This window comes from Oenanthe melanoleuca, chromosome 2 (genome assembly GCF_029582105.1).
Source record: "Oenanthe melanoleuca isolate GR-GAL-2019-014 chromosome 2, OMel1.0, whole genome shotgun sequence".
NCBI classification, from domain to species: domain Eukaryota; kingdom Metazoa; phylum Chordata; class Aves; order Passeriformes; family Muscicapidae; genus Oenanthe; species Oenanthe melanoleuca.
In genome coordinates this window covers 7307084-7451262 of record NC_079335.1, presented here as the reverse complement: position 1 = coordinate 7451262, position 144179 = coordinate 7307084, and the positions used below count along the sequence as shown (strand labels likewise).

The window sequence follows — 144179 nt, the reverse complement described above, 5'->3', positions numbered from 1 at the left end:
AACAGATAAAACCAGGCTCGCTAGAGCTAAGCCAGGGGGAGTGTTCCAGTGAAGCCCCTCAGGCTGAGCACACTGAAGCACATCTGGAATGTCTCTGTAGGAATGTGTGGAACCCCTCAGCCCCTCTGTGGAGCAGGGGATGGAGACCCACGTGGCAGCAAATGAGTAAAAGCTGCTGACATGTCAGAAAGCATGGAAGCACCTGAGAGCAATCCCATGGGAATCATGGCTCCCCTCCCAGCACAGGTGGCAGGGGCTGAAGTGCATCTTCAGCAATGCATGCAGCATGGGCAAGGAGCAGGGGGAGCTAAAAACCATCGTGCAGCTGGAAATCTACAATGTACTTGCATCTCAGAAATATGGCTGGATGGGTCACAGCTGCAGTGGATGTCTGTGGGGTCTTCAGAAAGGACAGGCAAGGAAGGCAGGACAGTGGGTCAGCCCTGTGTGTTTGGGAGTGTTTTGACTACCTAAAACTTGATGATGGTGATGGAAGCATTGAGTGGTTATGGTAAGAATTGGGGGAAGTCCAAGAAGGCAGATATCCTGGGGGAGTCTGTTATAGACGGTCCAGCCAGGACAAAGAGGCCCATGAAACATTCTCTAAGCATCTGGGAAAAATCTCAGAATGGTTGCCCAGCTCACACATTGTGTCACAAGCCCTGCAGTGCTCCAGGCTGGGGCAGAGTGGCTGGAAAGCTCCCAGTGGGAAAGGCCCTGGGGCTGCTGGCCTCCTGGCATTCTGTGCCAGCACTGGTGTGGCCAGCAGGAGCAGGGCAGGGATTGTCCCTCTGTGCTGGGCACTGCTGAAGCCTCCCCATTAATCCTGAGTTCAGTTTTGGGATGCTCAAAGCAAGAAAAATAGAGGTGTTGGAGGGAGTGAGGAGCAGGACAGTGGAGCTGGGGAAGTGTGTGGAGCACAGCTGTGATGAGGAGCAGCTGGAGGAGCTGGGGGTGATGAGCTGGAAGAAAAGGAGGCCCATGGGGACTTCATTGCTCCCTACAGCTCCCTGAAAGGAGGGTGTGGTCATGTGGGTTTTGGTCTCTTTTTCCTGAGTGACAAGTGATGGACAAGAGGAAATGTCCTCACGTTGCACCCAAGGAGGTTTAGATCAGATGTTAGGAGAAGTTCTTCATGGAAAGTGTTGTCAAGCATTGGAACAGGCTGCCCAAGGAAGTGCTTGAGTCACCTGGAAGTATTTAAAGGACATGTGGTAAAGGATGTGGTACTTAGGGACATGGTTTAATGGTGGGCTTGGCTTGTAGTTGGATTCAATGATCTTAAGGGTCTATTCCAACACAAAGATTCTGTGACTGTGTGTGTGGTGGAAGTCTTCATACTTCCAATATCTGTTTTCCAAAGAGAAGCTCCTAACAAAATTCATTGTAATTTCAGATCTAGAATTTTCACTCACTCCGTAGAAATCTTTCACATTTGGTCTTGAACAAATCTCAGGGACAGAGCCAGTAGTGTGTCACAGGAGGTGAGTCTGAAGGAGAGAAAAGATGGTTTGCAGTTCCTCAGAGAAAATATACTTAAAGCAAAAGTGTCCATGGAAAAGGAAAGTAGAACGAGGTCTCCACACAGAAGAATAAGAAGAGGAAACCACATTTACATTTGCTGATCAGCTTCTCAGAGGAGAGGGGGCACTGCTGACCAATGACAGTGAGAAACTCAAAATAGGACTTGCTTTTTTACTGCAGACATTTTATGCCAATGACAAAAAAACAAAAAAACAAAAAAAAAAAAGAAAAACCACCAAAACAAAAAAAAAAAAAAAAAAAAAAAAGAGGAAGAAGATGGCTTTTGGCTGCACTGCTTAGTTGTAGTGTTGGACTTACTTGATGATCCTTGTGGGTCACTTCCAACTCAGGATATTCTGTGATCTTGGTTTTACTTGAGATGTTCACCCCACCTCCAGCTGCTGGTACAGAAACACAGGACACTGCACAGACAACAGAGATGCTCAGATATGCTCTGGCATCCCAAATGCCATTCTAGGTTAAAAAAAATTCATTTGAGCCTATGATATTCTCAGTACAATTTGTCTGTGAGGTTAACCTTGGTGGCTGTTGGTTATGGGCTGTGAGAATTTGTAAAGAATTTGTAAATTTGAACTACCAACAGACTGCGAGGGTCAGAAGCATTCCCAGTCCTGATAATGGCAAACAGAGAGGAACCTGGAGGTTCCTGGAGGAAATACAAACCTCTCAGCATGGAATGATAGATTTCTGGATCAAATAATCAGAACAGCCACGTGCAAGAATCTGGAAAATAAGGAGTCAGATAAGAAAATATACCTATATGCCAAACATTAAATCATGAGACAACATGAGTAGTTTCCTTCCAAAACTAGACAGAAGTTCACACATCAGCAAAGAAATTTTGGGTTTCATACAGTTTATTTGTCACAACTATATTATAAATAAGAACAAGTGCAGTCTAAATAAAATCATGTAGAGCAGGTGCAGATATAGTGGGACACCTGCACTTCACCCTTGTAGTGTTCACAGGTGAGAATTTTCATCAGTAGTTTTTGCCAATTTGAGAAAAATGTATTGGGTGTGGTCCCATCCTTCTGTTCAGTGTTTAACAGCAAGATTTAATGAATTTTCAAGTGGTGTGAAGGCACTGCTGAGCCTCTTTGAGAGCTGTTGTGATCTCATTATTGAGAGATGCCTCTACCAGAATTAAGGTGCAAATGAGACCATATGTCAAAGTCAATAGTATTGATTTTATTTAACAGTAGATTTTAGAGATTATATATATAAATCAAAATAAATGGAAAATGTGTGGTGGGAGAGAAAGAGAGTGAGAAAGAGACAGATTAGACAGACAGATATAACAGCCTGTGGATCCAACAGTATCCTGTTGGTCCTTCTTCACCCTGGGCTTCAACACTGGGGATCCTGAGGTTGTTCAAAACTTTTCACAATTTGTACATTTTAGCAAACAAATGCTTATTTGCTTCACAGTTCTATGGGTTAAATGATTCCCTGCTTTCTAATGCTGATGATTAGCCCCATGCTCAGCCTTTCTCTTTCCTTGAGTGGGTTTCTTTGAGTCAGTGGGTTATGGGAATCCCCTCCTGCAGGAATTACCTTTTACCTCTCAGGGCTGATTTCAGCACAGTTGCTGAGTTATTTCCCTTGTGGGTTCATTTGTGCCCACTATCAGTGCTCCCCTAGGCCTGAGGTAGCCCTGGGACAATAGTATCACCTTTATTTTATTCCCATCAGGTGGTTTAATTTACTTCCAAGTTCCAGGAATCCTTGGGTCATATTTGAGGGGAAGTCCATGGGAGCAGCTGCCCTCTGGCTATAGCTTGGGGTGATACCAGGGATGTGAACAGACAGTTTTCCACAGTGGGAACCCTTGCTTGGATGCATCAGCCAGGATGTGCCAGCCAGATCTCGCCAGGCCCAGAGCCAGCACCACCCTCCTGCTCCATTCTGCAAAATCCTTCTGCAGCCTTAGCTTTATTTGAGACAGGCAACTGTGATTTTTTTAAGTCCTTACAGGACAAGGTCAAATTTGCAGATGATCTTGACATTTGAAATATGCAGGGTATAATTCAATATGAACACATGCAGGACAGGAAGAATTGACTGTACAAACACACCATATGGACCAAGGCCCCAGGGAGCAGCTATTCAGGAAAGGGGATGGGGATGTTGTGAGTCACAAGCTGGAGATGAGTCAACAATGTCCTGGTGTGTGAAAAAGTAAAAATGATCCTGGGCTTTGTGAAAAGCAGCATGTAGCCTACACAGGACTGTGAGGCTGCAGACCTTGCTGAAGATATTGATTAGTATTTGTAATCGTGTAAGTGCTGGCTGACAGGCAGTAAGAGCAGATCCTGCAGAGGATGTGATCACAGATGAACTGTTTGCCTAAGATAATCCTGCAAAACCAGGGTAAGGGAGAGAAATTAATTAAACACAGGGTGGGCAGCACCCTTTGCCAGGAATGGAACGTGTGCTTTTCTAAATTATACAAAATAACACAGGACTGTTTTGACTGGTGTATAATATTAGGTTATAAGCGTTATAAATATAGGATAAAAGGCTTTTCTGCACATGCAGAGGAGAGCCCAGGCACACAAGGGCAGCAGGAGAGCTCAGAACTTGTCTTGGTCAGATACACGATCTGCACAAGGTGTGATGAAATGACCACAGCCCCATTCCCTGTTCCCCAGTACAGTGCAGGGGAGGAGCTAGAGAATTTGGGAGTGAAATTGAGCCTGTGGAGAAAGGAGGAGTTGGGGGGAAGGTGGTTTAAAATTTAGCTTTTATTTCTCATTATCCTATTCTGAATGGATTTGTAATAAATTAATTTCCCAAATTAAACTCCCATTTGCGCATGATGGTGTTTGGAGAGTCCTCCTCACACCCTGCCCTTATCTCAACCCTCTAGCCTGCTGTTCCATTTTCTCCCCCATCCAGCTGAGCAGGGCAGTGACAGAGAACCTTTGGTGGGTGCCTGGAGTCCAGCCAGAGTCAGCCCACCAGACCCACAGCCACGAGTTTTTGCACCAAACCAAGCCTGTGGCATTGCTGTGAAAAGTGAGACTGTGGGTCAGTGAACACAGAACACTGACAGCAGATGACAACAGCCACAAGAGTACATCTTTCCTCATCCAGCCCCTGTAGGACCTCAGGTGGTGACTGATTTGGGTAATTTAGGAAAGAAATTTATCTAATGGGAGAAGGAAAAAGAATGCTGGACTTTTAATTTCAGCATGAGCTGTTCTGGCAGGAGCCCTGCCTGTGAGAATTGTAAAGCCCATTTTGCTCAGAGATGTCTACAAGCAGGTTAGATCATCATCTGCCAGGATGGCTTAGCTAAAGCTGAACTTGTCTTTGGTGAGTCAAAACATGCTAAAAAGTTGATAAGATTCCCAGTCACTGACAGACTGCAGTGAAGACACACACTAATTCCCTGCAACAGCTTTCACAGAGAATGATGCTACAAAAACAGTCATGTAAAGAGCCAGGACAGACTTGTCCTGATGGGAAACATTCCTAATTACATCTGGTTTCAGACCTACGGGAGGCAGGCTGCCTTCTTTGCCAAAAGCATTTGAGAGCTGCAGTAAATTAAAGCAGAAGTATTCGAAGTTCAAACCACACAATCTAGAAAATCATATTTCATGTACATCAAGCACGTTTCAAAATCAATGACAACCATCTAAAGCAGGCAGGAGATCATTCTAAAACTCACTAACAACTGAAATGGATTTATTGGCTCAAAACTACACTGATATGGAAATAATGTTTCATGTCACATAATATACTCTATCAATTTCATTTCTGAAGAAATATATTTTATTTATCTCAAATCCTACACACAGTGGAACAAAATATGTGATAATAGATCTGGGCCAGCAAAAATGTATATAAGTAAATTTGGCTTTTTGCCTGGGATTTGAGAGGACTGTCAGAAGATGAAGTAAATGCTAGGGCAGCAGATGCTAAACCCAACAATGACTGCAGAGTATTTCTTGCAGAGTATTTTACACATTTAAAAAATAGAGACTACTTCTGTCTGTTTTTTGTTTAGTACCAGACTCATGTGAAGATACAGATGCAGCTTTAGGAAGAAAAGCAGCAAAATATCAACAGTGGGGTAGGCAACACATAGACTGTTCTATACAGCCTGAGTTCATGATTTCCTCACAAGGTGCCCAGGCTCCAGTTTGTGGAAAGGACACTCTACCCTGTACAAAAACCAAAGGCTGTGAAAGGTCAGACAGAGCATTAAATGCTGCCAAGGGGTGCCTGTGAGAGTGTCTCTAGTATCCTGTCTGATCTCAGACTCTGGGAAGGTCTCTCAGCAGGGACAGTGATCAAGTGAGCAAGGCTCACACCGTCTGCTCTCCCGTGGGACTTTTACAGAAAATGCCACATCCAGGTGATGGATGCAGTCTGAGTCCTCTGGGCCTGGGGAAGGGATGGAATGGAGCTGCCCCAGGCTCTGGACATGCTGTGGAAGAGGCAGCCAATGTCCAGCATTGACTCAGCTGAGATGAGGGAACACAGGTGATGTCTCTGCAAGAAAACAAAGTGCTCTGGCCAGCAAGGATAGCATTGCATCAGCACTTCTTGCTTTGTTTGCACCCAGGCTGCCCCAGTCAGCATGGAAAGCATCCTCCATTTCCAGCAGAGCCATTCCAGCCCCAGGCAGAGAGAGCCTGCTCCTACAGGGCATTCTGTGCAGGCACCAGAGCTGTCTCTGTCCTCTGGCCATACACATCTTAATGGATCTCAAACTATTCTAAGAGAGGTTAATCACTGCAGATAGGGAAAGAACTAGCAGGAAATAAACTTTTTTTCGGCAATGCCCGGCAGCAAGTTAGGATAAATCAAAGCTCCTCCTCTCTGCTCACCTTCCCAGCAGAGATGAACAGTGGAAATACCAAACAAGATACATTAACAGTAAAAAGTGAGATTTTTAAAGCATCAGTATACTTTTAGTAATCCCAGGTGTTATTAATAGCAGCACTATGGGCATTTATTTCCCCCATATTGAAAGAAGAACTTTAATCCCCTATTGATTGAAGCTAAAGTGCAGGACACATTGCCATTTACATGATTGATTCATGTACCTTGAGGGAATCAAGTCATCTGTAAACCAAATTTTTTCTTTCTTTACAGGTCCCTGTTAGATAAATGTCTCTGTAAGCAAAATATCTTTAAATTAAGGGCAAGAGGTGAAATACATTGCTAGCAAAAGCAGGCAGGGCTTCAGTGAAGTCCAAGTGGAAAATCTGACCTGATAAACACATTTTCTTGAGTTGTGAGAAGGTAATTTGGACTCAAGAAAGATAATCTTAAGACTGATAAATTACATGACTCCATACAAAAGTTACACTTGGGAGAAAATGATATTCACCTGTTTATAGATAATAAAAATGCATTTTCCCCAAAAGAACAGGTTATTGAAAAAGCCCAATCTAGTGTCTAATTCAAACAGCTGGGATGTACTTTGGTGTTCAGAAAGTGACAAACATTCCCCCTACTAAAACTCAAGCAAAAAATGAGAAGCTTGAATATCCTGGTCACTTCTTAAAAGGAAGACTGGAAACCTGTTCAGAAAGTGCAGATAAATCACCCAAGGAATAAAGGCAGGAGGAGGAGAAAGCCCCAGGGGCCTCTGGTGTGAGCGACATCTCCTTAAGTGTTCTCTCTGAAACCTTCATGTCAAAGTTTCTCCAGTCTCTGACAAACAGCATTTTTACTACATTCAGCTCAGCAGGGAAAGTGTGATAACTTAGAAGGATGAAATTCAAAAGCATTTCTGGTTCATTTGAAATAGCAGCAGCCATGACTAGGTAATAGAAAACAAAGTTCTTTTCATTGCTGTGAATCCCAATGATGCCATCTCAGGCAGGAGTGATAATGTTTGATTTTTCTTCTACCTTTGTCATGCAGGGACTGAGTGCCTTGAGGGAGGGAATGAAACACCAGCTCCCAGCCTTCAGACAAGTATATATTTATTTATATGCTGAACAACAAGGCTAAGGAGTTGTGGATATAATACAAGGGGGCTTTCCACCTACAGCACTCAAAGCCATGAGCAGAGTAATTCAATAATGTAAGGTTTAGATCTGGTTGGTGGAAAAATCGAATTTCTATTTTCTCATTGAAGTGCAGGTGGGTGACCATTGTCCACCCCAGCTGCTTCCAAGGCTGGCCTGTGTGTGTCCTACCACCAATGGATCATGTCAAAGTGGTGAAGAATGGTGTCATGCTATAGACACCTCTTTGTCACTGCACATGCCAGCTGCTGTGAGCACAAGATTGGTCATTACAGAATTTCCCACACACACATTTTTATGTATTACTGTTGGCAGAGCTAAAGTGATTGAGGACTGCCCAGTACACTGTATCTTCCCAACAGGGTAACTTGCAAGGAAATTATTATTGGAAGACACTTGTACAAAACAAGGTAAACAAACCACTTCTTCATCTTCCTGGAGAGAACAGCTTTCACTTACTACAACACTATAAAGCATTCTTGTTAAATTTAGCTACAGAGATTATTTCTCTGCCTAGTCACGCCAATGTTCTGGCCACTGGGTCAGGGGGTAGAAGTGGGTGATGCAGCTTTTAGGAAACTACCCATATTTCCAAAGCCATGCAGGAAGGAGCCTGGTTATTTAGCTCAATTCCCTTCTTCCTGAGTAAGTTTTCATTTTCATGCATTCTTATGCAGCCGTGTCTCAGCTGGATATTACAGTGCCAACATTTTGAAAGGAAAATTGCTTTCTGTTTCTCATAGTAGTTCATGCATAAAGCATCCCTTATGATATCCAAAAATACAGCTCAGGTCTTCTCTGCTTTTCCAGATCTGTGGTCCTTATTATCATGTCCAAAGGACCAGGAATTACCCTGCCGTAGGGCAGGACTGAGAAAAGAAGGATGGCATTTCTGTCTACTTTCTGCATGCTGAGGAGAACTCACTTAATTTTAAAATTATTTGGAAAAAGGCAATGTGTTTCTGAAAATTTAGTGCAATGAAACTAAACTGAACAAATGAAAAAGTGCCAGGTTTTTCCCATAGCTGGCTGCAGTATGTTCATTTCTGCTTGTTTGTCACTCAGAATAATGCAAAGAAAGGTTTATTATCTACTACCAAGAATGGTTTATCATGTCTGTTTAAATGGCTATAAAAGAGCTTTTGGAGAAGCATGAAGCTCTATTTATGTTACAGGCAGCACTGCAGTAGCAAAAGGCACATTTCTGCAAACTTCTTGGAGGAGGTGAAGAGTTTATTTTTCCTTTTAAAACACATCTGCAATCAACACTATCAGAAGGCACCAGACAATGCCATAACATAAATCCTGTGTTCATCTGTTCCACAGAGCCCCATGGCTGGGGGCTGCTCCTCCTTCTCTGGGTGGGAGGGCTTGCAGGCACCCTCTCCTCACCTGTGAGGTGAGATACAGCACTGCCAGCTGCTCCTTGGTTAGCACAGGCATTTATTGCACTTTTAACCCCTCTCTGATTTGTCACAGCATTTTCTTGCACTTCTGTGAAGATTATCCTCGCTGCTCCTAAGGGAGATTATCCGGAGCCAAATAAAACAAATCCTCAGAATGGGTGTTGAGTATGAATTTAACAACAAACCATCCCACCAGGGGTCCTCTGCAGCCTCCAGTGTGCTGCTGCTGCTGCTGCCATTCTCTGCTTTCTCCCCCTTGGCCACAGCCCAGATGTGCTCAGTCTGCAGCTGGATGGCACAGGAGTGAGGGGCAGATGGAATGTGCAAGTTATTTTGTAAACTGAGGGCTAGAGAGGACCAGGAACAATCAAATGCTTGACAGAAAGCACCCATGGACTGGAAAACAGACACACACAGAATACCTCCCTTGAGGCATCCAAGCACGAAATATTCACACCCCAAAAGGGTCCCCACAGTGACAAAATGGCAATTTTGGGAATGATGAATCAGACCTTCCATTTCCCCCGTGTTTTGCTGGAAGTAGTTACAAATCATCTCCAGCATTACAAGTGCACCTCAGACACAAAGGAGATGGAAAAGGGGCTAATTTTAACCCATTAAGAGTTTTCAGGCTGCCAGACTCAAGTTGTGTGTCTTTGTGAGGCTGAAATAGAGAGAAGGCACCTAAGAGTGCTTGAGAAAAATTAAAGGCTAGCACAAGCACATCACAAATTCAAAGAAATCCTGCAGCTGGGATTTAGAAGAGCACTGGTACAAAGCAATAGCTTATAAATCCTTGATTCCCTGAAAAAACACTAATGCCAGTCATCTGAAGCTTTTTACTTATTGCCTGCCTACACTGCTGCCTTTCAGTTTGAGCATTTGAGGAGAAACTTCTCTGGACAACAGAGTGTGATTAAACTTTAAAATCCAATTTGTGACACAATCTTCTATACTTTTTGAAGAGAAAAGGTGGTATCCCACCTAAAGTTAACAATAGAGCAGACCCTCTCTTGCTGGTTTGCACAACATGAGAAACTTTTGGGGGGGCAAAAAAAAAGAAAAGAGAAAACTTATGGAATTGGAAGGGGCTGGCAGGGTGGGGAGAGAAAGACTTTGCTGGTTGTATTTAGGGTTTTATATAGAGGCTTTTATAAAGGGAGAAAGATTAAAAACATATTTTGGGGGAAAACTGTGCAGAATCTGTTCAGAGCCCAGTCTGTGCCACTCCAGCCCTGCTCACTTTTAAACAGAGGTGGAAGCAACAAGGCCAGAACGCTCCATCTTCTGATTAAAAAAACAAAATATGAGTGGAAGGAATTGTTATCACTGTATTTGCAGCACAGCAGGCTGACTTTTTTCCTTTCTTTTTCTCCTAACTTACTTGCACAAGTGGTTCATTAATAATTCATGCACTTCTAAACGGCAGGGCAGGCTGCTGCTTTGTCACCTCTCACAATGGCTGAGTGACAGCCTGGCTCTGACTCCAGGCCACTGTCTTTGACTATCTGCCGGGGAGACACATCACTGTCCTTCCTCTGTCATTCAGTCCCTGACACGGTGTGACAAGTGCTGGCCTGCTCTGCCATTCCCTTCACCCTCCCACAGCAGAACCTGCCATTTTCAATGCAGGGTCTGCACCCTGTGCCCCAAAGAAGGAGATTTATGTTAATGCTGCTGCTGACTTGCTGGTCTGCTTCTGCTGGTTGTTATTCCTCTGGATACAAATTTGGATTGACCGTGCTTCAAAAAGCACAGAGTTTAAATGCTGCTCTGGGACCAGCACCCAGCTAAAGCCCACAGGATAATGGTGTCCCCAGGGTGGTGAGAGGGAAAAAAACTGCTTTTTTTTTAGCAAAAGTCTCAGGTGACAATGCCAGATTTTAGGGCAGACAATAAGGGATCACACACAGAAAGAATTATACATTACCTATCCATGCCAAGGAGCTTTTTGGCCTGAGCTGGCAGGGCAGAGTGTTACCCCTGCAGAGCCCTTCCAAAACGTGTGCAGGGCAGTGCAGGCAGGACACAGCACGTCCCTTCCACCATGAACCAACACGGGATGCTCTGCAGAGCTCCCTAAAGAAAACAGCTCTGCTCTCTGTGGGAAGATAGGTTGTAAGGATGGTGCAGACAGCAATTTTCCTCAATGAATTCCAGCTGTACTGATTGCCAAGGAGTGGAGACAGCCTTGCCTGTGCAATGAGGATGGGGGTTGTAAAAGAGTTAGCTGGAGAACCAGAGTCTGGTGGGGTTCAGGATGGAGTCTGCTGGCTGTGCTGTGAGGAGGAAGGGACATGTGGTTGTGCAAGGGACAGACAGGGTAAGGCACAGGTTGGGGTGTAGCCAGTCATGCAGAAGGAAAGTTGCAGAGAGAAGCAGGCAGTGCTGTGTGGAGCTGCCTGAGAGAAGTCCACTGACAGAAGGCAGGAAGAGTTTTTAATAAGAGACTGGTGATGGTGCTAGTTGTGTCTATCTCGATGTAATTTCTACAGCTTCTTTTCCAGGTGCTTGGAAGTTGGGGGTGTTTTTGACAGGCACCAGAAAATCCCTTGTGGCTCCCTCTGACTCTGCCAGCAGCAGGGCAGCACATGCTGGATGTGCTCAGCCAAAATCTCTCCGTTCCCCTAGTGAGCAGCATCCCTCCCATCCCTGACAGAGCAGCCAGGCACCGTGCTGCTGATTCCAGGAAAGGGCTGGAGCCTTGAAGGGTTTCCCAATTTCTAGAGCCTTGATCTTCCCAGATGCAGGGAGGCAGGCAAGTGCAAAACAAGGATTAAGTGGTAGGCAGAGCTGGCGGTGCCAGTCCTTGGTGTCCACCTGGGAGGAGGCTGCAGAGGGGCGTTCCCTGCACGCTGCTATAAACACAGGGACAAGATGCTGCCCGAGCATCCTTCTCCCGTGCTGAATGCTGCTCCCTTTATCCCTCCCTGCTGCAGAGCTGTTGCCAATTACAGCCCTTAAAGAAGAACAGCTGGCACTTGTTTGAGTACAGAGTTCTCTCCAAAGCCCACAGAAGCTGATGAAAAAAAAAAAAATTCCTTTCTTTCAGTGGATTTTGGATCAGATTCAGAGAGACCTGATGGTTTAGAAAGCAGGGGGTTGTTATTCCCCACCACCCCCCCATTCCTTTGTTACTTCTCCATCTCATGTTTGTGGCTAGGGACCATTTCTTTTTCCAATCCATACAGCCAGTGACAGGAGGTTGGGGCTGCTTGACCCCCTCCCCTCCATTTTTAGAGGAGATGTTAATTAAAAAACTCCACAGCAGGGCTGAAACTACTAGAAAGGGAGAAAGAATGAGGCAGAACAGCAAACAGCAGCAGATTTTCATTGTCCTTTCCTCTGTGATGCTTTTTCCCATTTAAGTCTTTCATGGCTGTTCCAAGCATTGCTCAAAGCTCAATTTGTCTTGCACACAGATCTAACTGAAAGGTACTAAGCAAGTCCTAGCTACCTAGTCAATTAACATGTAATCTTTGACATTTTGTATCAGCAGCAGCTGCCAAATGGGTTTTTTTCTTTATCCAGCATGAAATATATTGCTTGAGTGCTTGAAAATTTGATTCATGTTACATTTTTTCCACATTCACCTAGGATGCTCTCTTCCAGTCCCATGGTGGGGAATTGCACTGAGTTTTGCCTCTGAAATTATCAATGGAACTCTTCTTGAGCTCAGGGAGTAACAAATTAATCCAACAATTACTGTGTTGGGTGGTCGAAATTTTCTTTCCTTTCACCTTGTCCTTTTGGGGCCAAATTTTCATTTTCACACCTGTAAGGCTCTGACCAGTGAAGAGATGGTGTGTTTGGATGGCCACAGCAGCTGCTGCACTGCCTTCCATTAAAATGTTCCCTTTCCTTCTGTACAAACAGCTCAGCTGCTCCTGAGACAAGTCCTGAACCCAACACACAGCAGCAACTTTAGCTGAGATAACCTGGTGTTATCAGAATGGAAACAGGAGAAGTTCAGCTGCTGGTGCTTCACAAGGCAAAAAGCACCAGGGGGTGTGAAACAGCTGAGGGCTGTCCTCACCATCCTTCCCAAGACACCAGGCCCTTTATTTGCAGTGCATTGACACCTTGAGCAGCTCTGGCAGAAAACATGACTTCACTGGACAGCACAGGTACCTCAGGAGGACAGGGACTGTAAATTCTCAGATAACTGTGAAAGATTCCAGCTGAGGTTTCAATTGGTACAGCTACAGAAGTATTTAATAATGGTAATTAAATTACTATCACTGCTCTGTAATTTGATAATGTGTAATAAAAGGGTGCCTGTTAGTTTAAAATATGCACTAAATATAGCAGCTGCAATGAGCTCCATCTTGCTCACCTGTCTGTATCACTGTTGAATCCTCATCAGTCACAACATGTCTGAGATTCCATATCAGTTCAAAAAGCTGTAATTATCTGTCTTTAAAAGACTAACAAGTGAGCAGGATTGTATAAAAGGATTAAGCACACACATAAAGATAATGCACTAGAAACTGTAGGTGGACTAATCTCTGAATTGCCTGAGAAGGCTGAAATTTCCTTCTTTTATAGAGCTGCATGTTTTCTACATCTTGTTTAGCTCTGTAGAATGATTGAGATAAACTGCCACCTGTGCCCAGCAGAAAAGCTACAAGAATATTGTCCTGAGAGCTCCAGTTCTGGGCCACTTGCCTGAGCCAGTCACAGCTCTGCCAGTGGTCCTGTTCATCTGAAGGTCATGCAAACATGAGTAAGCTTCACATCAAGGGATACCCTCACTGTTTCTCTTAATACTTGTGAAAACCAGAGAAGATGATAGCAACACTCAGAGTGATCATCATCATTGTGTTAATGGCAGCCATGGAAGAAAGGCTCCAGCTCAATGAGCTATGATTTCTTTTGCAAAGAAAAAAAAAAAAAGGGAGAATCTAAAACCCAGATCCATAAGGAAGTGATTTACTGCAGTGCTGTGTGGACTGTGTATCCTACAGCAGAGTGGAGTTCAGGCCTGTAAAGAGATTTCTGCCATGTGAGTGTGTCTGGTGCATCCCCAGCACCAAGGGGCTGTGCCCCCATTCCTGCTGCCCTCCCACAGCAGAACAGCTCCACCCCAGGTTCTCTTCACAGGATGGTCAGTTAAACCAAGCTGCTGAAGCAGACAAACCCAGCCAAAGGACAAATCAAGCTGCACAGAATGTCTCGTTGCCAAGGCAGAAATGTAACATCCAACAGATGCAGAGGGGCTGCTGGACTCCCAGTGCCAGGAAACACCACCAGGAATTAATGGCAATTTGGTCTCCATGAAAAAGGAAAGCCATGCCCTGAGATGCACAATCCAAACACTGCAGCTGATAAAAGCAAAAATTAGAGAGAGATTATTCAAAGAATGGTCCAGCAGGTAAGAGTTTACCATCTTTTATGAAAAGTGGATCAGTATAAGAATAGTCTCAATGAGAGAAGAAATTAATTGCAGTCAGTGTTGCTGATGTATGAGCAGAAAGGTCACTGAGGGTCTGGAGCAGGAGCTGAAGAGATTGAAGTTTGCATTACACAGTGTTAGATGGCAATGCAGAATAATTATTTTTGCAAGCCTGCAAAGGATTAAACGGGATGAATCCAGTTGCAGCCCACTCCATCAGCTGTGTGACACTAATTAATATGCAGATTAGAAAAAGAAAACCCAAAACCCAGACATTTACTCTGCACTAAGGCAATATCCTTCCTTCAAAACTTCAGTGACATCTCAGGCTTTACCACAACAGTGCCCAAATTACTTCCAGTGCACAAAGATATTAATGAATTAATTTTCCAGGCTTTTTTTAATGCCAAACAACTTAATTTGGGACTATAAACTGAAGTTCTAGTTTCACACTACAAATCTGAAAAGTATTTAGGAAAACAATATTCAATTTACTTACAAAAATACATAATGAGATTCATAGAATAATAGATTGGTTTGAGTTTGGAAATTACCTTAAACATCCTCCAGTTCCAATGCTCCTGCCATGGGCAGGGACACCTTCCACTATCCCAGGTTGCTCAGAGCCCCCATCCAGCCTGGCCTTGAGCACATCCAGGGATGGGGCAGCCACAGCTTCTCTGGGAAGCCTCTGCCAGGGCCTCACCACCCTCCCAGGGAAGAATATTTTTTCCTAACATCCAATATAAATCCTTACACCTTTTAGCTCAAAGTCCTTCTCCCTTGTCCTATCACCCCATGCACATTTAAAAAGTCCCTCTCCAGCTTTCTTGTATCACCTCTGGGAATCTGAACATGCTGTAAAGTCTCCTCAGAGCCTTCTCTTTCCTTGTACCACCTTTGGGAACCTGAGCAGGCTATAAGGTCTCCTCAGAGCCTTCTCTTTCCCAGGCTGAACAATCTCAGTTCTCTGAGCCTGTCTTCATAGCAAAGCTCCAGCTCATTGATCATCTCTGTGGACTTGCTCCAACAGGTCCATGAATGACAAAGGATGGCAAGAATAACTCAGTAGGATTGTGACTCCATTTGCACTCAGCAGACACCTTCATCTTAGACAGCCACAGGAGCTTTGTGCAGCCAGAGGTGAGAGGGAGTTGCAGCCAGGGAGAAAAGCCTTATCCACTTCTGCTAGGATGAGCTACATACTGCAGGTGGAAGTGTTAAACTGGTGGAAGTTTCACAACACCTGGATGTGCCTCTTGGTCTGGACTGACTTCCTCAAGGCTCCCCTCCTGCCTGCACACCACAACCCCAAGGGCTCTTGGCTCAGACCCTCCACAGCAGGCTGGCACCTTGGTGGGCCAGTACCTGTCCAAAGAGCTGTTGCAGTGCTCTGGTTTGTGCAGACTTGACCTTTGGATGCTGTGGATTGGTGGTGCAGCTCTTGAGCAAGTCCTGAGCAACTCTTGAGTGTCTGTTTTCACAGCAGCCTCATCTCCTGTTCCAGATACTGCAAGAGTTCCCCAGTGTGTCAGGAGTGCTCCCCTCCCAGCTCCCCCCTCCATCCACAGGCAGCTGGATGCTCATTTGGTGGCAATGAACTCCCAGCCATTAGCAGAGGAGAATTAGTTCTGTTGTTTGTCTGCTGATGCTTTATAATCTCTACATATGCACAGCTAATTTTGTTTTTAACCATACTTGCTGTTCCTCTCAATCTCTAAAACCTCCTGAGAAGTGGTATAATCCCAATGGTTCCCATTTCCATGACACATGCTCCTAAGCACATCCAATTACTGCATGCATAATTGCCAGCTCACATAGGCTCAATTATAAGTTTCTAAATCAGGTATTTAACTAACCCTTCTAAATCACTGGGAGGGTGATTTAAACACAAATTCATATACCCTTGTGGTGTCAGGCTCAGTGAAATGCTTTGGGTTTGCAGCAAATCACACAGTATCCAAGCCCTAGTGCCTTCTGTTTTATAGGCAGGATCTAGAACTAGCAAATTCCTCTAACACACAGAATCCTGTTACATTTCTGAGAATGGGGATAAGGCAAACTGCCTTGAACAGCTGTAGGAAAATGGACCAACCAAAGCATTCAGCAGAACAAAGGAGCACCAAGGGATCTGAAAGCAGAGTGAGAGAGGCAAGGCATTCTTCTGAATATGGAACACAAGGGAATAAACATGAATGTCCAAGTCAGATGGATCTGGGCTGCCCTGGGAAACATGCAATTAAAGGGCAATCTGGCTTCATGCTGAGCTGTGACATGGGACATCCTGCCTAGAAACTTTAGTGGTGCCTCACAGCACCCAGTGACCTCAAGTCTTTGTGATCCAACATAAGCATAAAGTACAGACTCTTACAGCTGGTGAGCAAGGGTGTGAAAGAGAGAAGAAAGTCAAAACCACAGTTTGTAGCCTAAGACAAAACATTCTCTGCTTTTAGGTGTAGCCAGGAGGAAAGAAGTCTCAGCGGTTTCCTAGAGAAAATTATAAATATAGAATTTTGGTGATAAACGCATTAATATTGTTAATTCAAGACAGATAAACTTCTAGTTCAAAATGCTACCAAATTTGACTTTTCAAGAATATCCCTTGTGTGTGGTTTTGCTGGTCCTGGTGTCACACTGGTCCCTGCTAAAGCATCTACAGGGTCTCCAATTCAGGGCTGGACAGTAGTTATATGACAAGTTACCTAAAATCAATATATCTACAGTTCAAAGCTGGTCCCATGAAGATTCCTATGCTGAAAATATCAACCAAAACCATAACTGCTTGAAAAAGAGTGTAACTGAAATCTCTTTTTTTTTTCTTTTTTCAAGAGGAAAGACAACACAAAACTACCCAGCTTCTCTTGGCTGTGTCACAGATTTGCAGCTATCCCTACTCTAATTCTCCATTTACACACATGAAAAAACCCTGTATTTTAAGAATTCATATCAATTCCACCCACTGGGAGGTGAGAGAGATTAAGACCTTCAGGGCAAGGATTTTGGTTGAGATTTTACAGCACCTTCTATAACCACTGACTAAATTTTGAATTCCATTACAGAAAAATAGCAAAATAAAAAATGACAGAATGCAACATAGCGAAATACTTCTTTTTTTTTATTATAAATGTTTGTCATAACTTCTGTTACACTTGGCTTTCTTCTGTAACAGTTTTTAAGGTGATAGATAACAAACCTTTACCAAACCAACCAACCAACAACCTACCAAAAAAACCAAACCAAAACCAAACCAAAACAAGAAAAGACTAAACCAAACCCTCATGAAAGTGAAGAAACCCACAAACCCTCAAATCCTTAATGAGCTTTATTCATAGTGCATTCTCCACCCTCCTTAGTATAAAATACCATGGAATGGATTCTGTGCTGAGTCCCTGTTTTACATAAGGCTAAAGAAATATAAGATTCACCCAAAAGTAACAGCAACTTTACACAAAAGTCTAAGGTTTACTTGCTTCCCTGGTGGGAAGGCTGTGGAGAGGCTCTGTAGTTCAGAGCATCACATGGAAAGCTGGAAGTTCCTCAGGTAAAGTAAAATAAAAATATCATTAGACTAATCCCCAAAAAGTGCAGCACAATCATTTTGGCAGTCCCTTTATTTTCTGCTAAATTACATAGAAATTTAAATTTTCTGTCAGCTTGTTGGTTTGGTTATATTTTCATTCTGACCCAGGAAAATTAAAGCAAGAGGGTGGCTAAAGCACACCATCTACAGCTTTGTCCATGTCTTCAGTTTAAACACACCTTTAGAGGCAGAGAGAGAACTTCAGTGGGCCACATTTCCAATGCAGATACATTATGTTAGCAAAGACCTTTTGCCAGAAAAAAATAATCTACTCAGGAAAGTGGGAAAATAATTTATTCTAAATAAATATATTCAAGTAATACAAAATTAAAACATAGAACCAGGATGGTCCCAGCATTAGCCATACCTGTGTAATGAGTTTTATCCTGTCCCTGTTATGCTCTTTTCCAAAGCAATAAATTCCATATTGGCTGACACCAGGGAAGTCCCCACAAAGCTCAGGCTGTCTCCTTGAGCTTGCCCAAACCCTCTGAGAGCAGAAGGCTCAGGTGAAACTCCTCAGTGTGCTTCAAGGGAAGTGTTAGGGATTAAGGTGATGTTCCAGCTCCCTTGGGGTATATTAGGAAGCTCCTACATGACTTGTTGTTCTGGTTTGACCCTGGCTGGACACCAGGGCCCCCCAAAGCTGTTCTGTCACCTCCTGGCTGGACAGGGGAGAGAAAATGTAACAAAAGAGTCACTGAGCTGAAACAAAGGCAGGGAGAGATCACTCACCATTTACTGTCACAGGTAAAACAGACCAAACTTGGGGAAATTAATTGAATTTATTACTAAGGGTAATGAGAAGTAAAACAAAACCCCTTCACCCTCATGTCTCCCTCCTTGCTGGGCTCTACCTCCTTCCACTCAGGGCTCAGGGGAATAGGGAATGGGGGCTGAGGTCAGCTCATCACAGTGGTTTTGTCTCTGCTGCTGCTTCCTCTGCTCCAGCACAGGGTCCCTCCCACGGGAAAATCCTCCCTGGACTTCCACAGCCTGAGTCCCACCCATGGGCTGCAGCTCTGCACAAACTGCTCCATCCTGGGCTCCTCTCTCCAAGGGACACAGCTCCTGCCAGCACCCCTCTAGGCATGGGCTTCCATGGGCTCACAGCCTCCATTGGGCTGGTTGGGTCTCCTCCCTGGGCAGCAGGTGGGTCTCTGCTCCCCATGGACCCCCATGGGCTGCAGGAGGATCTCTGCTCCCCATGGACCCCCATGGGCTGCAGGGACAGAACTGCCTCTGCATGGGCTGCACCAGGGGAACCTCATCTCTGGCACCTGCAGCACCTCCTTCCCCTCCTTCTGCACTGACCTTGCTGCCTGCAGAGGTTTCTCTTACATATTCTCACTCTAGCTGCCTGCAATTCCTTCTGCACAATAACTTTGTTTCCCTTTTATTAAATACAATGCCACAGAGGAGTTACAACCATCACTGCTGGTCAGCCTGCCCAGTGCCGGGTCTGTCTTGGAGCTGTCTGGCACTGGCTCTGTCAGACACAGGGAGAAGTTTCTGGCAGCTCCTCACAGAAGCCAAACTGTAGCTCCCCTGCTACATGGCCAAGTGTCCCAGACATGCCCAAAAGGATGTATTCTATCCATCTGCTGAAACCAGGTGGGGCAGTGAATCTTGTATCTGTGGGAGATACCCTCTGCTAATGGGCCAGCTGTCAAAAAACAGATAGGGCAATGTTCTTTATATTTCCCATGACCCATCCTTCCTTCAGGGAGATATCTCCTGTTAATGGGACACTGAGTCCCACTGCATGACTGATAAAATTACATCATCCCACTGGGAGATGCTCCACCCAGGGGGAGGAGCCAAACATTTCCTAGCTAGATAAAAACTGAGATTTGGAACATCAGAGCAGCTCTTACCCACTGGTTTCCAGAGGACAAGAGCTACCAGACCTTTCTACAGGATCACTGCTTCAACAAGAGCACTTCATCTGGGCTGCTACCACCACCCTAACTAGCAGGGTGTCAGGTTGTATTCTGACTCTGTCAGTAGTTTTTTCTTTTGTACTATTGCACGTATTTTTTTTTTTTTTTTTTTTTTTTTTTTTTTTTTTTTTTTTTTTCCCACTAAATTGTATTTCTGACTGGGAGTCTCTCACTGGTTTTGCTTTCAAAACCATTACACCAAGCAAACCCAACACACTCATTCTGCTGGCAAAGCTAAAGTCAACACTGGCAAATGAGAGACTCAGGAGAGCTCCTGAGGACCACACAGCCCTGGTGAACATTTCTATGTTCAAAAGTACAGGACATTTCTCTAGCACTTCAGTAAATAATTTTTGTACCTTCATGTGTTCTGACCTCACAAAACAACACAATTTCACCATGAGAATTTGTAAGTACAACAGGGAGCAAAAAGCTCCTGTGCTGTGGCACCACCCAGGAGCTCAACACCCAACGCACAGGAATCACCTGAATAGAAATGGAAACATCTCTGTGTGAGTGGGAGTACACCCTGAATAGACAAGACTTCACACACAGTTCATTTAAGGTTTGAAAAAACAACCTGAATAGCTAAACACAAACTCTAAATAGAATGTCACTGTCCAGACAAACTCTGTAGCAAGTGAAGGGTGGTTGTTTCTGCTGGAGAAACTGATTGGCCTTTGACTAAGACGTAAGAGGTATGCACAAAGCATAGATATTTTCTAATTTGGACCTTACTTACATCTTGAACTCACTCCTTTAGCCATCATTAACTGAAAGGAGTATTTGACTATCTGAACATGTATCTGAACAAGCTATCCATCCCTAAAAGATTCTATGCTCTACTTTTAATACTCAAGGCCTATTCAGCTCCCAGAATGTATTTTCAGTCCCAATGGCAGTAGCAAAATAAATGCTATAAAGGCTAATCAAAAAGGGGAACCATTTCCAGAACAAAGTGTAAAAACATTGACTGGCTCTGTAATCCACTGTGATATTTTGTCCCTTATTTCACTGCTTGCCCATAAAGAATATTACCAATATTCTCCTGTGGTCTCATTCTCATATATCTTTATGTGTTCCTGTAAAACACACTTGCAGTGTGTTTCATTTGGGTGCACAACACAAAATGATCCCTTATTTTCCAGAAGATAATATTCCTTGAACTGAAGAAAAACCCATAGCAAGGCTTGCTCTATAAATTCCCATTGCTTGTTTTCATTCCAAGACAGTGACGACTTTTTGATCCCTTTTAATTTACCTAGGCTGATAGTTATTTTCACTTCCAGGAAAACTTGCAACATTTGAAAAACCAAGAGCTCTGTGCAACATATTGACTGTGATTTCTCTCTTTATCCCCCTTTAGCAAACAAGCCTGTAAAAATACTTTTATAGGGAATAAAAAGATCATTTATAGTGTTGTCAAAGACATTTATTTTGTTTTTCTACTTTACTGGCAGCCACTACTCACTTCAAGCCTTGCACTGAACTTTTTATGAAGAATATATGACATAAGAATAAGGAAATGTAAGTGATGATTTTGCTCTTATTTAATATCCCATCAATGCCCATCCCATCAATTCCTTCAGAGTGAGCTCTGGCAAGCGTCCTTGTTAGGTGTGGTTCAGAATATAAAAAAGGTATTTTGTTACTTTGTTCTCTCTTGTTGCCATTAAATGCCCAGAAACCTGAGGTGTCAGAGAAACCTTTGAGGTCAGCTGCCCTGTTCTTCCCACCGGGGCTCATTCCTAATGTCTGGCTGTATTTTACTCAGTGCAAAACCAGAGCAACTCAAGATGAGTTTTAGGTACTACCTTCTAAGCTAATAGAACTCCCCAACAGCGTGCTAATTCTGTTATTTGACCTAATATTTATTTTCCTTGACAATTTTATTCCATGGTTTTGTTTCACACTGAGCTCTGCACCTTCCCATCTAGTGAAATCCTTGAACGTTGCTGATCAGAGCACACAGGGGATCTTTCATGGAATCCCAGAATGGGTTAGGTTGAAAAAACCTGCTCCAACCTCCCTCCTCCAGCAGAGGCATCCCAGAGCACATGGCATGGAATTGTGAGCAGACAGTGTCCACACCTGGTATCAATCACAAACACAGCATTTTTGTCCACCAGTATTTATCAAGAGAGAAACATGCTGGTTTCCTTTCTCTGCTTCAACCACCTTGAATGCTGATGGAGTGGAGAAGAAAATGGACTTGAACAGAGTATTTTGTTAGTCAGATATGAGAGATCTGTAATTTGCACTGTCCTTTGAAATGTGTGGCACTGTTTTTAATCACTTAAAGCACAATATGGGCAAGTTGAGAACGGGAACACATGAAAGACCACCTTAATCAATTACCTGGTGGAACTATAGCAGGGATGGAGATGATACTGCATATTGATGTCCTAATAGCAAGTGTGATCCTCAGGATGAGCCAAAACACATCTGTTACCAAGTGAACATGAAAGTCTTCCTAGATTAAAGGTTGCCCTCATTTCAAGGAAGAAAAAAAGACAAATGGAGTAGTGCTGCTACTGATGGAAATGATGTCTGCTATGATGGGGAAGCTGGAAATGCAAATTGAGAAGCTGTCAAGCCACGTGCAGCATCACTCAGTAACCTCACTGTCATTGTATCACAGAAGGGAACAGACATCTGCAGTTCACTGCAGGATTAGCATTACCTAAACAAGCCACATTTTTGTTAATGATGCCATCTGCAAACGAGCTCATGTCACTCTGTTCAAACTCTCAGATACAGCTCAAACATACCTACAAATAGCAAAAATTGTAATCTGGTGTAAAGAAATCCAACCATAAACCACAAATCCAAATATAACCATCCTAAACTATGACTTTGTGCACACCATCTGTTTGACAAAGCTCTGCTCTGCGAGTGCTGATAGCAGTTATCCTTATTAACAGTTCAAAGGAATTACAAAATAAAAATGGATCTTATTTTTATTCCATACTAGTAGCAGAGTCTTCAATTGAATCTCACTGCTCTTACATAAATACAACTCTACATGCAAGCAAGACAAGACAGGCTTGCAGTCTTTTAGGACATAAGAGGGGTTGATAATTCTACCTCCATAAAAGATCAGGTGGGACTTAGGAAAGAAGTTTTCCCTGAGTGGTCAGTCTTGAACATTCAGTATGCTTTCATCCCAAGGGTTAGAAAGGTAAAACTTCCTCACTGGGTCAATTTCACATTTCCATTGACCACTGAACTTTCTGTGGTCAGACTCCTCCACAGGCAGGTGTGAAGAGTTCAAGACAAAAATCAAGTCCTGATCATGCGAGTTGAACACAGCTCCAAACGATTCCCTCACACGCCAGATTTTCTGCCCACTTGATCTTAAATCATTTGAACAATTGAGTATCTTGCAGTATGATTTTTGCTACTTTCTTCCTTTCTCTACTAACAGTGCTAACAGGACTGCTCATTCTTGAGATGTAAGAGGTTTTCTCATGTGTTTTGGGTTTGGCTTATTATTTTTTTACATTTGTAAAGCACATGCCCATGTTGTGAGTAAATTATTGGAATGGGAAATAATTTTCCTTTATTAATATTGAATGGTTGTAGTTCATATTCTATACAGTAGTGCTAAGATGCTGTGTGGACTAAGAAATTTATAGCTTTAGAAGAATTAAAAATATTAAAATGTTTTAGAACTCTGAATTGCATTAATGTCACTTCTGTAATCTTGTTGGAAAACATGCCATTAAAAGCAAGAATAATTTGTGCTGTTTAGGTCATGGCAGAGCTGCAAAAAAAAAAAAAAAAAAAAAAACAAACAAACAACTGAATGGAAAAGTATTTTTAAAATAATTAAAAAAGGAAGCAAAAAATTCACTAAGTGTTTATGATTTAGTAAAAAAAATGTGATGTAACTCATCAATTAAATACCAAATTAAATAGGTATGTATGGCTGTGATATTCTGGAAGTAAAACAAACAAAACCCCAAAACTATTTGTCCAAATACAGCCACACCTTTTCCAGACAAAACTACTCAGTCTATCTTAAACTATGTACTTCAGAATTCTTGACTGATGCAGAGAAAAATATTTTTCTTTCCCCGTTTCAGAGAGGTTTTACACTAAGTTCACCCGTTGCCACATGTGATCATGAGGCTCTTCCCAATGGTTTTAACAGCAAATGGGCTGGTTCAGTAAATTGTAGGTTTTTGAGACTGCTTTTTTCTCTTCTAGATAACAGCATTATTCTTGTAAATCAACACTGAATTTCAACCAGTAATTACAAAAACACAGTTTCTTATGCAGACTAATCATAAATTTGATCAGCTTCTATCACATTACAAATGTTACTCAACATTTCATGGCTCATTCCTGCCAAGTTTACTGAACCTACACAGAATCAACCCTGACATTTGTGACCAGCTCCAGTCAGTGACAGAAAATGGCAACAAGGTCTCCACCCTACAAACTTCAGATCCCTGGGGCTCCTGGTGCTCTGCCAAGATAAAACCAGAGAAAACAAAGCTGCCACCCAAGTCAAGCAATTCTCACTTCTTTTCCATTACAAATTTAGACTTCCCATTGCCACAGCTAAGGGAGAAATTGCCACTACAGGTTTGCACTCAGATTTTATCCAGCATCAAGAGAACCCAGCAGAGGCAGAAGACACTGTCAACCAACTCATGACATTATATCCACTTAATCAAAAGTTTTTCACCCAGGACACCCACAAATAAATTCAATCACATAGAAAGGTCTGCCTGTATTTCATGGTGGTACTTTCTTGATAAGAGACTATTAACTAGAGGAATAATTCATCAGAGTCAATGCACACCAGCATTTTTTTTAATTAGCTACAAAAGGGAAAACAACACTTAAGAAATTAAAGCATTAGAAGAAAACATGACAATTTTTTATCAATAATTTTTATAGCTCAAATTTAAAAATATTAAACCAGAAACAATTCAAGATTCATGAAGAAAAATCTGCAACTATATACATGCATAATTAAGAATATCTTGATTCTCGTCAATATTTACTTAAGCTTTTTGTACAAATTTTTTCACACAGTCATATTTACAAGCATGTCTGTTTAAAACATATGAACATACATCTCTTATAGCATTTACAAATCTTTTGAATATATTTTTTTCTTAAAAACAAAAGAATATTTCCTTGATTTGACAGTTTTGGTTTCACCTTATGATACCAGACAGGTATTTATTCAGAGGGATGGAAACAGTTATTATTATTCAAACAGCTAAATAATAGTCATCCTACTGGTACCCAGAATTATCACATATGGCTTTAAATACCTCCCAAACTCAAAGGATCATCTCACAGGTATAAACTACAGTCCATCTGTGGTGTGTTTCCAATTAGATCTTGAGCCTTTGTCTGGGTTAGATCCCAAACTTGGCAGACACTTTCTAGGCTCAGAGCTAAGAGGCCCTTTTAATTATAGAAAAAACAACTTTGCTTCCAGCCCCGTCAAGAATATATGAAGCATGTATAAAATGGGATGTATGGGCTTTTGCAGACACTCTAGCTATCTTTATGAATGGTTTTTATCATGGGATACCACAGTTTTGAACAGACAATATTTGTGCAAATTTAAAGGAATCAAGTGAGAGATCTTTAAGGTGGGGAAGAATACTTTTTCCTTAAAAGCATTTTGTAGAAACAAAAAAGTCTGAGAAGGTTTTGCACATAATATTACTAAGTTACTAATCCATCCAGTTAGATCACTTCACAAATCAACTGAAAATCCATCAGCTTGCTTACTTTGGTTGGGACAAAAAAAAAAACAAAACAAAACAAACCTCTGGCTTTGGCAAATCAACATCTCCTTTTGAGCACTGCTCTCTAGAGCTCCTGCACTGATTCTTCCACAGTCTGCTCCTCCACGGGCTGCACAGCCTCCTGAACATAAACAATGAACTCTGAAGCCTCCCCACCCTGGGTGTAGACAGTGACAGTCTCGATGCCCTCCACCTCATCCGAGGACACCACCAGGTGATGCTGCTCCGACAGCTCCACCGACGCCTGCTGCAGCGTCTCCTGGATCATCAGCGTGTGGTTGGCTGCCTGCTCCTCCTCCTTCACCTGGGGAGACACAGCAGAGCTTACAGAAACTTCACCTGCCCAACAAGTACCTGCTATTGTGGTGATTAATGGAAATACAGCATGCAAATCAGCAATCACACGGTTTTGAAAGAAAACGTCAGTTTTGCAGAAAATGCAAGCACTCTTGATTAATGAGTGTGTAGCTAGGCAGAATACTGAAAGCACCAACACAGCAACTCAGTTCTGTGCACAGAGAGCTGCAAAATTTCAGGAACTCTGGTCTTTAGAGACAGCTTAATCTCTCAGCACTCACTCATTCAAAACTGCTTTTATTTAAATAAATCTGAACTCAGTCAATTCCTCTAGCAGCACTGAGTTGAGAACCCATCCAAAGCCACGTGAGAAAACATCTACTGAACCCACCTTTCCTTTTCTCCCTAGTCAATGGCTGCTCACAGAAGTGCAAATTTCACTGTAAACCTTAAGGGATTTTATTAGAAAAATGTGAAATATAAATATCACTGAAATAGATTCCTAAGGCCTACTGTTTGTGAAGCAGCAATGTTTACATTATTGAAAGGAGACTGACAGAAACAAGTGAAAATAAAAGATTTTTTACTGAACATTTTTCTTCTTGTCAAAATTTTAAAAAGCAGCACAGTCTGGTGTTGAATTCCAAATTCATACAGATGCCTGTAAATTATTGAAATACAGTACATACTAGAATGCAAAACCAAATCTTAATCCTCTACTAGATCCATACAAAATTCCTACGCAAAGTACTCCAGACAAGTATAAATAAAATAGAAATCTCTAAGTCATGCAGAAGAAATGCATCCTCTCAAGTGTTAGTGACAAAAACCCCCTACTTTTAAGGAGAGAATAGAACAGCAAATTTTCAGTATGCAAGACATATGCAAAAGCATTTGTTAGAGGAAGGTGTCCCTACCCATGGCAGGAAGGTTGGAATGAGGTGATCTTTAAGATCCTTTCCAATCCAAGCTATTCTAGGAATCTATGGTTCTGTTTGCTGGAGCACAGTGTGCTCTTGCAGCACTGATCTTAAGTGATCTTAAAAAGAAGAGGTCAGACATGGTAGACTCGACAAAGTGTGGAATCTGAGTTATAGAAGTTAGAAAGGGCTATTTTGTTTTTAGTTAGAAACTGGCTCAAAAGTAAACAGCAGTAGCACAGTCAAATTCAAGTAAATATAATTAAGATCATTAATGCTGTTTAAGAGGGGAGTGGGAACAGAAGGGAAGAACCACAGTGAAGATTCCAAGGATCTGTTTGGTCCCTTAGTGACCAGCAAGGAGAAAAACAGGCCCTATATGTTTGTTTTCCTGATGCTCTTTTCTCATTTAATTTTTTTCCCTAAGCAACCATTCTCATTGTTAAACAGTGACTTTGCTTCTGACTTTTCATTTTGTGTTTAAACTATCTGTCAAAAGAAGATTTCAGAGATTCACAAGCCCCTTAGGACTTCACAGCACTCTGAACGTTCACTCAATTACTTAAGGCTATAGAAAGCTTTTTCTTGAATGATAACAAGTATGTCCAGGTGTTAAATTATTCAGAGGGCCCCAAGTCAGTATGGCTGTAATATACAAATGGAATATATGTGGATTTTATCTGGTGAAAGATTTAACATCTAAAAGGAATCTGGCCATTGTCACTGACCCTAATTGCAACACCAATGCCCACTCTGGCTTTGTTGCATAGGATTCAGTTTATAGGGATAAAAAACACAGGAATGGAATGAAGTCCTTTACACATTCTGTTTCTTTTATCAAACATATCTAAATGTTTTATTTGAAATATAGTTTAAATAGGTCCTGCTGAAGTTCAAGCTCAACACCCTACACAAGTAGATGATGCTGGATGCTTTTCTTGACACAGTCGAATTTGCAACCGGCCTCAGTAAAAACAATTTATGTTGTCTGAAAATGCAGGTATCATAGAATCAATGAGTTACAGACTCACAGAATGGTTTGGATTGACAGGGAACTTGGAGATGATTTAGTTCCAACCCCTCTGCCATGGGCAGGGACACCTCCCACTAACCCTATCCAGCCTGGCCTCGAACACTCCCAGGGATGGGCATCCACAGCTTCTCTGGGCAATCTGTTCCCATGCCTCACCACCCTCTGAGTAAAGAATTTCTTCCTAACATCTTTGAGTTCATAAACAATCCCCCTTGTCCTTTCCCTATCTGTCAAAAATTACTGTCTCTCTTTTTATAAGCCCCTTTCACCAACATGCCCCTCACGAATGGAACCTTGAGCCTCTCTTTGAAAAGCAAGGAGCTAAATAATGAAAAAAGAAATAGAACTGAAAACTCTTGCTGTTCCTAATGCACCCTTCTTTATTTTTTAATTATTAAAGAAACCCTAAAACCTACTGAAAGCAACAGAGTTTTAGTGAATTCATACACCAAAATCCCTTTTCATAACTGTCCTCTCCTCTTTCCTGAGGGTACTTGTTCCACTGTCAGCTCCTCTGGAAGTTAAGGACATACACAAGATCTCCTAATGAATATTACAACAGGCCATGAAAAGTCTAATCACCACTGAATTCAGATAGGAAGCTGCAGTTAAAAATGTTAGATAATTAGAATCTCACAGCTTGTTATGAATCAGCTCACAATTACAGCCCTTGATGCTAGAGATACTCAAACAAATACAGAATAGGGGTGTCTAAAATGTGGCCCTATAATTATGCAATATACACTAATCCCTCTTGTTTTACTGCACTACACATAACCACCTGACAACATGCCTCAGGCCAGAAAAATTACACTATATTTGCTAAGAGATGCAAGAATGCACAACACAGTACGAAATGGATCTCACTGTTGTCACTCCAAATCAAAAGCCATAAATAATTCCAAATATAGCTTTGTGAATGTACATAAATAATGAAGAGAGGAAAATAAATAAAGCATAGTTGACACAAAAATGAAATGAAAGCAGAATCTCACTCAATTCAATAGAAGAAATCTAATACTTATTCAATTTTATATCCTTTTGAAATGAAAATGGCCAATAAAGAAAGTTAATTTAAACTCCCAACCTGACTTTATCGATGTGTGTTTATTACCCTTGTCATGCAGGGTAAAGAAAACTAATGCCTTTATTTCTGGTGTTTCTAGCTTCCAGTATCTTTTTTTGGACAGCTATCTGTAATCCTTTTAGTTTGACAAATCACCACATTATTTGGGATATTTACATTTCAAATCAGTTCACTGTTTACATGCTTCTGCTTGGTTCCCATTAGATTGTTCCACAGGGAATAATCTCAAAATGTTAATTTACATCCCTCAAATTGATGAAACAGTGGGACAGCTGCCATCTAAATGAACAAAGTCACCACACTCAATTCTCTGTATTGGCTTCTGAAATCTTTTGAAGAGCAGCATCCAAGACCCCTTTTCTGTTTGAGAGTCATCTGAAAAGCAGCTGTCTGCTTATCCTTCATTAAAGAATGACAGCAAGGAGCTGAAGCCACAGACAGCTGGCACATTAAATCAAGTCAGTACCTGCATAAATATTCTTTATTAACTATATCTGTCCCTCACAAAAGCCAGCAGGACTTTCACCTTCATGTTTTCATAAGAATCTCAACACCTCTAAATTCCAAGTGTTCTTAATTTACATATCCACAGACCATCCACATACATGGAAGTGTTCATTGCACAAGGGTCTCTCTTAGAGGAATCTCTGCCTGTCAAAAGAGGAAAGTTTTTTTAAAATTTGAAATAAATGAATTCAAGCCATTAAGGAAAATATACTTCTCACCTTTCCTGAAAAGGTGTAAAAAAATATTTGCAGTAAGATGCTAAAGGCTTTCCCTTACTCTAGAGCTCATTTTGTGAAATACTGTAATATCTTCAATTTTATTTGAAGTCAGCAGGAGTTGCAGGTCTATTGTGCTTAAAACAGTTATGCTGAGCCTGTCCCCAAATCCTCAGTGGAATCTCTCCCTTGATTTCAGATTGAATGCTGCTTTTCAGTTTACCATGAAGCAGAAAAGTTAATCACAGAGATCTTTCAGATTTTCAAAACCTTACACTAGGCTGCAAATGCTCCTATTTATATCATAAACATCAGTAAGAAAACATACTAAAAATCTGTAGAAAGGATTAAAATGAAAGCACTCTAGATCACAGAGAGCACCTGGATATGTGATGTGTCAGCTTACATTGGTGCCTACAAGTTTTGTTCAGTATCATTTGAATAATTTCAACACTTTCTCAGTTCTGGTTTACATACAGTTACATTGTGTAAAAAATACACACAGAAAACACTGTAATTTGATCATTTGAATCTCTATAATGAGCTACAAAACAAAGACAATCTGGTGCACAATGGTTTTGGAATAATAAGAGGATTGAGTATGAAAGAGCTGCTTTGCATAAAAAAAAAAAAAACAGCAAGAAGATAAACAAATCTTCATACTGTTGATGCATATTTTTAAAAAGTTTTAGCAATTGGCTGGTTGAATATATCCTGACAGAGGGACTGTGGCTGGACATGGCACTCATCTGGCAAAATGCTGATCACTCCACCTCATTTTGAGGCAGAATGGCAACACTGCCATCGTTTGAGGAGCTCTAACAGCACAATGATCTTGATTGAGATTTTATCTGTATGTTACAAAAATGAGAACTCCTTTAAGGCTGAGCAAACAGGGCCTCAGCCCCATATGCCCCATTTAAAACTTCCATTGCTGTTACTGTCACAGGAAGCATCAGACTGCTGTGTTCTAAAGCAACTACAAAATTGACAATCAACATGTATCTAACTCCATATATTGGCAAATTTTCTAGATTACCACTGGCACCCATCAGCAGGCCAGGACCAATCCAAGCCAGACAGAAATACAAGGTGTGCTGCTGAAGTAGTGTTCAGTAGCCTCTGATGTGACAGCCATGCTAATAATAGGTATTTATTTTTGAAGATGTGCTACACTGTAAAATTGTTTTCTGTGATCTGCTTTGAGTTGATGTATAATCTTTGCTCTGCCTTCCTGCTGCTGTCACTTTGAAGAAAGTGACTTATCATAGTAGGTTTTTACTGGAGCCTGAAGAGATTACAGAATAAAAGGATGAAAGGAACTAAAATAAAGGGTGAAACACATGGAAATCCAGTATTTTCTGTTTATCTTCTGATAAAGATCTGTTTAGTTATTGTAATAGCTGATATACTTATTCTCCAGAACACATTATGTCTAGGTTAAAAATAGGTTACTATCCTTTTCAGGAATAGGTTTAACCTTTCACTTCAGTCTACAGAAGTAGTAAAAATATCAGTCCTGTCTCATCTTTCTGAGTGGAAGGAAAAGAAAGAGAATTCAGCAGCTACTGCTCTTTATGGTTAATATTTATGTAGTGCTTTGGATCAGGACCTGGATTGTATCAGCTATCAGCTAGGCTACATGAAAAGTGTACTTCATGTCCCAAAGGCCTTATAATTTCACTATAATTTCAGCATAAAACAAGAGAAAGTAAACAGACATAGAAAATGGGAGGTGAGAGAGTAAAACATAAATGAGACAGTGGTAGTTCAATGTGACAGGACATACAACAGTCTATTCAAAGATAATTGCTGTCATCATATTTTTGACAAGTAATTGAGAGAAGACCATGAGGTACAAATTGCTCCTCATTAAAAATCCACACAACTAAGCACAATATGGAAGAAGGCATTAGAAACTTGTTTGAAAAAAGTAATAAGCAACTAGATCCTCATGGACTGAGCAAAGGTAGGAGACAAAATCTTTACAGCTCATAAGAAATGGGACAGTTGGAAAGGAGTAAAAAACCCAGGAAAGGAAAACAAGAATTTGTTTAATGTGGCAAAAAAGGGAACATCAAGTGAATAGAATAAGAGAGGGTGATGACAAGAAAAGGAGAGAAAGTAATCTGAGGTTTTTCTGAAAAAATACAAAAGGGATAAAACAAACTGAATGTCAGAAAAAAGATTACCAGAGTTAACTGTAGCATAAAATAATGATGGCTTGGGCAACTATTGTAGCTAAAAGGTTGAAATGAGAAACCATATAGGAGTCATCATTCAGAACAAATTGGCACCATTTAGGTATTCACCTGCAGGCAAGACCCAAGAATTGTCCTGAGAAGGAAATCACCTCTCTGGCTTGAAAAATAGGAAAGATATTCCCACAGAGTTGAGAATTAAAGTGGACTTCTGATGACCAACTGTGCAGAAAGGCTGATTTGATCACCTTAAATTAATAATAATGACTAGAGATTAACACAAACTTCTCAGCCATCTTCAGAGTGAGCTAAAAGTTATGGTTCTAGAGCACACAAACCCAGTGCAGTATCACAGACCTAAAAATAGTAAATTTCCAGCAAATTTGTCCATCACTATCTAAATGAAAAAAACCCCCTGAAAAACAGACAACATGCAGCCAAATTTAATTGGTTATTATAGTGCATAACAATGTAAACCTTTAGCTTGCAATCCAAAATTCTACTGCTCTGCAGTAGTAATTTGATGCAAAAATAAAAACTCATATTTGGACAGAGAACCCTACATGCTTTCTAGTCTGCATCAAAAATATCTTATACAAGAAATAAACTGCATTTATGAAAAAATAAATTAATTAAATTGGGTAGTATCTTGCTGCCATTAAATATTCCTGCTAACAAACAGTGGAAATGGAAGAGCAACAACTAGAGGAGAAAATAGAGCTGATGGGCACAGAACCAAGAAGAGGAAACACTTCTGATGTTCTGGTCAATGCAGTGAGGGGTTCAGGAACTAAGCTTTCAAGGATGCTCTTTGTATATTGTGAAACCAAGAATATGCACTTTGAGTATTGTTTCCTTGGTGAGTTACTTACAGCACTACAGATTAAAATAATCTCCTCTGCAAAAAATATCATATAAGTGGTATTCATTTCTGAGGGTAATGTTTCCTCACAAGAAACTCAGTATTTAAATAAAATAAATGTTTAACTTGGATAAAAATTTTTATGAAGCAATTCATATCTTTGTTTGATGTACACTCTAACTGAAAGAAACAACTAAACATCAAGGCAGTTTGCAGTGAAACACTATCTCTGTTCTAGTTAACACACAGATTCTGTGTGAAAAACAAGTCTTTGAACACAGGCCTGCAGAGATGGTAAATCAGGGTATGTGTGATACTGGCCTGACTGCTTATGTTTGGCATGTGAGCCAGGAAAATAGTCCACCCCTATAAATAATGGATTGAACAGCCTCTTCTAGCAAAATAAACAAAAAAACAAATGAATCAATCTCCACCCTAAGGCACAAGGGCAAAAGTACATCTGTGACAGGACACAGAGTGGAATGTGCAGAAAGGAAAGTGTCTTGTTTTACCCTTCCAGTCCTCACTCTCTCATGTGCTGTTCCCAAAAAACTCCTTTCTCCCCAGTCTCTTGCCTATATTTACCATCCACTATGATGACTATTTCCTGGCTTTTCTAAGCATTTATTAACCTCTTTCCTAGTTGTTCTTTAAACTTAGCAATCTTTCCTCTCTCCCTTTTCCCACCTTGCTATTTTTTCCATCTTTAAGCAGAGCAGAACAACTCAAATGTCACACTATGAAGAAATATCTTCATTACCTCTTTTACAAAGAGATCCAGAGTGGATCCCTAGTAACTGAACAAGGAAGGACTTCTCCTGCCATGCTGTGCTCAAAGCTTCAAAGGGGATTTTGGCCAGTCTCAGATCATACTGGTAAAAGTTCACATTACTAACATTTTTCTCAGGCATTTGGTGAGAAATATACATTGCACTCCTTAGCAGCTGCGTATTTTCAGAGCTCACACAACTGGATTTACCCCAAGTTAGAAAAAATATTAACTTTGGTGACAGACTAGTATATTGAATCACAGACAAGGTTAAGATAATATCATTTCATCCTCCAGACAACCTTGGAAAGGCCTCATACACACAACACTAACAGAGCCAAAAAATGATTCCTATTTACCAAGCAGAATCCAAGCTAAACAGGGCAAACTTTGCATTTTTGGGTTTAAAATTATAAGTTGAATCCTAATTCTGGCTGGAATTTGTTACTATTTGTTATTATGTTGTCAAAGCCTTTTCTTTAATATCATCATTCATATAAACAAGAAATATGAAGTTTCCTAAGTCAGAACTGAAATTTTTTTCTCAACCAGGAGCTGTGAAGAGACAATCTCATCTTGATTTCACCTTCATTATAATGTGTACTTATAATTTAGCATACTTGCAGTAAGATCACAAGCAGAACAGTAATTTAATAGAAGAACCTCTCAAACATGGTATCCTTTATGTGCTGTGACTAGTAGAAAACAATTTTCAAATTACACCAGTTAGATGTAATTAATACATCAGATATCTTCCAAGATGCTGAAAAGGACTTAGGGATAAATACAGAGCTTCTTTCTGGAGGCAAAATTCTTGCATTAACCTGAAGCTCTACAAGCACAGCACACTGAAGGTGTGTGAGCACACAGGTTAGGGAAATGCTAATGCATGAGCATAGCAGCATTACTGATAGATACAGCTGGATTTACACAAGATTTTAAGGATCAAGTATAAATGGGACTTTTATGAGTGAAAATTAAGGACAAGGACAGTTGTGGGAGAAATAAATTTTCAGGAGGAAAGAGGAGACAAAAATAGGAACACTATAGTGTAATGTTTACAGCAAAAAATACTTTTAAAACATTATAGTAATTTAGAACTAGAAGAGATTTCTTGGTGCAGATAGAGAAATATAAAAAAACTTGCAAGAGCTAGCTAAAAATGAGATATGAAAGTAAGAATTAATATAAGAAATGGTAACATATGTCCTTACGGGAAAAAAAAAACCCAACAAACAGCATAAAAATCAGGACAACTACAACAAATGTTGTTAAAGGAAAAAAAAATGGACCCAAGCTGCTAAGCAAGGACTCAGTGAGGCCATTAAAGAACAGGAGTGGAAATTCAGCGACAGATGATGTCAATACATTGCTGACACCCTGAATGAATGCTTTGTCTCACAATCCACAAGAGAAGCTGAAGGTCACAGAAGAAAATGTAGAATACATTTTCCAGAAGGAAAGTGAAATATGAACGTATCTAAAGGTCACTTCAAGGTTAACAGTTAGGAACTTATTATAATTAAAACCCAATCAAGTCATAGGTACAAATGAGGGACATCCACAGAAAGCAACTCAGTATTGGAGAAAAAAAATGACAGTTTCTAATAGGGGAGGATTAAAGTAAATAATGTAAAGACTCCCCTCAGACTAAAACTGGGTGTGCCTGTAACTCTGGAATAATTTTTTGGTGAGAAGACAAGAGCTGGAAAGTAACAACAGCTGTATAACAGACCAGACTATGATAAAAAAAACAATTTCTATAGAAAAAATAAAAGAAAACAGAGAAAAATGAAAAGAAAAAATTTAAAAAGGTAAAAGATTCTAAAGGAAGGACGAAAGGGGGCACAAAAAGAAGAGCAGCAGAGATTCTGTGCTCTGAGAATTCAGTATTTCATTTGATATAGGAGTGGTGCTTGTAAGAGTTTGGTATCAGATCAGTGAGAGTCACAGATGCATACTAGGAAAAAGAAGTGATTAAGGCTTAGCAGTCTGCAAACTCAAAAGGCTAGGAGTATGGATTGAAAAATGAAAAGAAAATTACTTTGGAATATAAGTATTCACTTAGAAAAAGTTAAAAGTAAATTCAGAGGGTTCAACAAGGAAGTTAATAGATATTATGATGACTCAGATATTGATCAGTTAACACCTGTATATTTAAAAGTAACACTCAGATATCAAAACATTCTCTAGGGAGCTCTACTTCTGCAGCCACTTTCTCCTATGCCTTTAATACAACAGCCTCAAAAGATGAATTTCTTTAGGGAAGAACTAATTTCAATAACACTGATAAACACCAATTGCTAATACTGCATTTCTCTATAGCACAGCATTCATGTTGGTAGTGGCTATGCTACAAAAGTTGTTTTGAAACTTGTGCATAATTGCACGCTGTCTCTTCTCTTTAATGACTGAATTTCAAGTTTTCAAATTTGGGTATGTTATTCTACAAAATAGCCCTGAACTCTTACACAGTTTCTAGTCAAAATACCTGTTAAGTATTGCAAGGGAACATCTGAAAATGCTCTGACTTCAAATTCTGCCTTGTCTTCGTGACATTTGGAAACTTAGGAATTATCCAAGTACTTCACAGACCATGAACTTCACACTTCTATGGAGCTCTCATGAACTCAATGTTCAAAACACTACAAAAAAAGCTGAACTCAAAGTTAGTTTTAGCACTCAGAATAATCAGTTCTGATTAATTTAAATAAAAGGAGTTACTTAAACTGTTTGGGAAGTTAAAATCTCTTATGTACTTTCCTTCCCTCATCTGTCAACCACTGAGTGCAGAGATCACAGTGGATCAGTGGGAAAGGGATAAGCTGAAAGAGAAGGAACAAGCAGAGTTTAAAGCACACTGAGAAGAGAATGAAAAATGGCAGCAACAAAGTTAGCAGACATCTGTGAGGAGGAAATACTGAGCAAAAGTCTTGATGTTTGAACCAAATATGCACCTCAAATTGAAAATTATTTCCTTTTGCTTGCTGCACCAAGGATCACCTGATTCTTTTAGATGACAATGGCATTAAGTGTCTGCACAAAGTGTAAGTATGTTGTTTTATAAAGCCTGAAAGCACCTGCTAGAAAAAAAGCTGTATTTTCACACACATACCTACATACACATACAGGTATATTTATTCATTTATATTTTATATACATACCAAACTCTAGGCATTTTTAGATGTATAAAGATGTATGTGTATATATGTAGAAACATGTGCATGTGTGGGAATGTAAACACATAGAAACGCATAGAACACCCAGTGAAAAATTAGGAAAAATTCTCTGTGTGTCTTGAAAGATCATTTAAAATTTGTCCCTTGCAAAGTAACACCCATTTCACAATAAATATATGAAAATTAAATGTGGCTGGTCAAGGGAAGGAAAGAGCTCTTACCTGCTTCAGCACTGTCACCGTGCCAGGTGCCATGGTAACGACAGAAGCCACTGCAGTGGCATCGTGGGATTCTGAACCCAACTCAATGATCTGCTGCAGGATGTTCACAGCTGTTGGATCCAGCCTTTCACCTTATCAGAAAGACAGCAGCCATAAGATCACCACAGCAGAACAGTTCTGAGGCTATGTGAATCCAAACAGCACAGCCCTGACTCGCAGTGCTCTTGGTACAATTCAAAAATCTCAATAATGTGACACTTTAATAACAGATCTAGGGCAGGGAAGTATTCACAGAACAAATTTGCCCAGGGAGTGCATGAATCAGCAAGTGAAGCCACACTGATCACTTCCATGCCTATTTGAAAGTGATCTAAAATAATACATTGAATAAAGGAACAACAACCACAAATCATAGCAAGAACAGCAAATTAGGAAGCTACAAGACTTTACAAATCCAAATGTGTATTTACCAGACATTCAACTCACACAGAACCTACCTGTACACTCATAACCATAACAGCCACTTGGTATTTTAGAAACCTGTGTTTACCATCTGTCTGGTCCTCTGCAATACCCCTCAACCTAAATAGAGTATTTTTATCACTAACCTGCTGAAGGGAAAGGTTAATTGCTTGGGAAAACTCACATTGATCATTTTATAAACACTGGATCAGAACTTGTCTGTCCTTTTTAAAAATATTCTCTGATGTGTGTATTCCTGCCAAAGGAAAGGGATGTTTACAAAAATACCAAAACAAAACATTTATAGTTGTACTGTCACTTCTCATAAGGTGTGAAAGACCTGAATGCAGAAAAATCTTTTTTGTTGTGCAGGAATACAAATTCTCACCAATGGCCCACCATTCCTACATGGCCATTGTCAGCATGAGGGAGATGTCAGATAGGGAAAGAAACTGTCAGGGTCATGTAAAAGCTGCCTTATATTTGCTTTAATCACTGCCAGAGATAGAAAAGAAATAGCAAATAGAATAAATCTAATTTCCTAACTTAAACTCCTTCAAACTGAGGTTGATACTGTGATAGTAGTCTAGGTCAGATAACTTAATTTCAAATAAAAAGCAGTTATATTTTGTTATTTATGTAAGAAACAAGTATATCTGAGTACTAAAAAAGGTTTGCTTGCTTTGGGTTTCTTTTTTTTACTATAAAACTGCCTTTAGACAACTATTTTTGTACTAAGAGGGAATATGCTGTAAGAGTATCTGAAGATTAATGCTCTAAGAAGAAGATTACTCAAAAAACTATAGCCTCATGCTTAAAATAAAGACTGCTACGTACAGCACATTCCATGACAATATTTATTTTAATTTAAACATACAGAAGTTTAAGAAAAGTTCTCAAGAAGTTTTCACTTATTCAGAACTTACACTCATTAAAATAATATACAGAAACTGGTAGTAATGTAATTTAACTGCAACATGCTTGGAAAATCCATAAAAACTGAGAGTTTTTGACATGTATTTATATTGTGAGCTATGAAGACCACAAGGATAAACAATTGTGAAATGCTGCCCTCTGATAATCAGGGTATTTATTTCTATGTATTAAAAAAAATCACCACAGGAATATCTACTCTAGTCTCTGGTGTTTTAACACTCTCAGAAATCTGGGAATTTTTTCTTTTCTCCTGGCTTTTGTTATCTCCCACTTAGCAGACATTATCTAATGCTACTTTTTTTCCTCCTCAATCTGATACAGAATAGCTCACTTGGTCTTGTGTACCATCAAAATTGAGATTGTTAGTGCTGTCTAGGGAATGTGGTAAATGAGCTTTCCCACCATGTCATTCCTACAGTCTTCCTGACTTCAGCCAGAGAGGGAGAAAAATAATTGCCAGAGAATTGCCATTAGATACACACCATCTATTCTGCCAAGATAGCTAATTTCACAGTATATTTAATAATATAGGCAGGAAATTCCACACAGCTAATAATAAAGTGCAAAACAGGCAGTGATAAGTATTAATGACTTCAGGATAGAGAAATTAATAATGAATTATAATTTCTCATTTATACCTAAAGAAAATATAACCCCCCAGAAGTAAGTTCTGGATGACTTATTTCATAATTTTTAATAGGAGATCACAGGAGATCATATATTGCCCAGTACACTCAAAAGAATTAAATATTTTGGGAAAAAAAAAAGATGGTTTTGTGTTCCAACCCAGAAAAAGGTAACTTACTGTTCTCAGAAGTGTATCTGAGGTTCTGTAATGCAGCCACAGCAGCCTGAGTGCCTTGAACATCTTCTCCAGCCTCTGTGATATGGAGATACTGAGTGGATGCTTCTTCAGAAACTTCAGCAGTTAACTGGGAAACAAAACCCAGCCAAGGCATGAATAATCTCATTTCAATGATTTAACAACAATAAGGAATGAGTTTGGACAACAAATGCTGTAACAAGAGCAATACTGGGTGAAACAGAATTCAAGAAGAGTATTACATGGAAGACAGGATAATCATCCCACAGTGTTCTAGGTTCTACTTCAAAAGTTGTTTCAAGCATGCTAAATTATCCTAACCTTATTTTTGTTGCACAGTTTTCTTAGAACTAACAACAGACTTGCACTGTACCAGGGTTTAGCAAAGACTTTTTGAGCAAAATGCATTTATAATGCAGATCTGCTGTAACAGCTCAGAAGTTTGAAAAAAAGGCATTTTATTTCAGAAAAGTTATCCATAAACTATGCTTTTTTTTTTTTTTTCAAGACAAGCTGTCAATACATATTCCTGCTCTGATGGGACTCTTTCTTTCTAGCCAGTTCAGCAACAGAGACATTCTTGCATCCAGGATGTCCCCTTATTTTTTCAGCTTTGGGCAGCTACAGAGGAAGTGTACAGAGAATCATTTGGAATATGGACACAAGACTTTGAAGAGCTACATTTTAAAATGCTTGTCCTGTCTTCTTTGAACAGCTGTCCAAATAGAACCACAGAAGGACTTATCCTTCTGTGTGTGGATACTCAATAACTGTTAGACAACACCTGCAGGTCAGCTCATCCAAATCAGGCATTAGATTTGTGATGGGGGCCAGACTGAAATTTAGCAGGAGAGGCTTAAAACTTTGGGGATCAGCCAGCTGCAGATGACTCCTGGTTTTTTCTCTCACTGGAGTTCAAAACCAGCCTGCTCAGGCAATGGAAGACACTCTGCTGGCCAGCCATAATTTTTTAATGGAAGTGTCTAAATCTGTGGTTTTCCCATCAATTCTGCATCTCCAAGACTGAAGCTGAAAACATGGAACATATCACAGAAGACTTACTCTACATAACACTTTAATTTTTTTAGCTGATCAATTAAAAAATTCAGTTTTCTAGATTCTAGCCTTCTCTGGACCAAGATACAAGCTTTTTTCTGCAGCTTTGTTCATCTTAACACCAGTTAATATTCAGCATATTACAAAATGCAGTAAGGTTTTCAATTTCATATTTTTTGCTAAAGTTTTCACCCTTTCTGTTGCAAATAGAGGACCAGATGCCTAAAATGCAAAAAAAAAAAAAAAGCATTTATAAGGTTGTTAACCCTACCATATATTAAAATTTAACAGACATAGCAAGGCATGCATTCAAACAAAGAAAAGAGACAATGACCTTCTGATCTTGTGTAAGTCAGAATCACATGTTTTTACACTTATTTTTGTCCTTACTCTTCTCCCCAGAATTTTAAAAAATCTTAAGGTCAAAGCCATTGTTGTTTTGCTTTACCTCCCATTTGGTCTCCCCATCATTCTCCACTAACTTCATTCCATGCTTGTTTTTAAGATGCCTGTTGAACTCCCATTTTGTACCATACACAAAGCTGCAAACAGGACACTTAATGCCACCTACAAGAAAACACAAATAAATTATTTGAGTTATTTTTATATAAATTTTTTCAACACAGTAACAACCTGTTTAATCAAGCCATGTCACTGCAAAATGTTCTCCTTTAGCCATTTCTCCAACATGAAATATGTTAATATTTAACATACACATCAATGGTATACTTTAGTAATACTTTTTAAAATGTGTCTTCTCTAAGACAGGTGTTTTAGTTTGCTCAAGGTTCAAAACAAACTTTTTTTTTAAGTTAGGAAAGTAAATGTTAACCCAAATATCTTTGCTCTTGAGTTTCATGTTAACATGCAAACTGTAAATAAAGTTTTCTGTCTACAAAATGATGCATAGCATGAGGTCAGCACAATTTTTAATGTGTGAGTGTGCAGCATTACAGGTAAAAATCTAAGAGTGATGAAATCATGAGAATCCAATTTTTTATATGAGATTAAAGAGCTTTTAGTTCTTTTGCTTATGAAAGTTATTTGGTCAAATGTCAGATCTCATTTGCTTGCAATTATGCAAATAAGTATTTCTCTTTTTTCCCCTCTATTGACTAAAGAGAACAAGAATAGCCTGGCAGGTGTTAAATTGTTGCATTAGGTGACCAGAATTCCCTGTAACAAATCTAGTGGCTGGGGAAGTGCCTTATGCCACTGCAGGAACTGCTCTACCACACCTCTGACTCCTCATCATCATGGCTAAAGATGATTCTTCCCCAACATGTTCAAATGCATCAAACAGAGCCAGAGAAGTTGGGTATAAGCCAAGACCTGGTTTCACAGTCCTTTATGAACAAGGGAATTAGATAAAACATCCCATTTCACATTATTGGAAAGCTACCATATGGTAGCCAGGTGAAAAGAAACAAAATTTTTATTTTGACAAAACAGACTGTAACTACACCCTGTCTCTAGGGTATTTCACTGGCACTTATTGTTACCATACTAACCCTCCTCTCTGCTAAGTCTTTACCAAACTTCATTGTTAGAGCAGATGGTCAGTATTCCATCTCTAGCAAAACTGAAGCAGTTTTACTTAGGGAAACTCAAAAAGTTCAAATTAGAACAGAACAGATCAGATCAGATAATATTATCAGTTACAGGTAATGAAATTACTCATTAATTTCACACCAATCTGTAGTATTAAGAAAAACACATTGCTGTGAAACAGTGAACACTTTTCTGCATTAATTTGATATCAAAACTATTGTAACAACACACCAGGTAAATTAAATCTGCAACTTTTGTCATTACTACTTGAATTAAATAACAACTAATAGAACAATAGAATTTAATTGGTAATATATAACTCCTTATCAGTGACTAAGGAAGCTCAGAAAAATTAATTTCTAGATAATTCGTTAAAATAATAGGTAACATACAGAAAAAGTCAATTAATAACACAACTTTACTGTTTTCAATAACAAAACTGATGTTTGCAACAAAATATTCCAGACAGATCTTACATAGCTCCACAACTTTCTTCCACTGACATGGGCTCTTTTTTATTTGCCTAAAATCTCCCCATAATTCTCATTTTTGAATACAGAAAGCAGCTTTAAAACAGATCCCTGAGGCCACAACTGGATCCTCATGAACAGCCTGCACAAATAGGTTCACAAACTCCAAGGAAAATCTGTCTCTCAGACATGTAAACAAAATGTTTATGGATGGGAGGGAGTATCAGTGTGGAGAAAAGAACAAATTTGGGGAAAATTGTATGTGACTTGCCCAGCTCAAAGCAAATGAAACTAAAAAATGAGCCATCAAATGAGCACATAGACAGGGCCTTGCAGAAAAACTAGTGGGTAATACATAATATTCTTGCCCCCTTTGCAGAATATATCAAATTCTTATGCTATTTATTTTCCTTTATTACTTTATAATACTAAAATAAATGTCAGATCATAGACTTCTACTTAAACAAAGAAACACACACAAATACCCTGCAAAATCCCAAGCATTTCTCTATTCCAATTTCTGCCACAAGCCCAGAAATTCAATACTGCTGCCTATCCTGGCAATGCAGTTGCTCCAATGAACACAGTCTCTCTTCTATGAATCATTCATTTATTTATAAGTCATTCTAGGAATCCTGAGTACAGTCCAGTAGTCTACATTCATATAAATATTTCCAATTAAGTTTATTTGCAGTGCCTGCAATGCAGTCAAAAACCAACTGTGAGTAGAGTAAGTGTGAGGCAATTCACTCTGGGCTCATTGGGTAACTTACAACAAGCACAATACAATACAAATGGATATAGACAGCTTTTATTAGATATTAATCTTTGTTACTTCCCCCTCTCAATTTCTTTTCAAGCCTTTTTGCTTGCTGGGACTCTCTCCTTTTCCTTTTCATCTCTAGTCCCTTCATTCCAAAGGATTTGTTTAATATCAGGCCTGAAAGGTCCTCTTCCTTTATATGAATACATGAATAATTTTCCAAAATTGCTTTTCAGATCTATGAATACAGTAAATTGAAATGAAATAGAAGCTAGTCAGACAGCAAGGTGCAACTTCTGGCCCAAGCAGCTCAGAAACACACAGAATCATCCAAAGATTTGGGTTGGAAGGGGCCTTAAAGATCATCTTGTTCTGATCCCTCTGCCATTGGCAGGGACAGCTGCCACTACCCCAGGCTGCTCAGGGCCCCATCCAACCTGGCCTTGGACACTTCCAGGCATGGGGCATCCACAATTTACCTGGGTAACTTGTTCCAGTACCTCACAGTAAAGTTTCTTCCTAACATCTATTACCTTGTATGACACCCAGGTGTCATATATGACAAATATGACTTACTTGTCATACTGCATAATGTGTCCACAGTCATCTGTTTGTGCTGTGTGAACCAAATACAGAAGACATTCTGATTTCCAAATCAGGAGATTTTTTTTTAACTTCAATAGGATTCATGTTTATATCACTTCCAAATGCAAATGTTTCTCACATGGAAAAATTCTTCCCCCAGTGAGATACTAAAACACTGGAAAGATTGATGTTTCTATAGCATGACAAGGAATCCCTGGTCTTATTTGGAGCCCAGGTGCAAGATCCATCTGATGCATCACAGAACAGGAAATTGAGTTGACAAAGGAAGCTGCATGTGGGAAAACTCCACCTATTAATACAGCTTTCTTGCTTACAGAGCCCTGAGAGGAGAGAGACACTGACTTCACAGCTCCTACATGGATTTGATGCCTCACTCCTACTCTGAAATGCCTTTTTCACAGGTGAATGTGGAGAACAGGCACAGCACTACTGTCAGCACAGGAAATATAAATGCTGTGTAAGGAGAGGAAGAGACAGAAGGATGCAAAGTCAGAGATGGAAAGAACAGAACAGGCTGTTCCAGTTGTAGGGACCTACAAGGACCATCCAGCCCAATTCCAGACCAGTTCAGGGATGATCAAAGGTAAAGCTATTGTTGAGGGCATTGCCCAAAAGTCCCTTAAACACTGACAGCCCTCAGCATTGATCACCTCTCTGGGAAGCCTGTTCCACTCTTTGACCTCCCTCTCAGTAAAGAAATGCTTCCAAATGCCCAGTCTAAACCTCCCAAGAATGGTTTTGAACCATTCCAATGTGTTCTAGCATTGGATCAGAAGGAGGAGAGCTCAGCACCTCCCTCTCCCCTTCCCCCCTCAGGAAGCTGCTCTAGAGCAATGGGGTCACCCCTCAGCCCCCTCCTCTCCAAACCAGACCAGCCCAGAGCCCCCAGGTGCTCCTCACAGGACATGACTTCCAGCCCCATCACCATCTCTGTCACCCTCTGGATGCAGCCATGAACCTTCTCATCCTCTCCTGGTCCCAGCCCTCACTCAGGGCTCCAGCTCTGAGCACAGCAGGATAATCCTCTCCTTTTCCTGCTGGCCATGCTGTGTTTAATGCACCCCAGGAGGGGATTTGCCCTCTGGGCTGCCAGGGCTCACTGCTGGCTCCTGCAGAGCTGATCCCTGTCTGCAGGGCTGATCTCCCCACTCAGACTAGTGCCAGGCATTATTCCATCCTGGGGGCAGAAACTGACATTTGAACTTGTTCAATTTCATCCTGTCCAATGTTCCAATGTGGTGGGAAAAGGAAATCCATCATAGAAAAAAGTTAAAGACTTTTCTCTCTCATCTCACTCCAGTGTCTCCATTTTAAGGCTACTCTTGCATCTCAACAACTTTACAGTTCTTTTGTTTCAGTGGAAAAGAGTTGTTTTCCAAAGGGCATTTATCTGGCTCCCAAAGGGGAAGGAAAGCTTAATCAGTATAAGATTAATTTTCTTTGTTCTAAACATTGCAAGTATGATCCCTAATTTATACTAGGAGAATTCATTCTCTCATATCTTTTCCTGAGAGTGGCTACAGACAAATAATTCTTTGCAGTGCTCAGATATTTGGAAAGTTAAACAAAGCTCCCCACAGTGAAGAGTTCTTCCTTCACCTGGGTGACTACAGAATAGAGGCTCTGAGTACTGACCAATATTAAATATTACTTCCTTAAAACAACTGCAGGTTTCCCATGGACTTGTACTGTGTGAAAATAATTGTACAATTATACTACATATTCCTATCTTGTTAAAGATATTTACTTTTAAAATTTTTTTGGGTTTTTTTTCTGACAAAGGGAAACAAATGTTATATAAAACCAACAGAGACTCAGATTACTTATTGTAGCTATACAATTTCCCCTCATAGAGCAAGTTTAAAGGGAGAGTCTCCCTTTAACTCCCTGAGTTATCTTTCTCTGTGTCATGATTTCAATATTTAACAATGGATTAAGACCTTCAATAGATTATGTCATGTGTTAGATTACTATGTTATTATGTTAGTTATGTGTTAGAGTAATGATTTGGAAATAGCATTTAGAAATAATGTAACCTTAAAGGAATTAAATTTAATTCATTATATAATACAACAGCATTATTTTGGTCTCTATTCCTCTTCAACAAAATCAGAAACTGAAGATTCCAAAATATGAAACTGTTGGTAGTTTTTATTAAAAAATAGGGAAAACGCTCTAAAATTATGAGTAATAAAGAAGGAAACTTAAGTTTTACCAAGAATTAAAATCTTTTCCACACAATTTAATATTTAATCTGGCCTTCTCCTTTTCTTTGGTTCATCAATCCAGTGTGTAACAGCAGAACTACTTCTGGGAGTCAGACAAAACTTAAATTAGACTGTTAAGATTTTTTTTATACTACTGACAAATTCTTGGCTTACTTACACAGAACAAAGCGTGCTTCCTTTGCCCATAAACAAGATTCTGAGCATAACAATTCCTAACCTGTTTTACCTGTATTTTCTTTTCTCCCCAGATTTTTTTAGTGGGGGAATAATTTGCTGCCATTTAATCTTCAGTCTCTTTCCTTATATTTGCTCAACCTTACCTGGAATTCAACCTTGCAGAATTGTCACAGAAATTTATCAGCAGAACAGTAGATATTTATCATTCATTTCAACATACAGTGATACTTGTCTTACAAAAGAGACAAACAAGTGTAAATGATAAATGTATGCAACAACAAATAGCACAGGCAAGGTCAAACAAAACTCTGGTTCCCACACCCTTAAAAACCAAGGACAAAGGAATCTGAATGAAGGGTAAAAGGTGGCCATTTCAGAATTACTAAAAAGGAATAATGATTTATCAAATAACACCCAATAAACTGAAGAACAATACAGCACAAAAGTTTATCTTCACACCAAGTTCACTCCAGGAAAAAAGAAAAAAAACAATAAAAACCCAACAAATTTTATATGGTGGAGATGTACCTTGCTGGATAAGAGCTTCAGCTGCAGGCTCCCCAGACCCTGCATTGACATACTCTTCATTAGGATGCTTCCTGTTGTAATGCCTCTTCAGGGAACCAGAAATATTGCAGGAATAGTGGCAATGTGCACAGCGGAAGGGCTGGGGGCAAAAAGGAAAATGTTGGACTATATTTCCTCATCTCTTCAGGATACAGGTCTAAGCTGCAATGTTTTGATCCCAAGAAACCATTTCAGGCTTGGGTATCTTTCAAGGAAACCCTCGAAAATTCAGAGTAAGTTGAAGATGTAACTAAACATTACCTAAATTTGGTACTTTTTATTATGTCAAAACAACAAGTATTCTCACTATTATAAGATTATTATCCAGTTTTTGTAATTCAGTAAATTGTGTTTTCATAATTAATGGTAACAGGTGTGACCATGTGGAGACTCTCTGCTATGAAATTACTCAGTTGCTGTGAGCTTTGGTCTAAAAAAGGGCAGCAAGACAACTAAAATAACTGAAAGTACAACATGATTGTACAGCAAATCTAATTTAACAGGTTTCCTTTATTTTCCTTTTTACCTTTTCTTTCCCTTTCATCTTTCCCTGGAATTTGCATTTCTCTCACCATTTGGTGAGCTGATTTTCGCAACTAAATTAATTCATTTTTTTTGTCTCTCTTCAACTGGCAGAAAGGCAAATTCCTAAAGAAAAAAAAATTAGGAAAACAAACATTTGAGCCTAAAGTTAACCTCTATAATAACTTTCTGACTGAGATATATTACAGTTATAGGAAGCTTGACACAACCATTAGGTCCTGTAAAAGCATGCAGACATTGACCAAAAACCTCAGGGAAAAGTCAAGTACCCCGGAACAGGATGGAAAATGTTTCATGCACAGCAGCCCCCACCTAAAGCTCCTCAGCAGAAAATGGTTGGTACAGAAATGTTCATCTGGGAGCTGAATTTTAAGCAGGGAAATGTCTGCAGTCAGGGTACATTGATTAGAACACTCTAAGCTCACTGCTCATGATCTTCCTTCAGGCTCCAAACAGCAAAAATAAGGAAGAAAAGTGATGTTCAGGCTCCCCTTAACCTTATGCTTCAGAGGGTGCTGTAACATTCAGCTACTCAGTAGTTCAGAGATGGGTATTCTCTTTCTATTGCTGAAACTGTCATTTTTTTAGAGAAAATAATCCAGACAGACTGCTGTGCTCTTGCAGCATTCACTTGTGCAAGTCAGGAGTGCTGCCTGCTATTGGATAGCAGGATTGCAAATTCATGGAGCTGGGAAATACGATGGATTAAAGGATCATTAGGTCACATAAGTAGTGACATTTCTCTGAGTCTGATAAGCATGCAAACAACTGTCCTAGAAGGAGGCAAACATTTTTTGAACTCCTTTAAACAAATATTCCTGATTGATCTAATCCAGTGTTCAGTTCTCTTGACAATGTCTTGAACTGCCACACTTAGGTGCAGGCAGATCCCAAGGTCAGAACCAGCTACATTTCAAAAACTGCACTGTGAGTACATTCATCACTTTAGCCATCAAAAAAGAAAAAAAGTGTATTTTCATTTACAAAAAATATTTTAAAAATGTAAGTCCAGAGCAAAACCACATACTTTAGACAGAAAAAATATTTTTTCAAAATGTATCATCTCTTTAGATGATTCTTTTTGTCTTCCAAAACTTAAACCATGACTGAAAAGACTGCTTGCCTTGCTGCTTTATGGTGCTTATTAAGAATGCCAGCAGTGTACTCTTTACAGAAGTAAAATGATCTGTTAGATAATATGAAAATAGTATTAGTTATGATGTTTTCAATAAGAAATATGATCACTGTTAAGATAAAGCCTCACATTAAAATGAACATCTTCATAAATAAAAAGTGCTGTCTTTTCTGGAAAAGGAACCAGTATAATTCCTATTTACTGAATATAACATTTCAGAATATATTACATTAGGACCTATCACACTGAAAACCAATGTGAAATTTAGAAATAAAAACTTATTACCATTTATTAAAATAAACTGTATCTCTAACCTAAATACTTTATAGAAACATTAACAATTTTCAAAACTCTTTCCAATGTATGCTTGAGGTAAATGATGTGTTTTAAAATGAATTCTCTTCAATTTTCTTGAAGTGTATGAACTAATCTATAGTACAAGAGAGTGGCAAATTTAAGGGGAAATTAAGGTGGGCAAGGATTTGCTTTCACACCTCCCTAGGACATTTTAAGGCACATATTAGATTCAGTCACTCAAGGACTGACAATCAAACCTAATAAATTTGTTACATATGGCAACATACAGATATTTTTGTCAAGTAAAACTACTAATTTCAAACTCATAATGAACAAAATAACCCTACCTCAAAAGTCTGAATATAAAGCCAAAATTTCCAAATTAATATTAAAGTGTTTCTATACTGTTAACTTTCATCAAACAAGAAAATGTGCCAATTTTAATCTTGTTATCTAAAGTTGTGTGTATTTCCTAGTAAGTTTAAGCATGATTTACATGTTTTTTTACCTTGAAAGAGACATGTTGTTCCATATGACGTAGGAGCTGTGGTTTCTGGGCAGCTGTATAGTCACATACTGTGCATTTAAACTGCTTTCCTGCAATGAGAATAGGAAATTGAATAATTTTTTTCTATTAAAGTTCAAAAAACTACTGATTCTGTTTCCTCATAAAGATAAATTCCAAAATGCCAAGAATGAACAATGAGCAATACGAGAAGTCTGGACTTGCTCTGCAAAATTTTGGTTAAATACAGTGAAGAGCAGAATAAGGGAGGAAAAAAGGCTGGAGTGTAATCTTTAAATTATAAACATTAAATGCTGTGGATTCTTTTGCAATAGTCACTTGGGAAAGAAGAATTGTTATGATGCACTCTAAATGGAAGAAGGAAATCCATTATTTACAACTGCAGGCATAGCTACTTTGCTATTTGTAAAGCACGCTTGGAAATCCTGAAAACACCAATGTTTGATCATGTTCACATGGGTTTAGTTATTTCTGTCCCAAATACTGAATTGCTATGATTCAAATACATTTTCCCCTCGAAGCAGTCTTTCTCACTAATCTGTTTTCTCCCCTATGATTCAAATGAACACAATTTTCTTGCTTTTATTCTTTGGCTTTCACACTTTCTTTCTCCTTATTTTGCCTCTAAGAGTCTATCAGTCCTGCTATCCCCAGCCAAATTACAAGGTGCATTAAATAAAGAAGGACTTCATTCCTGAATTAAATGTGCATGGCTGGCAAATTGTATTTGACTGATGTGGAATAAGGATACACTAAAAAATACTCCAAAAGTAAAAGAACTAAAAGGCAAAGTAGAATAGGTAATATTCTGTATTATCACAAAGAGATGGGGTTTCTTTATATTCATGATGCTGATGAAAAAGGTAAAAGCATTTTCTACTAAGTGTGAAAATTTCTATAAAACATGGCTAAAAAGAATCTTCTGGTATCTAAATAAAATAATGAAAATCAGACTTTCTGGTTTACTTCTAACCACAAACAGTAATGACCCTGGACTACAGAATTGCTTTCTATCATGTCACTCTTGAGAAGTCTGTCTTCTGGAAAAGAATAAATCAGACACAAAAACTACTTTATATTCCACAACTTAAATTGACCTTGCAGGGCTCTGATATTTGAACAAAAATTGCTTGGATTCATAAGTCAGAAAGACAAGACGCATAAAAACAGCTTTCAAATTCACTTATTTGTGAAATAACTGAAGAACACCAGATGTGTGCTGCTAAGAACTTTGGCAGTGCTGTCAGTACAGCAAGGGACACTGGGCAAAGAGAAACTGTCACTCAAGAGGCTGAAAGTGCCCTGACAAACCACATTTCAGGTGACAAATGTCCTCTTCTTTTTTCACAGGTGTTTGAAATGCATGAAAATTTGTTGGGGTTGACATAGTGAGGAAAATTACTTAACACTCTACAGACAGTGAGAACCTGCTTCCACTGGAGCCAGTGGTAAAAATCACCTTCCAAAGGTACTGGAAATTTCCTGGAACAGTTTTGGAAGTGTGAAAAGCAAGGCAAAAGAGCCTAAGTCTTGTATTTATTTGTACCAATCAAAAATGGAGGTTCACCAAAAATGAACACATAGTCATGGAATGGTTTGGGTGGAAGGGACCACCCTGCTCCAATCCCCATCACCCCTCTGACAGGCTGGGATATGTTCCACTAGGAGTCACTGGAGTTATTCCAGAAGATGATGAGTTTGAAGCCAGATAAAGAAGACTCCTGGTAATAACAATGCCTCTAGAGCCAAGGTTTCAGTCTGACCTAGCAGTAACTTATAAAAGAATACACAGTTTCTCACAGGACTTAAATGTTTAAAGATAACTTCACACTTTTAAATCCAATCCAGACATGGCAAGATCCTGCTCAACTTAGTGCTATTCTTAACAAGATCAAATTTCAAAGCAGCCTCAGATGAACTGCAGTAATGACTTACACACATATAGATTTGCTCAAGAAATCTAACTAACAAACAGGAGAAAAACAAATTCAAGTTTCATTGCTGAATTTCACTATTTGATCATGCCAGATGGTGAAAAAAAACAGAAAGGTTTTGAAATGAAACCCCATGAAGTGATTTTTTTTACAGGGCCATGGAAAGATACCTTTTTATTTTTCTTTAAAGACTGATCATGCTTGAAGTTTTCTTTTCATTCAAATATAGCAGCTTGCCTTCTTCTCCTAGCCAGGAATCAGCTGAGGTTTGCATTTGGTAACTAAACTCTTGATTTTCACATATGAATTTTAGATGCATGTGCCAGACCTACTTGTTACAGATTAAGTTATTTCAAAATACTGGAAAATAATTTTTGAACAACAAGTGATTTACTACCAACTATAATCTTCCTGTAAGATATGGCATACTGATGTAAAAGGGATTGTCTCTTTCTTTTAAACACACAGACATAAGCATTAAAAAAAAAATCTCTGATACAGAAACTTCAAATATATTGTAAAAATGTATCACAGCATTGTGTGATTTCCCTGAAGATGTAATTTAAAAAAAAAAAAAAAGAATCTAAATTAAATGGTCAATAAAAAGTGGAATGAGGTTTCACACAATTGCATGAGTAACAAAGATCAAGCTATTAAATCATAATGAAGGTTTGTACAACTTATCCTGCTAAATAATTTACTTCAAAATGATAATCACAGAATAATAAAGTATTGTTGTGCTCTAAACTTTGATTTAAAATGGGATACTTTTCTGGATGTGCAGCTTGCTTTTTTTGGTTATCATCACAGAAATATTAAAATTGCAGGACAAATGAGGTGCTGCATGTGAGACTGTAGAGAGTAAGTACCCAGGTTTGTCACTGGCTGATTAGACACCAAGATCCTCATAACATTCTCACAGAATCAAACAATAAGAGACTTGAATACAGAACTCAGCAATCTCAAATTTCTATTGACATAAACCATTTTCTGTAAGAACAAAGAAGGCATACAAAGCCAACACAAATTTCAGAGAAATCTAGTATTTCAGAGACAGCTGTCTGTCTTTCACAGAAATTAATTTCACAAAGTTTTAAATTATTTCCTAAATGGTGTCTCCTGGGAATAAACAAAATCTGTAAATCACACTAAGTGTTCAACTGAAAAAGCATTTGTTAATAAGGCTGGTAGTACAAACTATATTTATTGTCCTAAAATAGATTTAATAAACATGCACTTACCATCAGCAGTATGCAGGAGTTTATGGCTCTTCAAAGTGCCTTTTGATTTGAACTTTTTCCCACACATATCACAGAGGTGGGTTTTCTCTGTGCTGTGACGATTCATGTGAGCTTTCAGGTTGCTCTTGCTGCGAGTGGCATACTCACACAGGGAACATTTGAAGGGTTTGACACCTAAAATAAAAAAAAAATATACCATGAAACAACCAGGCTGTGCCTTTCCATGAGGGTGGACAATCGATTGAAAGAAATTTCAGATCATGTGAACAACATGGACAAAGAGAAACACTTCAAAATTTGGAGCTCTACTAATAAGAAATTCCATCTCTAGCTTCTGTGTAAATGATGCTGAGCTCATGACAGCATCACTTAACTTGCTACGAGAAACAAGGAGTTCTTTCACAATTAAATACTGCCTACTGAAGCCAGGTACTGAGTTTAGGAAGAAAATACTGATATTTGGGCCTTGCTATGCCTACCCCTCATTAAGAAGTAAAGTCCAGACTGCCTACATTGATGCCAAGCTGGTGGACATGTCTCCCTCCAGAAGTCTTCATGTTCAAACTATTCTCCATTTACTACAGTCAACAGTGAGGAAACCTGTTGTAAGGAGGGCTGCTTCATTAGGCAGTTAATATGAAAGCAGAAGTTTAATGTGCAAGCTGTGTTTTATTGTTAATTAGTGTCAGATTTGCTAATGGTTCTGGCAGGTACAAGCACTTAAAACTTCATTTCCCTTAAACTGTACAAAGCACAAAGAGAGAAACCCAGTGCATCATCTAACAAAAGGTCTATAAGAATAAAGTAAATCTTTCAAAGAAAATCTGAATAAATCTGAACTGGCAGAGTAATTCAACAGTTTCATGAGGGTCTGCTCATTCTAGATTGATACTCATGACCTTAAAACTAGATTTACAATCATGAGGAATTACAGCCTGCTTTAGGCAGATTTGATTGCACACTTTCATTTGGGAAGAAATTTCTATTCAGCTCTTTCTCCTGCTAGTTAGATGACACAGGTTCCCAGATCCAGAGAGAATAAAAGAACTGTCTAGGGAATACACAAGGAATTTCTCCAAGGTACCTTCTGCCTTACCTAAACTCCTTAATGGAGGAAGGGCACTGGAGAGAGGCCCTGCTCTGCTACACAGGCAGGAAAGCTCACAGTTAGAGCACTCAAACAAAAACGCTGAACTACCTATATGGGAACACTTTGGAAACAAGACACCAGTTTGAGAGCACCAAATCCCATTATCCCCTTTATGCAGAGGGATGGCTAAAAAACCTAAAATCACAGGCAATCTGCTCCACAGATTACTAACATGAGTGAAGACCATGTAAACTGCCTTCAATCTTCTATAAAAATACATAGACTGGGTAGACACAAGATTTTACTGTCTAAATATTTTAAACTCAAGGCATTTTTAACCCATGTGTTGCCATATCACTGGAATTTCTCCCTAAAAAAGTCATAAATATGAGAATCATTATCTTAGGGGATTTTGATCACAGTGTCTGTGTTTGTGTCAGCTAGCTGCCATGTTTTGCAGGATTTAATTAAAATACTCACAGAATTTATGTATATACATCAAAGCAACTGGATTTCAACTGGCTAACAGATTTCCAGACAATTTTTGGATTTTTGGACAAATGTAAAAGGAGCAGCAGAGACTCATCAGAAGATACCGAAAAATTACTTGTTTTAAAATACTGAGCATGTATTTAATCCATTCCTCCTTACTCACACAGAATACTTTATAGATGATTATGAATGAGTTTTGGAAAAAAAATGCATCAGAATTTTATTAATTTTTATAAAACATTTAAACTGTCTGTTCAAGTTCTGAGTGTGGAGTTCCATAGGTGATCCAGAATCCACTGAACTAATTAATTAACCTCCAATGTAGCTTAAAGTTTTGCATTTGAGTATTGAAATTTATTTCAATCTGTTTTTTTATGTCAGCAAAGCTTCAGTGGAATATGAGACTCATTATAAGCCCAAAAGCTTAAAACCAAAGTTTTACCTTCATGAGCCCAAATATGACGTTGAAGGTCTGACCCATTCTTCATAAAATAAAAATCACAGTGGGGACATTTCACAGCTCGTTTTCCAATAAGTCCTTTCAGCTGAACTCTTCTGCCAAGAATCTCAGAAATAGTAGTCATTGAAACCTCTGAGAGAAATGCAAAAGGTAGTAAGAACCAGAAGGACATTATTGAATTATTTTCTAAGCAATATTGAACAGCTAGATCCTGATTCATTCCAACTTTTTAAAAGCTCTATTCCCCCTAGTCCCACTCAAAACTGACTTGAGCAAAGAGCACAAGACCTTTTTTTCCTTTAGGCCTTCTAGTATGCTCTGTCCTTTCTCTCCTGATCTGTGAACTCACTGTCCTCACTACCTATTTAAAAAAAATATTATTTTAAATATTAAAAAAATTGGTTGAGCTACTGGCACAGAAGGCCATTTTATTACTGTGAACCTTCCCCATAAGCTAAATTGGCACTTTTTTTTTTCCCAATATTTTCAAAAGCTTTATTCAAGATTTCATCCCAAATGTCAAGGATCTGAAGACAATTCACTTCAGCCACAGCTACAATGCTCAGAATGCTGATAATCAGGCACTTTAAAGGAAAAAACAGGCTCATGGCACAAATGTGAGTGGAAGGGACCTCTGAGGTCACCTACTCCAAGCAGGGTCAGCTTTACAGTTCCATTTTCAAAGTTACATCAGGTTGCTTGGGGTCATATCCAGTCCTGTTCTGAATATATCCAAGGATGCAGATTCTACAACCTCTCTTGGCCCATTCTAGTGTTTAACCATCTTTACAGTCAAAACTGTTTTCCTAGTTCTAGTCAGAATCTCCTTGTTTCAGCTGACATCCCTTCATTGTAGAGCTCCAAGAAAAATCTCTCTCTGTCTTATTTTTAATTAGATTGCTGAAGACAGCAATTAAGATTCCTCTCCTGGCCTTTTCTTATTCAAGCTAGACACACTCAATTCTGTGTATTTCCTTCATATGAGATAATGTTTTGGTTGTCACAGTGAAAAAGTTCAAAATAATGAAGTTTAATTTAAAGTGGCCCAGACACACAATGAAAACATTGCCAGATGCTTTTAAAAATAAATCAAATTGCACAATGCACATCAGATGAAGGAAATGCTATCTCTTGACTTAATGAAAGTACAACGCTCATGCAATCTAAACTTTAAGACATGAAAGATGGTGATGTATTCCTATATTTTGACCAAAATCACCATGTCTCTCGATGCCTGGTCCCAGAATGGAATCACAAAAATCCTGCCTGAACTCATGTGCACAGGGAAAATAACCTGTAGCTATAAAAGCCTGTGAACTGAGCAGAGAGAAGTTCTAAGGTACCAAAAAAAGAAAAATACAGCCATAAGTCTGAACCCTCATCTGCCTTTCATGGCTTAGATCCTTCATTCATGACTGCAGGCTAGGATGTCTGCTCAGTGGGGAGCCATGGAAGCTGATGCCTCTCATGTCTCAGAACTATTAAGAAATATCATATTAAATCAGACAGTGGATGAAAGGTAGATAATTCTGAGAGCTGGGACCAGAACCCAAGACTCCTCCTTCACTGCTGAGTACAAAAATCATTGGGCAATAAAGCCAAGCTCTCTTATCACTTTAATTTGAAATACTGCTCTGCCAAAGTCTACAGAGTCTCACTGACTTCATGGGACCAAAATTCAACTCCTCTGCAAATACAGAAGAGGAAGGAGTACTTTTTGATTTCATACTTTCTAATTGATGAAACAGAAGGGACAAGGGGTGGGGTGTGCTGAATGACAATAAGGAGAGGGGAAGTTCAAGAAACACCTTAATGATAAATATGAAAGTGTTTTAGTTTAAATTAACTTTTGATATGTCCTTTAAAATTCAATTCCTGTTAACAGTACCTGTCTTTTCTTTATTAAGTTTCATTTACATTTCTGAAAACAACTGCACTCATGCCCCTACAGTATTTAATAGCTTATATCATCAGACCCCTCACACTTATTTGGCTGGTAATTAAGTACTGTGTACAAATAAAGGATTTCTTCCTGATTACAGGGAGAAAATTCAGAGAAATAAAAAATATTTGTGCATTATTTCTCTCCATATATTAAAACAGGATTCTTGAATAACTATTGCACAGGCATATTAGATGTAGTATTTCTTTAGTAACACAGAGATACATCTAATAAATCTGCTATTCTGCCTTTAAGCTCTATGTGCCTGTGATACATTAATGAAAGATAAAAACACAAAATAATAGCACAGATTTTCTTCTTAGACCTTACTTCTATTGTAAGAGTTTAAAAGACCCACTTGAATTTAAAAAAAATTCACTATACTTTTTTTGGACTGATTCAAATACCAAATGAATTGTTCAGGAGTATTTAAATCCATGAGTTTAGTACTTCAGAGATCCAGAGTTAACTGGTATTTCTGGACCTCAGACACAGCACACACTGATCATTCAGTGGATCAGTGCAGCCTAATGACAACATGTAAGGGCACAGAACATCATGTCCTGCCAGTTCACAGATCTTGTTATTTAGGGAAGTCTCCTCTGCTCCCTGTCTGAGGCAGCAAGAAGGCTTTAAAGGCACAATTCTTGAGATTCAATTTCTATGCTTACTGGTGTTATACCTCCTGACTACAGTATAGCTCAGAAGCCTTTTCTCATCTCAATTTCCTGCATCAGACATGTCCTCTGACGTACGACAAGCCCTCCAACCACACTGCTCTGGAGTGGTCTGCAAATAAAGAGGTTTAGTAACTAAAGAGCTGAAGTGGGAGTTAAGGATGAAATTAAAGTGAAGGAAATTGTTTAAAACACGGGTCTAGCACTATCTAGTGGCAATAGGAAGATAAAACTACTGCTTTACCCATTATGCTGTACATAAGAAAGACAAGGAAAGTTACATCATTTTAACTGGATGTTTTTTCCTCACACTTAATCTGAGCATGACCAGTGTTTTCCTTCTTTATCCAATTATGTCAGGTGATAAGGAGGACTGTAGATGAATTAATGAAAGTGTCACCTCCCCCTCCTCTGCAGTAGCAGCAGGGCTTTCCATCCAATGTAACACCAAACCTGAGAAGCAGGAAATCAGGGACACACCAGTGTGGCTCTGCTGAGTCCACATCAGTGAGGTTTAAATCAGTCCCCACACCAGCATTTTGGCATCAAATACCCAAGATCTGAGAAAGGATTGTTTACTCAAGGACAGCACACTGACTCACCACATTCATGGTATCTTGTACCTGCACTGATAAATCAGGGCACCAGAGTGCAAGGTATAAACAGAGCTGGGAGCAGCTTGCTGGATCCAGCCAGGCTTGCCAGCTCGATTACTGCTGGCCATACCACATCCCAGCTGTCCTAGCAGGAGCCCTGCTCTAGACTCCAGCTGGCCCTGGGGGTGCAGCCCAGCCCACAGGACCTGGGCACACACAGGGCCAGCTCTGCACACACATTAGTCACCTACAGACAAATCATGGCCCTAAATACATTTCTGTCAGTTCATGTAAGGCCAGTGGGAATTTTACATCTCCTGGGTTCCTACAGGATGTCTATATGCCTGGTCCCAAACTTGCCAGTGTTTAATTTGAATTCACCCTTTGCCAAATGAAGACAGATTTCTTAGTACAATTACCTGACATACTCCACAACACACATGCTCAAAAAGTAACACTTTTCACTCTAAATTCTAACATCTGCAAACCCAACACAATTCTTACTCTAAACCAGTTGAATTAGAAATAGACTCTTTTTTAGGAATATAATCACATTACACTACTCATTCTAAACCCTTATCCATTTATTGCAAGACTGAGAAATCTTCCTTGATTTTTTTCTTACCAGGGTGGTTTGTCTTGATGTGAGATTTTATAAGTCGATCTTCAGAAAATGACTTCTCACACACAGGACAGGAATAACTCTTTTTATCCTTAAGTGAGAAAGAAAGAGATTGCATTTTCAGTCTACTGGTATAATCACTACAGTCAGTATTCAGTAATACATGGTTCTCAACAAAGTTATAATTCAAGGTTCGGTTTTTAAGGAAAAAAATGAATGTATTTATAGTGAAATAAGTGAAGGAGAAATATGAAAAGGCTGTAAGCACATCATTAATCCTCATGAATACAGGGCTCCAAGTTACAGCAGATGAGGATATGCACAATAAATGTAAGCATTATCTTCTGACTGACTCTGTAGAAAATCAGGAGTCAAAAGATCAAGTCATATAACATAAGAGGAAAAACCCCTAAATATTACTGCTTACATCAAATACATTTTCTTATTTTTTTTTTTTTTTCACAAGTCCACACTTCTGAAACCTTAGGATCAGATCTTACCCTTCTGAAGACAACCACCACTATGTGGATTTATAAAATGGCCTGAAATTGAGCAGCAGAGTTAACCATGACAGATGCCATTACTTATTCAGTGTCTGCATTTCTAACAGTTTTATAAATATTCAGCATTTATGTATTACCAATAAAGTCTTATTCTACTATTTTGATTTAAAGACTTACAGACTCTTGTGGATTTTCTCAGTGCCACTGATGTTATAACATATTTAACACTATCAATCAAGTTCAACTGGAGAGTTTTGATGTAATTTCTTCCTAGATGCAATTTTAGTCTAATTGTAATTTTCATGTTTTTACAAATGCATCTAATTCCATGTAAAAATGTAAGAATTTCTCCATTACACTTGACATTAAACCTTGACAGTCATAATATAATATGGAGAATTTGATCTTTCCAGAAGTACCTGCTGGCACTGGATGCTCAGTCAAATGAGTGGGGTGATAGTCACCTCTGGACTGAAAAGATTAATTCATGTGGATTATCAAAACCACAGATGGAGGGAGTCTTGTTAGTCCTGACAGCTGGGTAGGTGCCCAGGTAACACATTACCTGGTTGGAGAGGTGCAGCTGCCCACCTACCAGAGACCTCTGAAAAGGTGAGCTGAAGCCATAGAACATTCCAGGAGGACAGAAATACTTCCTCAAGAGTGTGGAAGGAAGATTATTGATCAAAATGAGACAGAACCCCATGGACTGGGGATGGCAGCTACACAAGGATTACCACCCTGAGGGCAGTACCACCTTGCTATGATGGAGTTGGGGCTGTCATCACTTTTAAGCCCTAAGAATCTCAAGGGGAAAAAAGGAACATCAGAGAATACTACCTAAGTTTTGGAAGAGATTAAAGAAGCCTACAAAACCTTGAAAAAGAGCTGTTACTTTGTGGAATTAGGGTCTCTCAAATGATACAACCTAAATCTGCTACTGATGATTTTGGATTTCTACCTGAACACATTACTCCAATAAAGATTGGAGTAAACAAAACTCCATAGCAATGTTTGCACCTTTTCAAAGATGTAATTGCAGGATCACATTCATAATTTGGCACATTTAAGAAAAACAGCACAAAATCATTTAGGGGCTCTTGAGCTGAAATGTGTTGACAGATCTCAGTTCCTCAAACTTGCTACATATCTGATTTCAAAATATACAATAAATAAAGGGAAAAAAGTATACTTTTAATGTACAGTTGGATGTTGCTGGTCTCTAATACTCATTGAATTAAGTATTTCTCAGTGTGACCAGAACATTGAGACAAATGTTAAATAAGAAAAAAAAAATTAAACACTCCACTACACACATGCTACTTCAACTGAAGTGCTGTTAACTGTGACAACTTCACATTCTCATTAATATTCTTGAGAAAGGAAAGGCTATAAGCCTAAGTTTTAGGGAAAAAATCAAAATAATCAGTAAATGCATCAAGAGCTATAGAGCAACATGAATGGATGGATGCTGAGAACACAACTTTCCACAAGATGATAGTAACAAAATTCTCCAACAATGAAATAATGCCAACAGCTTTTTTCAAGCTGTTAGAAAGTTATTTACACCAAGTTCTGCAGATGTGATCCTCAAGAAGGTTATCTTCTGGAGTGTAACAGAGCATGCCTCAGAGCACTGAATCCCCTCAAAGTGTGTCACAGAGAGCACCCAGCTGAAGCCAAACCTTTCCTTGCTGGGTATCCAGGCCAGTGCCAGAGCTTATGCTGTCAGCTTGGAATGCTGAAGTGGTGTTCTGTTGCTGCCCTGAGAGCTTGTGAAAGTGCTTCAATGTAATCCCATCAAACAGCCTTTAAAAACCCCCTGTTGCAAATTTCAGCATTTCAGAGCACCCAGACCACAACACAAGCCCCAGAGAAGGTCCCCTGCCCCACAGCTCCAGCTCTTCAGGTGCCCTGGCTGCAGGTGATGACAGAAGCCCTTTGAAGGCTGAGGTTGCAGTAACACCTGAATCACATTCTCAGCATGCCAGCTTTCCTCTGGTAAGAATGGAAGTTATTTTTCCTATCCTTTATTGGAATACTTGCCTTCTAAATTCCCTTGAAGGTTTTTTTGAAGGACATGAACAGAAGCAAAGCATGGAGAGTACAAGAGAACTGCATCTACCTTTGTTAGAGATCAGCTGCACAGTCCAATCAGCTATTTAAACTTCAAAGGCAATCACTTCCTGATATTTGCTCAACATCCCTATTGGCTAATTTGAGAAAATATATGAAACTTAGAATAATTCCTAAATAAAGGTTGGTTTTTGACCTAGCCTTGTATACATTCCACAAAACAGGAATTTAATTAGGTACATAAGTATTCTTAAACCTAGTGAAAATAAATTAGTCAAATTCTATCACAAGTTTTCTTGTTTATGCTATTTTGTTATTTAATAAAGCCACTTAAATAATAATCACAATGCATTTCTTTTTATATAAATGAATTAAAATTTTGCTAAAAAATCATCAGCTATATTGCATTATCCATTTAAAGTGCTCCGAAGAGAATTTTATTTCTCTGAGGCATGTGTTTCAAGATAATTCAAGGGCTAGGTATACAAGGATACAGTCACAAAAAGAAAAATTAAAACCCTCTACTAAATATTGGCACTCACAGAACATTTCCAGGAAAAGTTCCCACAACTCAATTAATACAACATTTGATTGCATAATTGTGTAGAGGAATAGAGGGCCAAAGCCTGCTCCCACATCTATTCAAATCAACAGAAATGTAATTTCTAACACCCATGGGTGCAGAATTAGACCCCTGAATAACACTTCTGAGGAGTGAAGAACTACAGAAATCTTCACCACAGTTGTCATCATGTTAAAATTAAAATTTTCCCAAAAGATTCCTGCATTAAACTGATGTCCCATTAAAATGCACCTCAGCTAAAAGGATGTGATGTACCTAGGAGACAGCTGTGCACATATGTGAAGGAGGCCACAGAAAAAGGTGTAGATGTTTAGACAGACTTTTCTGAAGTCTGGCAAGAAGCAGAACTCAGCTCACAAAATGACAAGCACCTGCATGCAGTACTTAAGTTCACTTATTTCGTGAAATAACTATTAGCAAAAACAAATGCCAAGCTGACATTCATTATGGAAGTGAGGACTAAGAGCAAAAGCTGTTTTCCAACTGAGTGCCTGATCATTAGATCAGAGATGTTTTTGTTAATTGCTTCCCTTTGCAGTACCTTGCATTCTTGACTGCACAGCAGCACTGCTCCAGAGGCAGAGCTAACACAGCCAGACCAGTGACCATGTGAAAATTTACTCTTCTCAGGAAGGCAAATAAGCAACCAGAGCTTGAGCATCTCACATCCTACCAACAGCTACACTATTACATGGAATGTCAACAGCATAATGGAATTTCTAAGCATCCTTCCAAAGACAAGAATAATTTATATCCCAAAATGTGAAAAACAGATGTAGGCACCTAAAAACAAGTAGTGGTTCTGGGTCTGAGCTGCAGTTTTAGAGAGGTGCTAAAGTTGCAGTATCAATTAAATACATAGACTTAAAATATTTTCAGAGACAAACCTCCCTGTGATGTTTATCTGCTCAGCACAGTGAGTATGGCAAATGCCACTAGAGGTTGTACACAAACTCTGTTACCTACATCAACACTGTTTAATTCCACACCCTGCCCTTTAATGTTACCATGAGCTCATTCATAATATAAATTGTACTAAAGCAATTTGTAACTGCCCAGCCCTTTCTCAGGTCCCATGGCATTGAAGTGATTTGGCACATCACAGTTTGAACTTTGGAAGAGCTCAATAAATGCCAATAAACATAAAAATCTACAACAAAAGCCCTAGGACCAAAAGATGAGTACTGAAAATCAGAGAATATATACAAAGTTCTGGTTTTGAATCAAGCCACACCTCAGTTCCCAGGCTTCAAAAGTAAAAATCTTCCCTATAACAACAATGGGTAGCAAATACAGAAGGCAAGAGGCAGCACACCCACTCTCCCCATCATCATCTGCCAGTGCAAGATTTGGGTGCTGCATACAGGGCAATTGGGTGCCTATATGGTGATATATAAGGATGAAGGGAAAGCTGCTTTTCAATATCCATCATTTATCTTCTACAAATAATGCAGGGATCCAGCTGGAATGCAGCCACCAAAGAGGTGATGAAGGATATGCACCACACAAGGAACTGAACCGAGATTTCAGTATCTTCTCTTTCCAGAGAAGTTTTAATCTTAGTATTTATTAAGAATTGGTTTTTCAAATTTAAATTAAAGCAGATTTCCACATTTAACTGTGCATAGATATACATTTGAAGAAGTGGTCCTTTTCATGAGATATGCATGGAGTAAATATACCAAGCAGTGGACATGAAGACCAATATGAGAGTTGCCAAATTCAGTTACTAAGTAAATTCTAATACATGAGTTTTTCAATCCATTTAAATAAAAATATTTGACAGAAAGCATCAGTAAAAGCATGCTTCTGAAAGATAGTGCTGTCACAATGGTTTTAATTATGAAATCCATTTTCTCAGTTCTCTTTAGAATTATGAAAATTATCTTCCTGGTGGGAGCTGTTGGACATTCATCACACTTGAAAAACAGGTACTTAGGAAGGATACAGGAGCGTAATTGTAGACTCTTTTTTTCTTAAGTGTTCATAGACACCAATTACACAGACTTTTGCTATCAGATGGGCACTGAAAACATCATCATCCAAAAAGAATGTCTATTATGTGAATTTTCTGAACCTTTCACAACAAATTCAGATTCCATTTCAAATATTTACAGAAGGGGATGACACAAATGGGGAAAATTTTCATTTTTGTGTCATCTCTTCTGTTGGGCTTTAAAGTTCTCCAGAAGTAACTGCTTAAGAAGAGTAGGAGGTTGTTCTGTTCCAAATACCTTTAAAGTAAACTCAACTGTTGGAAATACTGACCAACAGCCTACCAAGACCTGGTTTTAGCACATGGCACTCTGAGCTGGAGGGCTTTCTGAACAAGACAGGAACCTTTAAAATGTGATCTCTCTGTCAACACAACAGAAAATGTAGACGTTCAATTGCAACTAGGTGGAAATGCTAGGAAAAAATCCCTTTTCAACAATTTAAATATCTTTGTCTGTAGTAATTAAGAAGAACATATTTTCATTTTACCCAAGTAATCTATTTATGAAGGAAGTGAATTGAGGTTCACAGAATGAAGCCATGTAACAATAGTACCAACTTTATTCTGCTAACTCAGACCCCAAAGGATCTGAAGAGACTGGGAAAACCAGAGACATACTCTCCTGGAAATAGCTCTGAGAAATTCCAAATATCCAGTTGTTCTAAGCCAGGTATTTCCAGAAGTGTGCAGAGAACACACAGGCAAGAACCCTGAGCTATTTCCTCAAGTATTACCACAGAATTACAAACACTGAAGAAGACACTGAGGAAGACACTGAATTCAGACAAACACATATTTGGTTTGCTACTCACCAGATCTGTATGAACTTTAAGGTGTGCCTGGAGCTTGTATTTATCTGGAGTGGAGTATTCACAATGTTCTGTGGGACACTTCAGCAAAATATTGCTGTGTTTCTGAATGACGTGACGCTTAAGGCAGTTCTTGGTGATGGAAGAATAATTGCACTGGGAGCAGTAATATAAATGTTCTCGAGTGTGTGTACGGACATGCATGTCATAGTGCACCTGGTACCAAAACAACTTCCCTGAAAATTAAATTAGACATGAAGAAAGTAATTCCTAAACAATTGTTAGTGAAAACTCAAAAAAAATAACCTATTTTCTTTCAGGACAAAACATACTGTTTGAATTCTGCCCCTTTAGTCTTTAATGAAAATTTGTCTAAAGACCCTTTGCTACTGAAAATATATTTACAAATCAACCTTTGCCCAAAAAGATCATGTTATTTGTCTTGAAAGAGTCTAACAAGAGCCACTTGTTATCAACAATCATATCAATGATAACGTATCAATTATCTTTTCCTCAAAGGAAAAGTCCTTTACATCTGTTCTCTTATGCAAAGAATCTGAAGGCAACTGCACACCAAAAGAGACTGACAAAATATAATTTTGTTACTTTCTTTCCTGTTACTCCTTCTTAAAAGCCTTTTTGGTATAATGGCCAAAAGCCAAATCAAAAAGCTCAGAGCAATTAATCTAAAGCACAACGTTATGGTGTTCCAAAAACATGTTTTTTCAGATTTTGATTCCTTTCTCTTTCCAAGAATGAAAACTACAAAATATATCCCAAATTGCTTCCTTTCCAGTTACATAAACACATTTTCAGTTAGAATAAGCAGGAATAGTGTGTTATTCCCACTTCCATAAATTAAAAACCCCAAACAATTACAATAGGGACAATCTTGATCTGATAACATACAATTAAAATTTTCATCTCAAAGAACATGGTTCAAAACAAGACACAAAATTATGCCAGTATCTATGTTCCTATTGTACAGAATGTATATTACTATATATCCTCCCACACTACATGAAAAAAAGTGAATTTTACACTAAACTGGTAACGAAGCTCAAGCACTAAAGCAGGGATTGAACTAATGCTGATCACATGCCTAAATCTGCTGTGCTTGGTCTCAGTGAAAGTTGTGATTTGGGGAGATGCATGTGGACAGAAATAATCTAACTCTATCAAATTTCACATGAACAGAAAATTGAGCCTTGCAAGGCACTGCATTGCTATATTCTACTAGTGGGTTTTTTTGAGGAGATTTGACTCATGTCACATTATCTGTACAGCAAAAAGTAAATCCCACTGGACCCCAGAATCCATACTGAACTACAAAACTAATGCTGCTGCAAAGATACACATATATATCAAACATTGTAAACCAGAGGAGCAGGAAAGAGCTCACTGCATAAGATTTAAGAAACCCCAAACATAATTCCTCTGCTCCTTACCACAGTATTCACATTCCAAGTCTCCATAAACCTTCCTTATCCTCTCACGTAACTCAGTGCTCATCTGTCTCTTCTGCAAGCTGTCCAAAATCTGCATGAAGGCAATGGATCCACTGCCCCCATTGGCTGTAGCTGTGTTAGAAGAGGCTGCCTGTGGGCTGGTGGCTGCACCAGCTTCTGCTGCTGCCAAAGGGTCTGTGGGCTCTGCTGAATTCTGAATGGGTGGATTGATTGTTTCTGTTTCACCAGGAGGAACAGACTGGATTTTTTCTTCAAGGACTGGAAGATTCTCAGTCATTGTGTTGTTCTGACTCACATTTAAACTTTTGTCTTCAGATAGTAAAAGATGAATTTCTTCACCCTGCTCGTTTACAGAACTGCAGTGATTAACTTCCTCTTCATTTGGAGCAGAACCTTTTAACTCCTCAGGGCCAGCAGTACCATTTTTCAGCAGGAAGCAGTCTGATGCTATGCAGGGCTGAATGTCTGGGACTGCTACATCTGTTGTCTGACACAGTGTCTCTGCTACATTCTTCACCAGAGGATTTTCCAATTCTAAGGAAAGGACTGCATCAATTTTCCCATCACCATTGTGCTGACCATCATGGTTTACCTCTGCAGCTGTTGATTCATCTTTAGAAGCAGATGGCTGTGGGGTGTTAATAGCATCAGTACTTGTGACAGTCGATTCACCTGCAGTTTGTGTCTGCTGTTCACCAAGGGCTTCTGGCTGGATGTCACCTCCTGGCTCCAGCAGGCAGAAGCTTTGGTTGATGGAGCTGTTAAAAACAGAATCCTCCTGCAGATCCACGTGCACGTCTTTGATGTGAGCACGGAGCCTCACAGAACTGACAAACTTCTTCAGGCACACAGAACACACGTACACAAAAGGGTGCTTTCGAACGTGAAGCTCAAGGGCTTGGTACTTAGTGGCTCCATGGCCACAGAGCTCACAAGCAAAGGGTCTTTCATCCCCATGAACCAGCATGTGCCGGTCCCGGTCCAGCTCGTTTTTGAATTTGCGCTCACAGATGTGGCAGTCGTAGAGCAGCTGCCTTTTGCCCTCTCGTGTCATCAAGCGAAGCTCATCAAAAACATCCTTCACCTTTTTATCTTCAAGGTCGTGAGTTTCCTTCATATGCTTGATCAAATTTTTAACATCCGAGTATTTCTTTTTGCAGAAACGACAGTGCTGCTTAATTTTCTTATGAACCCTTTCGATGTGGACTTTGAGATGGCCTTTGCTGAGACACGTGAAGGTGCAATAGTCACAGCTGAACTTCTCCCCGGTGTGCTTCCGCAGGTGAACATTCAGGTTGGCTTTGATGGCACTGGCGTAACTGCAGTAGGAACACTTGTAAGGTTTCTCATTTGTATGAATCCTCAGATGTGCTTGGAGGGAGTGTTTAAATTTGAACACCTTGTTACAGTATTCACATGTAAAAATCTTCAGTTGAGTTGGACCCAACCTAAAAAAAAACCCAAAAAACCAGTTATATTTAAAGTAGTGAACCTTGGTAACATAATGTGTCGAAATTTCCCTAGACATTCATAATAGACAGAAATGCTTTGGTTTTTTTTTTTGTTTTTTTTTTTTAATTATTCTCCAAAGGCATTTTAAATTATACAACTTATTCACAGTTGATTTTCAGCTGTTCCTTCATTTAAAGGTCTCAGAAAAACACCCCAGGTTTAATGAAAATGGTTCATATTCTGCATGAACACAAATATAAGTACTTCAAAGTTACCTGCTTGTTTTCATTGCCTGTTCATATGGGGTTTGCTGAATGGCATATTCCTGATATCCTTTTCGTTGTGATGGGTCTTGGACTGCTGTGTCTGCAGCTGTGGGTTCACTTTCATGAGGAGAAGCTTCAAGAGGAACAATTTTTCTGGCTCCTAAAGGAAGAATGGAAAGAATGCTCATTAAAAATCTCATATTAGAAACATACATTGTCTATAATACAAAACTTCAATTTAAACAATAAACTCTGTAATCATTAGTTTGACTGTTTTAGTTTCTGTTGTTAATGAAGGGTACACTTTGTTGGATAAACCAACAACACTTACACTACAGTTCTACTTAAATACTTGCCAGGACTGATAGTTCATAGCATTATTCATGGTGTTTGATGCCTGCTGCAAGGAGATCCTACATCCAAATATTTCCACCTTTAAAAGTTTGTAGATCCTCTAAATAAAATTCGAATTTTTCTGCTTCATATTATATCCTTCAAAAAATTACACCTGTTTAATCAGTTCCACAAATAAGACTGGGGAAAAGTTTAGTATAAAAGACAGTTTAGTTTATATGTAAAACTCTGTACATCTTTTCCTTAAACTCCTTATATTTTGGAGCACATTGCTATCCCTCAGAATGAAAGAATATGTTTGGAACAGGCTTCCCAGGGCAGTGGTCACAGCTCCAAGCCTGAAAGAGCTCAAAAAGTGTTTGGACAATGCTCTCAAGCACATTGTGTGATTCTTGGGGCTGTCCTGTGCTGGGCCAGGAGTTGGACTCAATCTTTGTGGAGCCTTTCCAACTCAGGATATTCTGATTCTATGCTCCTTGCACCTGTCAATCTCCACTGGGAGCAGAAGGGGCTCTACTGAGTGCATTAAGCCCAGATTCCTGATATTATTTATAAAATATAGGCAGTATTAACATAAAGTGTCTGAAACCGTGGTGGGGGTTACCCAACAACAGGTGTGAAAAACTTGGTGACGTTACATGGAGGAAAGATGTGCTGCAGACAACAAGGAGAAGAACAGAGATTCTGTGGGTCCTTCAGAGTCATTTTAAGTGGGAAATTGAGGTATTTTGAGAATAAGCCATTTAGTAGTAAAGCTACTGAAGCTTTTCCTATCAGGCTGGACATCAGCCAACTCTGTAAACAGAATAACTAAACTGTAATAGCTCTGTTTCTCACTAAACTGGTTGCATCTAAAACCAGATTTTTTGCACTACTGTTTTTTAATAATGCTTTCAATTCTGTACTAAAGATTCTGCAGGTTCAACAGAACTGATCTTCCAAGTTTTCACCCTAAACATCACCAGAACATTATAACTTCTATTCTTCCTGTTCCTCCCTCTCCCACAAATGTCAGGCTGTCCACAGGACTGCATCTCCCAAACTGCACTGTGGTAGCCCAATGGGACCTTGTCATTACAGCACAAGAGCCATGGTTCAGTCTGTGGCTTCAGGAAAATGTTAACAGAATAGACATTAGACACTAGAAAAGTGTTCTGATACTTCAGTACTTAAAATAGAAGCAAATTCTATATTTAGGGTGACTCCGTTAAAAGAAAATAGGTCTTAAACTGCTTTATATGCATGATTGCCTCTTCCAGGCCTCCCATCTCCTGACTGTGAGACAAAGATCCTCATTAAATGCTCCACACTAGCTCTCCTCTGTGCCCTTCTGCATTTCAGGATGTTTGAGCATTTCCTAAAAGGACTGCTGAACTGTTTAACAGACTTTCGTACTACCACTATAAAAATTTAATCACCTAAATTGGGTGAACTAAATATATACTCACTAGATAAATACTAACTCACCAGTATTTTGCATATTTTGAGTGGGCAGAATGCTCCAAGGTTATCCTCATGTTCCTGCCTATAAATTACCTATGCAGTTTACAGAGAGAATGTCTTTAAAAACATGAAGAGGGAGATTCACATTTTCAGACATGCTGATGAAGTACTGCTCACAAAAGGCAACCATGTCCCCTAGTGGGATCTTGCTACTTCCCATCCTTAGAAGACAGGGAAGCACTAAGAAACTTCAGATGTCTCCATCCACTTGGGATGTTGAAGGTGCCAAGAGACCAGCAGCCACAGCAGTCACCATTGGATCACTAACTAATAACTACAACATATGCCCAGGAAGTGAGAAAATTGGTTTCTAGGCTCTACCCAGCCTAGTCCCCACATGCCCCAAGTCCCAAAAGAATGCCTTCAATATTCAGGCTAGAGAAATGCCTAAGAACAAGGCAAACACATACAAGGTCTTAAATTTCATTAAAAACATATATGCCAACAAGGAAGATAAAGGTTTTCCTGTTTCCCTAGGCAATCGTTTCAAGAAGTCAAAGCATATAAATATCAGGGGAAGAAAAAGAAGTTTACTTCTTGAAATGTACTGATCGTTTCTTTCAGAGAAATCCTTCCTCCAGCACTATCATATCTCTATTTTAAAGGCAGAATCGACTTTAGCTTACTAGACTTTATTTATGCCTTTTGCTTTCCTCCTTTCAGTCAATATCACCTAAGTAAATCAGCCTTCAGAAGAATAAGATTTGAGTTCTTCACAACATTCTGACAGCAGCTTCTGCAGATAAGCATTACTCAGTGAGCCTCATCTCTGGCTCAAACTCAGAGATGGCCCCCAGTCTGTCCCTTGGAAAAGCAGCCTGTCCTTAACTACAGAGTTCTCCAATACTTATCAACAGTCTAATAGTATTAGACTATTGGTAATAGAATTATTAGGAATGGATCACAAATAAACCAGGAAAGAACATCAACCTAATTCCTACTAATTCAACTGCAAACGTCCTAAAGCTTCAAGTACACATCACTAAAAAGGATAAAAAAGAACCAGAAAACAGTAACAAAGCCAAAATCAGCAGTATTTTGCTTGGGAGAGGGATACAGAATTTGGAGACCTTCAGCTTGGAAAAGAGGTAACTGAAAGTAAAATATCAGAAAAATCTCTGTAATTAGCAATACTGTGAAAAAAAAAAGTGTGAATAATCATTATCTCACAACCCACAAAAAACAGTTCAATACAGACTTAAAACAAAATAAAGGAATATGCAATTTCACCCCACATGTAATTAAGTTATGGAACAATTACTGCATAATGTCACAGAGACTTAAAATGTAAATGCATTCAAGATGGGATTTAGACAAATTAATTGATACATATTAAATATGATAATCTAGATGCAAACACCATTTTAACTGTCAGAATTTATGAGACTTTACACAGTAAGTGTCTTTTTTCTTTCCTTCTGAGATGCTGCAAGTTGCCTTTAGACCAACTTTTTTGTTTTAAAAAAGGAAGTATAAAAAAAAAATCTTGATAATGTAGGTACTCTGGTCTGTGCAGTTAAAATAATGTGCATATTGTGCAATAATGTGAATATTTGTTTCTTACAATCTCTTTTTGAAGGAATGTGTTTTTCCAGCTTCCACAATATCCTGTGAAAAGTGCTCCAAATGTGTGTGATCCAGGCAGTTCTGAAAGTCAAATCATCAGAAACCAACCCTAAATAATAATAAATAAATAACCCTAAAGCTCTCCATGCAAACCTATCTCTAATCCTCAAAATAAAGCTAACAAAAAGGAAAAGGATCATTTAATATTTGTGTAGGTTAGGTCACTCTGAGATTGAACACCTTTTAATTTAGACAAAAATAGAAACACAGACCCATGTATGGGAGGATAAAGATTCCCCCTTTCACCAGAGCTGGACATTAGATTGGCTGAGCTAAATCAATCTGTAAACCCACAATAACAAACACCTGTTCACATTCAGAGGGGAAAGGTTTCACTTTCCTAACCTTGCCTAATCCAACATTTGCTTTAAGTCAGCACAGGGATAGCATCTTTGGCCCTCCATTCATATATATGTTGAATGTACCACATGTTGAATGAAAAGTACCAGCACTGGAGTTCATAAAGAGGATTAGAGAGGGAATCTGCTTAAAATCTACACCATATCTCTCCTTCTGCAAGTACGTTACTAATTTTCTAGTGTGTTTTACTACAGAAGGCATAAACATGCACAATGATCTGAGGGACAGGAAGCTGGGGTTGGAGAACAACACTTGCTTGTGACAGCAGTCTGTACTTACTTACCAACATACTTAGAAAAGGGGTAGTCCCAATCCTCCTCCTTTACCCAGGAGGCTCATTTTGCCTGATATTAAATCCATTTAGATGTGTCATAAACCCACAACCATCATTCCATGAGCTACAGAACAGAAATTATCTTAAACAGGAAGACTGTTGTCAGCTAAAAAGACTGCCACCAGTTAAACTAAGTCAGTCCCAAAATAGTAAGCAAAATTACATTCTTCAACTTCTTCCCCAATGCCCAAAAATTTTGATGGAAGATGGAACTAAGTGTTCATAGATTACAGATAGATTCCTCTCACACAGCAGCATGACAGCTCAGCTGGACTTTTATGGAGAATGGAAATCATGGAAAGAAAAACCTTCATGGTGTTGTATTAAGAATGTGTAATTGAAAAAAATCCAACTCCTTGTTGGGGGTCAGGGACACTCCTTTAAAAAACAAAAAATAATTATTCTCGAGAAAATGAGTACATCATGCTATTTTTGTATTTCTTAAAAACAAGCAAACAAATAATCTACCACTGACCATCTTCACAGAATCTCCTAGTAACAAGCTGAGTCTTTAAATATTATGGAATTTATATAAAACAGTAATTTAAATGTTCACATCTCTCCTGAATCAAACTAACTGAGCATGAATAATAAATTGATATTGGTTTTAGACACCTTGATAACTTCAGAATTTAAACATGGGAAATAAAATACATTGAAAAACCGAGATGATGGAAAGTGCCATTCAAAACAATTTTCAGTTTCACACAAAATTCACACAATTTTCAGAAGTGTTGTTATTCCTTCTCAATTGTGATGCTTATGAAAAACTGTCCTGTGTTTGCTCTGATGCCTTGGTGTGCTCATGAACTCAGCACTCCTCTTCAAGGTCTCCAGTCCCTCTAGTTATAGAACCATGGAATGGTTTGGGTAGGAAGGGACCTTAAAGGTCATCTAATTCCCACCTGTGTGCTGTGAGCAAAGCCACCTTCCACTAGACCTGACTGCTCAAAGCCCCATCCAATCTAGTCTTGAACTTTCTGGGATGGGCCATCCACAAATTCTCTGAGCAAACTTTTCCATGCCTCACCACCCTCAGAGTGAAGAAATTCTTCCTACAACCTAATCTAAAACTCCCCTTTCTCAGTTGAGAGCTATTTCCCCTTATCCTATCACTCCATGTCAGGGTGCAGGACCCTGTGCTTGGCCTTGCCCTACAGGAGCTTTGCCCAGGCTCACCTCTCAAGCCTCCCAAGGAACTTCAAGGCCTGCACTAAAAAAAAATCTACAACTTTTATTCAAGCTGTATTTACTCTGTGGGTTAATGTCATCTTTCAGATTTCTATAGCTCCAAATCACCTTTTATAAGCCTCCCAAAAAAACATCACAGAATAGGAACACCAGGGAAAATCAAAGTTGTCCAAAGTCCTTTCTGGGAAGTTAAAAACTGACTGATCCTGTTTGTTCAGAGGAATTTTGAAGGCATCAATTTAGTCATAATCTAAATGATATAAAGCATTGTCCCAAACCTCATTAGCGTTTAGCAAAGTTACAGCAAAGTGTTAATGCAATACTTCTAAAATAATCTTTTATTTTAAGAGGGGAAAAATACAGTCTAAGTAGCTCCTTAACACTGGGAATAAAATCCAGCTAATTCTTAAAGCCTTCTCTATTTTTCTAATTGTCCTCTGAAATCTCCCAACTGAATTTTACTGTAATGGACACAAAAAGGGCTATTTCCATGCACCCTCAAAACTAGGAAATAGGTGGGTACAGATTGTTAATACTTGCAGTGAAAGGACTTAGTTTATATAGTGTTTAAGGAACTTTAAACTTTATTTTCAACTTAACTTTACAGATGGTCTAGTGCACAGAAAGCAGAAGAGAAGGGAGAACTATTTTATCCATTTATATTCTTCATCAGCAGTCTACAGTAGTAACTCATCTCTTCAGCACAGGATAAATCTCCAGAAAAATGATTATGAAAAAGACTGTGAAAGATTTTTATTAAAAACTTCAGATATTTAAGTATTACTGAGAAAGGGGAACTGTCTAAGAATTGCTAATGACATTAAGATATAGTTAGATTGTGGAAATTAATGGGAAAAAAACAGAAAGAAAATCAATGAAAAATAAATTAAACCATAATTGCATTATAAGAAATATTTTGCTTTTGAATCTTTAGATTTAATCACTTATATCTTCTAGAATTTCCAAATTCTGAAAAGCTGGGTGACAATTCATAACTTTCTGAAGAGTACTAACTTTTTTATTACACATAATTTAGCTGGGAACTTGAATGTAATATGATTATTAATTGTCAGTCAAACAGATGAGAGGACCTTCAAAAATTGCTGCAGGTTCATACTTGACTATAAATCCTTTTGGTTCATTAAAGTCTTCTGAATGTTTGATTGTACTATGCCCAAGTACCTCCAAAGCTTAACTTATGCTACTATTTTCAGTATGTTAAAAAGCATATGTGCAAAAAAGCCCAAAATTTTGGTTGTCCAAAGAAAAATTTTACTAGGTAGTAATTAAGGCAACAATATCCACTAGACTTACATTTCCTCTCCTGCATCACATGTTTCCTACATTTCTTTACTTATATTTATTATTACTTCATTTGCCTTTTTAGTTTTGTAAGGAAATGGATCTTTCATTGCATTATCCACCATGACTTTCCTTCACCTCTTGGAAATTCTTCTAGTCCTTGCCAGAAATGTAAAGGTCTAAGATAAAAACTCTTACAAGTTGCATAAAATTTAGCACTACAGGGGGCAATCTCCAGTTATGGCTCTTCCCAAAAGCCCTTAAGGAGGGAGGTTTGTCTATATCCACAAACTAACACCTAAAGGACCCCACTTACACCTCCATGAGCACCTTAACCAGCATACCACAGATCTCAGTATCAAAACATATTAACAACACAGAGAATCCTGCTAGTTTCCAACCCACAACAACAAAATGAAGACCTTAAAGTTGTTCTGATAGTTATAAGCAAAACAAATACTCAGAAATGTTAGCAATAATGAAAAGGAGAACAGTAAAACTACAAAGTTGAAAATAATGCACAAAACTATTAAAAAGGGATTCTGACAGTCAGTCAGAATGGTTAATGGTTTATAACCAGTTAATGGTTTATATAAATAAACTGTCAAATGCAAATCTAGTTTTGACTAAATTGTTTGAAATCTCTAATCATTACACTGAACTTGATTTTCAAATATATTTACACTTTTCTCTGATCAGTGTTTTATCATTTTCTTCTTTAGAACTATTCACAGACTAAACATAACTGATGTCAATGCAGTAACTGAGGCTAACCACAGCCAGGTTCAGCATTTCTTGTACCTATGCAGAAATGCGACAAGTTCTACAATTCTGTAGCTGCCAGATGCAGAGATTCTGTATCAAGATAATCAAATAATGCTAAATATTTTTCATATACTAAATACTCTAAGCACCTTGGTCTTAGACCAATGAATACTTTATACAGTGCCAGCATAATTTTAAAAAAAAATAAATATATAATTGGTGATTTTGATTACCTGGAATAGTTTCATGGGCTGTCAAAACCACACTTATAATAGGATTTTTAGCTCCTGAAACCTGTTCAGTCTCCTTAGTTGATTGTGTTTTCTCTGTTTTCTGAGCCCTGGGCCTCTTGGGAGTTTTTTCTCGCTCATCTTCCTTCCTGTCAAGGTCAACGTCAGAATCATTACCTAAAGAGCAAACATCAAAAATAAGGTAACTGTGTACAAAAGCAATGCAGGTAACTCAGTCACTAAAATTGCAAGAATAATTGGGGAGAAAATTTATGCTACCATAGAAAGAAAGACATTATCAAAACAAGTTGTGCTGCATGATCCCTAAAGGGGAAGTTTTTCCCTTTCATTTAATAAAACTAGTATGATACAAACAAAGAAAATAAGAGTGAGAAAAAAACAAAATTTAAAAAATGAACTCTCAGAAACCTGTGTTTTTCTAAATTCATTCACATTATTGTTCATTTCTGTGAAACCAACTTTGTCAAAGTTCTCATGATTTTGCGATTAATTAACAATTTATTTTTCTCTTTTCCGTATTTAATTGTTCTGACAATCTGAGGATTATTTCTTTTAGTAGTGGCTTCATTACCAATCTGATTTAATGGAAAGTCTTTTGACAGTCTCTTTGGATTAGGCCTTCTTCCTCTCCTATTATTGTAAATCAACAGCCAGAAACATAATTTTCTTTTTAGTGTAGATTCAAGAATAATTAGGGTTCAAATAGTTCCTGGGTTCAACCTAACTCCTGACATGTAATTCCTCATTTTGAAGGCCTGCACTTCCAAATCATTCCCTGCTGCTGTTCAGAATGTCTCCAACCTCTTAAATTGGATGTTTTCAACCTGTTAACTAGAAAGCCACACAACAATTGCATACAAAACACTCTTTGGATATAAAAATGAATAACCAGTAATCAGCCAATGTCCTTCTTAAAACAAATGAGGAATTCCTTTACTGAAATTCTAAAAAATAAAAAGAAAAAAACCAACAGTGTCTTTATAGATAAATAATTAGTAGCATAGATAAAAAAATCAGAGAAGTCTTGAGTTTATACCAATAACATTTCTTAAATAAAATGAAGTGGTAGAAGATGCAAGAAAAAACAAAGATGGCAAATTAAGGCATTGTGCAAATGTTCCAGAGGCAATGAACAAGGAAAGAAGAAACTAATGAAGAAAATTATAAATAAACCCAGTGAATTTTTCTCTTTTTTCTCAATCTACATCAGATGATTCAATCTCCAGAGTAAGTAATTCCATGTATATACAAAATATGCTGTAGCTGCTGTAATGAGATAGGGAAATAAAATATAAATAAAAAAAAAAAAAGTAAGAGAAAAGCTGTAGTGTGTCCAGACTTGTTTCTGACACACAAACAGCAGAAGTGAAATGATATACAAGTGATATACAATGCTATACAATGATATACAAATTATATACAAGATATATGGAAGTGGCTGATTTAATTCCAGTAATATTTTGTAAATACTCAGCTGAGATTGAAACAAAGACTGTCTCTGTGGCCTGACTATAATGGAACAAAGGTTTAAAGTGTCCTGGCTGTTCCTTACAAAAATGAAGGACACAAGCAAAAGCTAAAGCAGCATGGGTAGGGCTGATCATGTAACTGTATAAACCACAATTTCTTTACTAGACACAGAAGCAGAAGGAAACAAGGTGTGCAGGAAGAAGTTTAGCTTTCTCAGGCATCCTGAGACAGAAATCTGCACATGACAACTGGCAGTGATTTAATACTAGACTGTAAGTCTGAAATTCATATTCAGAATCTCCAGAATGAGGAAAAAACACAAAGCAAACTGAATTCAAACACAGCCAGCCATGATTCTGCCCAGCTCTTCTGCCTGGAGAGCCTCACAGTTTTTTAGCACCTACTAATGATTTCTTCAATTTCATTACATAAATTCCTTGATCTATTCCTCTTCTCAACTAGGTTTTTTCTCTGTAGACTTCTACAATTTTGGAAAATATTGCTGATTTATAGGTACAAAGAGCTTCATAATGTCCCCATTTAACTCCTTAATACAGTTGTAAATTATTCATTTATACTAAAAGCACATAGATCTAACACTGATATTTTTCTGCAATACTTGAAAGGGATATTTGAAGATAAAGAAAAATCCCCTTCAAACAGAACCTGCTTGTGCAGTGGTTTCTTTTGGTGTGCTGAGCAGTGGTGGAAGGAAACAAACAGACTATCTCACAGGTCTCTTCCAGCCTTAGTGAATCTATGAAACAATTTTCTTCATTAAACAGCCTCTATTAGTTTATTAGCAACAATAAAATTTCTCAGCAGGACTGGGCTACCAACACAAGAAAGTCTTCTCCTAAAGAATCAGAATACACATAATCACAGAATAAACTGAGTTAGAAGGGATCCACAAGGATCACGGTGTCTAACTCTTGGCCCTGCACAGGACCATCCCCAGGAGTCACACCATGTGCTTGAGAATGTAATCTGCTTATTGAGTTGCTTTTCTGAGGGTATTTCACATACTGGGTTAATTACTCTGTTTTTATTCAGTGGGCAGTAAGCAAAACTGAAAAGCATTAGAAAAATGTTCCAAAAGATTTTACATACCTATGGACAAAACATGTTTTAGCTAAAAGAAATCCAGAAATATATATTAGAATGAAAGCTCTGATGAGGAGAACAGAATTTTTCCACTTCACTAGGGATCATGTTATTCCTAGTAGCTTTATGAATAGAATCCAAGCACCTTACCCTGAACTCTCCTTTCTAACCATTAGAAAGATTCTAACCATTAATGAGCTTAATGAGGAAGTAAAGTGGCTGAAGACAAACAACAAAACCATTTATTAGCTTTTCATGTTAATACACATCTCTATTAACTTTTGAGTATTGGAATTTTTCTAAAAAATGGAGAACCACAGATTTGAGTTTGTGATCCATGTCAGTGAATAACTACAACCATAGTAATAGGCCAACAAACGTACCACATTGGTTTTTCTTTTCTGACATGCCTCTGTCAGGCAGATCAGTTTGGCAATTCTTTCAGGCCAACCAAGGGTTAAAGTGAAGAGATGTACAACAATATATATTGCTGACAGTCTCCCTGCTTTCAAAACAGACAACAAATACTATTTTAAAAGATTTAAAAACAACAGAAAGAATTGCAATATAAAAATATTTTTTGTTAAAATGGTGCTGTTTAATATGCATATATTCATATTCATAGAATATTTGTGCATGTAGGCTAAGCACTAAAAATTATGGCCATACAAAAAAATTTTCATACAAAACCTAAAGCTGGTAAGTACTTCAAACAAAGAATTGAATCTCAACTGCCTATATGACTCAAATATCTCAACTTTCTCAATATGAGCTGAGAAGACTCAGCCCCTAACAGGAGGACTACATTCAGTATGAGCAAAGGTGTGAGGAATCTACTGAGTGCTGGGCAATCTCAGTGAACACAAAAAAAAGCACACACATAGATTGGAGAGAAACAGCAGAGAGAAAACTCCACTGATTTCCTGATCATACGTCAGCTAACAGTGCTGAGGATCTGTAAGAACATTATCCCCTCCACGTGATGCCTGATCAAAAGAAAAATCATCTCTCTAAAGCGATTTGTTGATACTTAAATATTAAAATTTATTTACTAATTTGATGCCTGTTGATGGCAGCAGCAATCATTCTACCCCTGTCTGAAAGAAATATCTTCCAGAAACAATTTGGTGATAAGGAGCTGAGGTGCACACACTGTCAAAAGTTTTTGCTACAAAGAGAACTATTTCATGGTCTGTGTGTAACCTGAGACTTAAAAATCCTTCAAACCAACACTCCCTATCAAATCACCAAATGAACAATCACCTTAACTCTCAATAACAGCTGCTTTGTTCCTGAACTCCCTCTACACCAAAAAAGCCCTGAAGTGAAAGGTGTGCTCTAGGAAAGGATTAAAAGGAAGACAAAGTATGTTTTATGTTTTAATTAAAAAGAGCTTCAACTTCAACCATAGGGCTCAAAGAGCCTTTCTATAATATGTGGCCATCTCATCAGTATTTAGCTGTCTTCCTGGAAAAAATACCTTCACAGTTAGAATCATGGATTAGAGTGTCAAATAAATGCTTTGGCCATCTCAGCTAGGAGAGTTCTGCTGTATAATAACTATCACGGGTTATAAAGGAACATCCTTGGATGATTTTAAGATGATTTGTGAGAAAATGAAGTATATGCCACTTGAATAGCTAAGCTGAGTTCCTCAGGCAGTAAGAGCCTTGGCTTGCTCCTGAGCAGGTTTGTTTAGACAATCTGTCTCACTCTGCACCTCCCTTGCTAAGCAGTCAGCTCAGCACTGTCAGCTGGAGCCTGGGCCCAACAGATGGACAAAGTGACCTCCCTCCCCAGCAGCGTGCTCCTGCAAGAAACACAGTGCTGAGCTGCTTCTAACACAATTAAGAAATGGTCATGTCTGTTGATTAGCAAAGCTACTGCCAGCTCTGAATTAATCAAGGCTTCCAGTGTCCCATCAAACTGTACTGTTCATCTGTCCCTTGGTTCTGCTGCAGTCATTAATTGGAGGAACTGCTCTCAACATTTGTAATTGGATGCACAGCATTTCGTAAGCATAGCTACACAGCCTTAACTGGTATGTTTTTAAACTGCTCTTCATTCAAATCAATGTTTTTTAACCTCTAGAAAGTGGTATTTCATAGCAGCAGGAGAGTACCTTGGAAAAAAGGAAGTGAACTTTTAAAAAAAGGAAGTGGCCATTTAAAATTAATATAGCAGATTGTTTCTCCTGCAGTGAATGACATCCTACTTGCAGGAAGAATTCAATTAAATTAGAATCCAGCTGATGGCAAAACCATTTTAAACTAAGGCCAAAAGTGACATCTTTAAGATATATGTAGGCTCCCACTTCAGCAGGATTGAATAGCTCACTCCAGAGAAGGGACTGTAATCTGTCTTCCACTCAAATGCCATTCCCTGGCCATTAAATGTCCTCTCTTGTATCTCACCAGCCAGATCCAAATCATTAGCCAGAACTGTTAACTTTGTTTAACCAAAAAGAAATAGGTGTATACACAGCTTGGCTTACAGAACAGCAACTTGCTTAGGCAAATAAGCCCTCTATGAAAAAATATATTTTCTAAGCATGTGCATGGGGAAGTTGGAAATACAGGGGATGTTTTTCAATCCTGTGCTGTATTGGCTTTGTGTGGCCATGGTTTGGTAGCAGGGGGGCTACAGTTTGGCTTCTCTGATGGAGAATTGGGTTTATTCCTCATTATCCTGCTCTGATTTGATTGGTAATAAATTAATTCCCCCAAGTTGTGCTTGTTTTTCCTACGATGGTAACTGGTGAGTGATCTCTCCCCACAAAACTTTTGTTATATATTCTCTTTCCAGTCCAGCTGAGGAGTTGCTTTCTGGGCACCCTGGAGTCCAGGCAGGGTCAACTCTCCAGATTTGAAAAAAAAGTCAAATTTTTTTTTTTTTTTTTCCTGTTTAAGTGAACAGGCCCTCAAGATGAAGGCAATCATTATGCTTTAAAGGATCAAATTAGATGCACAGAGGATGCCAGTAACCAGTAAGGTCTGGTGACTCTGGAAAGAGGAGAACTATCAATGAGTCACTAACCTCAGAGATCAATGCAGATCACTAACTACAGAAGTAAAGACAGCAGAGACCACTGCATTACCAGTTATTCCTCTGAACAATACGTATGCAGTTTGAATGAAGTTTCAACTCTAGTTTCAACAAGAGTTTTCTAGTGATTTATTTATTTTAACTGTCCATTATGTTAGGGATTTCAACACTTTTCTTGCTGACCTATAAAAGACAGCAAAACATTAATATTTAACCTCCCACTCAAAACATGTATTCAGTTTCTCTGAATAGAGAATAGCACAGAGAATAACTGTATAATATTATTTATATATACATATATACACATATATATATACACATTTTCAATATTTTCATGCTTAGCATATTTTAGCAATAGCCAAAACATTATTTTGGTCAAAATTAAAAAATATTGCATCATATGAACTGGTATGAAGAAGGTTAATTCCACTGCAGCCAGACATAGTGCAAAGTGAGAACATCTGATTACTAATCAGGTGTCCACAGCTTTACAATAAATGTACAATAAATTAAAGACATAAGAAAACTAAAACTATAGAAAAATCTCAGAAGCATTAAAAGAACAGGTAAAAGTAATTTCAAGTTGGAAAATACCTGGATAAAAGGAAAAAAACCCAACCTGTATATACTAGGTAAAATGTCAAAGACTAAGTGAGAAGAACCTGCAGGCAAAGCTCCTTGTGAATTTTAGCCATCTATTTTGAACTGTCTCTGACATGCAGAAGTAGATATTACATTTTTGAAAGATTCAAAGACCTTCAATAAAATCTTACATCCAGCTCTAAGAAAATCAGCTACAGTGGATTCAAGAAAAAAAAAATTACCAATAAAATGATGGGTTTTAAATTGACTCTTAAGAGTACAAGAAAGATCTGTCTGTATTTCTAAATACTTCACTGAAAACATAATAGTAAGAAGGAGTCAGAAAAATTAACCATAATATAAAGAGGAAACATGAAGGGAAGAGTAGAACAGCAAAAATACACCTCATGCCACAGTATGAACCAGGAGGGCTCTGAAGAGGGATCTGGGCAGGTTGGATCAATGGACTGAGTCCAACTGTGTGAGGTTCAATAAGGCAAAGTGCCAGGTCCTGCCCTTGGGTCACAACTGCTCCATGCTGTGCTCCAGGCTGGTGGCAGAGAGGATGGACAACTGCCTGGAAGAAAAGGACCTGGAGTTGTGGGTCAACAGTAGCTGAACATAAGCCAGCAAGTGCCCAGGTGGACAAGAAGGCAAATGTTACCTTGGTTTTTATCAAAATTAATGTGGCAAGCAGGACCAGGGCAGGGACTGTCCCCCTGTACTCAGCACTGGTGAGGTCACACCTCAAATTCTGTGCTCAGTTTACAAGAAGGACATTGAGGGGCTAGAGCAGGTCCAGAGAAGGGCAGCGGAGCTGGGGAAGGGTCTGGAGCACAAGATGAGGAGAAGCTGAGGGAGCTGGGGGTGTTCAGCCTGGAGAAAAGGAGGCTCAGGGAGAACCTCATCACTTGCTACAACTGCCTCAAATGAGGCTGTAGCCAGGTGAAGGTCAGCTCTTATACCTCTTCTCCAAGGTAACAAGTGAGAGGATGAGAGGAAATATCTTCCAGTTGTGTCAGAGGAGGTTTAGATTGGGCATCAGGAAAATCTCTTCATTGAAAAGGTGATCAACCATCAGAACAGGCTGTGCAAGGAAGTGGTGGAGTCAGCATCCCTGGAAGCATCCACAAGATCTGTGGATGTGACACTTGGGGACATGGCTTAGTGGTGAACATGGTTAGGCTGAGTTAACAGTTGGACTCGATGACCTTGGATGTCCTTTCCAAACTCAGTGATTCTGTGATTATGCAAAAGGTTATGGGGAATATTGTAGAGACTATTATAGAGAACCCTAGGCAGAGAACATACTGTTCTTGCCAGTTCCACAGAGTTTTGAGCTACTGACTGTATTCATACTTTCTTAGAGGAAAATAATAATGCACATACTACTTTCATCTACATATTCAGAAACTGCAAAGTTGTCTCAAAGCAGTTCATATGGTAAAGCCAGAAGTGAAAAATTTTCCTGTGATTGGAAAGTAATCAGGAGACAGTTGAAAACTGAATTTCCCATATGTATTCCAAGGAAGAATTATGTCTTCAGGATAAAACCAGCCCCAAATACTCTCACAGTTTGCAGTCAAGATAGAAAGCTTCCAAAAATTGGAACCCCTTGTTTTGGTGACCCCCAAGTCATTTGTTGTTGACTGTTCGAATTTGCTTGACTGTTCTGCTTTTATCATGGAATAAAAAAAAAAAAGTTCCATCTGCCCAAAACTGAGGCTATTTTCTTTATGAAGAAGGAAAAGGATGAGCAATTTAGTTTGGAATATTTGCCAGTGTGTTTTGTAGACTAATGAAAATAAGATTTAGGAGCTATAATGAGCCAACAGGTCAAGAACAGGTAATTTGGATTTATACTTTGACCTGAGAGTTTATTCTAAAAGGACATTAGAAAAGGTGACATTTCTAAAATATGCAAATAATAACACTGGACCTAGCACACACAAATAGCAGAGGGCATGGACACTTGGGATGTCAGAGGTGAGACAGCTGGAGTAACTAACATTTTGTGTAGTTGAAAAACTGTAGCACTGATGACAGTAAAATACAACCAGGTACTTTAGCAAAGCAAGAGTTTCTCTGCTCTGACAACATATTCTAAGCTTATTTTAATTAAGCTTTGCCACAGAAGTTAAACTCTACATTTCAATGAAAATAAAATAGTCATACTAGTTGCGTAAAATCATGACAGACTGGAAAGAGTAACAGAAAACTGGAAAAAAAAAAAATCAATGGCATATTTTGTCTACAAGCAGAATGCACAATATCATACTGAGCAACTGTAGCAAAAGAAAAACCTAAATTTTACCATCAACACAAGACTCATATGAAGTTAAGGTAATTGGGACTAAGACATTGCTTTGTATGTATGTGACATTCACCTTAGGGAAAAGTTAAATAGGCAGAGGAGATAGATTAGAGGAATAGAATAGAGGAGACGATTACTGCACATCCCTTCAACTACTCTATTCTGAACAAATGTTCACTGTTGTTTTTTTAAATTGACTGGGGTTCAATGCCCCAGGGCAATGAGGGTTTAAGAAACCATTTGGGCAGTGCCCTTAGCAGCTTTAACTGCTGGTCAGTCCTGAATGGGTCAGGCAGCTGGATAAGATGGTCATTGTAGGTTCCTTACAACTGAAAATAACTCCATTCTGCTCTGTTCTACACTAAACATTTGAGAGGTTGAATATATGCAAATCAATCTTAAAGCTAAATTTAAACACTGGACTCTCCTATGCCAAAGACTATCATTCACATAAAGCTTTGTCTGAGTTTGACATTATTTTTTATAAATAAAAGAAGCCATCCAGAATAGCAAACTCTATCAAAAGAAGAGAATTCAGGCTGCCCCAGTCACAGAACAGAAATACCTGTACAGGACCATCCTTCCTCACCTACGTGTGATACTCACCTGCACAGCCTATACCACTTCTCATTGAAAAACTACAATCCACTCATGAGAAACAGAACAGTTGCTAATGCAAAACAAGCATTTCAGGGAGTTGTATGACAATCATTACTGTAATAAACATTTTGACCACTTTGAAAGAAGTTTGAACAACTTGTCTAAGTTCAGTTTTGGTTTTTTGTGTTACAAGGAACAGACAACTCCATTTAAAGCCAGCACTGGGGATTCCAAGCCAGCTCTCGTGGTGGGAACACACTGTCCCACAACCTACTTCAGATATTTTTGCTGGATGTTTTCTTACCTCCATCTCCTTCTTCTTCTCCTTCATTGAGAACAATGATGCAGATGTGTTTAGTCAGCTGTCGTGTGTTGGAGAATTTCCGATTGCATTTCCTGCATTCCAGGCTGCCTGGTGAGACTTCAGGTGGTTCTGGGCCTTCTTCTGTCCCAGCTGGAGCCTCTTTGCTGGGAACAGGGTTATTTTCTGCCACATCTTCATCCACACAAAACTTCTTGGTGGACCCTTTTGGTCTGCCCCTTTTCCTCTTCGCTACGAGAAGCTCTAGAAAAGAAAATTAAAGTGTAATTAAATTCCATGGCTAATTAGCTAATATCCCTCTGATCTTTGAAAAATAGGTGCCTTAAATGAAGTTTGAGTGGAGTTATCCCAAAAGCTTTAAAAAAAGGCTAGCATCACACAAATTATTTCAAGCAGTGGTATTTGCTGGCATTTCTGGTAGCTGCACAGCAATAACATTTGTGTTATTGAGATCAGCAGAAGTCAAAGTGCCACAGTTTTACTTAATTACACTGCAAGCACTCTTCTAGACTACAGTGCAACTCTATCAGCACATGTATTCTACAAAATTGCTCTACTGTGTTTCAACACTACAAAAAGGCTTTTAAATTTAAACAATTTTCAAATAAGTATTGAGGTATTGAGATGTAATTAGAGAAAAACAATGGATATTTAAGAACCAAAATCTCATTGTCCTTTTAATATAGTGAACACTTACTCCCTGATATTTTCTGTGGTTCTTGATTATCAGCAATTTCTAGCCAAAAGCTGGCATAAAAATTGTTGGTAACAAATAAATTCCAGAAGTCATGCAAAAAATGTTTCCTTAATTAAAATCAGAAGTTATCCACAATTCCTAATAAATACAATTTAATTTTACATTTTCCTATCTCTGTAGAGGAAATATTGATGAAATCCATGATATGCAGTGCACAGAAATTCATGACAATATAAATTATATTTCTTGCTTAAGATTTCTCTCACCACTGCTGCAGAATTACAGATATTGATAAATTGAGATTGACAATGTAGACGTCTGAAAAACCATGAAAAGAGAGAATATTAAAAGAAACCAAAACCACAAAAATTTTTCAAGCACAGGTGTGAAAAGACCTCATTGAATTGGTTGATTTAGAGGATATGGAAAAGTAAATGGCTTAAGGAATCTGAAATGAATATGATGCAGGAGAACAGGAGAAAGTACCATCATGTTATTCATAACCTATTCAGCATTTCCCTAAAATATACCAGGCAAAAAAATACCCCACATTCAGAGACCACAGCTTTGAGTTAACAATGTAATTACTATCAAATGAAAAAGAAAGCATTCTGTCTTCTTAGAGGAATGACCTGTCTACCTAAAGAAAAGTAATAAAACTCCTAAAAAAACCTCACTTTGAGTAGAAAAAATGCAACTGTTTCCCATAACTTTTTTCAACCCTTCACTAGTGTCCTGAACTTTCACACTACTCTAGCAAAAGACGTTTGCTCAGCTATCAGCCAAAAAGGAAAGGGAGGTTTCAGTGCTGTCAAAACTTCTCTTTGCTACCATTCATGTTATTTTGATATCCATCCATCACAGCAATAAGTATTTGAGTTAAAGAAATTAACAAACAATTAAAACAAACCAAACAACAATTATCTTTACATCAACCCATCAAAAGGCCACAGTTTTCAAACTCTCCAACATGAGGAATACAGAGGTGGATGCTGTGGATACAGACTACTACAAAATAGTTAAATCCAAGGATTGGAAGACTGAATGCAACCACCATATTCTCTGTGTATGATATTCTTTTCATTCCTTTACAATGCAATCATCAGATTACCCAACAAAAAGAAATTAAGAAAAATCAGGTCAAAGAGATGCTCTTCCTGACTGTTTTAGTGCAGATTCAATGAAAAACAGAACAGCACTTTCATATTAAGACAGAAATAGAAACAAAATCTCGCATGCAAGTGGAAATGGGAAAATTGCTCCTTTAGATAGGTGGTGCTAGAACCTCTGCTATGGCTTAAGATATTGCACTGTGACTACTAATGGTGTGGCAAATAAAGAACGTGCAAATTTTAGAAATGTTTGCAAATGTGTCTACAAGTAGGAGAATTTACAGCAGCTCTCAGCCATTTAAAAGGTTTGGTGGCAAGAGGAAGGCAGCAAACACAGAACAGGAGGGCTCATGTGAGCAACACATCATCAGAACTTCCAAGGCTTATCACAGTCATTTCTTTTCCTTGCTCCTTGGTTTCCTTTTTCCAGGACAGAACTTATCTCAAGCTACTTTGAGCTAACAATCCCAGAATTAAATTTTTAACGAGGCACATAACCACAAATTCCAGCTGTGTCCCTACCCAGCTTGTCCCCAGTGAGCTCTTCACACTGCAGTACACAAATTCCAGCTCAAACCACCTAAGATCAACAGCACACAGTAATTTAATAGCAGAACATTGTCATTCATCTGACAGTACATAACCAAGTTAAACAAATATTGCTTATTAGAAAAAAAAAAATCTATTTAACTGCTAAAAATAAAGCAGTATAATAAATAAATAATAACCCCCCCCACCATCACTTATTTCAAGGATGCTTAGTCATAAATAGAATTTCTAAACTGGTCATTAAAAAGATTTTGAATTAAGATCCTGTTCCCTCAAGAACAACTTAGTTGTTTCTGGGGATTTTGCACTCATTACAGACTGACTGAAACCAATCTTTATGCTGACTGCTACTGGATGAGCAATGGCAATATCCAGGGAAGACATTCTGTGCCATGCTCTATAATTATGTACTCAAAGACATAAAAAAGACACTTCAAAAAGAGAGTAATGAAACAAACCGTGTGTCTATTTTTATACTGTTCCTTCATAGGAATTGTTCACATAAGCTTCTCCTAATCAATCTATTTAATACAAAAAGTTTGTGAGAAGCCACAGAATGCTTGTGCAAATGTCACTTAAACCTCCCAACCATATGTTAACAGGTTGAGACATTATGCAATGTGAACCCTTCCTCAAATGTCAGTATAAAAAGCTTACATTTCATCAGTTACAACAGCACAGAGTCTACTGCACACAGTGTCACACAAATGCATGCATGTAAATCTCATCCCTGGCCTTATTTTGTTACTGCTCTGTTTTTGTACCACCTCCTCAAGTATGAATGCAGGCTCAGGCTGCATCCTTGTATTCAGGCAAGGATGAGGCTGATGTACACACTGTGGTTTTAAGTGACCCTAATGAGCTGCACTCCTTGGAGGAGATTATGACACTCAGACTGTAACTTTCTTCAAGGTTTCATAACCAACAGAGACACGCATCCCATAATCCAGATATAGCCCAAAACAAGCAACAATCCATCCGGTAATAACACTATGAATAGGTGAAGCCAGGGCCATTGGTGCTGTGCCACAAATCCTCACCAATCTGACTAGGCAGAAGCAAAAGAAGGCTAAAAAAAGCACTGTGAAGAATGATAAAAAGCCTTAGGCTAAACTGGACTATGAATGACTACAGTTACTAGGTAAATACCTGTCATTTCCCAAAACAAAGATGTCACATTCCAGTGCTGGACAAAATGTGACCTGTACATAGATGTATAACAGCAACATCTCCCTGGTACTCTTGGTTCCATCGGATAAAATAATTTTAACATCATTGTGCCAAAACATTTAGGAAAAATAAACTCTAAATAGATCACGGCTTAATGATGGGAAAGTGGCATGACTAAACAAAATTCAGCAGAGAGCACTGCAAATAAAGTAACAGTAGAGTAATAAACACATATTACATGCCTAGCACTTTACTTGTCCCAGTACTTACAAAATCATTAATTTATTACTCAGGCAGAACAAAGAGCTCCTTTAGCAACTCAGCATTCTCTCTTCTATACCAATTGTGGGGTAGCTACAGTATTTACTAACACTTAGAAGAGAATTTACACTTTCAAAGGACAAAAAGATGCTCACCTATTAGTCACCAAGTACTAAAAGTTGTAATTTCTATGACTGTCATTCACCAATTACTTCTTCTTTCAGTGACAATACTGAGTTACTACAAAGACTGGTTCACTGACAAATAATTGTATGCTATAAGCTTTCTCAGTTTTATCTGCTGCAGATTCCATAGCAGGAGGGAATAACTGATGCTTTGAAAGAAGAGCTCTTTCCAAATGCTATGTTTTGCTTTAGAATACCGTATTTTTTTAAACAGAACACAGAAAATAATTAAATGGGACTTCAGAACCCTCTTATCCAATCAATTTATCTGATGGGAAAGTAGAAATGCTAAAGAATGCCTAGAATATTATTAGAAAACTGTGGAAAAGTAATTTACCTTGGCATTCTTACTGACAGCAGATGGCAAAGAGTTGGGCTACATAACCTGAAAAAGGTGGCACCATATGAGCACATCAGATGAATAAAAGTATTCACTAAGAATAATGAGAAAGGTAAATTATTAATATATAACTTAAGAATGTTATATTTTACATAAGACTTGCAGAGTTGTTTTCTAAAAAGTCAATTATGTCTAATTTCTACTGCTTCAGATCACAATGGTAATTACAAACTATCCTCATAAATGCACAAGCATGCTGAACACATACAATACAGAAAGTGCAGATACTCCTGACAAAAATGTCAAGAGAAGTTTGCAGAAGAGCCTTTTTACTAAAATGAATAAGAATATGTTACAAGGTATCACTCTCACTGTGCTCAGAAACATATGTAGTGAAAGGATAACAGGAAACAAAGATTTGAGAAAGGAAAATGCATTCTGCATGCCCGAGGAATTAATTCCGTGCTGTGAAAATAAAATTAGGATGACATTTTGAAAACTGATTTGAAATGTATTCATCATCTTCTGATACACTGGTAATTTTGGGCATTGTGTGAAATAATATTCTGGTGAGATTCTTCCTCAGCAGCCACCTGAGGAGACAGCAGCTCTAATGAAATACTACATGACCATTATTAGAAATAGCTTCTTATATTGATGAAATTAATTTAACCAGTGAATTACTGCCTGTAAATAAGTGAAGAAATATCACATACGTATGTTAACACCAAAAAAATTCTTAAATCGATGGTCCATAAGCACATAATTTTTAAAATAACGAAATCATAATGATTTTAAAATCCTAGTATATGTGTTAAATAAGAGGTTTGCCAACAATATAAATCTATTATTCAGTAAGGGCATAGAAACAGGTAAGAAGTCTGGATTATTTTGAACCCATTGCTAATATTCCAAAGTATGGCAATTATGATCAGTTAAAAATGGAATGGAATGAATGTAACTTCTTCCACTGCACAGTAAAATTTTTATGTGCAATTAATTCAACCTCTGATTGACTAATTTACCAGCATGACTATCAAAACACAGTTATAAATTATTTTTAGTTCATAAGTTATAAACAGTTATAAATCATGAATTGTGCCACTTCCTTTTTGGAATAGAACTATTAACAATACCTGAATCACAACAAACAAGCTGGACAACTCAAAAAGGACACCTAAGCCTCAAGACACATTCTCACCCATGGTGTCCTTTTCACTGCTGCTAGACAATCTTCCCACTGCTATTACAGAGCTCAAATTAAAGCTGTAGGAAAACTTTGCTAAACTTGACATTGAAAATTAATGAACCAATGTCACTGTTCCCTAAGACACACTGAGTTTATCCATCCCATCTGTCATGTGATCTACTCCAAGCTGAATGAAATTTGGGGTGGTAGTTGCACAGTGATTATAAAAACAAACTCTGGAAACCATTCTATACACAATGCAGAGCAATCACACCACAGGTTTTATTAAAAAAATATGTGACAATGAAAATGAGGTTCCTCTTAATTTATGAATGTACCTTCTCCATCTTTGCTTGTGTTTGTGGGTACTGTTAGAGGCTGGAGAGGAATGATGATGTCATCCACACTGGTCCCCTCTTCTGTGTGTTTCTCAGAGACATGGGACAACAGCTCGGACTTATTTGGTGAAAATAAGTTACAAAGCTTACACATGAAGATGGAATTGACCCCTGAAAAAACAAGTTTATAAACAAGGAATTAGTGTTTTCAAATGTGAGTTATTTATGTTACCATCAGTTACTGGGATTTTGGTTCAGTCAACATAGTAACTGTAATTTACTTAAGACACATAAAAGGCAGCAATGAGGTGAAATGATGAACATTGTGCCACTAAATGAACACATTCATAACACATCTCCAAATTAATTAACTGAAGAAATGGGTAAACTGCTAGCTAGATCCTCATAGGGCAAAGAATTTCTTCTGGCTGAAATCCTAGAAATGTTTTAACACAACACAAAAGGAAGAACAACAAATTAAGACCTTTTTCCCCTTCCAGCCTCAAACATCATTATAATTTTATATATATTCAAACACACAGTAAAATTATATGTAAGACCGTTATCAAGTTCCAAGAAAAGTTCCTGTTGATTTAAGAAAAACAAACAAACAAAAAACAAACCTGAAAACAAACTAAAAACCTTCAAAGCAGCAGGAGCAAATGAAGAATGTCATTGAAACTTCCCGTGGTCAATGCTTTAAACAGAAATTTGACACAACTTTTTTGGCAAAGCATTATGTTTCTTTTAAATTCACAGGTACTTTAAGTGCAATGTGACATCAAAGCCTCAAGAAAGTAAAGAACAATAAAGAAGGATTAATACAATCCCAGATTTTTAAAAAAGCTCAAAAATTTTGGCCACAGAAATTCAGAGGATTTTGTTTTCTAACGCTGAAGTCTTGCTAAATTTAATGGTTGATTATTGAAGAATACCTACTCCCTTCAGGGTCCAATAAAAGAAAAGAACAACCAGGGACCAATTTTAACAGCACACTTATTCTCCACCTACATGTATAAAGTTCTGGCCCAGAGACTGGTTTCAATTGCTACTCCACCTCCCTATGAAAAACTAGGGACATAAACCCACTGAAACCAAGCTGGAACAAGCAGCTTCTCTTCTGCAAGCAGCTTGTACTTCTGAGGTAAAAGTCAAACCAGAGATCATCGGGTAAGTACAGAAATAAAGTGGTAGTTTGTGAACTTTGGGATGAATCTGGGGGTAAGAGAACAGAGAAGCTGTATTTTTGGGAGCTATTTTTAAAACAAACCTAAGCACTCCCCTACTGAACTACTATTATTCCACTTCCTTCATGACACACTACTTATATAGCTCACCCACCCAAAAAAAATCTTTATTTAAGGTGTCCTGAAAGTTAAGAACAGTCTCTCTTTTAGATGTATCTGCACTTGAAATGCAACAAAAGCAGAGCTCAAAACTAACAAGCAGCCTTCATCTCTTTCAAAACATCTCTGACAAAACAACTCCAATGCTGCTCCTGTTGTTTGAAATATCCTCTTATTACACACAAGCAGCTATGTAAGTGTATGATACAATCAATGTGTTCTTGGAGCTCGGCTGGGCTCCTTCTCAGGCATTCTGCTGGCTTGAGCACACAGATATGTCTGTTTTGACTGCAGTATGTTGAAAAGTTCCTTTGAACTAGTTCTGCTCTAGTTAGCATTATTCTTTTTTTTTTTTTTAAGTGCATGAAGTCTGTTATTGACCCAGCATACAACAATTCTTCTTTTTAAATGTAAATGCAAAATAAAACCTATGAACATTTACCTAAACATTTAACCAACTGAAATTCCACTATTTAGGTGACATTTCTGTTTTGAGGTTCTATTTGTCACTGTTTCTGCTTCCTGACCTGCTGGCTGTTTTCCCTAGAAGTTCAGGCTCAGTGTTGTGTTTCTTGCCTCCTCCCTCAATAGCTGCAATCAGTACTCACACACCACTTTATCTCCCACTGCTCCCTCCTAGTGAGGACTTGGGCAGGGGCAGAAGAGCAACAAGAATGCCCAGAAGCCTCTGCGGGTGTTTAAAATGTTTGACTACCAAGGCCCCCCAAATCCAGATGTGAATAGCCCAGGTGGCAGAGCTCAGGGAGTGCCAGTGAAGGTGCAGGAAGCACCAGGAGAACACACACAGAAGATGCACAAGCTTTACTCAGAGGTGAGATGGAAACCAAACAAAGTAAAGAAATTGTTTTGGGAAGAATGACTGGAAAAGGAAGTCAGAGAGCAGAGGATAAATTCTGCTGATCACCAGACTAAACAAGTATGGAATAAGCAAACAATAATTGATTATGCAGTTGGTAATTAGGCAGTGCAGCAATAAAGCAATGAATTATAGTCAATTAGGTGTAAAAATCAAATAAGGAGTAAGTCAATTAACTATGCATGGAATCAATGACTAATTAGTGAATAATTAATTATGTAGGAAATCAACAGAGCAATTAATTAGGCAGCAATTAAATATGCAGAGAAAGAAAGGAACAGTAATCAAGTATGCAGGTACACAAACATCAGGAAATTCAGCCGAAACCAATCTGGGACATTCTGTTCACTAAATATGCTTTGTGGCAATTCATTATCTTCTGTTTGCCCCTATAAACTGTGCTAAATATACACTGAAATAAATAATATCAATAATTTTCTCCTTAATTGACTATGTGTAAAATTGAGTTATAACTTAAGTAAAGTCTTTTTTTCTAATTCTTCCAAAACCCTCAGTATATTGCTTAATTAGTAGGGTTTTTTTTTTTCCACACTAATAATATCTACAGCAAAGGGAGTTTAACAAATTGATTACTAAAAACAAAGAGCAAGCTGCAGACTAGAAAGCAGATTCCCTGATTCCCAATCTCCTTCACAAAGCATAAACCAGTATCTGTCCAGTTTTGCTTTAAAGCTGAAGTGGGAAAGAGGGAAGGGGCAAGAAAGAAGCACTTATCTTGGAAAGATCACTGAAACTAACAGTAAGTAAAGAAATCAAGGAATATATCATTGTCATAAGTACTTTTAACAATTGTATGACAAAACCTAGTGTAGAATCAATTTTAACTAACCATAAACTTTTATTTTGCCTAAAAGGAAGGCTCAACATTGGGTATTGTTCTAGTTTTAATAACTACTTTTACAAGACACACAGAGCAAGGACACAAATCTGTATTTATATATCCTAAATCATTCTAATGAATCCAAAACTTTTCACTTTTCCTTTCAAAGAAGCAAGAGTCAACTGCTGTAAATGCCTCTGAAGTTCTGCAGCTGTTAAAAATAATTAGACACATAATTAACCACAATTAAATACAAAAATAAAAAGTCACTAGGTATCTGTTGGCCCGCAGAAAAAGTTGATGAAATCAGTAATTATACATCTGGTCAACCTTCCTAAAATATGCAGCAATGAAGTTTAGAATATGAATAATTACTTATTTCCTTCTAAACTTATTACAGAGCTGAAACAAACTTTGTTGTCTTATCACCATCAAATCCTTAACAGGAACTTTCTCCAATTAAAAATATTTTTCCTCAGATTAGGACTTGGTCTTGTTGGGCTTTTTGGGCTTTTTTTTTTTCTTCTTTCTGCTGCTTCTGTAAAGATATCAAGTATAACAAAAAGTGGGCAGAACTATTCCAATCAAAAATTATTTGTTTTGTAAAAGAACTTTTCACATATAAATGTTGAGCATGTTAGATATTGAAGTGTCTAAGAACAATAAACAAGACTTTTTCTGTTTTGATAGAAGCAATGAAATATGAGGTAGCAGTTAATATGAAAGCAGCATGTAAAAAGCCAGTAACTTTTGTTTAAGACAAGCAACATTATTTCTTAGTAATAAAACATTTAAACTGAACATAAAAGAATGGGCAATTACAGAAGAAGAAATTATGATGTACTACTGTCAAATACTTTAAAAATACTATACTTATCAGATTTTACTACTCCTCTGAGCACATTAGAGGATTTTCATTTTCAAAGCCATCTCAGACATCCAAAATTTTCACAAACATGCTACACGGTATCTCTGATTTTTATTGCTTCACCTCCAGGGCACTTGTTTGCTGGTTTCCTGATTTTTTGTATGTTTTTGTTCTGCTGCCTTTGTTGTTGCTCTACTTAAAATCTATTTTCTATAGACCACATGACATTTTTATCATTATTTTAATAAAGACGCTGGTACAAACTAATTTTATTTCTCTTCATTTCTTAAAGAAAAAAAAAAATCAATACTAGTTTCCCGCTATTTTCTCTATTTCAATTCATCAAGAAAGACAAATTCATTCAAAGAAAAGGTGCCCCTGACCATGACTGTTCTCACTCTTACCTGCTAACCAGAATCAGGGCAATTTATTATCATTACTTAAGTGCTACAAACTTTATTTTAACATTAAGGAATACTGCTTCAGCAATGTCAGTACAGGATGCATTCCTGCAAACACTAAAACATGATGCTAAAATCAATACCACTTAATATGGTTTTATGGAACACCCAGTCATATACATTCAGCATTTTTTCCTAGTCAGGCCATAAGTGAAGTTTACTCAATGACCTACATCTCTAGAGGCTCTCAGGCATTGAATACAAGACTAAATTACAATGAAGTTTGTGTTTATGATTAAGAAATAATATATTTTAAAGTCTCTACTTTTCCTGTGAGGGTAGTGAGGCACTGGCACAGGTTGCCCAGGGAAGCTGTGGATGCCCCATCCCTGGAAGTGTTAAAGTCAGGCTGGATGGAGCCCTGAGCAATCTGGGATAGTGGAAGGTGTCCCTGCCATGGCAGGGGGTGGAACTGAGTGATGTTTAAGGTCCCTTCCAACCCAAACCATTCTGTGATTCTATGATCTATACAATACAAATATGCAAGGACTGAAAAACAAAAGCACACTAGTTAAGGTGCCTGGGGTATGAATTTAACACCGTGCCACTGTGAGCAGAACTAAGCTGGCAGCTCTGTATATAACTAAGAGAAAATTACAAGCTGAGAAATAAAAAACAGAAGAGCATCACGCTTTGCCTAAGCAAAAATTTAAGGAAGTATAAAAATGGTTTTAAATTGACGCTGAAGAGTAGGTAACAAGTGCAAAAGACCACAAAGATGAAGGTGATTCACCTTGCAGCAGGAAAAATCAGAGACTACTTTCAAATGAAGGACTACACAGAAATTAGTATTTTTTACAGGAAAGAACAAAAGAATTTCTTAGGTTTGTTTTTGTAGTTGTTTTTTTAAAAATTAATCTAACTACGACTACATCAATGCAAGAAGCCTAACAAAATGACAGAGTTGGAATGCCTGGCTGTAAACAAGGATTACTGACATTCATGTACTCAAACAAGCTTCTGATTGTTGTAATGCCAGTGGGTTACTACCACTACCAAAATATTGAGGACAAAGTAGGATACATTATTTTTAAAAAAATAAGGCCTTTTAGAAGCAGCTTAGGGTCAAATCTGATTAACAGGCTATTTTAACAAGTAACAAAATCCGTGAGGAATTTAAATACAGTGCAGAGAAAGTACAATGTAAGGACTACACACAAGCAACGACAACCTGACCACAGGGGTACCAATGACTGAAGCACACTGGAGAGGATGAAAGAGGTCACAAAGACAGAAACAATGTATTGTAGGCTTTAATTAACCATATGCAGAGTGGTTAAATGCCAGGTCAGGACAGGATGCCAAGATTAAAGGTTTAGACACCATTAATGACTGTTTCACCCAGCAAGCAGACAGGGAAACCCTATGAGGTGAAACAGTTCTTGAGTTTATGGGAAGTAAAACACAGGACCCTTTTCAAAGTGACATTATTTGAGAGTTACTCTGTAGCCATGATCAAAGTACTACTCAAAAACCCTCTTAAAAGAGTGATAAAGAGCCAAATGTTTGTGTTTTATTTCAAAAATGCAAACTATATAAAGATAAAAAGCATTTTTAACAAAACAAACCACAAAAGGATCCAAGACAAGTTAAATCCTTGAAAGCAGCATGAAGGCTATTTAAAAGCATCATATTTGATGCTAATCATCAAAGAAGATTTTAGAAACGGGAAGGAAAAATCTAGCACAGCTAAATAGCAGTGAAATGAACTTGCAGCAGAAGAAAACATCTTCATAGAAGTTTTGTAAAACGAGGAAAGCAAAAGAAGATTTAAATTGTGTCAAATTTAATGTAAAAACACAGTAAGGCAGGTAATTAAGGGTAATTTTATCAACTTAAAAAATAAAAAGCAGAATGCAGAAACATTTTAAAAACATCTCAGAAGCAACAGGCCTGCTCAAGACCCTGTGCAATGAAAAGTAATGTATATAGGAAAAAGACCCTTCAAAGAAGGTGAGCCCATAGCAAAATGAGTTTTTCAATTTGCTGCCATTTTATAATGGCTTGGGGAGGTTTTCAGAGAAAAATCTCTCAATTATAGCAAACACTTTAAAGGCAGTCTCAAAACAAAGTTAGGAACTGCACTCCTCGGAAACAAAACCTTAGAGCTAAAACAGACAGACCAATAAAAGAGATAGTCCTATAATATAAAGGCCTATTAAAAAAGAGAAAAGATCCCTCCTGTGTTTACATCTTTGGATATTGTCCCTCTACTGAAATAATAATAATAATCATAATTGTTATAAATAACTATGAAGCTGTTGGCTTTCACTATTATGTATTGCTTTTGCAAATTATTATTAATCACAACAATTTTGATACAGTACAGTTTGTAATCACTTTTAACTGCTTTAATACAGTATAATTTGTCAGCTTTTGTGGCCAATGTGCTAGCCCTGTGTAGCATATAAGTGTGATAAATATATATTATAGTTTAAGCTTTCACAAAATATTAAAATAGAGACTATGTGTAGTGCATTGTAATGTTAACCTTCGCAGAAGAAGCTAATGCCTTTATTTTTGTAACTGACAATGGTGAGAATAACTCAGACAATTTTGTGAAATGGTTGATGTTGATTTAATGTACTTGTGGATTATCTTACCTGCATGATAAGACAACATTGAAAAGAACCAGGTAAATAAACATCAAAAGAAAGAATGCAAGGAGGAATTAACCACTGACCCTTCAGCTATCTAGAACTGTCAAACCACAGAAGAGGAGGCCTTGTGAGGAAATAAAATATATAAATTCCATCTGCAGTATGACAGACTTTGAGAAAACAGGTCAAGGGTCAAACCAAGGAGAAGAATTCCCGGAACATGTAAACTCAAAAGAGTGTTTCAATATGTATAATCTTCATGAATATGTATTTTACCAATGTAATAAAAATTTGCACCTTGCAATAAGAACATTGCATGATGGAAATTTTAAGGTAGCTCAGCTGCTCCAGCATTTAAACAGCATCATTCCCATGTGTGGGCACTGCACTGCAGGGGGGTCTCACCAGGGCAGAGCAGAGGGGCAGAATCCCCTCCCTCCACCAGTGGCTTCTGGGCTGCCAGAGCACATTGCTGGGTCATGTCCAGCTTCCCATCCACCATCACCCAAATCCTCATCAGGGCTGCTCCAACCCATTCCCTGCCCAGTCTGTGTTTGTGCTTGGGATTGCCCCAGCCCAGTGCAGGGCCTGCAACTTGGCCGTGCTGAGCTCCCCAGGTTCCACCCAAGCCCAGCTCTGGCACTCTCACCTAAACCAAACACTTTGTATTTCACCAGCCTGACACTGTATTTGTGGAAAGAAACTTGCATTTGAAACTACCGGAGTTTTTCTGTTTACACACACCATCTTCACAAATGCTCCTGGAAAAGAAGTTCTTTAAAAGAAGACAACTGTCTCCACATATTTATATTGGCTAAAATATATAAAATTCATGAGTTGGATATCACATGGATTTAATAGGCTATTCAAATAACTAGGAAATTATTTGCAGTTTAGAATAATCACTTTATTAAACATGGAAACAAGATAGCTTTTCCATCATTAAGGCAAAAAAAAAACCCAAAAAAACGCCATAGTAGATATGCTTGCTTAGAGCAAGACATTTTTATTTTCATGTTCTAAGATCTCCCTCGTGTGGCTAAACACAACACTGCTTAAGGTTCCACTGAAATACACTAATGCACAGTATCAAAATGTGTAAGGTGCACTACAGATACCAAAACCCCTCAGAACCCCTCACAGTAGAAGCATAAACTATGTAATCAGTCATCAACTTCAGGATGCACTGTATGAAACACTCTGAACCCGATTTTTTGAAGCAGCCATAAATGCAAATGCATCTGAGGTCAGACATGCCTCAGTAGCAGCAATATCAAAAATACTGAAAACTCATGACAGGTTCAACCCCACTCAGAACTTTTTAATAAGACAAATGTGCTTGAATAAATATGACTTTATTAGTAGCACTAGTAGTAAGAGAATTATTTCTCACTGAAAGTTGGATCCCAGAATATAAAGCTGTCCTTGAATGTTTTAACAATAATCCACAAGTAACACAGCACCTGTTAGCTAATCTGCTACTCAGTTATTCTCCTGATAATGCAATTGTCCTTGGCATAAAATCCTGTTTCACAGAATATATGGGGTTGGAAGGGACCTCTGGAGATCATCTAGTCCATCCCTCCTGCCAAAGCTGGATCACCTAGAGCAGGTGAACAGGAATGCATCCAGGTGGGTTTTGAACATCTCCAGAAAAGGAGACTCCACTGGGCCGCCTGTTCCAGTGCCACACTCAACATAAAGAGGATCTTTTTCATGCTGCAGTTGAACTTTCTGGGTTTTAGAGTCAAGAGTATGGCTATTACCTCTTAGTGATGGTTTGAGTTATAAACTATCCATCAATATTTCTAAGGACAGGCAGAAATAACTCAGGATTCTAGAAGTTAAGTCAACTTGGGGAATGGCAACTAGAAGCCAAATTTGACTATACAAGGTAATTACCAGGCACTAAATTATTGCAACATCACTCCACAAACTTGTACTGCAACAGCACATAGGGATTGTGAAAGACAGAAAGCACATAAACAGCACTCCTGAGGCTGCCACCTCTGTGTAACTTTATTCAGTGCTTGAAAGAAAGCCAGGCCAACACAAGGCCTGAGATGACAGTGCGGTGGAAACATCCTTACACATCTTAAACATCTGCCTTCTGCAGCAGAACTGTGGGGACCCTGAGCTGTTAACACTATTTAGAGCGGCTGCCAGAGAAGCTCCGGGTGTTTCAAACCCAGGTGAGCAGAATCATAGAATCAGAGGATGGAAAGGGGTTGGAACAGACCTCAAAGATCATCCAGTCCCAACTTCCCTGTCACCGCCGGGACACCTCCCACTAGACCCGGCTGCTCAAGGCTTTATCCCACCTTTATCCCGGCTTTGAACACTGCCAGCCTTGGGGCAGCCACAACTTTCCTTGTCAATCTGTTCCGATCTCACCACACCCACAGTAAAGAACTTCTTCCTAATATCCAGACTAAAATTCTCCTGTTCCAGTTTGTACCCATTACTCCCTGTCCTATCACTACATTAATAACGAAGAGTCCCTCTCTGGCTTCCCTGCAGCCCCCTTCCCATCCTGGGAGGTTGCTGTGGGGTCTCCACGCTTCCATTCGGCACCAGCAGCAGCTGCAGCTGCTCCCGACTCGCTGCTAAGCCCGGCCTCGGGACGGGCAGCCGGGACACCGCAGGACTCCCCGGCTCGGGCTGCCCGAGCCCTCCGGAGCCCCCCCGGCTCCCGGAGCGCCTCAGGCCGCGGGCAGCGCGGGGCGATGGACGCTGCGACGGCCGCCACCGTGGGAACTACTTGTCGTGCGGCAGGCGCGTCACAGCCCCGCCGGAACTACTTCCCCCGCCCGGCGCGGGGATCCGTGCGCGCTCCCCCGCCCGCCGCCCGGCCCCGCTCACCTGCATCCGCCGGCTCCATCGCCGCGGGGGCTCAGCGGCACAGCGCGCCGGGGGCCGAGCGCGGCCCGCTTGGAAAACAGAGTGAGGGAAAAGGGGAAAAAAAAAAAAAATCAACAGCGAAAATCGGGTCCCCGTGCGGCGCCTTATGGCGAATCTGCCGCGGCCGACACGGCAGTGGCGGCTCGGCCGGGCTCGGCGGGGCGGGGCGGCGCCTGCGCACTGGCGGCCGCGCGGGGCCGCGTCCCCTGAGGCGCCGCCCGCGGGCTGAGGGAGCGGCGGGAGGGGGGTCGGGAGTGCGGGGACGGAGAGATAGGAGACACCCCACAGGGCAGCTGTGACACCCAGCACAGCCCCGACCGCCCGCCGCCACCTCCCTGTGCTTCTCGGAGCACCCGCCGCCCGTCCCAGGACCCGCGAGGCCGGGGCTGCACAGCTCAGGCTGACACAGCCTCGGGATGCCGAAGGCGTTTTGGTTCACCATCTGTAGGTAAAATGTGTTTTAATGAGCCTGCTACTTCAGCACATACGAGATGGTCATAGAATGAACTGGAAGAACCTTAAAGACCGTCTCGTTCCAACCCCTTTGCCATGGGCAGGGAGACCTTCCACTAAACCTGTTTTTTGCGAACCCCATCCCGCCTGGCCTTGAGCACTTCCAGGAATGGGACATCCACAGCTTCCCTGTGGATCTTGAGTCTATTCCACTCAAGAATCTGCAGAGTTTTGCCACCTTCACAGTAAAGGATTTCTTCCTGATTTAAGCAGACTCTCTGAGGTAGGAGCTGAGATCATGGGGACCCAGGATGTGTGTCCTTGTCCTCCGTGTCACCACAGGTAACTCGGGCAGGACTGTCTGAACAAATTTATGTCAGAGACCCAGGCAGAAGGGAAAAACCAGGCCTTTCCAGAGGCTGTGGTTGCTCCTTTGCAAAGTTTTTTTGTCACCTTTGACCAGATGTAAATAACAGAGCAATATTATAGCAGAGTCATCACTGGGTGTTCTGATCTCATGAGAAGCCTTGGGAAGCTGTCTTTAGCCTGCTGCCTTGACCTGCCCTCTTTACCTTCTGGACTCCTTGTGCCCATTTCTGCCCCTCTTCCCACCCAGTGCACATATCTTCTGGAGAACGTTTCATACTTCTAGGAGCAATAAAGATGAAAGCACACTTGTGCTCAGGCACACACTGCCCATGAAAGGAAGGGACTGTGCTCTTTTTTGGATATGAATAATATTCATCCTTACCTTGGCATTGGAAGAACATTCTCTGTTCCTTGAGTCACTGAGCCTCACTACAGCGAGTGGGGTGGATTGTCCTGCCAAGAAAAACACTTGTCTTTACATAAAACTGCTGGTTGAGTATCCATGCATCATTCTTTCACAGTTTCCTTACTGACAAAACTCAGTGCCACACCACCCATACTTTCCCTCCTGCATATCCTCTTGTCTCACCTCTTTTGTTGTTTTTCAGGTCCCAGTCCCAGTTTTCATTCACAGGAATATCTTTCCTGTTTTTTCTTAAGTGCTCTTTCCAGATGCTTTCTGCTCTTTCTCTCTCATCCTTGACATCTCTCTAGCCACTTGCAGATAAGCTCCTGCACACACAAGTATCTAGCATGTACAGCTCCCTGTTCCTTCTCTTCAGCCCACTGAGTAGCTCCTTCTCATAGCCTCCATGCTGGCTGATGTCAGTTGACATCCACTGAAACAACTCTTGAACAATAAACAAACAAACAAATAAACAAATAAATAAATAAAAGTGATAATCTACCAAGTGCTAGAGAATACAAAGTTCAAATATAGAGCAAGTTCAGTATTGCACTGGACTTCAGCCTGCATCTGGAGCTGGAATCCATGAACAGAGTGTGGATGTCCTTATTGAGGGCACAGCAGATGCTGACTTCTCCTTTTCCCAGTTAAATGGTTTTATTCACAAATAGGAAAAGCACTTCACTGAAGATGTGTATTCCCAAGTGTGAAATGAGAGTGCAGCTTGCCTGGCTATTCCATTAGAGCAGCCCCACAGAATTAAGGTGGTAAAATCAATTAAAAGTTAGAATTAGTACTGATTTGTACAGTTTTCATTTCCATTTGCATAAGCTATTTCTGGGAGTCTTTTACATCCCACAGCCATACGCTGCATTTGTTCAGAATCTGACTCATTCAGCGTTGCTGACGTACCTGACCTAGATATGAATGAGGGCTACACAGCACAGGGGCTCATCTGTAACACAAGACTCTGCCTCGTTTGTTACAGAAGCTGGGAAATGTTGAGAAGTAAACATGATGTTTTATGAAGGGAAACTAGGAACAGATTTTTCTCTCAGAGTTCATTTATGATACAAAACCAGCATTCATTAATTGCATCTTCCTCATTTTCTGCTTCCTCATTGTGGCATTTGCAATGTGCTTTATGTATTTCTATAGCTGAAAATTTTAGCATCTGTGATTAAATGTGATAATTACTTTTAAATCCCCTTATCCTAGATGTCTTACATGTAAGATATCCAGTTAGGGAAACTTTACCCTAAACTTCTGTGCATCACTTTCCTTTTTATTTTTTCCTCATGAGCATTTCAGAAAGTAAAGTCATTTCTGTTGAAATAGCAAATCAATAAATGTCCCATAAGCAGCCAAAACAAAATGAGGCACTGTAGAGGGAAGATACAATAATTGGCTAAATTAGGCAGTTGTCTGGAGAGAAAGCAGTAAATTATGTGGCTGTGACCTAAGGATCTGCAACAAAAAATACCAACAGAGGATAAAAGCAGATGTATGCCAACAGCCTTGATTTAGACACTTAATGACCTTCCAGTGCTTGAATTTCCAACCTGATTTTTATTGCAATACCAATATTTTAAGACAGAAATCCTTTAGCATTTTATGAAGTAGAGTGCAAAAAGCATTCTAACAAGAGAACAGAACTCATAGGTATAACAAGCTAAATATTGTAAGAAACAGTGTAAATTAAAAATCTTCAACTTTGTGTGCACTTGCTGTAGAATGTAAAAAGCTCAAAACATCTGTCTGTTTTTTATTAATTATACAATACATATACACTCTACTGCATTTGAGTTTCCTGTACTTGCTTGCAAACAATTCCCTGGGCAGCCTGTTCCAGTGCCTGACAACCCTTTCTTTGAATATCCAATAATATATAACCCAAACTTTCCCTGGTGCAACTTGAGGCCTTTACCTCCTGTCATGTGTTACTTGGGAGAAGAGGCCAATTCCCATCTGGATACACCCTCCTTTCAGGTAGCTGTGGAGAGCAATAAAGTGTCCCCAAGCCTTCTTTCCTCCAGGCTGAACACCCCCAGTTCCCTCCACTGCTCCTCATCAGACTTGTGCTCCAGACCCTTTGCCAGCTCCACTGCTCTTACCTGGGCACACTCCTGCACCTCAGTGAGGGCCACAGAACTGGACACAGCACTCGAGGTGTGTCCTCACCCATGCAATACAGGGGGACAATCACTGCCCTGGTCCTGCTGTCCACACTTGCTGACACTGAATGCTGGGGGGCCATTGGCCTTTTTGCCCACCTGGGCACACACCAGCTCACATTTGGCTGCTGTTGGCCAGCACCCCCAGGGCCTCTCCTGCTGAGCAGCTTTCCAGCCACTCTGCCCCCAGCCTGGAGCACTGCCCAGCCTTGTTGGGACACAGGGGCAGGACCCAGCACTTGGCCTTATTGAATCTCATACAACTGGTGTGAGTCTGTTGATCCAGCCTGTCTAGAACCGTCCTACCCTCCAGCAGCCCAATGTTCCCTCTCAGTTTGGTCATCTGCAAGCTTAATGAAGGTACACTCAACTCCCTTATCCAGGTCATCAATAAAGATCTTAATCAGGGCTGGACCAAGTACTGAGCCTTAGGAAATGCCACTAGTGGCCACCAACTGGATGTGTCTCCATTCACCACCACTCTCTGGGTTCAGCCATTCAGCCAGTTTTCAAGCCAGCAAAGAGTGCACCTGCCCAAGCTATGGGAAGCCAGTTTCTCCAGAAGGATGCTGTGGGAAGAGGTGTCAAATACTTTGCTGAAGTCCAGGCAGACAACATCCACAGCCTTTCTTTCACCCAATACATTGTCACCTGGTCATAGAAAGTCAAGCAGGACCTGCCATCCATCACCCCATGCTGGCTGGGACTGATCCCCTGGTTGTTCTGTATGTGGTGACACTCACAGTGATTTGCACCATGACCTCCCCTGGCACCATAGTCAGGCTGTACAATGAGTTCCCCACATCCTCCTTCCTGCCCTTCATGTAGGTGGGTGTTGCATTTGCCAACCTCAAATTATTTGGGCCCTCCCAGTTAGCCAGGACTGCTGGCAAACAATGGAGAGTGGAAGGGTGAGCTCTTCCTCCATCCCGTCACTACCCTGGGCTGGATCCCATCCGGCCCCATGGACGTGTTGCATAATTTTTAAAAGAAAAGGGACTATTGTTTAGTGAGAGCAAAGAGTAAACTTTGTGAAGTAATTAAGCAGTTCTTCCTGGGTTTTGTAAACTGTTTTTCCACTAAGGGAAAACTTGAGCCGTATTTACAGCTGTGGAGGTAATCAACAGTATCCATTTAATATAGATTCTGGGGGAGGACACAGAAGAGAGCATTCTCAAAAGCTACACAGGTTAAAGAGAATTTTTTTAAAGTTAATTAGCATATATTTATCACATTTTTATTTTCTCATTGATTTCAAAGGGAAAACAATTTGAGCTTATGATCTGCACTTTTGGAAGTTCTACTTGAAAATGCAAAGATGAATGCTCAGAAATTATAGGGGCTTGTTTGGCAACCAGCTTTATGCTTAAGGAAGAAAAGTTACAATTGCCTTCCTGTAAATGCTACATTATTTTTTTTCCACATTATCTGTCTGCAGTAACTGTATCTGCTTGTTATTTTTATCTGCCATGTTTAATGTTGAGTTCTTGTTTAGGACTGCATAATTGCTGTTTTCTTGTTACAGAACATTAACTTTATGCTTCCAGTAACAACTTTATAATGAAAATGCTAATAAAAATGGGGCACTGCAAACTGCACAGTTACAAATCTCTCCAGAACTAAGTATGAGGCATATCATAATTCTTGACATCTCAGGATTGTATAGTCTACTGATGCTGATTACACTGCACAGTTAATTTAAAAATTATCTCCTGCAGGCCTGAGAGAAAGGCAACAATTATAAATAACTTCAGAAACACATATACATACTGAAAATGCTTCTAATAAACATTCTGGTTTTCTCAGTGTAGCAATATAGTCACTGCAGGACTCAGAAATACCCTGTATTAATCACATTTCTGCTTGCAAGTTTCTACTGTTTAATCCTATTACAACTGTACAGCATGCTTTTCCTTTGGTAGGTGATGTCAGACTAGCTGGAGACAGCAGCACAAGCTGGAACACTGTCTAGATCTAAATGGCAGTTTTCCTTTTCTTTTAAGTACTTTTGGATTGGGGATTATTTTCTTACACAGGGATCTGTAAGACAAGAAATTATATTAGAAAAATGAAAGTCAAGAAATGCTATTATGTGCTGTTCCTTCAGTCAAGTACAAAATGAACACTGTGCAGCTGGACTGAGATAGAAATGCATGTGAGAAAGCAAACTTTGCCTTAAGCTTTTCAAAATGTAGCACTGTCAAAACAGAAGATTATTTTTATTTGTCATTATGTATAAAAAGTGCAGCACAATATCCAAACAGTACCATTATTTCATCCTCTTCACCTTACTGTAATTCAGGCACGAGGAAATATATATATATATATATATACACCAAATAAAAAAGGTGAATTCATAGTGCAAATAGCATATTCTCCACACCACTAAGTGGTCCTGAAAAAGGCACAAGGAGAGGTGTAGAAGATAGACATCTTTGTTATCTCATTCCTGCTGGGAAAGTTGCCATTGCTCTCATGGAACAGGGAGCTATTTATAGGATAGTGGAACAGAGAGGAAAAACAGCACCAGTCATGCTGGGTTTGATTTATTAACTCTACAGGAGGAATTTGACAAGCATGATATGCCCAAACAATACAAATCTGACAGCTGCTCCATGACTTGTATGATGGTAATTTGATTAGACATTGGATCATATGTTTGCCTTCAGCAGATTGCTGTACAATTCTCAATCTTCATCAATTTTCTGCGAGCTTATCATGTCATTAAATACTTCATACCTTAAGCTCCCTCTCAGGGGAAATGAGAGGAAATGAGAATCACCATCACTACCTACTGACATCATTTACCTGGACTTATGGAAAGTGTGTGAGTCTGTCCCACACAACATCCTTGTCTCCAAATTGAAGAGACATGGATTGGATGGATGGATGGATGGATGGATGGATGGATGGATGGATGGATGGATGGAAACAGGAGGCTTGGAACTAGATGACCTTTCAGGTCCCTTCCAACCCAAACCATTCTGTGGTGCCATGATCTAGGTGTATCTGCCTATAGATTCCAGAGGGCCTCAGGAGCATCCAGAACTCCGCACTGACTATAGGAGGAGCCTGATGGGACCACTGTGACCATATAAACAAGACTCTAAAGGAGCACATTCCTACTTACGGACTAAACCTGAGAGATCTGTATCATATCAATACCATTGATCAGTCTTTGCATCTTTCACCATTATCACAGCCTGATACTTCCCTCTGACATAATAAATAGTGATGATAGAACATCTTTGACATGATAAATAGTGATGATGGAATGAAAACCCATTAACAGGGAAAAGCTGTAAATATGTCCTTTTTCAGAGTAATTGCTTGACTGACAAAAAGTCCAGTCACCACCTATTCATTCTTTGCTCCTTACAAGGAGGAAAACACATGCACTGCACAGTGTTTGTGGGTATTTAAACCAACCCCTCCTTCCCCTCTCTCTTACAGAGGAATTTTGAAAGTAGTATAGACATTACACCACAAAATGTTTCAAGGAACATTTACAGCTTTACAGTCTTCCTAAAAATCCACTAATACTGCTTATCTGTTGAATATTCCAGCTACTGAAATGTGATGACAATAACTGAATTGTATAGTCTACAGGCAGTCTGTGTAAGAGAAGGTGACTTCACTTCTTTAAATACCATTTACTAGGGCTGACAGAGGCTCCAGTTATACTCCTTAATTGGAATAAGCTGTTTGAATTTCTTTTTTTATTACTTCTCCAGTGTAAGCTTGCCTCTTCAGGTTTCATTGGACAGTATCTCAAACCCAAGCAACTCTGTACTCTGTCTGGCATTGTTCTCTTGGCCATGCTACAAAATTTTTTCTCATTCAGCAACAATTTATTCCTTTTCCATTCCTTCTTGGATTTTTTTTTTTTAAACATGTTGAGTATGCTTAATTTGTAATTCCGCTGCTCTAATGATATAATTGTTCAAATTGGAGGATAAAAGCAAATAAATTTTGTAGCTTGCACACCTGAATACTCTTTTTTTGGGCCTTTCTTCCATCATTTTCTGTGTTAACAATGAGTGAAAGTTTAAGCATTAAAGGTTTAGCTAGACTTCTTTCTGCTTCACTTCTCTTTCTCTGGAAGAACAGCACAGTTGCATAACATGTGAAATGCAGTCTTTGAAAACCATCTGCTCAGTCTCCTTTCGTTAGTACACCATGACAAGGGTTTGGGTTTGGTTATTTTTGTAACACAGACACCACTACTTAAACATCCAGTGAAACTATATGAGTTCTGGTTTTATGTTCATACAAGGAAACTCTGCTGAGAAATTACTCATCCCTGTCATAGTTCAGCTGTCTATTTTACAAAATTCATTTATGATTAAACCCATGTATGTGTTGTGGACACTTCACGTGCTTTAAGATGTTTACATTTGCTCATATCTATTATCTCCAGATATATTCTGAGCCATAACTGAAGCCTGATTATAATCTCATTCATATTAATGAAAGCCAGAAAAAAAAATACCTTAGAAATCAGTGAAGTCACTCAGATGTTATGGAATTTAATGGAATCAGAATCTGGCCTTCAGTCACAACAATTTTAGATAGATTACACGGTCCCACATCAGCAGCACTACTCTGCCAATAAAACAACCATCATATGTAATTAACAGATGTGAGCTGTTATTGAGGGCAAGCCCTTGGAAGTTTTTACTTTAGTGTGACCTTACTTACCTATCTTTCTAGCAGAAATGCTGCAGCTCAAACAAAAATTCAGAGAAGCTTGATATTCTAGGATTTCCCAATATCCCATCTGGATACACTGGCAGACATACAGCCAAGGACCAGCAGAACCTTCATATCCTTTCTGGTTCTCATGCATGCAGACCATGTCTGCAAGAGCTCCAGAACCAGAGCTGCCAGTGAATGGTCAGAGCCTGGCACAGTACAATCACACAGCAGCACACATTTATGGACGTTTAATTTAAACAGCATCTACATCAAAAAGGATGTTTTTGATGGAGGGAATTGCAGCCTTCATCCTGCATCCCACAATATGAACTACTGCCTTATCAGTTGAAGCATTAATAAGCAAACACTCTTATCAGCATTGCCCTGTGAAAAAACTTCGCTAGATCTTGATTGTTCTTACTACACTATATATGCACACACACACATATATATACACACTGCATATATACATACATATACTATATAGATGTATGTGTGTGTATGTATACACAGCTTTTATGGTACAATACCTTAAATCTGCACTCTAAGCAATCTAAATAAATAGAAAAAACAGTTTTAAGATGAGCATCTTTATGGAAATTATTTCTGATTGTTCAACATGGTTCAAATGGTTTTTCTAGTATTAAAAAAAAAAATGAAAACCTATCAAAACCTTTTCTCTTGCCATGAAACAACATCCAAGATTATTTAAATACTTATTTTCTGCTACTAAGCATGTGAAATGGCTAAACTGTCCATTTTCTGAATTCACTGATTCCAAATAGGAAAAACTCTATATAGCAAAAGCTCAGAAAAATTTAGAAAGGGGAAATCTGGGAAATTTGTGCTTCAAAAACCTACAAAACACCCATCAATTTACATGACCAAGAAGTATCATAGTGTAAAGAGCATCGATAAAAGAGATTCTTCACAACTTCTTAACTTAGTTTTCACTAAGTTTTCTAATGTGAGGATTCCTGAGCTAAACACAGATATAAATACATTTACTAGTGGGAGATATGACATCACTGTTCAAATTCCTGCAGAACAGAAAGAACCAATATACACACTAGTGCCTCTGGTCTGAAAACTCTACTAAATTATCTTTCCTCTCCTTTGTCCCTCAAAGTTTCCATCTTTTGATAAGATCAAGTTTGCACCTTGCTTTCCTGCCTCTATCTATAGCACCAACTTTTTTCTGAGACTAATTTAAGCAGGAAGGGGTCGGGGGTATTTGTTTCATAGCAGAAGCCAGATTTCATTAACACTTCTCTGAACTTGGTGTCTCCAGCTGACAGAGACAGACAAATGTCAACCCCTTGGCATGGGATGCATCCAAGAAGTGCCTCTGCCTGGAGAACCAGAGTAGCTGTGACAGTGGAAATGCTGGGTGTGTTATGTCCCCATTACAGGCAGGAAGCAGCCCACAGTAGCTATGGCAGGCAGTTCACAGGATGAACAGGACTTCATGTCTAGTGGGACATCACACACAGTTAAAAAGCTTTTGTGGACTGCCAACTCTGGACTGCAATCCAGAGTAGAGATTTTCTATCTTAGAAATTAATTAGAATAAGTGTGAAACATCTCCAGAAGAAGATGGTTAACAGATTCCACTTTCCACTAGATGGTAGTTAGTAAATTCAACTAATGTAATAATATGTGGGGAAATGTGTTTATTAAAAAAATGCATTAAGCTGTGCACTTAATGTATGTGCTTTCAGCATGTTTTCCATAGCTTTAAGTAAACAGAGCTCAGTTCACAAAGCATCTTTCATCCCTGCCACTTCCCTTTTTCCTGTCAGACAAAGATAAGGCTTGGAAAAATAATTTTTCACTTTATTAAAATGGCAGATTTTTCAGATAAAGCTATATTGTTTACAGGAAATGACTTCCCTGCTGAGACAGTGATGTTATCAGACAACAAACAATTCTGACTGACATAGACTGCATTTCCTTCGTTCTGCTTCCAGGGCCCATGCACTGTTCCATGGATCAGCCTTTCCTTGGCTGCAGAGGGGGACAAGTGAGGGATCTGCTGTTCCTTAATAGAAAGAGAAAACCCAATGCCAGAGGCAAGACCCTCACTACTCATACTCACCTACTGTAAAATCATGTTTTAAGTTGAAGATTTAAGCAGTTTTAACTTTGTCTGTACTCTCTCCAGACACAGAACTTCTATAAAACATGAATTAAGCTGGTCTGAACTGGCATAGCTGGTTAAAAGGAAGTGAGCTGAATTCTGGAAAAATCTTAGTGAACATAACAGACAAGTAAAGCAAGTACCAATGAATATCTATTGAAATACTTGTATTTTTAGCAGAAGACAAACCCAGGAAGAATCAAACATACGAATAAATGTGTATTTTCAAAACTGCTGTGAAAAATCCACATTAACTATGCCTCTGTGTTTTTCAAGAGAAATTTAATTTTTACTAAGTGACTTACCATTGATGTCATATCTATAAAAAACTTCCAGACAATCTTACAAATCATTCACACTATCTTTGCCCAAAATATTTATCCCATTTTGGTTTAAGCCATCACTGGCACCATGGGATTATCACTGTTTATCTAAAGAGCACCAACAAAATGGAAGAAAAAAGTGAACTACACTATTTAAAACAAAGTTTCAAATTCTGCAGTTATTTTATGCTTAGAATCCTTGAACACATATTCTAGAAGTTTAGTTTTAGTTTAGCACAAACCAGAATGCCAAACATTACCTCAACGAGGAGAAACAGTACCAAAATTAGCCTGTCTGATTCTCAAATGAAGATTTTCAAAGAATGGACAACAAATCAGCGCTCACAACACTCACAAGTGCAGCCAAGCCCATGGAAGGGTTCACACAGGCACATTACTCATTCTTCTATCAAATCCCCACTTAAAAAACACAAAAAACAACCCCTCCCCCGCTCCTCCCAAAAATACCGGTCCTTACATTCTTCAGTGAGTGTGTTTTCTCCCTTAGGAGAAACCAAACTATTTGAAATAATTTGATACAGTATCATTATAACCTGCTCTACTGCCTGTGTAACCAAGGAGCAGCTAAACAAAATCCCCAAACCTGGAACCACAAGAACTCAAACTCTTGAAATTTCCAACTATTCAAACACTTGCATTAATTAAAGCTTCAACAGGTTTATTGACTTACTATATTTACATTTTACTTCTAATGAGTTTTCAAGGGCTGCATCAAAAGCAGTCAGAACTGGTTTTTAATAAAACAACAGTAAGTCTAGTTGGAGCATACTTGGGTTTCTGCAATATGAATTCTAGTTTTCAAATGCATTAAAAAACAAAACAAAAAAAAAACCTGCTGAAACACCAAATATGCCTCCAGATCTGATCTGCTAAGATTGGTTTTTCTCACTATCCATGCTACCAAGGAAATTGGCTCCACATAGAGGTCCTAGCTGAGAAGATGCATCTTAGACATTTTGGTTGGCAGTACTGTACTGTTCATTTGAGGATTCTTCCGTCTTGCTGTCAAACTTTTATTTTTTTCTTTTTTTTGTCACGGCACTATGGTGGCCGTGCACACAATACACCAAGTGAGGGCATGGATCCAGCCTGAGGAAGGACAGCAAGAGCATTTCACTGTTCCCCATGACACCAGAGAGCTGTGCTAGTTACAGAGTGTGTTCCTTCCCATGAGCAAGGGCAGGAATCACAGTGGGATGGGTCGAGAGTGTGCATCAGCATTCACCATCACATAACAAGTGACAGCAAAGCTGCAAGTTGTTACAGCCTCACAGGGAAATCCTTCTGTCTTGGCACTTTCCTCGTGCTTCAGCACAGCTGTCAAAGCCCAGCATTCCCAGAGCGTGGCAACCCACGGCAGGATGGGTGAAGCAAAGACAGCAGAACTTGAGAGAAGTTCTCTCAGGCAGAGTCAGGGACACCACGAGGCACCTGATTCTGGGGAATGGAATTAGGAATAGAATGGAACAGAATGGGGAGGGGAGGGGAGGGGAGGGGAGGGGAGGGAAGGGGAGGGGAGGGGAGGGGAGGGGATGCAGATTCTTTCTGGAGATAAGCTTGCAATGTTTTTAATTACATCATCTCTCCTGAGGAGGAGAGCTTGCATCCCTCATACTTCCCTAGTTCATCCCAACCACAGACATGTGTTTTGTACCAGTTAAACAGATGCACTGAATAAAAAACTAAAAGAACAGTTTTGTTCATGCATAAGTGCACACACAGCAAACACATGGTTGCCCTGCAGTTTTCACACAGACATGGGTGATCTTCAGATGCAGAATTTGATGAGGTCTCTTCCATGCAATAGCCTCCAGTGCCATATATTGCATAAAACCTGCCCACAAGGACTTCTACGTATTAAAGACCTCCTCAGTTTGTAAGCAAAAATAAAAGCACAACAAAAAGTTCAGTTATAGCAAAATAGGGCTCATGAGTGTGAATTTAAATGAGGAAAGATCCTCTCACTAGTTTTTATAATGTATTTGGCCTTAAAGGTAAAGAAGATTCCATTTTAGAGTCTGAGCCTTTGAAATATTAACAGGGATACTAAATTGTAAAAGTGATCCTCAAGAAGCCAGTTTATGCTTTATAAAGAATTCTACATCCCCCATTCTTCCATTTGAATAAAAATATTAAACGGTATTTTAAAAAAATTTCTGGTACTTAATAATGCCCAAATGCTAAAGCCATACTTCATTTAACAACACATCCAGCAGTAGGAATGTGATTCTAAGACATGATTGAAGAGCTACTAGGAAAACTAGAGATGCTTGTCTTATTTTTTCTCCTATGCAGATTTACCCTGTCAAAGATATTTGTCATTTTTTAAGATATAAAGGGCAACAGAAATTGTTAAAGCTTAGTAGTTTTACTACTTTAATGATCACTTGGTTTTAGAATTGTTTTTGCAATACCCTGTAAATCTATTCTTCCTTTGACAATGACTAAGTAGATAATAAGCAATAAATCACTGCTGGAACTGAGAACTGAACATTCAATATAAGGTTTCAGGTTATTTCTGTCATCAGAGTATGAGATGTTGCTTTTCAAGCAAAGATATATTGTCACAGTTTATTTGCAATTAGAAAGATATAGATCCCATCAGTTAAAGTCTGTTTCCCAACAAACATGTAGGCCTTTATACAGTCAGAATCATGATTTAAGCATGAAAAGATTTCTAGAAATACATACTGCTTCCATAGAAATTAGTGCTTACAATACTAAATGCTACTGAAGAATTGCCAAAGTCAATTGATCACTGAGGAAAGCTTCCCAAGTCAGTTGAAGTAAACATCCATCCCCCAGCCCCACCATTTGTTATACCTGAGTATAGGATGACTACAGGAAATAAAAATTAGCTGAACTATATAAATACAGCAGTGCCTTTCAAGATGTCAATAAATCTGCACAGACATAATTTGGTGCATTTGTACCACTCATACAGTACGTGCAACTCTTACTAATCTACAGTAACATTATGAAGTCAATCCATGCATTTTAACATTAAATCTTCTGAATATCAGAACACAGTAATATCTATGGACAGTCCCTGATGTTGTAGAGGTCCAAAAGCAAAAATGTTTCTCTCTTACAGCCTCTGTAGAAGACCATGCTATTGCATTTATCTCCCAAGGCCCTTGATGTTGAATGCAGGCACTTTCTAGAAATCCCAAACAATTTTTAAAACTGAAACTCAACTCTAAAATAGATGTGGGAGATTAATGGGGTAGTACAAACTGAGAGTCCTCAAAAATGTCTCTCTCAAATTCTTTGCAAAAACAACCCTTTGTTTGTATTCCCAGTTTCCTTAGTGTGCTAAATTTTACAGCACTTGTTGCAACATTTGTACATCTTATTTTTATGTTCTTAAAGTAATTCCCATTTCTCCTCTGTAACTTTAAGGCACTTCTACTGTTTCAACTATTTTCATTCTTATTTTCACCTCCAGTTTCAGCTACTCAGAAATACAAGTCATTATAACAGCAAAAGAGCAAAATACTCCTCAGCTTCAGCATCTTATTTTGTATTTTAGAGGTGTGTTTAATTTGATGTCCAGTCTTGAACAAACAAGTGCAGTGCAGGAAGAGAAAATTTCGATGAACCCAATCAGTCAAGAGGCCAAGCCTCTCAGCTTTCTCCAGACTCCTCTCTGAACAGGTGTTTGCAGCTTCACTGGGTAAAAGGAATCACAGATGCAGATTATTTCATGCATAGAGGAGGGGGTAAGCCCTCCAAATGTTTAAACAGTTGTTCTTTGTATGAAGGAAAACATGAGCTCAAGCAATTCTGTTGAACACAGCTGTGAGTTCCGAGGGAAGCCAGCTCTCGACCAGGCCAGTGCAATGTCACCAAGGACTTTGGGGTATTGCTGATAAGTGATCACAAAGTGCTGAGGAACACCACAGGCAAGCCAAACACTGGACTTTACAGACACTCCACCTGCTCACCAAGGGTCAACCCTAGTATTTTACCACCAAAGGCAGCTGTACCTTGCTCCTGCACATACAGCTAATGCCAGCCACCCAAAAGCAGTCGCTGTTGGCCACTGTGTCACTGGATCCCCAGCCTGGTTTTCATTCAGGTATTTCTCTCTGCTGCAAAACACCAGGAACTGATCCATGTCACACAAGGAATGGTTGCTGGCTTCCCATGAATAAGATGAGGTCATTTGCTTGCTGGACATCAGGCTGACTTGTCAAATCTGCCTCTTCTGTTCCCAAACTTCACTGCTGTGTTTGTGAACCTGTCCTGCCTTATTGTGCAACAGCTGCTTCAATTCCTTATCCCCACCAGAACTGCACAGATACTATGCCAAATTCCCATCACCCCTTCCCAGATATCCCAGTACTGCAAGCTCACCTGGGATTAATGTGTAAATATGCATTTGGACAACACTACAACACTTACCTTCTTCAGCTGCAAACAACAGCCATGTTTCAGACATGTTAGTATGTTCAGGATTTAGCATTTTATGAATAGAGAAAGAAGATTCTTTCATTTCAAACACTTGGCAAAAAAAAAACAAACAAAAATACAGTATGGATTTTAAAATTATTTATTTTCTGTGGTTACAAGCCACTTCAAATTATTTTCATCTGCTGACATGTGACAGCTGTGTTTGAGTACATGGATTAGACACCAGTACAATATGAAGGTACACACAAGTTCAATTCCACAAGACTGGACTGACAAACTGCACACGAACTAAGCTTATTAAAAAAAAAAAAAAAAAAAAAAAAAGGCAGCACTTAACTGGCATGTGGGATGGTTGACAGCACTAACCAAAATGAACACTAGATTAATTATAAGACATTTACTTTGAACAAAGAAGTTTGTTAACAAAAAACACTTCCTTTCTTCTAAGCCTAAATACTATCTAGAACTAAGAAATGCTAAATATTTACAGCAAAGCAGACTTGGAAAACAACTACCAGATTATTTTTTTTTAAGAAATCAAGCTCTGTAGTTTCTGCATCAAAGTCCTTTTTATAAATATACAGCCATGATTTATCAAACCAAACAGACAGTTCTTTTTAAAAAAGCAATTTTAACTGAGGTTGTATTAGGTATGCAAGTTGCTTTAAAAAACTTTGTAGAGGTGCTAGCAATGAACTAGATCAATAAATAAGGTCACAACCTTCCATCATCCTATGTCACCAGACAGAACACAGGGTAAGAAACAAAATGGTTACAGCAATGGAACCATCACAGAAAAATGGCTTTCCTTGTTTCACCTTTGGTCATTCACTGACAAATTCAAAATCATCACCTTTCCAATGCTTGGTAGTCCATCTTTCTCAGAGCTAAGAAATCCTCCTACTTTTAATTCTGATAAGTGAAGGAGAAAATAATTTACTTTTTAAAAGTATCTGTATTTTTGGTCATAATCATCTTTTACAGAACCACTATAGTGAAGCTAAACAAATAAATACCTAGGTTTGGTATACTATCACTTACAAAGTCTTTCATTTAAGTGTTAAGGAATGAAAAAAAAAAAAAAAAACCCAAAGCATTTTGGGAGACAAAAGAATGGAGAGCTAGATTATTGGAAGAATATTTTAAACTATTGGAAGAATATTTTTTGTATTGGCAGCAGTTACTCTCATTTGCCATCCCTTTAGAAACAGAAGACTAGAGTGAAACAAAGAAGGAAAGAAATCCCAGGCAAGATCCAGGCAACAGCATGTGGCTGTTCAGGAACTGAACCAGTGAAGACTTACTTTTGAAGGAATACTTTCAAAAGCTGTTATTGCCATAAAAAGCAAACCATAGTGGGGGCACCACAGACAAGGACATACACTGTGGATTGGGAGAACAGCAAAACCAGACTGGGCAATGTGTTTTTAACCTTTATTTTGGTCTTGGGTTATGCCCAGCTAGCAAACAATTAGGAGCACAACCTTCTCACAAGGAGACTCAGAATACAGAACTCCAGAGGAAACAATAAAAAGCAAGGCACAGCAGGTACACACAGGAGCCTGCTATTTGCCAGTATTGATAATAATTTGTCCTCACAGCCCTAAGTAACAAAAGCTGCTAAAACAGACAATTGATAAAGCAATGAAGGGTTCATGGGTAACTGTAGTTCATCACCACTTGCCATTCCAAGAAAGCCTAATCCTGTAGTTCATGCCACAAAGCAGCAAAGAACTCAGCTTTGAGCAACTCATGCACCGCTCAAGATTTCCATTTCAGACTAGGTTTCAGGAGATCACACCTACCAGCCAGGATGATTCATGGGGAGGCAATTCATCTCTGTCTATAGAAACACTGCTTGACAAATATAAATGCTCATGTGTTCTTGACAGCTTCTTCTGCTGTTGTCCAAGCATAGCCAGGTGCAGCAAACATCTGACTGAAAGCTGGAGCTGGTACAGCTTCCAGTCGGGGATGTTTACAGCAACAGACTACAATACATCACTGCAAGGGCCTTGGTGCAGAGCAGCTGGTCACCTCTAGGAGAGGGAAATAAAAAAAGAAAGGATTTAAGACAAACTTCTGTAGCATTCCAGCCAATTACTGTGCAGCTAATATTGAAGAAAACACATTTTTACATTCAGTAGCAAAAGTACAGTTTTAGATTAACACACACTTTACATTAAACTAGTATTTCTAAATGTAACAACTAGATTAAAAATTCTCAATTTCAATATATATTTTAAGATGTCTTTAGGTTCAAATATATTAATTCTTATTTATATATTTATATTTATTTATAAATATGTTTTATTTATGCATTTAAAATAGACCAAATAATTATTAGCTAAAGATACATTGACTTTACTTCCCTATAGGCTCATTCCTGGAGCTCTCAAAAACCAACTTTCACTTTGAACTTTCCCATATATTTTGAAAATTACTACCCTCTCATAAATATTTATGTTTTTAAGTACAGCTCTATGCAAAATTAAAGACAGAAGCAAAAACAAGCCATGTTCATAATGAAGTAATACCAGAAACAGAAACTTGACAAAATTCTGAAAATATTTACCCTCAAGGTCAGAATCCTGCATGATTAGTTTAAAGCTCTAATATGACCAACTGATTAAAATAAACCCAAACCAAACCCTCTCTCTTTGGGTAAGCATTAAAGGAAAGGGATAGGGTGAGAGGAAAAGCAACCTCAGGATGGAACCGTTTCACTCCCCATCTTCAAGTTTCTGTCAAAACTCTCACAAGAGTTGCATTCAGTTCTGCAACAATATCTTCTCTAAGTTAAAAGAACCTTTATAATATTAAAATTTAGTATTTCCACTGTATAATACTCGAAGAGGAAATAGTGTACAGTACACCAAAGTACTTTACAGAAAGCATTTCACCGGGTTAGTTGTTGCATTTTCACCTAATGCTCTGATTTCACGCTGTGGAAATGGGAGCATTCAACCATTCGGGCTTGATCATATGCACAAACTTCTTAGAAGCCTTAATTTTGTAGTTTATAGCAGAATGCCTTCCTCCCACTAACAGAGCTGTAAGCAGAATGATATATTCCCCATTTAGCAGTCCTTATCACTTCCAAATGAAAATAATTTTTCAAGTCACAAGTTTTCCAGTGCCAGCTTATATGTAAACTTCAGCAATTTAAGTTGCTTGTTCTCTGTTTAAACCTCCACAGCAACTCATACAACCAGAAATTGTGGCAAGGAGTTTAAAACTGAAGAAAAATTACAGTATTCAAGATTTCTTCAGTAACAGGCACCCAATCACATCCAGTTTTCAAAGAAAGGTTTCCCTCTGCAGCAGGAGAAGTTGTTACTAGTAAGTGAGCTTGGTTATTACAGCAGCATGCCAAGATTAACGAGGAGGTGGCATGCAGTCACTATGGATACCATGCTGACCTTCATTATTTTTGAGAATAAATAACTAAAAAGCCAGTGGTCATTTGCAACAAAGGCCTCTTCAGGCTGTTCCAAAACTGAAAATTCCTATTTTACATTGGAAAGAAATAGGCTATTTCATGCAGAGGTAAGCACATGGTATTTGACTAATTAGGCTGCTGAGCATTAAGTTGCAATGAGCCATTTCTTTGGCTGCTTTCCTTTAACACTTCTTAAGGAATAATGAAGGTTACTACAATGTCACCTGCCCAAAGAGAACAAACTCTCCACAACTCTGTTTAGTTTTGTCATGTACATCATCACAAAATTGCCAATCTACACGACAATGACATCTCTTGCTTTACTGAATTCACTATCAACTATAAATACTTGCATAACAAGTAATTATATTTGTATAAAAGGAGTTGAAATTTTCATTTCCAAATATGTTGTTAAAAAAGGCAAAGGCATTACAGGTGACAGTACAACTACATGCTTGAAAGACACCAATTTCTAGAAAAGTTCAATTAAAACTGAAGCCATACATTCATTAAGAAGCATCTTCAGCTATTTTCCCAACCACTTTCTTCTTTTCAAATAAAAAAAGTGGAGAGCATACTCCAATCTTCCTTAATGGCACAGCCCTCTTGTTTTTGTAAAGACTAAAAGCTCTGGAAACAACCACGATTTATTCTAATATCACCATAAGCTGAAGAACATTGGCTGCTGACTTCCATTAATGCCTTTAACTGTTTTTCTTGAGAACAGTAATAAAAGATACTATTCTTTGAAGTATGAAGTCCTCTCCTAACTCCACACAGAGAGGACACAGGGAATGCTGCAGATCTTTAATACTTCTTCTGACACCTGGAATTTACCTCTTTGTTAATAAAAGCAACAGAATAAAAAGTTGAAATCCTTGTTTAACTACCAGAAAATTTTGGATGCTGGCTGTTGACTTCCCTTGTGAAGTTCTTCCTACTGTATTTACATTTTTGTGCAGTTTAAGAATCCCTTTAATAGTAAGGATTTAATCCTCAATTTTCTTCTGGTCAATATGCATGACATTAAAAAAAAAAAAAACCTTATGGGATTTCCCTCACAGAAAAGTCAGGATTTAAGAGACACCATTACAATACTGTTTGTGTTCCTTCACCAATTCCAAATCAAAGCCATGCAGATCACAAAGCCTCCATCATTAATTTACCAGTCACACTGTACCTTTCATGAGCACCTTGAGCAAAAAGTCCAGCAAGACATGAAGGAGGAAAAAGGAAGAAAGAAAGAAGCTGAGGAGACAAACACTGACAGCTTCCTCCTTCTCTTCCCCCACATCTTAAGACTTCATCACTCTGCATCACCACTGAAACTCACTCTATTTGGGACCTCAGTCACCACATAAAAATAGTTAACTGCAAATGGAGCCCAAGGACCCTTTCTGTGTGTGTATGCTCATTTGTGTGTGTTTGCAGCCAGATCTTGTCAGTCAGTCCATCTGTCAGTCAAAGCAATTTAGCCTCAGATGCCTGATGCAAGCACAGAGTGATGAGAAATGACAGAGGCAGACAGATGCTCACTGCTGCTATGAGGTTGGTTTTTTTTTAAAAACATGCATATTGACCTGAAGAGAACTGAGATTTAAACATTAAACCTAATTATTAAAGGGATCCTTAAAATGCAAATAAATTGAAATACAGTAGGAAGAACTTCACAGTGGAAATCAAGAGCTTCCACTGTGAACTGCAGTGAACTTCTGACACCCACACAGAGTTCACTGTAGCACTACAAGTTAACAATACCCATTATGAGGAATTACAGTGAAGTAGGAAGTGTACACAAGTAGTTTTAACACTGCATTTTCAGAAAAAATCAAATTCAGCTTCTTTTTATCACTAATACTTACACAGTGCAACTAACAAATTCAGCACAAGAGGAAGAAAGACCTTCTAAACCAGGACATGAATTCTAACACAATGGAAGAGATTGAATCTAACTTTACCAATTGTAAAGAAAGAGGAAAAAAAGTGTCTTTGTATTTTAAACATGTCCAGGAAAGCATGAAAGTAAGATGTTACTGGCACACCTCAGATGGAATTTTAGTGAGGGCTGGATGCACACACCATATGTAATTAGTTCAGTAAAGCAAACAACTGGAAGTCTGTGTGGTAAAGTAATTATTTTTATATGACAAAAAGAGTTCTGAGGAGGACAAACTACTGAAAAAGGATAATGGTGTAAGCCAAAATAAAGTTCAGATCCTGATTCAAGACTGCCCCATATCTCAGTCTGAACAAAGTTCGAAAAAGTCTTAAATTTAGTGTGCTCTGCCTAAGAATGACAGCAGCAGTTAGATATCCCCTTCTTCACCACCAGTCTCATATTCCTCTGGCTGAGTAACACAGCTCAGCCTAAAGAAACCATATGTTTATTTATGGAACAGCATCTTGGCTCTTCATTGGGTGGAGTACCATACCCAAGATGTTATTCAGGCAAATTAAGTCTTTATTTCAGGGAAGTTCTGCAGTAACTAGTAATCTCTACAGTCACCACAGGAGATAGGAAGTGGCTAATTCAAGATCGTTTTGCTTTAAAAATGAGCTAAAAAAATATTAAAACTCATCTACCACACTAAAAAGTTATCATAGTGAACTACCCTCATATAGTTCTAAGCAGTAGGTAACCAGCAATCAAGAACAGAAGAAAGAAGAAACAGTATTACCACCCTTACTTGTATTTCTCTTCCTCAGTACACAGTCATCTAGCAGTTTATATTGCTATGGGACATACAGCAACATGCACTGTTATTTTCACTTCCTAGATTTTAAGCTTTTTCAGGACAGCCTCATCACAATGCACAAGAGAAACCTGAACAACAAGAACTACAAAATTAGGAGAAATGGGGATACTATAAATGTATTAGGCCAGATTTCACATAAAGATTCTATCTTTCCCTCAAGTTTCCATTTCCATTCCTCAGTGTCAGCAAGAAATTTTGATTACACAACCTCAGTAGGTTTAACATTATAACTCATTACTGCTATCCATGGCATAGATCTAATTTCATAGTTTCAGCTATTTACCTCTTTTAGTCCCTCTTACAGGAAAGGAATTTTTGTCTCATTCCTGGTAAAGATCTACAGAGAAGCTAGATTGCTCAACGTGGATTCTTGCAGATATTTAATAATAAACTATTAAAAAAAAAAAATAAATCACTAAGTATTTCCAGCTCCCTCAACATGATACATCTTCATGTTATCCTGAAGTCTTCCAACTCCAAATATGGGCCCATAATCTGTCTTTTCTTCTTCCAAGGTAACCAATCTTGCTGATCTGAGATGACAAAGCTGCCTGTAAAAACTGGGCTCTTTCACTTTAAAGGTATCTTTAAAGCATAAGATTCGGAAGATCCTCCAATCTGAAAAAATACAAAAAAAGTTCATACCAGTAGTCTGATTGGTCTAAGAGGAAGACAGAAGCTCAAGGACAAAAAACAACCTTAAACTTGACAAGAAATAGAAATGAAGAATACACCTAATAGATGTTCATTGTAATGCCCTCTAAAATTAATCTAAATACCAGGAATGGTAAAGATTGAATTATTTGTAGTAAGTTCACTACTGAAGCCCTCCACACCTGTTGACTCAAAACTGGCTCAGCATGAATAGAAAAAACCTCCCTAAAAAGACAGAAATCAAAAAATCTATATAAATATGTCATTTGTTACGTAGGTTGCTGGTTGGTTGGGGTTTCGAGTGGGTATCAATTGAGTCTGGTGTCGCAGACTCCAATCAATGACACATTTAGCACACTCCTTCACTTAATGACTTTTCACTCACATTTGCAATTATAATTCTCTGGTGATATCAGCTGCCAACAATAGTTCTCTGTAGTGCTGTGAGAGAACAAGTAGAGAACTGCAAGCAGACAAAGTCCCTTTGCTTACCTTGCTGAACAAGGGCACATTTGGACAGTCTGCTAACAGCAGGGTCCAACAAGTAAGTCTGCAGCAATTACTAAATTGCTGCAGGAGCTGGTAAGGACCAGTGGCACAAGGAGATCCACAGGGAATGGTCCCATTTTAAGGATAATCCTCTGTGAATGTATTCCAATCCTTCCATATGAGTATAGTTGCAAATATGACAAGTCCTGGCATCACCACACTGAATTTTTAAAGCAGAGTCTGGAGGCTGCTGCTGCAGCCTGTAGATTCTGATGAAAGTACAGTGTTCACAACCACCTATTTTCCCTGCTATATAAAGAGGGCTCAACTGTTCCACTGCAATTAAATCCTGAAGGATATCACACTGAGAAGCAATCTATACAGCAGTATCAATCCTAACCTTGCTCTCAGAGCATTTACACTTTATAAAATTACTTCAATGAAAATAAGCTCAACCCAGTAAGTATGCAAGTCACAAACATCAGATAAGTGCACAGCACTTGGATTTACAGAACATCTTTGTTCTAATGCACAGGTTGGTTCTTTTTAAAGAAAGTCAATTACTTGTTTTGCAATAATACCCAGGAGATCCATTCTTTTAAGCATACTCATAATCCTGCTTCCACAGAGGAAACAGCGCGCACCAGAACAGCACAGGATCAACAATCTCAAAAACAAAACCAAAACCATACAGCATGAACTATTACAAAGCTCCTTTCAACTACTCTCATACTGATTATCTCTATTTAAAATGCAGATTTCACCAAGTCCTTCTCAGAAAATAATTTTCAGGATTTACTGACAGTAATTGGAGCCAGACACAGCGCCCTGGCCAAGCAGCTCATTTTGAAAACATTAACTCCATATTATAGAATCAATCTTACATCAGATCTGACAAATAGACTTGGAAAATTACTGCTTTCAGAGCCTCTCAAACACCATCTCCCCCAGAATCAAGCTACCTCCTTCAATAATTTATAAGAAACAAGAATTAAAATAGACCTTCCTAGTTGGCAAATTTGCTGAGGGTATAACTGATAAATTTGAGTTGTTTCCCTACTTGGAACAACATAAGAATTAAAACTTTGTTAGTGGACTAATACAATATGAGAAATACAGCTTTTTGAAGAAGACAGAAGTAACTTTTTGTAGGATTTTTTTTGTAAATAATGAAAATAATTTTTGATTTTCATACTGACTGTTAAAAATTTTACTTACTAACTACTAAATTAGTTGTGGGTTTTTCTGTATTCTATGCAGAATTACCCCAAGATTCACTGAATCATAGAATATGCTGAGTTGGAAGGGACCCATCAGGATGATGAAGTCCCACACCAGGGCCTGCACAGGACACTCATGAATCACACCATGTGCCTGTGAGTGCTGTCACCTACTAAAGCATCATGGCATTTACAGGAGGTTCCCACACTCTTGTGCCTGAGAACTCAAAAGTATAGAGTCCCATTAGCTTCTGGAAGGAATATGGAAAAAGTCTGGACTAAATTAATTTTGATAATCTTAAGGAGTTTTAACAAACATTTATGAAAGGCAGAGCATACCAAATATCTGGGGGACTCTGATGAAAGTTGAATGGCCCAGAGAACATTCTTTGGCTGCAGGACAGGTCTCCCACCACAGACCCACCTGGAAGCTGAGGTGCCCAGAGCTCCATGAACAGAAGAGGAGCTGGCCTGGAGAACTGGCCAGATCTCTGGATCACCCAGCTGCACCTCGGCCAGGCAGGACTCCAGGGGCCATTCCAGAGCCTCAGACACCCACCAGCCCCCAGGAAGCTGGGGCAGAGCACTCTCAGCAAACTGGCAGGGGATGGGAAAGTGGAGGGAAGCAGGGAAGAGAGGGATCACACAGGGAATGGCAGCACTTCCACAAACATAAACATACACGGATAAGCCTGAGTATGGGGCCAAAACAAACATCATCAGGCCCAGGGCAGGAAAGCAAAGCTGTGCCCAGGGAGGAAAGCCCCATTTCCCCCCAGCACAGGCTGGGGAGGGCTGGCACAGCACCAGGCTGCAGGAAAGGGAACAGCAGCCTGCAAGAAGGGGGTAATCCCTGCCTGGCCAGACCCTGGCAAGGCCACTCTGCACCCATCTAGTGCCCAGGTGGGGACCTCACTTCAGCAGGAGACTGAGGAACCAAGGAGGCAGAGGGAGAGGGGCCTGTTATCTCTGGCACACAGCAGGCTAGGATCATCTGAGAGCTGTCTACACCAAGATGGGAGCTGTAAAGGCAGTGCAGACAAATGCTCTCAGCCCTGGCAGACAGGATAAGGAAGAGCAAGGGCCACAAAAGGCACCATGGAATATTCAGGTTGGACACAATGACAATCTTTTTCACTTGAAGATTGTGAAGAGCAGGCACAGGTTTCACACAGTGGCCATGGGTTTACTGTTCTTGGGAGTTTTCACAGCTTTAGGGGTCAAAGCCATCACTTATCTTACCCAGGGCTACTTCTATCCCTGCTCTGAATGAGTGGTTGGATCAGAGACCCCCAGAAGCCTCTTCTGACCATTACACCTGCAACTCCATAATATCATTAATTCCTGTAATATATTTCCAGCAACTATAGCCTTGATTATATAATTGTCCTCAGACATAATGAAGTCAATATTGGGTATAGAACTATCCATAGATTACATCAGTACAGTCTTTTCTATAAATAACCAGGTGTTATCAATAGATTCCACTGCCAGCAGGTCCAACAGTTCTGAAACCACAAATATTTGATGTTAACACTATTTTTATCAGCTGATGCCAAATATTTAAAAAAATAAATTACAGAGAAAATAGAAGTTGCATACCTAAGCCTACTGTATTAAATATGCTGCCAAACATTATCCCATGGTCACCTCTGTAGATGACTCAATATTCTTCCAGAAAAAGAGCCTTTCAAGATTACAATTTTATGTCAGTGTATTAAAGAACTAACAATATGATATTTTTACTTAGCTTTCATGCAGAGCTTCCTCAAATTTGAAAAAGGTAGCAGAATGTTTCCTACAATACTCTATTTTGAACACGAAAACTCTGAAGCAGTACACAGGGATGCCTTACATTTAAGGACTGACTACTGATTGTCAGCCTCTGTTTTTTCCCAGCAAGTCTCATTTTTGTTTCCTCCCTTTAATCAAAATTAAACCATTTACAGTAAACAAACAGTTTAGAAGTAACTTAGGAGCAGAAGGACTGGTTTCTACAACTCATTCCCACGACAGTGAAGTTTAAGCAACAATTCAAAGCAAACAACAAAATAGCTTGGTGAAGGGGAAATCTAGATCATTACCTGACATTAAAATCCTGGGGTTTTGGTCCTTCTGGTGCAGCAAATCTGAAATTCCCACACTGTCACCAAGTTTCAAACTAACAATGAGAGCTACTCAATTTTTTCGAGGTTAGTAGCTAAAATGAACTCTTTTCCTTGTGCTGACTGATGCTTTTCACACCTTTTGGTTTAACTAAAGCAGTCTTCTCAAAAACACAAACCCCAACCCTCTGCCACATTAGTACTGCATTAGTACTCAAACTGCAACAAAAGATCTGCAAAACCAGTTTGTGCTGAAGACATATTTAAACTACACATACCCCAGGGTATCTCACTTCAGAACAGGCTCTAATCCTGCCTAAGGTCTATATCCATAAACCAAACCCATCAGTGAAGTCTAGAAGCACATGCATCAACTCTGATTCTTCCAAAACATGACTTGCATGTTCAGCAGAATCAGCAGCAAAGAATGTCAGTACCCAGCCTACAGTGACAGGCATCCTGGGGATAACAACACACAGTTGTTCTCAAGTTAATCTTGAAGCAATTTTTATTAGCTCTGCAAAATACAGAGTAATACAAGAACCTAACAACTACACGCAGCTGAATTCTGTGTCACACCTCAAACAGAAAACAACTGCACAACAAGAACATCATGTAATGCAACTTAGTATCGCTTTATAATTATCTTAATGGGAGAGGCTGTTGCACAATGACTGTTCCAAAACCATGAAAAGAATACTCACACCACAGAGCCTGACTACTGGTACACTTTCAGGATGGTTTAAATTGAACGTGGCAAAAGCACTGTGACAGAAAGGTAGTCATGTTTCTCTGTCCTCCAGCGGAGCGATTCCTATTTCCTCCACCACCCAGGAATTTCTGGATTTCATGATGCAAGTTACTTGGACAACCACTATTTAAGCTGCAAAATAATCCTGTAAGAAAAAATAGAGAAAGAAAGATGAGTTTTCTGCAATAGCAGGCAGATGATCTTAATCACCAAAGAGCAGTTCAATCCTCAGCACTGACAGGAAGGTACTGCATAGGCCAGGACTGCCTCTTTTGGTGGCAATACAGTGATAAACCAAGATAGGTGAGTTCTTTAACCACAACAGAACCTTCCCTTCCCACGGCTCCTTAAAAAGAAGAAATACTTAAGACATTTGTATCAACATTTTGAGTGGGGAACAGTAATGTGAGCAAGATGCAGATCTCGGAGAAAAAGTGAACAACAAAAAATTAATTTTGAAAAAAATCACACTTCCTTAACTTTGCAACCATTTAGATGCAGCTTCCTTGCCTTCCAGGAGGAACCTCACATTTGAGGAAAAAAAAAAAAAAAAAAAAAATCACCAGAGGAACATCAATTTGCTTTCCACTCTCCTCATCGAAGTTCACCCCCACTGCAAGTCTGAACACTGTCCTTCAGCCTCTTTTGTTAACACTGCACATTAACATGGAGCTCTTCCCACAGGCTTCTGTGCCAAACACAGTCAGCAGACTCCACCTCCATGGAAATCAGCTGAGCAATTCCACAGCAATCACTTCTCCTAAATGCTGGAAGGAGTCCCAAGTCTGTTTTCTGTTCCCAGTGCTCCACTTGCCAGTACTTGGTACAGTGCAGGTTAGTCCCAAATGCACTCGGCCCTTGGGGAGGCCAAGGCAAACCAAAAGAACAGAAGAATAAACAAAAACCTTTCTGGGTAGTCAAGAGCATCTTAAAGCACCTCAGGCAAAAATTCCCCTGAAGACTCTGCTGGTATAACATGTTTCTGAGTATTAATATTCCCGAAAAATATCTGTGAAAACCTCTACCAAGGGATGTGGTTCTATCCTCCTTCACTGATTGGAAATGACACACGTGCTGCTGACACATGAGCATCAGTTACTTCATTAGGTCAAGGGTAAAGCTCTGCAGAATTAGCATGAGTGATGCAAGCCAAGCCCAAGAGCAGAGCTCCCATAAAGAACTGTCATTAAATCTGGAGTTTTTACACTAAAGATTTTATTTTATATATAAGAGCCTGAAATAAAAGCTCATTAAAGCTAGGCATCAACCATAACAAATCAGCCAAAAAAAAATTAAAGCTGCCCACCTCATTTAACCATATTTTCATATGAAAAATGTTTACAAGGATAGAAAAATAAGCAAACATATGGCTCTTCATAGGAATCCTGCCATACTCAGTCCATGAACCAGACCATGTTCCCTGGAAGAGGATGGAGGTGCAAGGATGCTTGTCCTTAAGACAAGTAAGTCCTTAAGACTTACTTCACCTGTTTAAAGAGCTAAAAAGTTCATTCAACTTTCCACAACAGTTACCATTTGCTACAATTGCTGTTTTAAAAGCCAAACAAAAATACGTAGCTGAAGAAAACTCCCAAGCTGTTTGGACACTGACTAAACTCTGTAATTATTTATCTTCCACAGCCTCTTTTGAGGTGTTTACCTGCAGGTGCAGGACAAGTTACTGAAAGCAATTTTTAGAGACACCTACTGTTCCTACTCTTTATGCTGAGTGACTAGCTGCACATTCTGAGTCAGGAGGTTCAAGGCCAGGCTGGATGGGCTTTGAGCAAGCTGGTGTAGTGGAAAGGTCCCTCCCATGGCAGGAGGTTAGACTGAGATGGTCCATTCCAACACAAACCATCCTGTGATTCTGTAACTGTAGCACCACAAGCAGAGTTCAATGGAGACCATATTAGCTCAACAGAAATGCTGTAAAAACATCTAAAAAAATTCCTCTGAGTAATCAATTCAATTTAAAAAAATCAACTTTATGTGCAGTTTGTATTCTTCTTCCAATGTGAAGCATTCAAATGTAAGTGGTGCTAGAGTAAAAACCATCAGCCGTAGCATTTCTAGAACAAGTAGATTTTGTGAAAATTGCTAAAACTTAACTTGTACCATGGGACCTACAAGCAGCACACTTAAGGAAATGCTGCAAACACAGGCTTCCAATCATTTGTATACAATAAACTCAAGCACCATAACTCACCATTCTTGCACAAAGCCAGTCAGCTGCCTTAGGCTCCACTTCAATGTCAGAAACAGTTTCGTAGTTGGCAAAATCTGTCAAGCTCTGTACCAAGTAAAATCTTGCAGATACCAATTCAACTAAAGTATTACTTAAAAGTACAACACCTCAAACTAATTATATTTTACAACTTAAACCAGTAGCTTGAAAGACAGGAAACACCACAGAGTTATCAATAGTCTGTACACCACAGTGCTTCAGTCTCCAATGATCTGCAAGTCCCATCTGTGCAAAGAATAACCAGACAGCTAAAATAACTTGATTCTACAGATGACTGAAGCAAACAGCCACACAGTTCAAGTTACCAGCAGATTATAAACTGTCTAAACTATTTAGAAATAGATTTGTAGTGTACCAGTAAGCTGACAGAAAACTAGTAGTCACCTTCTCATTTAAAGTAGGCAACCTAAGAAAACATTACCCCTTCTCCCACACACCCCCCTCCCCCCAAAAAAAATTATTAACAGTCTTTGAAAATTGCAGCAGAGGTTTGGTTTTACTGAGATGTCTGATACTTTGAGGGGAAATTTAAAAGTAGTATTATGCATTACAGCAATTCAAACTGTGCAAATAAAGGTCTTGTTTTTTAATTTCTATATAAGCAAGAAGTCAGCTATCATTAACTACAACATGAAGGAACTTCACACTGAAGTTCATGTTGTGTAAGAAAGGGCAACAAACACACCAGACTTCTCCCTGATCTTGTAATATGCAACTTCACATTAACACACAGAATCACAGCTTCCATCAGTTTGTTAGAACCAAGGAATGTTTAAGTACACAGATTCATTATACTTTGATGAGATTTTACTGCTTCTAGTTAATATTTGGCATAACCTGACTCTTAACTGAAACATCAGCTTAGCAGACCCTGATCTAACTAGTGTGTTTATCAAGGCAAGTCATTCAGTCACCATATTCAAAGCAAAAAACTCTTCATGAAATTTTAATTAGGTTTCTGAACTCCAAGCAGTCATGCAAGCTGAAATCAAATGAAGAATGCAAGACCAAACAATCATGCCTAATCACATAATATCTTAGGATATCAACTACTACGTTCATTTTATAATTAATAATATTAAAAGCATTGGATCAGATGTGGCAACTCTTCTTTTCAAAAAAAGAAAGGAAGATAAAATTTACAGATGAGTAGTTTAAGAAAATATCACAGATTTCCTTGTTAAAGAATGTCTTGTATCACAGCTGAGTCAAGTCTGAACACTCCAAGTTCTGTTCAGCTAGAGATATGCACACCAATCTTCATAAAGCCCTAGAAATCACCTTCACCTTCCTTAGCATTTCCTTGAAATACTCCCTTGATATATTCAGAACAGATGAGGTGCAGATTGCAGAAAAACTGTCTGCCCTGATACCAGAACATTCCCAATGTTCCAGTGACCTGAAAGTACCTGATCCTGTCAGCAGACAGCTTAGCTGTCCCACTGCAAAGGGCTGTGTGAAATTTGTCCTTGACCTACAGGGAGATACAAGGGTTATGCTCATAGAACCACCACCAAAGAAAACATTCCTGAACACTGCCTTATACTGGGATAAAGTATACACCTGTCAAACTAATATTAAAAATTAGTTAGCTGTAGTATTTCTTATCTTAACCTAATTTGATAGGAAAAAATTTATTTACTTATCCTTCTACAAGTGAGTGAAATATTGATTGCTTTTAAGTTAAAGTTTTACTGGCTAAATTTACTGAACAATAATTTAAGATAAGCAAAACTCCAAAAGAAGCAGACTAGGGAGAAGATGAGAAAGAATATTTACAAGCATCATCTGTGTATAATCAGATAATTTAGCTAAAATTTATCAGCAGGGCTAAAAATGTATCACATGAGGTCTCCATAAAATGCTTGATACTCTCTGAAAACATGGAGTCAAGGCAAAACCCACTACACTAATCATATGAGCATGTTGCAAGCATGTTCATTAAAACACTGATGCATATCAAGTATGGACCAGCCAGCCAGCAAAATGAATGCAGATAGAATGAAAAAGCAACTCTTTCAACACAAAGGTGCCCATCTCCAGCCAGAGCCCTAGTGAGGATGAGGTGAAATAAAGATGTGATGGAAAACTCAGCAATTTTAACTTTGAATACTTAAAGCTAACACTAATGAGAGACTATTACTGGCTTGTCAGGCCCAACATCAGAGACCTGCTTTAGAACCACAGGTAAGAACAACCAGAAGTGTCACTATGTGTTAAACCAGAACACAACTTTCTGTCTGTTCTGCTTTTACCCCTTTTGTTTCCCATTTCAATCTTACTAAATAAGTCTGTGTCCTGTTTTACTATTTTGTTTGCCTGGTACTGAGGATATAGGGAAAGGAGACAGTTTGGTGAAGGTTAAAAAACCCACTCTGTGCCAGGGGCCCCAAGAAATACCCTGAGAGAGGTGCTTTGGAAGCTCATACACTGAGGAACATTTTTTGCCAAGCTGCAGGTCAGCAGGGCATCTTCTGTTGCCAAAAAGCACTTTCCAGAAGCTACAAATCTGAGTCTTTTCTGGGAGTTATCAACAGCACACAATGTAGCTCCCCACTCAGGCTGTGATTTCTGCATGTAAAAGTGCCCATGAAAGTGAGAGCATGGCCACTCTGAGAGGGAGCTGAGCAGTGTGGACAACAGACAGACACCAGCTCAGCCTTCAGAACACTGTGAAACACTCTGAACATCTGCAGAATGACAACCCTGCGTTTGGCTGAACCCTGCTGTATCTGCAGAGAGAACAATGAAGTGCATGAATAAAGCCCTCTGAGGCTCAGCTGGCAGTTTGATTTATTATACTCACGTTAAGCCTCCAACGTTCATTCTCTGCATAGCTCAGATACAGCAAAGGATTTGGCTTGGACTAACTTACTTTATTTCTATATTCTTTACACAAAATGCCTGTGCTCCTACAAATTTCACTAGTACCACTTTGATATCTAACATGTTGATTCAATGTGAAACATCATAATTAAATACCCTTTTAGCTTCCTCATTCCCACAGGATGCATTGTGCCCTCAGACACGAAACAATCTTATCTGGGGCACTTCTTGTGAAAATTTTAATCATTTTCCCTTTATCTTTCTAACCTTCACTTCTGCAGAAATACAGACCACATTTGTTCTACCTTCTTGTGCTGTTAAACTCTTTACTTGCTGTTCAGACTGAGACATGCTAAGACAGTGTACAAGGAGCAAACTGGTATTACTAAAGGATAACTGCTAGCATGCAAAATTATCTGTACTAAATAAATTTTAAACTAAAAGGTGTGCTGAGATCCTTCCATTCAAATGCCAGCTCAGACAAAGCAATGCCTCCTTCTTGGGAAGTAGAGCATTCCCCAGTTAGACCAGTTCACTACTGTTTTAACCTATGGAACTCACTGAAAGAGAAAAAGCAGGAACATTGTGAAACAAATATAAACAAGTTACTATTGATCAACTGGATCTCAGCACACTCTCATCCATATGCATACCTTATCATTGCTATAAATTGATATTATAACCTTTTTCATGTAAGAATCAATAGGGCAGGAGGGCTTTTTTTGATCTATTTCTGGATTTGTTTTTTTCTATAATCTTTAGCATTGCATGAGGGGTTACAAAATCAATTATTCACCAGTGCAGCCATACCCCCTGCTCTTCTTTCCATCCATCCCACACTCCAACAGTGCATCCAACCAACAATCTGGAAAAGACCACTGAGCCAGGCAATGAACAGTCAGGCCAGCTACCCAAAGAGTTTTCCAATAAATTAGATAAAGTAATTTATGTAAACAATTTATCACAAATAAATCTTACTACCTTCCAGACCTTTCCAGAAAAATAAATAAATCTATCATCACGCAGGTGGAGGCACTAAGATTTTGGGTCATTTAAATATTATTCCATGTCATGCGTGCCAAAGGTACATCTGTATCAACTTGCAGAGAAGTCTGCAACAAAGTGAACAGATTTTTTTCATGTTTTCCAGTCCTGAGAGTTCTGAAAGCACTGACCTTTCCCTCATCCCAGAAGTTCCCCTGACTATGGTGGGCATGCCTTCACCCTTATATATGCTTCTAGTTTGAAGATTTTTACCTCTCTGGAGTATGGAACACTGACCACAACAGAAAAAGATCCTCAGCACGTTCACCAAACCCAAAATGCAGCAGCATGCAACCAGCATACTGACAGTCTATTCAGCTTGTTCTCAATCTGATTATTCACATGTTTTGTACTGACTGCCATCTGCCCACTCCTCCTCCTGTCTGCCTCTGACACAGACTTTGTGGCATCTCATGAGCCTTTTTTTTAGCACTTTTCTGCACACTTCCTTCAGGACACTGCTACACAGAGGGAATAAACTTGATTGTAAGACTGTTTCCTGGAGCTCCCCAGGCATTATATTTCAAATCAATGCCAATTCAGAAAACATTTTGCCATGTAACAGTCAAAAAAGACCTATATACTTACCTTTTGTTTTAAAAACGTTTATATATATCATATGCATGCAGATAAATTATACATATTAAATACATGTATAAATATATTTACATACATATTTAAGACAGGAGATAAATTCAGAGACAAAGGCACTACTCACACTCTTTTTTTCCCCCCATTTAAACTGCAATTTGAGCACTAATCACCAGAAGATACATACCAGAGTAAGCAAACAGGTATTTTTATTTTAGGCAAACAATCCACTGCTTCATAGGACCTGACAGTTGTCTCTATTAACTCCATGGCTGTTGTAGCCAAATCTTATAATGCACTGAAAAGGATGCTGGGATTAATTATGTAGCTCCAATCTGGCCCTTTTATTAGTACCAGGAATGTTCATTCCTCAAGTTATACATGACAGTCACTTAAAACTCCATCTGGCTTTTATGATTTACACTAGGAACTTCCGTGCTAAGAGTTCATAAACATATTAACTGCACTGAGGGTTTTTCGTCCCTCTCTTAAAGCAAAAAAGTTTCCAACAAACAGCTTAAGTATGAACAAACCTGCAAGTGCCTGCTAGCACTTGGAAATTTAGGAAGAAAGAAATAAAGATTCTTTGCTTCTTTACACAAGGCTTGTTTGAAAATTTTGGAGAAATGCAAAAGAGCCTTCTCTTTACTCTCTCTGCTGCTGACCTTTAGACCTGACACCCACTGCATCCGGTGGGAAAATTTTTCCAAGAGCCAGCCTTCTTATAAATATTTTAGCAGATATAAGCATCCAGACCGCATTTTATTTGCCCATATATACTAAAAAAGATACTGATCCATGACAACATATATGTGGACTTTTATATTCACATAAGTATCTGTAAAATATAATTAAGAGAATCCTGAAATCCTGAATGTGCTGCATGAAGGTATTTTTGAAGCTTGGGGGTTTTTTTGTTTTTGTTTTTTTTACGATATTTATTTTTACAGATGCTACAAGTCTCTAAAATACAACTTCATTGCTGCCTATTCTACTGTACATGGTTTTAAAACATATTTGCATGTGCTCCATAAATAACAAAAGCACTCTGAAAAGTCTATGCATCCCTATCCCTATCTTTGGGCAATAAAAGTTAATAGTGAAAACTCAATTTCCTTCTCAAAACAAAAAATTAAGTTTCTGTTAGATTTTGCTAATAAATGTCCTTAAACTTTCAGGAACAGCTTACTTAAAGGAATCTGTTCAGTTTTCTTGAGGACTGCACCTGCTCCTTTTTAGATAGTCAGTCCCCTTGTCAAGTCCTGCATTCCTCTTGTTTCTGCACTACAATGAGAAACTGTTTTGTGTAGTAGGGAGCAGACCACTCTGGAAAGTCACGGAAAGATTTCCGTTACTGCCACAGGGAACATCAGCATTCCTCCCCAGGCACACTTCTCCTCCAGGTCAACCCTTCTTCCTCTGTAGGTGGTTCCCCTGCAGATCTATAAATCACACAGTCTTGTACACAGCTGTGCCAGATCAGTGCTCAGAAGGAAACTTTCCAGCTGCTCCAAACAAGCCATGGAGTCAGACAAGGACAGCCACGTTCACCAAGACAGGTAATCAGGAATTTGGCTCCCTCACACTGCTACAGCACTAACAAAAGAGACAAAGTATGAAACATTAGACACTGTTCAAAGAAGGTGCTCTGTTTACTTAGAATTAGATTATGCTCATTGCTTTACTGCAGGATTTTATGCCAGCAAGTTTCAGCTAGATTTAGCAAGTAAGAAAAACAGAAGAAATGTTTGGCTTTAGTGCTTATAATGGAGGGTTTGTTTCAATTTCACCCATCAAGTGGCAGTACTTTCATTATGCACGAGTAAATGCTAACTGCAAAGACAAGTTTGAAGGATCAGTATCTGAAGACACAATTCCTCCCAAAGACCTTGTAACAAGAAGTGTGCAGTGACAGTGTAATAAAAGCCTTTATCTTCCAGTCTTATCCAGGCTTCTGTTGACACTTAAGTCCTTTGGGTTTTATGGTTGTTTTATCACCAGCCATCAATGTTTTATCATCAGCCATGTAGTGGTCCATCTACGTATGACAGAGATCAAGGCTTCAGTCCAGTAAAACCTCTGCCACATGACTTCACAGTGGTTACAGCTCTATTACCAAAAGGAGCAGGGGACAAGCTGTGTGTCACTCCAAGTTATTCCTCAGATGTCTCTAGGACACTGTCATGCTCCTGGCTCATAGGAAACTTGCAGGCAGACATTTGAGACAGGCAGCAGCTCTCAACCCCTCCCGTAAGATAACGCCAGTGAATTATCATGCATGAGAACAGCAGGACAGGATGTACAGTGTGAGCTTACATAAGACACAAGGCACTGCTGGGAACCAGCACAAGTGAACAGCATAAATGGCTCAGAAAAATGCTGATGTCACTCGTGTACGTTCAGCTTGTGCTGGCCAAGTTTCTCTGCACCCAACACTGGCCTTTCTGGCTGTTTGTAAAACCTTGCAGTCTGCTCTGCTGTAGCCAGATCTTGAAAAGGAACTTGTTTTCAAAACCCTGTGTTTCTTCCTAATGAGAGCTTTCCTTAAGATGAGCAAGAATCTAAAGAAAAACAGAAAATGTAATGGAGAACTGGAAAAAGTGTGTAATTGTGTACACAAACACTTGCTCCTAATACTTACTGAGAAAACAGTTCAAGCACAACTTACCCATTTTAAAACATGACCTCTGCAAACCTACTAAGGTCAATGAGACTTACAGTAGTTACTCAGTGAGCCCTGCTTGCATAAATTAAAGATGCCTAAGGGTAGCTATGAAACCAGGTATTTGATTTTTCCAGGGCACCTACATATTAAGAATTAACAATGAATTGCCATTCTACCAGAGCAGCTTTCAGGTTCATTTTAGAAAAAAAAACACAAAACCCAAACCCAACTGAGTTGTGCTTACCTCCTCCTCAACACAAAAGCTTTCCTATTTAATGTTAATCTGATTATGGAAGTTTCATATTAAATTGAGTAGGTAAGTGAGAAACTATGCATCAAATTACTTTCAAAAAATCCCCAAGGTATGAGGCAAACAATGCTTCTTCCTGGTGTATCCTTCTACAATATTTAAAAAAAACAGAAAACACGATGAGTAATCTAGCTGCACAAGTCAGTATTGTGCAAAACTGTGAAGAGAGAAAACTTATTTCACTCAGGATTTACAGCAACTCTCAGTCGTGTGCTTGGCTGCTTCCATTTGTTTTACAGTGGCTGCACTTCAGAGCAGTGTGTGAACCATGACAGTCAACTCCTTCAGCTCCAGAACTCCTGCATTTAAGTTTTTGCCTATGAAATACTGGAAGTATTCCGATCTTCCACAGAGAGCATCCTGTAAGGTGAGGGGAAAAATACTGTTCCTAGAACTAAGATCGCCTTTTATTACAGGTATAATGAACTTATTGTCACTCCCTTTAGTGTTTTCTTGCCGAAACACCATGTAGTTCAGAGATGTCAACTATCAGGGATAATCTGCCACATTAGAAATTCATGAAGTTTCCTCAGCAGTGCAAGAGGACACCACAAGGGCTTGCCCTAGGCAAACAGAACTGGAAAAAAACCCCATCCATAAACTATTTGCAGTGTGGAACAGCAGCTCTTTGAAAGCACAAACTACATGAAAATATGAAGCACAAGATGACCACAGTGCAAATCATGCAATATCACAGGTTATTAAATGTCTTTTTAAGCAAGCTCGTGTTTCCATCAAAGTGTAGCTACTACAGTTCGCATCCTGGCTAGAGCCTTTCTACTTCTATAATAGAAACACCATCACTATCTACCCATTATTAGTACAGCAGATAAGCATTTCACAGTCATTAGTATGTTTATTTACAGGACGCTTTTGGAAAGCACCGCTATTCCCGATTCAAAAGCAAACAGAGCACTGTGCAGAAAGGCTGATCCAAGGTCACAGAGTAAGTCTGTGGTAAAGTAAGAAACTTCACCTGGTTTTGCCTTCCTGCAACTAATACTTTCTATTAATGAGTCACTGCTGCTCTTCTAAATTATTCTTTCAGCAGGAAGAGACAACAGACTGCCTGTGGCATTCAAACTCTACATGCTAATAGCAGCTCTGCTCCAGGGTTTGCTAAAAAAAAAAAAAAAAAAAAAAAAAATCACACCCAAGGGCCTTGTTCTGTGCTGTCACAGAATCCTGCTTGTGCTCTAGGCTGCTGTGGGGGAAAAAAGGAACATATATATATATATATATATATATATATATATTATTAGGTAGCCTGCCTCGTTTGTGACCCAGCTCTTTCCCTAGAGAAACAAAATCCAGTCCTTGAACAGTTTTAGTCCCTCATGCCGCAGACCACCGGACAAGGGCAAAGTGCAGGGAGGAAGGGACAGTCAACTGGGAGACAAGTTATGCAAAGCTGGGGGCCGGGCGGGGGCAGCGCTCCCTAAAGCCCGTAGGGAAAAAAAACCCACAAAAACCCCACTGCTGTTGGCGGGTCACGGAGGTCACAGCCCCGGGGGCTCCGGGGAAAAGGACCCGGCACGGGGGGAGCACCGGGAGGCTGCGGGCACAGCGCAGGGAGCCCGCTCCCAGCTCCCCCACCCCGGGGATGGACGGCCGGCCGCGACCCCACACGCCGGGAGCCTCCAACAGGCGCTCCCCGACCCAGCCCCGGCCCGCTCCTCACCGCTGTCCCCCGCCCCGAGCTCGGCCCCGGAGCGCCGCTCCTCCCGTACCTGTGCGGGGAGGCGGCGGGGAGCGAGGGGCTGCCTCGCCCGGCGCGGGTCCCGCGGAGCCTCCCGGCGGGGCCGTGCCCGTGGCCGGCCGTGCCCCGCTGCCGCCGCCGCGGCCCCGCCGCGCTCGCTGCCCTCGCCTCCCGTTTGACCTTTCCGTGTCTCCGCCGCCCGTCCCCGCCACCCTCTGACGTCACCGCCATGGCAACCAATCCCCGCCCTCTCCCGGCCCCGCCCTCCAACCCCGGGCAGGCGCGCACGCGCGGGAGGGGGCGGGGCCGCGCGCCCCTCGCGGCCAATGAGCGCGCGCCGGGGGCGGCCTGGCCCCGCCCCCTCGGAGTCACCCACAGGGCACGGAACCGACAACAACTGTATAATGTTGATACTGCACATACTTATATATGTGTGTGTGCGTATATATGTGTGTGTATGTAGATATATGTGTGTATATATACATGTGTATGTGTATGTGTATGTGTATGTGTATGTGTATGTGTGATGTACTTTCCCTTTTTCCCCCCACAGCAGCCCAGTGCACACGCAGGATTCTTAGTACAGAACAAGGCCCTTGGGGGTGTTTTTTTTTTTTTTTTTCAGCAAACCCTGGAGCAGAGCTGCTGTCGGCTGTAGGGTTTGAATGCCAGGGTCACTCTGGTATTCCTATGGGCTCTTGTGCCCGGGGAGTGGAAGATGTGGGAGTGTGAGCGCTCAATCCTTCATGGAGCCAGTTCTTCATGGAGCCAGTTCTTCAGGGAGTCAGTCCTTCATGGAGCCAGTCCTTCATGGAGCCAGTTCTTCAGGGAGCTAGTCCTTCATGGAGCTAGTCCTTCATGGAGCCAATCCTTCATGGAGCCAGTTCTTCATGGAGCCAGTTCTTCATGGAGCCAGTTCTTCATGGAGCCAGTTCTTCAGGGAGCTAGTCCTTCATGGAGTCAGTCCTTCATGGAGCCAGTTCTTCATGGAGTCAGTCCTTCATGGAGCCAGTTCTTCAGGGAGCCAGTTCTTCAGGGAGCTAGTTCTTCATGCACTCAGTCCTTCATGCACTCAGTCCTTCATGGCATCAGTCCTTCATGGCATCAGTCCTTCATGGAGCCAGTCCTTCATGGAGCTAGTCCTTCAGGGCGCTAGTCCTTAATGGAGTCAGTCCTTCATGGAGCCAGTCCTTCGTGGAGCCAGTCCTTCATGGACCCAGTTCTTCATACACTCAGTCCTTCATGCACTCAGTCCTTCATGCACTCAGTCCTTCATTGAGCCAGTCCTTCATGGACTCAGTTCTTCATACACTCAGTCCTTCATGGAGTCAGTCCTTCATGGAGCCAGTTCTTCATGGAGCCTTCGTTTGGCTCAATGGTCCCTGGTAATCCCTTCTAACTCAGGATGTGCTCTCTGATTCTGTCCTGTTCGGTTCTGTGAATTTAAATGCTGCCTTTTCTGTGCACACATTTACACAAACCCAGCTTGTGCCATCAAAGTTTGCCTGTTCCTTTCCATCTCTGGTGTTCTTCCACATCCCATGGCATTTAAGTATTTCCCCAAGGGTCAAGCTGCCTCTCCAGTGTCACAACTTAGAGCACGTTCCCATTGTTTAGAGAACATATGGGTAATTGCTTTTTCTTTTCTCAAAATACTTGGCATAGAAATCATATATGTAATATGTATAACATATGGAAGGCTGCATATTTCAATGCCTCAGTGCACAATGTCTGCATAAATGTTTTATGTGTAAATGCTTTGCTTCAAACACTTGTCAGCTGTGAGCATGTGCAGTTTGCAATGTGTGTAAGGTCAGTGTGTTTGACTCTGGGTTTGTACTTTGTTTCATGAAAGGTGTGTGCATTATCAGCATGTTCCATATTTCAGGCTTTAAGTCAAGATAAGTAGGCAGGCATGATATTTAAATACGCTATCAATTAGCAATTACACTGCCTTTCATCTGCCCGACATGCAGAACACACTGCATACTTTATGTGTGCCACTTGCTGCCATTTTTGGAGCTGTGACAAATTTCAGATTATTTTAACCAGAATACTCATTCAGAAATACAATCCTATATTCATCAAAAATACAAGCTGAGATGTGTTCATCAAACCTTTCCTGAAGGTGGATAAAAGGGCATGGATACAGTTTTCCTGCCTTTGAAATGCACAATACCTTTTTTCCAGAGTATTAAAAAAACAGTTTAAATCCTATCACAGCATGACCAGGATCTGCAGTATGAATTCATGAATTATCTGAGTCTTGCTCATTTAAAGGCAGAGTTTTAATAAGGAAATAATTTTGAAGAGACATTTTTGGCTATCACTGAATGTGTGACATGGCTTATTCCTTATCAGCCCAAGTGGATGTAGTGTTGTATTACTGACTGATAATGCTGTGGTTGTGGGTTTGATACCTGCATGGTATCACGTGGTATTCACTTAAGAGCTGGACTTAGTGATCCTTGTGGGTCCCTTCCAACTCAGAACATTCTGTGATTTTGTGAAAACTCTGCAAGTGGCTGCTGTTCAGAGCAGGGGTGTTTGGGGGGAAGGTGACTCTTGTGTGGTGGGCAGTGATACCAGCCTGTCTCAGGAGCCACGTGTGCTGGCTTTGTACAGTGGTTCTGCTGGGTGCCAGCTCTGCTGGACTTTGATTTTTCAGGGGCTCCTTTAATTCCAGTCTCCAAGCCATGAGCCTGACTGTGGCCAGCTTGCAGGAGTGTGGAGGGGATGAATTTGGCCAGTCAGGAGCAGCCAGGAGTGACTTTATTCCAAGGTACCAGACAACCATCTGGGCTGGATGTGCCTGTCAGCCTGGACAAACTGCATGTCAAGACACCAGGACTTGGACTCTCATATTTGTAATGCTGGAAAACTGCAGTGTCTCTGTTACCAACCCCCAAACCAGGAAGAAGACTTTGAAAAGCAAACTTTTAGGAAGGGCATAAATACATGGGCCAGCAGGGATGTATCAGTATGACCTCAGTGTTTCCTTTCTGCACATCCCCTGTTGCTCCCCAGTTCAGCAAGGAGAGCCCTTTCTTTTCTCTCTGGGGGTCAAGTGGTGTAATCAGTGTTTGTGGGGGACATAAATACAGTCCTCAGCATAAGTAAATTCAAACCAAATACACTTCTTTGGCATTTTTATCTATGAAATCTTTAAAAAAGCCAAGATAAGCCCACAATGACTAATTGAACGTGATGAAAGGGGATGGCAAAACAATGTAGGTGAGGGAGGAGATGGAGAAATCAGTCTTGAGGAAAGATCTGGCACCCACAGGGCATGAGAGAGCCAGAGCTCATCGGTTCAAATATAATCTTCCAGACAGGGAGGGGGCAAAAAAAAAAACCAACCCACCAAGGTCTCACATTCTTGCACAGAAAATTCCAGGATCCCACACCTGATTTCCATGAGAAAGGCCACTTCTGGCATTGACATTCTGCTGCATCGAGTGCCTGCCACAGACCTCCTCCTCAATGCAAGGCTGAAAGAGGAGGGGAGGAATAACCTCTGCTTTCCAAAGGGGCTGGAGCTGCCAGAGAGGCCCGTGGAAAGCCAATTGTGCAATGAGGGAAAACGGGGAGGGAGGATCCCTGCCCATAGACACAGTGAAACGCCTGTCGACAATAAGTGGGAGAAGGGCTAAGAGGCATTTTGGTGCATTTATACAGATGTCGAGTGAGCTCTGACGAAGCTGTTGACGAGGACACTGATGTGGGGTTGATTTTGAATGCTGAGGCGTGTTGCACTCAAGCCTTCCCTTCATATGCATAACATCCATAAGTGCTGCTGGTTTCAAATCCCGGCTGTCACAGAGGTTTTGAAGCACTTCTCATTCGTAGATCGTGGAGTGCTTTACAAAGAGAGAGCTATAAATAAGATGGATGGGAAAGTGAGGAATTGAGAGGAGCTTTTAAAGGGCAATGGATTGTTTCTTTAAAGGTTTATGTGGATAAGAACTAGATAAGAACTATCATTTTACTGAATATAAAATATTTTGCAACGGCACACTGTGTCAAATTACTTGTGCATAGTTATTTATATTATTAAGGCAAAGTTTTGTCATGCTGTGTCCAAATTGTCTCTAGCTAAGCTTTTGGAAAACACAAAAAGAAAAGCACTCATTGTTAGATTTTAACATAGTGCATGGATGTTTTAGGCACTTTTAAACTGAACAGATCAAAACCTTTTATTCCCAAATGCCAGAAATCCAGTGATATTTATGAAACTATGTAATTTGACCTGTCTGTTTTACATGTTCCAAAAGGTTTATTATAGGCAGCTTTCAAATTAAGTGGGTTGGAACATTTGATGCTCTCTTCCCTGCTTTCAAAGGCTGTGCAAAGTCCACAGTATATAACAGTATACTGTTAAAGGGGTGGCATTTTGGTTTTATCACAAGGTATGCAGAGAAGGAAAGGATGGCACCCTGATCCTGATTCCAGCTTTATGATCCAAAGCAGCCATTTAATTTCTGCCTCTTTGTCTTCCCCCTCCACGGAGCTGGGTACAATAGTTCCTTATTCTCCAAAGTGGCACGAAGCTTCACTGACCTTGAGAAAAGGAAGGGGTAAATTGCCAACAACAGGGAGAGAGTGAGGAAAGCACTGTAAACAACTCTGTGTTCATACTCACCTGTGTGGGACCATTTTACCACTGATGTTCCACTGCACCACAAACGTGGCTATTTTGGGAAAGCCTTAAACACTTTCAGTACATTTGACATAACATTATTATATAACCAGGAGGCAGCCACAGACTGATGGCTCAGCAATGTTTTATGCAGCAATCCTTTCACCCAAGGGTGACCTTGTAAGTGAATAATCAAAGCCATATTCTACTCACAATTGCACCTGTGCTGCCACTATTTACATTGCAATAGCACCTGAAGGCCCCATTGTATAAGGCACAGCAAACCTGGAAGAGACTGGAAATGGGAGGGGAAGCAGTAACAGACACAAAGTATTTGTCTCAAGGTCATACACCAGAAAAGTAGCTCTGGCAGGAGAAAAGATCATGTCTCCCAAGTGCTATGCCCCATGAACAAGAATTTTTAGGGATAAAAGGACATATTTACTTCTGGGAATACAAATATAAAATACAAAATACTGGAAGATCACAATATTTGCAGCAGGATTTGTTCTTTGTTTGTTCTTCTTGCAGGCTGTAGAAGTGCTTGTTTGGTAGTTTGAGGGTTCGGCTTTTTTTCTTAGACATTGTAATATTTAGCAAATATTAAATTGCAATTTAATTATCAATGCCCTTGTGAGAAGTGTGATATTATCTGAAGTACATTATTATTTTCCTAATAATAGACACAAAAGGTCAACACTTTTATGTCAGATTTTTTTTTTTGTTGGAAAAGTTAATCATTCCTGAAGTGAAGCTGCTTTTGTAGTGCTCTTTTATAGGGCGTGAAACAATGAATCTTCAAGTCACACTCCCCACTTTCTACCCAGTCACTATCAGCTCTGCTTTGGTTTGATCTAACCAGATGGTATCTCACAAGATGCTAGACATGAATATTTCATATGGTTTAGAAACTGTTTTTCCTCACTCTTAGTGGTAAAATGTGTTGATTTAAGACTTTTCACAACTTGAGATACTTTCTGGCCTGGCGCCACAACTCAGGCCAAAGACAGCTGAGCATTGTTGTCATCTCACAATGTGGGAAGTAGAGGATGTTTTGAACTGCTGGAAAAATGGAGCTGAAATTTTCCATTGAAAGAAAAAAAAAAGATCATTGTTCAGACAGCAATCTTCCAGTCAAGCTGTACTTAAGTTACATTTTTTTGGACATAAGTGGAAGTCAGAGGCATTAGATCAATGCAATTTTTGAGCCATTGAATCAGCAGCCAAGTTAATTTCAAATCTCTGAGCCAGCAAACACTTTGCTTTCATTCAAAGTTGGTTTTATTTCAGCCTAGGCCATTTCTAACACTGCTTTCTTGTTCACAGCATCAAAGTCTTTAGCCACTGTATCCTGTGATATAACTCAATTAACAGTCACCTTCCTTTCCCTCTGACTTTGCTTTTGCTCCACTTTGGAGATTTGAGTGATTCCTTTTGATTTAGGTCGGTGTTGGTTTTAGTGGATAATTGATATCAAGTTGCAAGTGCTGCACTGAAGCTCTGGAGCTTGTAAAACCAGTTCTTCTGGTTTCTTCAGCTGCGCATGAACATTTTTATTTTAGCTTTTCAGCCACAATCCACCTCCAGATTAAGGCACA

The 144179-nt window shown here is 39.2% G+C and overlaps 1 protein-coding gene and 1 long non-coding RNA gene across 2 annotated transcripts; both read right to left on the bottom strand.

Moving 5' to 3' along the window:
* Window positions 1–24672: 24672 nt before the first annotated feature.
* Window positions 24673–100291, bottom strand: ZFAT (zinc finger and AT-hook domain containing). The gene is made up of 16 exons (XM_056485292.1): window positions 100104–100291; window positions 90249–90419; window positions 84390–84650; window positions 74953–75126; window positions 67294–67444; window positions 65546–67014; window positions 64101–64333; window positions 58134–58221; window positions 54276–54425; window positions 52252–52425; window positions 49059–49147; window positions 46537–46675; window positions 40662–40780; window positions 39140–39266; window positions 36937–37067; window positions 24673–25949 (listed from the first exon to the last, which is right to left on the bottom strand). Exons 1-16 carry the CDS (start codon window positions 100120–100122, stop codon window positions 25710–25712), a joined length of 3735 nt encoding a protein of 1244 aa, XP_056341267.1. The 5' UTR covers window positions 100123–100291; the 3' UTR covers window positions 24673–25709.
* A 14974-nt stretch (window positions 100292–115265) lies between these two features.
* LOC130250085 (uncharacterized) lies at window positions 115266–138105 on the bottom strand. Its single transcript, XR_008839899.1, has 3 exons — window positions 137974–138105; window positions 126513–126704; window positions 115266–117181 (listed from the first exon to the last, which is right to left on the bottom strand). It is a non-coding gene; the product is annotated as an uncharacterized LOC130250085 (long non-coding RNA).
* Between the last annotated feature and the right edge of the window lie 6074 nt (window positions 138106–144179).

What these genes read in the sequence shown, in the direction of transcription:
- ZFAT (XM_056485292.1), bottom strand. An exon ending in ACTCCTGCATACTGCTGATG is followed by an intron (nt 49,148 to 52,251) that starts GTAAGTGCATGT and finishes TTCTCATTGCAG; the next exon opens with GAAAGCAGTTTAAATGCACA. An exon ending in AACAACATGTCTCTTTCAAG is followed by an intron (nt 46,676 to 49,058) that starts GTAAAAAAACAT and finishes TTTTGCCCCCAG; the next exon opens with CCCTTCCGCTGTGCACATTG.